Source organism: Lithobates pipiens, unplaced genomic scaffold (assembly GCF_037356315.1).
Source record: "Lithobates pipiens isolate NorthernLeopardFrog02 unplaced genomic scaffold, aLitPip1_a1.2 Scaffold_13, whole genome shotgun sequence".
NCBI lineage: Eukaryota > Metazoa > Chordata > Amphibia > Anura > Ranidae > Lithobates > Lithobates pipiens.
In genome coordinates, this window is record NW_027507718.1 from 535,524,010 (window position 1) to 535,668,188 (window position 144,179).

At 47.1% G+C, this 144,179-nt stretch overlaps 1 protein-coding gene across 1 annotated transcript; it reads left to right on the forward strand.

Annotated features, from left to right (window-relative positions):
* Positions 1-29,856: 29,856 nt before the first annotated feature.
* Positions 29,857-99,520, forward strand: LOC143975966 (uncharacterized). The gene is given in 3 exon segments (XM_077478494.1): positions 29,857-32,024; positions 84,968-85,098; positions 95,997-99,520. Coding segments are annotated over 3 exon segments (4,359 nt in total). The 5' UTR covers positions 29,857-29,883; the 3' UTR covers positions 98,084-99,520.
* Positions 99,521-144,179: the final 44,659 nt, after the last annotated feature.

Sequence of the window (144,179 nt, forward strand, 5' to 3'; positions counted from 1 at the left end):
CACCAGCATGTACATCATGAGAAGTAAAACATACCCCCTCTGGTGTGAACAGCCCCCCAGGTCTGACTATGACTTCCCCAGGAGGAGAGCCCCCCAGACAAATAATCAGCTCTTCCAGCGCCTCCTGCCCTCCAATCCCTTCCAGCTGACAGCAGCCCTTTTCCCCAATCATCGTACACCACGTGTGAGGGGATCCTAATTGTTTTTATTATTGAAACCCGGACACATCCACTATTCAAAAGTATTGGGACGCCTTTACACTCACATTAACCACTTCAGCCCCGCACCATTCGGCTGGACAAAGACCAGAGCACTTTCTGCGATTCGGCACTGCGTCACTTTAACTGACAATTGCGCGGTCGTGCGACGCGGCACCCAAACAAAACTGACGTCTTTTTTTCCCCACAAATAGAACTTTCTTTCGGTGGTATTTGATCATCTCTGCGGTTTCTATTTTTTGTGCTATAAACATAAAAAAAGATTTTTAGTTTATAATTTTTAGATTTTTTGAATTTTGAAAAAAAAAGCAATATTTTTTACTTTTTGTTATAATAAATATCCCCAAAAATATATAAAAAAAAAACATTTTTTCCCTCAGTTTAGGCCGATACGTATTCTTCTACATATTTTTTGGTAAGTAAAAAAAAAAAGTGTATATTGATTGGTTTGCGCAGAAGTATAGCGTCTACAAAATAGGGGAAAGTTTTATGGTATTTTTATTAATATTTATTTTTTTACTAGTAATGGCGGCGATCAGCGTTTTTTTTGTTTATTGGGACTTTATGGCGACATTGCGGCGGACACATCGGAGACTTTTGCCACTATTTTGGGACCAGTCACATTTATACAGCGATCAGTGCAAATAAAAAATGCACCGATTCCTGTGTAAATGTGACTGGCAGGGAAGGGGTTAACCACTAGGGGGCAGTGAAGGGGTTGTGTGTCCTAGGGAGTGATTCTAACTGTGGGGGGAGGGGCTGTGTGTGACACGTCACTGATCACCACTCCCGATCACAGGGATCAGTGTCCTGTCACTAGGCAGAACAGGGGAAATGCTTGTTTACATCACCATCTCCCCGTTCTTCCTCCCCGTGACACGATCGCGGGTATCTCCACGGTAATCGAGTGCGCGGGTCCCACGATCACACTCATAGAGCTCGCGGTGGGCAAGCGCCGGTGGCGGCGCACGAGATGGCATGGCGGGAAAATCCAAGGGCCCCCCCAGTCTTAGTCCGGGGGGTTCAATATTGATTTGGCCCTTTGCAGCTATAACAGCTTCACCTCTTCTGGCTCACAGTCTCTGCTCTAAATCATCCTAAAGGTGGTCTATGGGGTTGTCAGGACTCTGTGCAGGCCAGTCGGGTTCCTCCACCCCAAACTCGCTCATCCAGGCCTTTATGGACCTTACTTTGTGCACGGGTCCCAATCATTTGGTGGGGGGGATTATGGTGTGCGGATGGAGGGGCGATTATGGTGTGGGGAGATAGAGGGGGGATTATGGTGTGGGGATTATGGTGTGGGGATGGAGGGGGGATTATGGTGTGGGGGGATGGAGGGGGGGGATTATGGTGTGGTGATGGAGGGGGGATTATGGTGTGGGGATGGAGGGGGGATTATGGTGTGGGGATGGAGGGGGGATTATGGTGTGGTGATGGAGGGGGGATTATGGTGTGGGGGGTTAGAGGGGGGATTATGGTGTGGGCATGGAGGGGGGATAATGGTGTGGGGATGGAGGGGGGATAATGGTGTGGGGATGGAGGGGGGATTATGGTGTGGGGGGATGGAGGGGGGATTATGGTGTGGGGGGGATGGAGGGGGGGATTATGGTGTGGGGATGGAGGGGTGATTATGGTGTGGGGGGATGGAGGGGGGGATTATGGTGTGGGGATGGAGGGGGGATTATGGTGTGGGGGGATGGAGGGGGGGATTATGGTGTGGGGATTATGGTGTGGGGGTGGAGGGGGGGATTATGGTGTGGGGATGGAGGGGGGATTATGGTGTGGGGATGGAGGGGGGATTATGGTGTGGGGAGATAGAGGGGGGATTATGGTGTGGGGATGGAGGGGGGATTATGGTGTGGGGATGGAGGGGGGATTATGGTGTGGGGGGAGGGGGGATTATGGTGTGAGGATATAGAGGGGGGATTATGGTGTGGGGATGGAGGGGGGATTATGGTGTGGGGATGGAGGGGGGATTATGGTGTGGGGGGAGGGGGGATTATGGTGTGGGGGGGATGGAGGGGGGATTATGGAGTGGGGGGATGGAGGGGGATTATGGTGTGGGGGAGGGGGAATTATGGTGTGGGGGTTGCTTTTGGATGTTGGATTTGGCCCCTTAGTTCCAGTGAAGGGAACTCTTAAGGCATCAGCATACCAAGACATTTTGGACAATTTCATGATCCCAACTTTGTGGGAACAGTTTGGGGACGGCCCCTTCCTGTTCCAACATGACTGCCCACCAGTGCACAAAGCAAGGTCCATAAAGTCACGGATGAGCGAATTTGGGAGGAACGTAACTGGCCTGCACAGAGTCCTGACCTCAACCTAATAGAACACCTTTGCAATGAATTAGAGTACAGACTGCAAGCCAGGCCTTCTCCTCCAACATCAGTGCCTGGCCTCACAAATGCTCTTCTGGAAGAATGGTCAAACATTCCCCATAGACACCCTCCTAAACCTTGTGAACGGCCTTCCCAGAAGAGGTGAAGCTGTTATAGCTGCATAGGGCGGCCAACTCAATATGGAACCCTCCGGACTAAGACTGGGATGCCATTAAAGTTCATGTAAAGGCAGGTGTCCCAATACTTTTGGTAATATAGTGTAGTTTATACCCCTCAGGAGGACAGTCCCCTCATGGGGATATAAGCAGAGATAAGATAGGACATACAACCAGCAAAAACATGACAATGCAACACGGGAATTCCCCACCCTGCCCTCCTTTCATGGAAAACATGCCCACAACAAGTGTTGATCAGCCAGGGTATGCCCACCGGGGTGCCCAGAAACAGTTCCACAGCCCCGGATACATGAAGTACATCACACCCCCCATTTCTAAATGCCCCGCCCAGATCCAGCTCAGATCCAGGTTACAAAGCGGCACATCTTCAGCCCAAATAGTATAAAAAGTTACTAATAGAAAGATGGGGGTAGTCGGGGCAAAATGGGCAAACGCTGCATTAAGCAGATCTGGAGGAGCAGCCGGGCAAGAAAAGTTCTATACCCCCGGCTGGTGAAGGTGGGTCTCCACAATCTGTAAGACAACGTCCCCTCAGATGTACCCCTGTTCTGGGGGCTTCCTGGCTGTGTAATCCCAGTAGATACCCCCAGCCAGGCAAAGGGATTGGGGACCGGCTCTCCTCCATGCCCCGACTACTCCGAAAAGTAGATAAAATCTGCGGTCTCCTCCATGGGCCATAATCAGAGGGTAGAAGGTGTAATAGTCATTTTGCTGCTATGCACACAGCGCCATCTACTGCTGTGCTTCCAATAAGCACCCATTTCCATCTTAATGATATAATACTTTAGGCTTACCTTCCAACCCATTCATCCCAATGACCGGACATCCCCAATGTGACCGACACCCCCAATGTGACCGACATCCCCAATGTGACCGACATCCCCAATGTGACCGACATCCCCAATGTGACCGACATCCCCAATGTGACCGACATCCCCAATGTGACCGACATCCCCAATGTGACGGACATCCCCAATGTGACCGACATCCCCATCTCAGCCTGACTGCTCCTCAGCCAGACCCCTCTGGTTCCCCAGTAAAGAGACATCACCAGCATTCTTACATTCTCCAAACGGTCATCATCTCTTCCCTCCTCGCACCTCCACCAAAACTTTATTTACCTTTCCACAGGAAGCCACGCCCTGGAGGGTGTGCCTCCATCAGCTGAACACCTCCCACAAAGGGTGTGACCTCACAGTAGTAACAGGATGTGAATGCCCATATAAGGACAATACAATACAGAAGAAGGAACCAATCACAGACATGTCTACATTCAAATAGTCAGTGACACAAACTGACTAAATGCTTTCAGTGATGGAAACCATACAAAACCAATGAATGATGACTATAATTCCACTGATAGAAATCCTTAATATACATTGTTCCAGAGAATAATGTATACCTGGATTATTCTACACCTCCTTGTGGATGGAAGGTTATCCACAGATGTGCGCTGCCCATCTCCATGTGGTGATCAGACACAGCAGAGACAATGAGCGCACATCCGCCTACAACCAATCCCTGCAGAGCAAGAATATGCCCCCAGACCATCGTCTGTACAGTGTACAGGGACCCTTTTGCTGGCGGACATACCCCCACTCCACAAACACCTTTTTCCCAATCCCAAGAGGTTTTCCACTACCTAACGGATCTCACCCAGCGTCAGTCTGCCCCAGTCAGCTCTTTTAGAGAATGAACACAGGAGGACTCTTATGACAATACATATAATAAATACATATAAAATTTTCCACACCAGCTCCTCCTCTTTGTCATGTGATCCCATGTGTCCCTCCATGACTTTCCATCTTCTTACACCCGGCCTTACAGTCCATAGGAGTCCATAAAAAGGAAAACACGGCTTGACATGTAGACTTCTCCTCAGGAGGGATGACATGGTGAGCTGTAGTAGTCGCTGGTCGGTCTGGGATCCTCGGTGTCTTTTCCTTGGGTCGGCCATCTTGGGCTCATCTGCTCGGGCTCTGGTCCAATCAGGGAACAGGAACGCCTCATCACGGAATATAGAAGAATAGAAACAAAAACAACATGAGTAAATATACCCCGATTTCCTTCAACTATGATCCGCTGCAACAATAAAGATTAAATGCCCCCAGATTCCCAGACCCTTAGAGCAGGGGTCATCAACCCCCGGTCCGCGGCCCACTACCGGGCCGTAGCATCTTTGCAGCTGGGCCGCGGCAGACTCTAAGACACCGGTGGATTGAGAGGAAAGCGGGTGGGTGAATAAGAGCAGCGGGCTGGCGAGCAGAGATGACATCTCTCTCTGCCCGCCTAGCATCCCCGCTCTCCACTCTTCCACCTTCACAACGTGCGGAATGACGGCGGTGCGGCGGGAAGCAGAGATATGACATCATCTCTCCCTGCCCGCCTAGCATCACCGGTCTTCCCCCCTCACAGCATACAGAATGTCGGCGGTGCGGCGGGGAGCAGAGAGATGACATCATCTCTCCCTGCTTGCCTAGCATCTCTGCTCTCCTGCCCTCATATAACAAAGACCACTGAACCAATGTCACCAATGCAGTGACAATCCTCATCTGGTGGCAATGGCGGGTGATGTGGCAAGTGGCATTCCTCAACTGGTGACAGGCAGGTGATGTGGCAAGTGGCATTCCTCAACTGGTGGCAGGCAGCGTGGCAAGTGGCATTCCTCAACTGGTGGCAGGCAGTGTGGCAAGTGGCATTCCTCAACTGGTGGCAGGCAGCGCGGCAAGTGGCATTCCTCATCTGGTGGCACAGGCAGGTGATGTGGCAAGTGGCATTCCTCAACTGGTGACAGGCAGCGTGGCAAGTGGCGTTCCTCAACTGGTGGCAGGCAGCGTGGCAAGTGGCGTTCCTCAACTGGTGGCAGGCAGCGTGGCAAGTGGCATTCCTCAACTGGTGGCAGGCAGCGTGACAAGTGGCATTTCTCATCTGGTGACAGGCGACTTGGAAAGTGACACACTCAGGGCTCCCACTGATTCTGCATTATGGTGAGTTGAACTATTTCATTTATATTACAATGTAATATAAGAAATAATGCGCTTCAATCATTCTGACACCATACCAACCATGGTGCCATGATGACTGAAGTACCAACAGCCGAACACCAGCTATTGCCCGATAAATTGCCGGTAAAATTCGCTTACCCCCCCCCACGTGTGTGCGTACATCACCCCCAGTCCCTCGCCGGGCCTTGGCACAATTTTCTTCCACGCAGCCGGTCCCCGGGGCCAAAAAGGTTGGGGACCACTGCCTTAGAGGATTCCAACCTTCACTATCTATAGCTCTGGCTTTGCCCTTTAGGTTTCTTATCCTTCTCCATATGGGCCTGAACTTTGTCCCCAGTATCCCCGATCCAGGTATAGCAATCTTTACTTATCAAATCCCAGGAACCCCCCTTGGATTGTGGGAACTTCCTTGTGGCTTCAACAGTTACATGAAAACATCCCGTCCTCAATGGATGAGAAATTGTTCAATCGTTTCATAAGCCCCTCCCCCCCTCCCCCACCGTGTACAAGAAATTCCCGTCCGGCTGTCCCCGACATTCTCACCTTCTCTCCTGCCATCAGAATCGGCTGCGACATAAGATGGTGGGACGAGATTCACCAGCACACATCAACCTCTCGCCTTCGGGGGAATTACCTTATAAGCTGTAGATCCTCATTAATACCAAACTAAAGCTGAGACCCGCTTGTGGGCCACCTAGTTATCCCCGATACCAAAACTGGCAAGAAGCAGAGCGATTGTTATAATTATAATTCATTTTATCCTCTAGAAATGTATCATTACATTCTATTGTCATGTGTCTGTTTGGATTTTACTAGTTTGTCAAAAACTCCTCACACCGATATGAACGTCCTCTACATATCATGTACCTCCATCATCGCTGGGGCCCTAGTAGACCCAACCGCGTGTCAGGGGCGGATCCAGGGGGGGGGACAACGGGTCAATTGCCCCCTCCGAGAATACCGGCAGCTGATGACAGCAAAGCGGTTCCACGGGTCCAATCGCGGCCAGTTCCGCGGGTACCAGCAGGCCGGTTCCGTGGGTCCAATCGCGGCCAGTTCCGCGGGTCCAATCGCGGTTGGTTCCGCGGGTACCCGCGCTGAGTGGACGGGTGAGGGGGGGGCAGCTGGGCGGCTTAGGAGGGCTGCTGGCCAATCAGGAAGCCAGCAGGCAGGGGAGCAGGGAGATGACATCATCTCTCACTGCCCTGCATCCCTCCAGTTCCGCCCTCACTGTGTAGGAAGCTGTGTGCAGCAGAGAGATTACATCATCTCTCTGCTGCCTATCTTCACTCTGGACCCAACAAAAGACCACCTTAGCAGAAAAGTGACACAGTAGGTGACAATCCGCAATGTGTGGCAGGCTACATGGCAAGTGGCAATCCGCAATGTGTGGCAGGTGACGTGGCAAGTGACAATCCGCAATGTGTGGCAGGCTACGTGGCAAGTGACAATCCGCAATGTGTGGCAGGCGACATGGCAAGTGACAATCCGCAATGTGTGGCAGACGACATGGCAAGTGACTATCCGCAATGTGTGGCAGGTGACGTGGCAAGTGACAATCCGCAATGTGTGGCAGACGACATGGCAAGTGACAATCCGCAATGTGTGGCAGGCTACGTGGCAAGTGGCAATCCGCAATGTGTGGCAGGCTACGTGGCAAGTGACAATCCGCAATGTGTGGCAGGTGACGTGGCAAGTGACAATCCGCAATGTGTGGCAGGTGACGTGGCAAGTGACAATCCGCAATGTGTGGCAGGCTATGTGGCAAGTGACAATCCGCAATGTGTGGCAGGTGACGTGGCAAGTGACAATCCACATTTGGTGGCAGGCGACATGGCAAGTGACATCCTCAGGGCTCCCACTGATTCTGCATTATGGTGAGTTGAACCATTTAATTTTATATTACAATGTATTAATAGAAATAATGCGCTGCAATCATCCTGACACCATAACAACCATGGTGCCGTAATGATTGAAGCGCAAATACCAGCCATTTCCCATATAAATTGCCCCCAAAAAAACATATTTTATAGCAGTGCCCCTCCCGAGACTGGACTCTGGATCCGCCCCTGCCGCGTGTCCTGGTCACTTTCTTAGCTAGTTGGAAAATACAAATACAAATATAAATAAAAAGATACTTCTCATCCTTGTCTCGTTCTGCAATCTTCTTTACAACGACCCGTCACCTGTCACACACTTGTCTAGAATTAGAGGAGTTCCTATTATTGGTTTGAAAATTTGTCATTCTCACCTCTCCCATCCCCCCTTTTTCCTCCTCATTACAACCTGGAGGAAAACACGCAGGGTTTAGAATGGAGCAGAAACAAAACCAGTGAAATATCCTATGATACTTTTACCTTCTTATACACTTTCAGAAACTCCTCGCACCTGAAAAGTCACTTATAAACAAAAGTTATTACTCCGTCCTTCATAGACAACACAACATTCGTGTAGATTGGTAAATTGTCATTGACCTTCCTCAAAACCGATAATAACTAAACCCCTCTGTAACCCTTACTTTTATGTTCTTACTAAAATACAACCCCCGCCACACGTAAGATGGCCGCCGCGGTGGGTTCAGACATCTTCTTGTTACCACAAACAATGAGAATTGTAAAACCTGAGACAAACACTTAGATACAAATGTGGGGGAGATATTTCATAGATCCCAATCAAATATTACAAATTAAAAACAACCAAATAGAATTCTGTCTTCACTTTTAGCGATAGAAAAAAAATATAAAATACATCCAATGGGAAAGACACGAGAAGATCTCAGAATATTGTATGGACCGGCCACACAAACTTCTAAAACGGGCGTGAGAATTCCAACCACAATTCCTCCTCTGAGAATCACAAAAACAAGAACTACAAATCCATCAACTCACTCAGCATTACAGATTTCTGAAGCCTCAGTCCCGATACATCAACTCCAGAGGGATACCCAGAATAGTATCCTCCGACCACCTATGTCACTCTTTAAAGGTCTAATGGCCTTTAGCCCCAAAACTAGGATCCTTATGTACTGTGCAGCCGTCTGACTGCGGGAAGCCTCCAATCCTTCCCTTGCATGGACCTCCTAGTGCCCATGGCGATTCCAATCGGCTTATCGTCTTACCCCTGCGTCCAGGGAAACCGCTGCACCTACTTTGGGGACCACCACCAGGTGTCGTCTTCTGCGGGGGATCAACGGACTACAGCTAGTCCCCCAACTAGAAACCCCATCCGAGGTGTTATCACCCCCCAAATTAAGTCTCTACCCCTCACCGTGTATGTGTACACAAGCGTTTCCTTTGTACCCCCATACACTGCGTCGCCAGATTTAGCCACACAGAAAACACAATTACTCCCGCTTACTCTACAGAACAATGTGGCTTCTCTCTCTGTACCTCGATATTACACCAAACAACATGGAGGCCTCCTGTTTGCTCTCTACCCAAAACTGTATTACAGTATAAACCTTAGAAAAAAAATGAAACTAAAATTTAAAACTCTCTTTCAAACGCCAGTATTTCCCATTGTCCTAACGTGAGTCAGAAGACCCCCGACTCCTCCCACCAACTTCCTGTGTCTCCAAAAGGTTGTAGCATGAACCCAGCAAACAAGTTCATTTACATATCAATGTTACAGGAAAAGGGAGGGGGAGGGGGAGCCTCGCCCCATATGCAGGCTATACAATACAAGCCTAACAAAAAACAATGAATTGCCCTCTGTGAAACTTCCATACATTTGTAATACAAATAACACAACGCTGTGTACAAAACCTCAGTTCAAGCTAGTTTCACCCTCCACTGAAATTCAATAAAAAATAGAGATTTACACTGAAAACCAAAAACTCACTACAGAAAATGCAATAGCTTCACTGAAAAATCACATAAAAAGTACAAAAATAGAATTCACTTAAAGGAAATGGCGCCTAGAGAGAAGGTGGCGGCCCAGACCACATGGCCTAGGAACAAGATGGCGGCTCATGTCACATGGTTTCACACACAAGGGAATGGTGTCTGCACATTCCCCTATAGGAAGACTCAGAGATTTTCAAAATGGCCACCAAGCCTGGTCACATGGCAGACAACAAAAGCTAGGCTACAACAAAATGGCGATTTTTCCCGCCAAAAAAAACATAATTTCTCCCCACAAACTTACACATTTGAAAATGCACACTTAAACAGACACACAGTTCAGGAACAGTTCCACTGAAAAGTATGTAATCTTACCACACAATTGAGAATGCACACTTAGTAACACATGTTATCCAATGAAACAAAAACACCACATAAAACCACAATATAACACAATATATCCCAGGCCAGCTCAAACATCGCCTCTTTTCTCACACAAAGTTCAATTCTGGCATCAGCTTCCATAACAAGCCATAACAAGCCATCGTTTCCCTTCCCACAGGGCGTAGCCCGTTCAACACAAAACATTTCCTATTGTCCACAACATGGGGTAGCTACCTTGGCTGCCCCTCCCCCAGGCCACATGGCACACAAACTTGCAGTTACAAACTGCTCTACAAGACTCATGCAGTCTACTTGTTCCATACATAGGTAAAAATCTAAATTCATCCATTTCTCATTCAGTTACTTACACAACTTGTTACACAACATGCAGTTTCCATACACATACACTCGAACTGATCCAAATCACACACACCTTCACACACACGCACACACACACACACACCTTCTCACACACACACACACACACACACACACATGCAATCAAACTTCCAGCATTATCTCAAAAAGACGAAAAAGTTGTTCTTTTCGCAAAGCAGGACCTCCCCAATGCATCACATAGCTTAATGATCCAATTGCAAAAGGAGGTTCTGTTTACACCTACCTGGCTCGCCATCTGATGTAGAAATCTGGCTGTATGCTGTGCACACAACCACATCTACTGCTGTGCTCATATAAGCACCCACTTCCATCTTAATGATATAATACTTTAGCTTACCTTCCAAACCACTCATCCAAGTATTCAGACATGACCCGCATTCCTACATCCCCATTTCAGCCTGACTGCTCCTCAGCCAGGCCCCTCTGGTTCCCCATTAAAGAGACATCACCAGCATTCTTACATTCCCCAAACGGTCAGTATGTCTGTGCTCTCTGACCTCAACAAATCTTTTATTACATTTCCACAGGAAGCCACGCCCTGGAGGGTGTGCCTCCGACAGCTGAACACCTCCTACAAAGGGTGTGACCTCACAGTAGTAACAGGATGTGAATGCCCATATAAGGACCATACAATACAGAAGAAGGAACCAATCACAGACATGTCTACATTCAAATAGTCAGTGACGCAAACTGACTAAATGCTTTCAATGATGGAAACCATACAAAACCAATGAATGATGACTACATTTCCGTTGATAGTAATCCTTAATATACATTGTTCCAGAGAATAATGTATACCTGGATTATTCTACACCTCCTTGTGGATGGAAGGTTATCCACAGATGTGCGCTGCCCATCTCCATGTGGTGATCAGACACAGCAGAGACAATGAGCGCACATCCGCCTACAACCAATCCCTGCAGAGCAAGCATATGTCCCCAGACGATCGTCTGTGGGATGCACAGAGGCCCTTTTGCTGGCGGACATACCCCCACTCCACAAACACCTTTTTACCAATCCCAAGAAGTTTTCCACTACCTAACGGATCTCACCCAGCGTCAGTCTGCCCCAGTCAGCTCTTTCAGAGAATGAACACAGGAGGATTCTTATGACAATACATATAAAAATATATAACATTTTCCACAACAGGTATCCCTTGTTTAACATGAAAAATACATTTTTCAGGCTGGGGAATGAGTCTTTAGTTGGGCCAATACCGAACAGATATGCTTCTGATGTGTTTCAAGATTGGGAGAGTATATCAAAATATCCCCTAAATCTACAAGCATGAAGAGACCCAACATGTCCCGGAAAATGTCATTCATGAAGTTCTGTAAAAGACGGCTGGTGCATTCCTGAGGCCGAAAGGCATGACAAGACATTGGTAATGACCATCCTTGGTGTTAAAGGCCGTCTTCCATTCATCGCCCGCACGGATTCGCACCAGATTATAGGCTCCCCTTAAATCCAGTTTGGAGAAGATTTTGGCTCCCTGGATTGGAGAGAACAACTCTGTGATGAGGAGGAGAGAATACCGATTGGGAACAGTTATTTTATTCAGACCTCTGTAATCAACACAAAGTCTCCGTCCTCCATCCTTCTTCGGGACAAAGAAGCATCCTGCTCCTGCGGGAGAAGTGGAGGGACGGATGAAACCCTTAGCGAGGTTTTCCTGGATGTATTCTTGCAAAGCAAGATTCTCTGGTTCAGACAGTGGAAAGACTCTCCCTCGAGGAGGTGTAGTGTCAGGCAAGAGGTCAATGGGACAATCATAACTGCGATGAGGAGGTAAAGGGTCAGCAATCCCTCTAGAAAACACATCCCGAAAGTCCTTATAACAAAGCGGAATCTGTTCCATTCCCACTTGACAGGTAGCAAGTGGAACAAGGTGCTGGATGCAGCTCTTTTTACACTGATTGGACCAAGCCAGAATATCTCCTGTTGGCCAGTCAATTACAGGATTGTGCTTCTGAAGCCAAGGAAGGCCTAGGATCAAAGGAGTGGATGGAGAGTCAATGACAAGACATGAAATCTTCTCCCAATGCAAAGCCCCCAATTGTAACTGGAAAGGGTTGGTGGATTGGAGCACTAGGTCTTGTGAGAGAGGCCGATTATCCACGTAGATCAGGCGGACTGGGCAATCTAGAGCATGAGTTTCCAGGGACAAAGAGGTGATCAGAGTCTTATCAATAACATTCTCAGCTGCTCCAGAATCCACCAAGGCCAGCAGTTCATAAGCCCCTGTCCCAAAGTGAATGACAGCGGGTAAAAGTATACGATTGTCCCCCTGGGGAGATGAGAGTAGACCTAAGGTGACCTCCCCGCAATCACCTAGGTCCTGGCGTTTCCCGCACATGTAGGGCACAAACGGAGCATATGACCCTTCAGGCCACAGTATAAGCCGAGTCCCATATTACCCCGGTGTTTGTGTTCCTGGGCAGATAACCAGGTGGAGCCCAACTGTATAGGTTCTTCCTCAGATTTGGCACTGGAGGTGGAATAATCAGGTGGTAAGGAAGGTATATAGTTTGTCACAGCCATTGTTTGTTCTCGCCTCCTCTCTTGCTGGTGGCGGTCAATTGTAATGGCTAGACACATAGCCTCCTCCAGTGAGGCTGGGTAGGAGAAGTTGACCACAGCGTCTTTAATAGCATCTGAAAGGCCAATTCTAAACTGACTGCGGAGAGCGGCATCATTCCAGCCAGATTCCGGGGCCCACCTGCCAAACTCTGAGCAATACATTTCAGCTGTGGTAGTTCCTTGTTTTAAGTTACGCAGGGTCGATTCTGCAGTAGCAGCACGATCTGGATCATCATATAGCAGGTCTAAGCAGAGCAGGTCAGCTGGGACTTGTAGTTCACAGCTGCAGATGAAGGTAGATGTTAGCTGGACCTTGTAGTTCACCGCTGAGGATACTAGAGTAGAATCAGGTAAAGCGTAGTCTAGGCAAGCTGGGTCATACACAGGTAGATCAGAGTCCAAACGGTACCGAATCAATGGGGTATTAATTTCACTTATGATTTTAGTTTGACTTCAGTACATTTTTTAGATTTGGTGGTCTTTAAAGATCAAGGGGCGGCTACTTACCAAAACCCTTTTCAAGCCCATGGACAGAAATGGGGACATTCCCAGGGATAGCTGCCATCACCCCAATTGGCTTAAATCTATCCCCAAAGGCCAATTCCAACGGGGGAGAAGAAATTGTTCATGGGAAGAGGACTTTGAAGTCCAAGCTAACATCTTAAAAAAAAAAAATGTTTTTTTGATAAGGGGTATGACGCAAAGTCTATAGAAGGCTTGCAGAATATTACTACCATGGAAAGGGAACAATTGTTAAAGTGGTTATAAACCCTTTACAACCACTTTTACCTACAGGTAACCCTAGATTAAGGCTCACCTGTAGGTGCTCGAAATATCTCCTAAACCTCCACAGTTTAGGAGATATTTGCAAAAAGAGACGAGCATCGGTGACTACGGCGCAGTAATAAAAAGCCTTTAGAAATGGCTGGTGAGCCATGACTGGTGGCTCCCGCGTGCATGCGTGAGAGTGACGTCATTGCAGCTCTGGCCAATCACAGAGCCGAAGCCGCGATACCCGGAAGGAAGAGGGTGAAAGATGGACACTTGGGGGGTGTGTCCGGATGTGAGCGGCGGCGGACGTCTTCTCTAAGAGCTACGAAAATCCAGAGCTGAATCCGCCACCATCCTGCCTATTCTGACCTCACAGGAGCTGGCCACTTCTCCCAGCTGCTCACCCGGGGGCCCTGCAGTGCTCGGATCTGTTATTTGTGCCACATTCTTCTCCTGCCGGCCCGAGGGAAGGTTTGCACCAGAGGCTCGCGGCCGCCATGTTGCCGCTTCTGGGCCTGGAATCATCCACCGCCATCGAGGAGCATAGAGAGGTAGGGGACCCTCATCCATCCTCCTATCCCTCTGGGCAGTCCCTCCTGAGTCCCACGGTGGTTCGGCTGACCCTCGGGGAAGAAAATAAAGGCAGCGGTCCATTCCGGCCTAGTGCGGCCTAGTGAGGCCTACACATCCCCAGACTTTCCTACGGCGACCGCCCGCGGAGGACCATCGCGGCCGGCCCATTACTCGAGCGGAGGTGTGTGCCCTCTATCAACCTACCCACCGCATCCTTTTCCAGCCTGGGGGCCCTGTAGGGTATTAGTGCCGGGTCTCCTGCCACGGCCTGGATGCTGCTGCCCTTACATTAATCACTACTGCACCTGTTACCCTCTCCATTTACTTTCACATACCCACTCTGCAGCTGCAATTATTGGAGGGGGGTAACTGCTTCTTCCACTGAGTATCTGCACACCTGGCTACCCTGGTTGTATTGGTGCCCTCATAGCCCCTGTAAGTACGGGCCTGATATTCCTCCATATTGGAATTACCTGCATTGATCCTCATTCTCCATCCATGCCAGAAAAGAATAAATCCGCTACCCCGCACTCCAGCAAGAAACAACCGCTGGCGCAAGCTGAACGATCTGACACCTTACTAGCAGACAAGCTTCAAGCTTTGCTGGCTGAAATGAAGGTGGATGCGAGGCAGGGAGGCCCATCTGCCTCGGAGGCCTCAACCTCTGGAGACATGGCGGTGATCCTACTTGCCATTGAAAACAGTAGATCCTCACTACTGACCCATATTGACAAGCTAACGGAGGAATGTAATTGCATACGGGCCGACCTGGACAAGTTCAGAGGCCGCCTCACAGAATCTGAATCACGCATTTCGGCCGCGGAGGACCTAACTGCCAACCATGTCCATCGCATCGTGGCATTGGAGAGCACGGTTAAAATGTTGGTGGCTAAGTCTGATGATGCTGAGAACCGCATAAGGAGAAATAATGTGAGGGTGCTTGGTCTGCCGGAGGGGTCTGAGGGCGATCGGCCTGCAGAGTTTGCTGAAGCTTTCTTCAAAGGTATCCTGGATCTAGCACCCATCTCGCTGACCTACGTGGGGGAACGGGCACATAGAGTACCAACTGGCCGCCGACCACCTGGAGCGCCGCCTAGACCTTTTCTGGTACGGTTTCTTAATTATCGAGACCGAGACCACATCCTGAGTGAAGCCAGGAAGCATCCCCATCTCAAGTATGAAAATGCAGAAATCCACCTCTATCCTGACTTTTCGGCAGATCTACAGAAGAGGAAAACCTTTCAAGACATTCGTCGGCGCCTCAGAGAAAAGGGCCTGCCCTACAGTATGTTATACCCCAGCCGGCTAAGAGTGGTACACGCTGGCACCACGAAGTTCTTTGACTCCCCGGAGGAGGCGGACTCCTGGTTCTCTACCCTGCGGTAAACTCTTCCCCTTGGATGTGGCTCATAGTGCCCGCCTAGTGCAGCATTTTGTCCTGAGAGGTCTTTCCTTTTTACCATAGGTATAAATGTTCTCCTGCCAACTACTGTCATTATTTTTTACATCCTGGAGTAAACGGAGCAATGAAGATTAGCAATGAAGATTAGAAGAAGGTTTACACCTGATCGCGGTTTGTTGGTATTGTATTTCATGGCTAGGCAGATGGAAGGGATGGGGTCAGTATCTTCGATTGAGCAGAAGCTGGCAGCACTGGCCTTTTGGTTTAAATTACGGGGTGAAGTGGACGTTACGAAGGGCTTCTGGGTGCGGCAGGCCCTGAAGGGGTACTGGAAAGGTAATCTGCAGAGGGATGGGCGGAGACTGGTGACTTTTGCTATTCTTCAGGTGATTTGCGATCAATTGGGGGGGTTGTGTGCGTCGGGTTACGAGGAGCAGCTGTTCCGAACGGCGTTCTCCCTGGTGTTTTTTGGGGCTTTTCGGGTAGGGGAATTGGTCAGTCCGGCAAAAAAAGGCTGGGGGGTCTGTTGGGACAGGATGTGGCGTTGCGGGATGATAGCATGCTGTTGAAGCTCCAGAAGTCTAAGATGGACCAGCGGGAGAAGGGGGTGGATATTTGGTTGTATGCGTTGCCGGGTTCGGTGATATGTCCAGTGCGGGTGGTGACGGAGTTCATGAGGATTAGACCTGGGGGGGATGGCCCGTTGCTGGTGCACGAGGATGGGACCTTCCTGTCCAGGTTTCAATTCGTGGCTGTATTTCGGAAGTGTCTACAGTCGGGGGGGTTGGAAAGTTCGCAATTCGCTTCGCACTCCTTCCGCATCGGGGCGGCCACTGAGGCTGCCAGATGTGGGTTGGACGAGGTGGCGGTAAAAAGGATTGGGGATGGGAGTCCAGGCGTTTCCGGTCTTATGTTCGGCCACATTTGTTGTAGGCTGGGTTTGCTTCATAATGTTGGGAAAATGGAGGTTGTTTCGTTTTTTGTTCTGTCATTTCAGATGGAGGTCTACCACGCCTCGTCTGGATTCTAGGGCACTCGTAGATTTTTGGGGTGCCAGGAGAGCGGATGTCAGGCCGGAGGGAAGGCAGCTGGGGATTTCCCATAGTGAGGCATGCATCAGGTGGTTGGGGATCCCGGGGATGAAGTGGAGCAGAGTGGTGCTGGAAATCCACCGGTACGCCAGCCTGGATAGGCCCCCAACGTGCTGGTGCTCCATGTTGGGGGAAATGACTTGGGGGTTAGATCTACCCGGGATCAATAAATACTTTACTTCCTTGATTAGCTTTCATTGGCTGACAGCTGATCACATGGTAAAGGGCCGCTGTCATTGGCCCTTTGCCCAGATCTGTGATCAGCTAAGTCTGAAGGACTCTACGGTCATAGAGTGTGCCGCCTGCGTGGTCATGGGAGGACGTTCATGGATGCCCTCCCGGCACTGGAAGCCCACACTGTAGCCATATTTCGGCTATAGGACGGGCAGAAGGTGGTAAAGCCTCCTGGTAGTAAAATAGACCCGGCAGACATATTACCTCACAACATGCTGGTATCCTTTCTCAGCACCAACCCGATAACTCAGGAGAAGACCAATTACTGACTGTCCCAGGTGGGGAACAAGGCGTGGTCAGTGATTAACCCCCCAACCTGCTACAAACCTTCCACCACCCCCCAGTTCCCTCCTGAATCGCAGATACATTCCATCCCCCACCGACAGGGGCCGATCGTCACACCACTCCATCACCCGACCACAATCACAGCTCCATCTCCTCATCAGCATCTCCTGTAACCTTCAGCACATTGGCTCCATCACTAAAGATATGTGGACCTGGTTGGAGGAGATGGGATAGACAACTGAGGAGGAAGACTTCCATTGGTCAGGATCTCCCAGCCAAGACTGCAGATCTACTGATTGAGTTGAAGTCATCTGCTGCCATCCCGGTGTAGCGCCGACTCCTGAAGAGCACGCGCTATGTGTGTTTTGTCATTTAATATTCCTGGAACCGCAGTTGGCTTTTGGGTTCAATTATACTAAATTCTGATCTCAGTACCAGTCTAGCTGGATTGCATTGTGTTCTGCTTGACCATAGGTGAATGGTGTCATCTCTGGCGGGTGTTAGAACACAGTCCAGTTAGGTGCATTGAGTGCAAATTCTTTCTCAGAACCAGCCCAGTGGGAGTGTCATCCTGCTGTGCATTCTGGGAGAGGGTACTTAAGGTGCTGACGTCACGCGCTTCGGGGTTTCCGATCCAGAAGTGCTTTCTGTCTGTTTGGTCCTCCTAACCAGGTCCCAGGGCTCTCATGGCCTGGGGTGCGGATCCACCCAATTCTGAGTCTCAGGGCTGGCTGGCACGAGGCAAAGTAACTGGAAGGAGGATTCGGAGGTGGTCCGGTACCGCCTCAGTTTGTGGAGAGGCCCAGCAACTGGAGAAGCATCCAGGGGAGGACTGTTCGGGAGAAGGCCACGCTAAGGGTTGGCTTCTCAGAAAGAGCCTGGAGGCATAGTTGAAAGACCCCAAGTGAATCTGGTCTCATATGGTATCGCCGGACCGGCTGCGAGATACTGGTACCGTACGAGGGTTCTCTAAGTTTGTCTACATCCTTCAGTTATTCAAGTGTTCTACACCAAGTCTGTGGCAGAGACTTCGCTTTGTCTGAGCAATCTATCGGCTGCTGGCCTGGTGAGAGGAGGACTATCCGATAAGGGTGAGGATCCAGTTGTGAATGGCTATTCTCTGGATTTCCTAATGTGAGAGACTCTTTTCTATTTGACTAAGTTCCAAGAGTACCTGGACTTTCTACCTAAACCCTCCAACCCTTATTGGAGAGACGGTGTTTTGTTGATTCCTTCTTGCACATAAAAATCCCTCAAGCGGATCTGGTGTCGGTCTCTGCAGTTCTTGGGCCATCTACCGTGGGAAATCCCTAGACATACACGAGGTCAAGAAGGTAACGGTAAGCCCAAATCAAATCCTTCGGGGGTCAGTGCTACACCTGATTGAGGTGTGAAATGTTTTACACTCGTATTATCTGAGAGTGATAGTGAAGGGGAAATGAGGAAGATATAGACGGCCCCTGGAAAGCTGCCAGTCCCTCGGGCACCTGCCTGGGGCACCTTGTGGGTAATCCGGCTCTATCCGTATGACTTGTGTTATTGCAGCCAAATACATCAACTTTGTGTTCCTTTGTCTGTGAAATGTTCTAATGATATGAAGGAGAATTCCTGACACAACGTTCCCTCATCTTATTACATGTCCTTTATGTAGCGCCGGTACTCCTAACGAGTACGCTCTATGTGTTTAAATTTCGTTTTTTGCTCAAAAATGTAGTACGTTTTGGGGTTAATTGTGCTAAATTGTACTTTGGCATCAGTTTGGCTGGGCTGTATAGAAGTTCTGCCTGGTCATAGGTGGGGTTGTACACCTGTGGGAGGCTATAGAACGCAGTCTGGTTGGACGCATTGGGTACCAATCTCTATCTGGGAGCCAATCAGTGGGTGGGTTTGTCTCACTGTGTAATCCGGGAAAAGGTACTTAAGGTGCCGAAGTCCCGTGGTTCTGGGTCCAGAGTGACTCCATGGTCCTGGTCCTCCTGACCAGCCCCCGAAGGCCCTCATGGCCTGGGGCCATCCATTTTACGAGCCTCAGAACTTGCTAGTTTGAGGCGCAGTAACTGGAAGGAGGATTCTAAGGTGTCCCGGTGCCGTCTCGGGTTTGGAGAGGCCCAGCGACTCTACACGTGACCAGGGGAGGACTCTTCAGTAAGAGGGCCACGCTCAAGGCCGGCTGCTCGGTAAGAGCCTGGAAGCTGAGCTGCCATGGACATCGATTGAATCCACAATTATTACGGTATCGCCGGACCGGCTGAAAGATTCTGGTACAGTAAGAAAAGTTCCTACTTCTACTCTTCCAGTTGTAACCAAGTTTCCAACCAAGTCTTTGTGAGAGACTATGAAAGGCCAGAATTACCTGTTGGCTGCTAAACCCAAAACTTAAGGATTTATCCAACAGATAAAGAATCCAGTTGCTGTTCCCTGGATTGTGTACAGAGAGAGAGACTTTTATTGAAGTCAGCAGTTCCAAGTACCTGAGCTAAACTTTACCCCGATACCCCGATACCCACTACTCCCAACTTAGAGACTGAGTTTGTTCAATAGTTTTATGCAAAATAAAAATCCTAACAAGGAATTCAAGTGTCGGTCTCTACAGTTACTGGATCATCAACCCTGGGAACCCCTAGACAAGGACAATGAGTACGAAACCCTGGGAACCCCTAGACAAGGACAACGAGTACGAAACCCTGGGAACCCCTAGACAAGGACAACGAGTACGAAACCCTGGGAACCTCTAGACAAGGACAACGAGTACGAAACCCTGGGAACCCCTAGACAAGGACAACGAGTACGAAACCCTGGGAACCTCTAGACAAGGACAACGAGTACGAAACCCTGGGAACCTCTAGACAAGGACAACGAGTACGAAACCCTGGGAACCTCTAGACAAGGACAACGAGTACGAAACCCTGGGAACCCCTAGACAAGGACAATGAGTACGAAACCCTGGGAACCCCTAGACAAGGACAATGAGTATGAAACCCTGGGAACCCCTAGACAAGGACAACGAGTACGAAACCCTGAGAACCCCTAGACAAGGACAACGAGTACGAAACCCTGGGAACCCCTAGACAAGGACAACGAGTACGAAACCCTGGGAACCCCTAGACAAGGACAACGAGTACGAAACCCTGGGAACCCCTAGACAAGGACAACGAGTACGAAACCCTGGGAACCCCTAGACAAGGACAACGAGTACGAAACCCTGGGAACCCCTAGACAAGGACAATGAGTACGAAACCCTGGGAACCCCTAGACAAGGACAACGAGTACGAAACCCTGGGAACCCCTAGACAAGGACAACGAGTACGAAAACCTGGGAACCCCTAGACAAGGACAACGAGTACGAAACCCTGGGAACCCCTGGACAAGGACAATGAGTACGAAACCCTGGGAACCCCTAGACAAGGACAATGAGTACGAAACCCTGGGAACCCCTAGACAAGGACAACGAGTACGAAACCCTGGGAACCCCTAGATAAGGAAAACGAGTATGAAACCCTGGGAACCCCTAGACAAGGATAACGAGTACGCAACCCTGGGAACCCCTAGACAAGGACAAGGAGTATGAAACCCTGGGAACCCCTAGACAAGGACAACGAGTATGAAACCCTGGGAATCCCTAGACAAGGACAATGAGTATGAAACCCTGGGAACCCCTAGACAAGGACAACGAGTATGAAACCCTGGGAACCCCTAGACAAGGACAACGAGTACGAAACCCTGGGAACCCCTAGACAAGGACAACGAGTACGAAACCCCGGGAACCCCTAGACAAGGACAACGAGTACGAAACCCTGGGAACCCCTAGACAAGGACAACTAGTGTGAAACCCTGGGAACCTCTAGACAAGGACAACGAGTACGAAACCCTGGGAACCTCTAGACAAGGACAACTAGTACGAAACCCTGGGAACCCCTAGACAAGGACAACGAGTACGAAACCCTGGGAACCCCTAGACCAGGACAACGAGTACGAAACCCTGGGAACCTCTAGACAAGGACAACGAGTACGAAACCCTGGGAACCTCTAGACAAGGACAACGAGTACGAAATCCTGGGAACCTCTAGACAAGGACAACGAGTACGAAACCCTGGGAACCCCTAGACAAGGACAACGAGTACGAAACCCTGGGAACCCCTAGACAAGGACAACGAGTACGAAACCCTGGGAACCCCTAGACAAGGACAACGAGTACGAAACCCTGAGAACCCCTAGACAAGGACAACGAGTACGAAACCCTGGGAACCCCTAGACAAGGACAACGAGTACGAAACCCTGGGAACCCCTAGACAAGGACAACGAGTACGAAACCCTGGGAACCCCTAGACAAGGACAACGAGTACGAAACCCTGGGAACCCCTAGACAAGGACAAGGAGTATGAAACCCTGGGAACCCCTAGACAAGGACAACGAGTATGAAACCCTGGGAACCCCTAGACAAGGACAACCAGTATGAAACCCTGGGAACCCCTAGACAAGGACAACGAGTATGAAACCCTGGGAACCCCTAGACAAGGACAACCAGTATGAAACCCTGGGAATAGTGATGGACGAACTTCCGACGGGACGTTTCGCGAATGCGGACCGCGAACGAGGCCGATCGTTCGCGAAACCGAACGTTCGCGGCGGGCCCCATTGACTTCAATGGGAGGCGAACTTCGCAAACTTTTAGGTCAAATTTGCAGCCACAAGATAATTATTAGCTGGGCAAACATAGTCCCACCACATGGCCAATGACTTAATACATGTATGAGGTGAATTTGGGATCGACAACTACAAGCATTCTTTTTTTATATGGGAAATTGTTCTGACAATTCAGGACTGTGGAGCGCATGAAGGCAATGGAGGAGAGGGAAGGTCAGGGACCAGTGTAGGCAAAGAAGAGGGTGCAGGAGATGATCACCAGCAGCGTGACATACAGCAATGACACATGCACCGTGATAGAGGCATCTGACAACAGCACCGTGATAGAGAGCACTGACATCAGCAGCATGACATAAAGCACTAACACCAGCACCGTGATATACAGCACTGACAGCAACACCGTGATAGAGAGCACTGACATCAGAATTGTGACATACAGCACTGACATCAGCACCGTGATATACAGCACTGACAGCAGCACCGTGATAGAGAGCACTGACATCAGAAGCGTGACATACAGCACTGACATCAGCACCGTGATATACAGCACTGACAGCAGCACCGTGATAGAGAGCACTGACATCAGAAGCGTGACATACAGCACTGACATCAGCACCGTGATATACAGCACTGACAGCAGCACCATGATAGAGAGCACTGACATCAGAAGCGTGACATACAGCACTGACATCAGCACCGTGATATACAGCACTGACAGCAGCACCGTGACAGAGAGCACTGACATCAGAAGCGTGACATACAGCACTGACATCAGCACCGTGATATACAGCACTGACAGCAGCACCGTGACAGAGAGCACTGACATCAGCAGCGTGACATTAAGCACTCACACCAGCACCATAATATACAGCACTGACAGCAGCACCGTAAGCAGCCCCAGGAGGAAGTCAGCACAGCACAGGGATGGTGTGATCCCCTCATAATAAGAACCCCCAGGAGAAACTCAGCACAGCACAGGGATGGTGTGATCCCCTCATAATAAGAACCCCCAGGAGGAAGTCAGCACAGCACAGGGATGGTGTGATCCCCTCATAATAAGAACACCCAGGAGTAAGTCAGCACAGCACAGGGATGGTGTGATCCCCTCATAATAAGCAGGCCCAGGAGAAACTCAGCACAGCACAGGGATGGTGTGATCCCCTCGTAATAAGCAGGCCCAGGAGAAACTCAGCACAGCACAGGGATGGTGTGATCCCCTCATAATAAGAACCCCCAGGAGTAAGTCAGCACAGCACAGGGATGGTGTGATCCCCTCATAATAAGCAGGCCCAGGAGAAACTCAGCACAGCACAGGGATGGTGTGATCCCCTCATAATAAGCAGGCCCAGGAGAAACTCAGCACAGCACAGGGATGGTGTGATCCCCTCATAATAAGAACCCCAGGAGTAAGTCAGCACAGCACAGGGATGGTGTGATCCCCTCATAATAAGCAGGCCCAGGAGAAACTCAGCACAGCACAGGGATGGTGTGATCCCCTCATAATAAGAACCCCCAGGAGGAAGTCAGCACAGCACAGGGATGGTGTGATCCCCTCATTATAAGAAGCCCAGTAGAAATATGACACCGCTCAACCTCTTCAAAGAGGAGGGTAGGGGCATATAGTACGGTGTGCTTTTTTGGGACAAGGAAGTGAGCCAAATGAAGAAAGAAGGTCTGTGTGCTTGATTAAAAAAATAGTTTATAGACATATACATGGTCTACTGGTCACATGTGTTGAATTCCTCCGAGATCCATGCCTCATTCATTTTTAGAAATGTGAGGTAGTTAACACTGTCGTGAGTTAGGCGAGTACGCTTATCGGTCACGATCCCCCCTGCTGCGCTGAACGTCCTTTCGGACAGGACACTGGATGAGGGGCAAGACAACAGTTCGATTGCAAATTGGGCAAGCTCTGGCCAGAGGTCAAGCCTGCCCACCCAGTAGTCCAGGGGTTCATCACTCCTCAGAGCATCCACATCGGCCATTAACCCAATGTAGTCGGACACCTGACGGTCTAGGCGTTCCCTGATGCTGGATCTGGATGACACCTGTCGATGGGTCAGCTGAAAGAATGACCTCATATCCGAAGTCACCAACACATCTTCAAACCGGCCTCTTCTTGCAGGCGCTGTTGGATTGGTACCCGCAAATCCTTCTCTGGGAGTGGGAATTGCTCCTCTGCCAGCGCACGCAAAAGCAGAATGCAGCATTTCTCGAAGCAAGGCCTGGAAGTGCTCCATTCTGACAGCCCTCTGTGACGGCGGTAACATTTCCGTCATTTTGTGTTTGTACCGGGGGTCTAAGTACGTTGCCACCCAGTACTGGTCCTTGACCCTTATGCTTTTTATACGGGGGTCCCTATTAAAACACTGGAGCATGAAGGCCCCCATTTGCACTAAAGTGGAAGCAGTGTGGTGGCCTGACTCCTGCTCATCATCCAGGATAATGTCGTCCTCTTCACTCTCCTCTCCCCATCCACGCACAACAGGGATCCCAGAAAGGTTTAAAGCATGCTCTTCTTGCTCCTGCTCATCCGCCCCGGCACCATCCTCCTCTGACTCCTCTTCAGACTCCTGTTGTTGACTTGTCTCAGATAGATTAGCCCCCCCTGGGAATTCATCCAGCATTGCGACTTCCTCATCTACCAGCTCCTGCTCCTCCACAGCCTGATCAATGACACGACGCAATGCACGCTCCATAAAGAAGGCATAAGGTACCATGTCACTGCTGGCGCCATGGCTGCGACTGACCAGTTTGGTGATCTCCTCAAATGGCCGCAGAAGTCTGCATGCGTCGCACATGAGCAGCCACTGGCGCGGTGAAAAAAAACCCAGCTCCCCAGAACCGTTTCTGCCGCAGAGTTCATACAGGTAGACGTTAACTGCACGTTTCTGCTGGAGCAGCCTATCAAGCATATGGAAGGTTGAGTTCCATCGCGTCGGGCAATCGCAAATAAGACGTCTGACCGGCAGATTGTATCGCCGCTGAATGTCAGCAAGGCGAGCCATGGCCGTGTAAGATCTTCTGAAATGGGCCGAGATTTTCCTTGCCTGCCGCAAGATGTCCTGGACCCCAGGGTATTTGACAAGGAATCGCTGCACGACCAAGTTTAAGACGTGTGCCATGCATGGCACGTGCGTGATTTTGCCCTGTTTCAATGCGCTAAGCAGATTGGCACCATTGTCACACACCACTTTACCAACTGTCAAATTGAGCGGTGTTAGCCACTGATCTGCCTGTGAACGCAAAGCTGAAAGGAGTGCCGGGCCAGTGTGGCTCTTGGCTTCCAGGCACAACAGACGCAGCACGGCATGGCAACGTCTCACCTGGCATGTGGAATAGGTTCTGGGGAGCTTGGGCAGTGCAGCGGAAGAGACGCTACCAGCAGAAAAGGAGGAGGCAGCTGAGGAGGAGAGGGAGGAGGATGGAGTAGGAGGAGGAGGAGGAGAAGAAGAGTCAGGCCTGCATGCAATCCGTGGCGGTAAAACCAAATCTACACGGGTGCCACGGGTTACATGCTTGACGGCCGTCAGAAGGTTCACCCAGTGGGCAGAAAAGTGATATACCTTCCCTGCCCGTGTTTGCCAGACCACGTGTCTGTGGTCAGATGTATCTTGGCACCGACACTGTGTGCCAGAGATACATTCACTTGCCGCTGAACATGGCCATATAGCTCTGGGATGCCCTTCTCTGAGAAATACTTCCTTCCTGGGACCTTCCATTGTGGTGTTCCAATGGCCACAAATTTGCGAAAGGCCTCCGAGTCCATCAGTTTATATGGCAGTAGTTGGCGGGCTATGAGTTCTGACAAGCCAGCCGTCAACCGTTGGGCAAGAGGGTTATCCGGCGTCATCATTTTTTTACGCTCGAACATTAGGCCCACGGAAGCCTGCCTTTTTGTAGAAAAACGTGAGCTTGGCGTGATGGAAGGTGGAGTGGAGGACAATTGTGAGGAGAGAGGAGAAGGAGAAGTAGAAGACGAGGCTGGACGGTGAGAGCCTGCAGTGTGGCTTTGTGTGTTCCGTTGCTCCCACTCGGCTCGGTGATGGCTACCCATGTGCCTTCTTAAGGCGGTCATCCCTAGGTGAGTGTTGGGCTTACCGCGACTAATGCGTTGACTGCAAAGATTGCAGATGGCAACGCTATTGTCAGCAGCGGACACGTTAAAAAAAGCCCACACTGCGGAGCCATGTGCCGGTGTCCTGGGAGCGCCAGATGTGACCGTACATGGTCGATGACTCGCTCCTGATACATTTGCAGTCTGCTTTGTCCCTCCTGTGCAATGTAAGTTATTCCTGCTTCTCCTCCCTATCTGCTGGTCCATATCTCCCTCTGAACTCCCCTCCTCTTCCTCTCTTGTGGGCACCCACGTGACATCACTAGACACGTCATCATCAACGTCACCTTCCCCACCGCTATAAGTAGAGATCTCGGAGTAGGCAGCAACACCGGGGACCAACCTCCTCCTTGGGCTGATCTGGGTACTGTCGTCAGACTGCTGAGTGGCGGTTGTTGCGGCCTCCTCTTCCTGATCCAATACCAAGAGTGGCTGTGCATCAGAAATGTCCTCTTGATATGGATCGGAAAATAATTCCTGTGACTCAAGCGGAAGGTATGTGGTGGTGTTGTTGGCGGTAGTGTCTTTGGGGGTGTACATAGCAGAGAGTGAAGAAGAGGGTGCAGATGGAGAGGATGAGGAGGGTGCAGAAGAGTAAGGCTGAGTGAGCCACTCAACCAAGTCTGGTGCGTCCTTTAAAGTAATTGAATGCACCTTCTGCAACTTCCCACTTTGGCACAAGGCTGTTGCTCCTGCCCTACCCCTACCACCCCTGCGGAAGGGCCTGCCTCTTCCTCTGCCTGTCATTTTTTAAATGACCCTGTGACAAAACTCTTAGTCCCTATACCGATGAAGGACTGCTGCAGTATAGGGCAGCGGTCAGCAGTGGTGCACGTCAACCCTATCTATTGTGGACCGATAGCGGTCCTTACAGAACAGCAGACTGTACCGCACTCAAGCCTATGTACCGTAGCACCCTAGACCAAGTTACCAGTCCTTATAAAAACTTTTGTGGACCAAGCAGGTTGTGTATTAATGTTTAGCAGACTGTACGTCAGTCCCTATACCGCTGAAGGACTGCTGCAGTATAGGGCAGCGGTCAGCAGTGGTGCACGTCAACCCTATCTATTGTGGACCGATAGCGGTCCTTACAGAACAGCAGACTGTACCGCACTCAAGCCTATGTACCGTAGCACCCTACACAGACCAAGTTACCAGTCCTGATAAAGAGCTTTGTGGAACAAGTGAGTTGTGAATGATTAGCAGACTGCAGCAGAAGGGCAGCAGTCAAGTCTAATATTCTTTCTATATTTGGAAGAAAGAATATTATACGTGTACAAGCCTATTACCATACCACTGATACCAGTCCTGAAAAGAACCTTTGTGGAACTAATAGTAACAGCAAGTCTTTAAAATTACCCTCACTGCCTGACAACACTGCTTCCTTCCTGTCCCTATACAAATTGGCAAAAAAGAGTAGGCTGGAACGATTAGTGGTTACTGGAACAGCTCTTTTGTGGACCTGATAGTAACAGCTAATGATGATGATGATGATGATGATGATGACGACTAATCTGGCTGTCCCTGTAGCACACACCGTCCTTTCCCTTTCTCTAAACTGACAAAAGACACTCAGGCTGCTGCAAGAATCAGCAGCACAGCAAACCTATAAACACCTAACACCTATACCAGTCCTGAAAAGAACTTTTGTGTACCAAATAGCTAGTGGTTTATCTCTCCCTACTCCACACAGCAACCTTTCCCTATAGTGACAGAAGAAAGAATGTAAAATGGCCGCCGGATCGGGTGTATTTATAGGTTAGGGGGAATGTCCAAGTGTCCATGTGCTGTCATGTCTCAATTGGCTGTCCTGTATCACATGATAAACGTGTCACGAAAGGTTAAAGTTCTTGTATACATTAAACACGTAAGTCCGCCGCGGCGAACGACGGAAAAAGGCGTTCGAACGTGCGGACCGCGAAAGTCGGAAATTCGCCGCGAAACGACCGCCGGGCGAAACGTTCGTCCATCACTAGTCAAGTATAATATTCTTTCTATATTTGGAAGAAAGAATATTATACGTGTACAAGCCTATTACCATACCACTGATACCAGTCCTGAAAAGAACCTTTGTGGAACTAATAGTAACAGCAACTGTTTAAACTGACCCTCACTGCCTGACACACTGCTTCTTGCCTGTCCCTATACAAACTGGCAAAACAGAGGAGACTGGAACAATCAGTGGTTACTGGAATAGCTCTTTTGTGGACCTGATAGTAACAGCTAATGATGATGATGATGATGATGATGACTAATCTGGCTGTCCCTAAAATAGCAGCAGACACAGCGCTCTGTTCCTTTCTCTAAACTGACAAAAGACACTCAGGCTGCTTCAACAATCAGTAGTACAGCAAACCTATATACACCTAACACCTATACCAGTCCTGAAAAGAACTTTTGTGTACCAAATAGCTAGCGATTTATCTGTCCCTGCTCCAAACAGCAACCTTTCCCTATAGTGACAGAAGAAAGAATGTAAAATGGCCGCCGGATCGGGTGTATTTATAAGTTAGGGGGAATGTCCAAGTGTCCATGTGCTGTCATGTCTCAATTGGCTGTCCTGTACCCCACGATGGATGTGTCATCATAGGTCAAAGTTCTTTTACACAGTAAAAACACGGAAGTCCGCCGGGGCGAACAACGCCAATAGTCCGCCGAACTGGCGGACCGCGAACAGCCGAAAATCACCGCGAAACGACCGCCGGGCGAACTGTTCGGCCATCACTACCTGGGAACCCCTAGACAAGGGCAACGAGTACGAAATCCTGGGAACCCCTGGACAAGGACAATGAGTACGAAACCCTGGGAACCCGTAGACAAGGACAACGAGTACGAAAACCCTGGGAACCCCTAGACAAAGACAACGAGAAGGAAACTCTGGGAACCCCTAGACAAGGACAACGAGTACGAAACCCTGGGAACCCCTAGACAAGGACAACGAGTACGAAACCCTGGGAACCCCTAGACAAGGACAACGAGTACGAAACCCTGGGAACCCCTAGACAAGGACAACGAGTACGAAAACCCTGGGAACCCCTAGACAAAGACAACGAGAAGGAAACTCTGGGAACCCCTAGACAAGGACAACGAGTACAAAACCCTGGGAACCCCTGGACAAGGACAACGAGTACGAAACCCTGGGAACCCCTAGACAAGGACAACGAGTACAAAACCCTGGGAACCCCTAGACAAGGACAACGAGTATGAAACCCTGGGAACCCCAGACAAGGAAAACGAGTAGGAAACCCTGGGAACCCCTAGACAAGGACAACGAGTAGGAAACCATGGGAACCCCTAGACAAAGACAATGAGTAGGAAACCCCGGGAACCCCTAGACAAGGACAACGAGTATGAAACCCTGGGAACCCCTAGACAAGGACAACGAGTACGAAACCCTGGGAACCCCTATACAAGGACAACGAGTACAAAACCCTAGGAACCCCTAGACAAGGACAACAAGTACGAAACCCTGGGAACCCCTAGACAAGGACAACGAGTACAAAACCCTGGGAACCCCTAGACAAGGACAACGAGTATAAAACCCTGGGAACCCCTAGACAAGGACAATGAGTACGAGCTGCAGGAGGTAATCGGTAAACCCAGAACAATTCAGCAGCTCCTTCGGGGATTAGTACTACATTTATTTTCCCCAGATAGTGAGATTATTGTCAGGAATCCTCCCATGTATTATCTGTGTTCTTCCATATAAGAATAAATCTCAGCCTCGCCCTGAGACGGAATGTACCAAATTGGTCACACTGGTTAATGAGTGTCAAGGACTTTCACCATTGCACTGTCATTCTCTCTTCCGCTCTCAGCGATGGCGTCTGCAGATCTGAGGAAGGAGCTGGAATGTTCCGTCTGCCTGAACATTTATACAGATCCTGTAACCCTGAAATGTGGACATAACTTCTGCCGGGACTGTATTGGTCGTGTGTGGGATACACAGGAGGGGTCTGGAGGTTATTCCTGTCCTGAATGCAGAGAAGAGTTCCAGGGTCGGCCTGCACTGCACAGGAACATAACACTACGGAACATAGTGGAGAATTTCCTGTCCACCCATCCGGATCAGGAGGAGTCCGGGGTCTTCTGTACTTACTGTATTCACACTCCTGTACCTGCTGTCATATCCTGTCTGCTGTGTGAAGCTTCTCTGTGTGACAATCACCTGAGAGTCCACAGCAAGTCACCAGAACACGTCTTATGTGACCCCACCACTTCCCTGGAGAACAGGAAATGCTCCGTCCATAAGAAGATCCTGGAGTATTACTGCACTGAGGATGAGACCTGTATCTGTATGTCTTGTTGTCTGATTGGAGATCACATCAACCATAAGAAGGAATCTCTGGATGAGGCCTCTGAGATGAAGAAGAAGAAACTGAGGAATGTTCTGCAGAAACTGATGACAGAGAGAGAGGAGATGGAGAAAAGAGTCCAGAGTCTGCAGGAACACGGGAGGAAAGTACAAGGAGAAGCAGATGATGAGACAGAGAGAGTCACTGTCCTGTTCAGAGACCTCAGGAGACGTCTGGAAGACCTGGAGAAGAGAGTCCTGAGGGAAATCTCCGGGCAGGCAGAGCGGATCTCCGGGATAATCAATGATCTGGTCCAGGATCTGGAGATAAAGAAGGAGGAGCTGTCCAGGAAGTTGCGTCACATTGAGGAGCTGTGTAACGTGATGGATCCACTGACTGTCCTACAGGAATCAGACACAGGTGACTTGTGTGATACTGAGGATGGAGATGATGAGGACAGAGAGAGACATGATAAACTCCTCCATGATGGGGGGGGTCTGGATGTGGGGGGAATCTCACACACATAACACACAGGTTTATCTGATATCATGTCTGGGGTAAATGTAGAGAAATGTCCAGGCACACATGTCTATCCACATTCTACTACAAAGGGTGAAGGTCACATCAATGCTGAACCATTCAGGGGACCTCCCCAACCCTCCCCCACCATACAACCATCCAGGGGACCTCCCCAACCCTCCCCCACCATACAACCATCCAGGGGACCACCCCAACCCTCCCCCACCATACAACCATCCAGGGGACCACCCCAACCCTCCCCCACCATACAACCATCCAGGAGACCCCCCCAACCCTCCCCCACCATACAACCATCCAGGGGACCTCCCCAACCCTCCCCCACCATACAACCATCCAGGGGACCACCCCAACCCTCCCCCACCATACAACCATCCAGGGGACCACCCCAACCCTCCCCCACCATACAACCATCCAGGGGACCTCCCCAACCCTCCCCCACCATACAACCATCCAGGGGACCTCCCCAACCCTCCCCCACCATACAACCATCCAGGGGACCTGCCCAACCCTCCCCCACCATACAACACTCACACCTCCAGGCTGGAGGACTAAATATTGGGGCTGTACAGCAAACATCGGGGGTGTCGGGGGTTACAGACATATTACTGGATGTGAGGACAGCTGGTAATAATCTACATATATCATATGACAGGAAAACTGCATCCTTCACATCACCTCAGAATCTCCCAGAAACACCAGAGAGGTTTGAGGATTATCAGGTGATGAGCAGTCAGAGGTTCTCCTCAGGGAGACATTACTGGGAAGTGGATGTCGGGGGGTCATGGGACTGGATAGTCGGGATGTGTTACCCCAGTATAGAGAGGAGAGGACGTCAGTCACTGATTGGATGTAATAAGAAGTCCTGGAGTTTGGAGGGGTTGTTGGGTAATCATCTCTCAGTGATACATGACAGTAATAAGACCCCATTACCCGGCGGTGTCCCCAGTGGGAGAGTCGGGATAGATCTGGATTATGAGGCCGGGCGGATCTCCTTTTATGATCTGTGTGACCCGATCCGACATCTCCACACCTTCACCACCACCTTCACTGACCCCCTCCATGCTGGGGTATGTGTAGGGGTAGGGGGAGGGGTAGGTTGTATAAAGATATGTGGGGGGGATCAGGAGTGAGAGATCTGCCCAGAGACATCACAAGGTGGATGATCTGATTGGTGATTGGTGGAATACTCATCCAATAGGAGGAAGCAGAGGACAGGAAACATGAGGGATTTATTTATAAAGCTGCAGGTTCCGGGGCCGTCATCTTCATCCTAAACCTCACTTCACTACCTAGTGTGTCACTGACCAGGAACAAGCATGCAGGAGGTCAGATTGTTCAGCCTTCACTGGCTGCATGCTTGTCCTGGGTCAGTGACACACTACATAGTGTAGCCAGGATCAGGATGACGGCCCCGGGGTCTCCACCATCACTGTGTATCTATAGCAAAAAAAATTGGATGGAGTGGGGGAGGGTTAGAACCTCTTTTAGGTTTTTACTGAGATCCAGGGCTCTTCCCTCACTTCCTGTGTCAATGACAACACCAGACAGGAAGTGAGGGGAACTCTCCAACAATAACACAAACAGATATAGAAATCATTTTCTTTAGTAGAGATGGGGAGGATTACAACCCCTGTCAGATCTTTATTTCTGTCTGTGTCCCTGTTGTAGATTTCCCTTCATTTCCTGTCTGATAAAATATTGTCACCAGGACAGGAAGTGAGGGGAAATCTCTCTGATGGAGCCCCGGATAGCAGTACAAACTTGACAGGGGTTCTAATCCTCCCCCACTCCATCCAAATCTAGAACAATAGGATTTGTCTAGACACACACTTTAATATCCACAATGAGAATTCCCACATTTCTGTCCTCACAGGTTCCTTTACATGACCAATCCATGGATCTGTGATTGCTCCTCCCCTTAATGTGATTGGCTGTGATGATTATCACTATGAATACAGCCAGCGCTAGCCTTGTTCATATTGGATATGATGTAGAGGGGGCGGGGATTGTGGACAGGTGACGGGGAGGGGTATACAGTCTCAGAAGGTGGAAATCCTTGACTCTGTATATGGGAATATTGATTAATGATTGGATATAGATAGAATGATGGGAGGGATCACATGATTTACTAATGATGAGATGACATGACTAAGTGCTTATATGCTAATGTTAGGTTCTTTATATAATAACAGGTTCTCTGTCTAGAAGGACTTTACAGAAAGATGTTATTAGAGGAAATTGTTGTTCTCGGGGTCCTTGGAAGGTCTTGTTGGGGAACATAGAGACAGTTGGTCTCCTTCTTCTACAATGAGGGATTTGGGGGTCTGGAGGTGGGACAAGCTGATAAGGTGTTCAGAGATAACAGAAATGAATGTCTCTTGTAATGAATGATGTGCTGCTTGTACAAATTCTTCAGTGAATGATTCCATCTGTAAAATGTTGACGTTCCCATCTCAGTATTTCCATGTGTAATCTGATCATCATCTCTATCCCCAATACTTCTATGTGTTATTGATGAAAATCTGCAGAACATTTTAATAAAAATCTGTTATTTTACAAAGAAAAGTTTATTGGGAAGAGAAGACAGCAGAGAGGACGGTGCGGTCCCTTCATCCAGAACACAGATTGTCAGGAAGGGTGTGTGGTGGTATCAAGCAAAATCAGGAGCATGAAATAACGGTATTATTACTAACAAATAAGACACACTTATATCACACCTATACCAAACATATAATATATACATTGTATACATCCCCCTACAGAATGTACAGGAAACACCCCTCCATCCTGAGCTCCTAATGGTTACAGGGTAAAAGGAGGCAGAGCTCTGCAGTACTGTGCAAGACCAGAGAGGTTGGTGCAGTTCCACATCTCACCTCTAGTTGTTACACATTCTTCACACCAGTGACTGTATGATGAATTGCAATGTACACACAGAACTTAGAGCAATGTACACACAGAGCACAGAGCAATGTACACACAGAGCACAGAGCAATGTACACACAGAGCACAGAGCAATGTACACACAGAGCACAGAGCAATGTACACACAGAGTATAGAGCAATGTACACACAGAGGATAGAGCAATTACACACAGAGCATAGAGCAATGTACACACAGAGTATAGAGCAATGAACACACAGAGCATAGAGCAATGTACACACAGAGCATAGAGCAATGTACACACGGAACATAGAGCAATGTACGCACAGAGTATAGAGCAATGTACAAACAGAGTATAGAGCAATGTACACACAGAACATAGAGCAATGTACACACAGAGTATAGAGAAAAGCATACAGCAATGTACACACAGAGCACAGAGCAATGTACACACAGAGGATAGAGCAATGTACACACAGAGTATAGAGCAATGTACACACAGAGGATAGAGCATTGTACACACAGAGCATAGAGCAATGTACACACAGAACTTAGAGCAACTTAGAGCAATGTACACACAGAGCATAGAGCAATGTACACACAGAGCATAGAGCAATGTACACACAGAGCATAGAGCAATGTACACACAGAGCATAGAGCAATGTACACACAGAGCATAGAGCAATGTACACACAGAGCATAGAGCAATGTACACACATAGCATAGAGCAATATACACACAGAGCATAGAGCAATATACACACAGAGCATAGAGCAATATACACACAGAGCATAGAGCAATGTACACACAGAATATAGAGCAATGTACACACAGAGTATAGAGCAATGTACACACAGAGCATAGAGCAATATACACACAGAGCATAGAGCAATGTACACACAGAATATAGAGCAATGTACACACAGAGTATAGAGCAATGTACACACAGAGTATAGAGCAATGTACACACAGAGTATAGAGCAATGTACACACAGAACATAGAGCAATGTACACACAGAGTATAGAGCAATATACACACAGAGCATAGAGCAATATACACACAGAGCATAGAGCAATATACACACAGAGCATAGAGCAATGTACACACAGAATATAGAGCAATGTACACACAGAGTATAGAGCAATGTACACACAGAGTATAGAGCAATGTACACACAGAGTATAGAGCAATGTACACACAGAATATAGAGCAATGTATACACAGAGTATAGAGCAATGTACACACAGAGGATAAAGCAATGTACACACAGAGCATAGAGCAATGTACAAACAGAGCATAGAGCAATGTACACACAGAGCATAGAGCAATGTACACACAGAGCATAGAGCAATGTACACACATAATAGTAAATAGTAAATAGATGGTGTTGCGCTCCACATAAAATAAATTAAGTCTAATAACACAATTAATAAATAATCTCATAAAATCTTGAAAACGCACTCATGTGATTAAAATTAAAATCACTAAATAATCGCATAAAATCTTGAAAATGTGCTCATGCGATTAAAAATTCCATTAATTCTAGAATAAATACCAAGTGAATAATACAGTGCTTGAAGCTATTTCCTACTAATATTCATAAAATGAAGAAGCTAAAATAATCTATATACTCGTGATAAAGTGACAAGAAAAAAAATCGCAAGTCTTAAAATTATCAACAAAATCGTGACATCAAACAAATCTGTGTCAGTCCATGAAAGTGCATACAAGTGCCAGCAATATGTGCAAAAAAGAGTATATATAAAAATATACAATAAAAATATAAAAAACGGTGTATGAAAAAATTATTATCACAAAATGCAAAAGATAGTAGTCCAGCAAACGTGATAAAAAAATGTCTCTAAATAAGTGTACAAAGGCTAAATCATAAAGTTCATGCAGAAGATGAAATAAATCCACGCTGTGCTATGTGAGGAAATGAATCCTATGAACAACCCCGGGATGATTCCACCAGTGATTTTTCAGCTCCTTAAACGTGGGTGCTCACACACTGAGTGCAGTGGGTACCTTACCTCACTGCTGTCAGTAAGACAGCAAAATACTCCAGTGCAGCAGTTGTGTCCTCAAATGGGGTGTATATCCTCAGTAGGTATAGGGGAACTTCAACACTTTGCGGTGTATATCCTAAATGTAGTATGGGCGCCCCCAAAACCTTTTCCTCCAGATATTCCGCAAGGGATCGCAAATCAGACCCAAGAAAGAAAGAGGGGTGCTCCAATAGTGAAGTACGTTCACACAAATACTTTATTATAAAAAGGAACTAAGTCCTGGGTACTCACACTTATACAGTAACAATCAAGCGTTTTTTTCACTAACAAACAACGAACGGCTTCCTCGTTCGTACCCCGGACGTCACTTCCGGTATCCTCCTAGGCCAATCCTACGCGTATCGTCATTGATCACGTGACTTCATCAGGGACTAATGCATAGGAGGTGGACGAACGTTTAAATAGTCTTTGTAATGGGCGGCCATTTTCCTGTAGTCAATCCTATTTACTACTATTCGCAGGCACGACTCTAGTTAGACGGCCATTTTGTGATAGACTACCTTCTCGACCGGTTCTTGTGCGCTTCACGGTCGTATTTTCTATAGATACAGAAATAGTCTATTCGTGTATTAGGTAGATCTGTGTCCGCTTACCTGGCTTCAAGCCTAATTGGGACATTTGGTGGTTATGTTTATTCAAACAATAACCCGGGATCTACCTAATAGCATTCTTAATGTCAGTGGCAATGTAAACACATTCGCTTGCTATTGGAACGACGGGACCACAGTTCGTTCGTGAGCTGGTTTAAAATTAAACTTAAAATTGAACTAGTATTGTAATAGGAAATAGAAAATTCATAAAAAATTATAAAATTATAAAAAATGGCTTGAGATGGAGGGTAATGTGCGAATTATTAGATATTCTTTAATTGGTAAAAAAACATATTGACTCTAAATCTTTCCTATAAATTAAAATATTGGTACTGGTTAATAAGTAAAATATCTAGAATAGTGTGACATAGTATTTTTCATATTAAGATAAAATAAAATTAAAATTGCTCCCGACACTTTAAGCGATGATCAAGATATCAAAAGGACGCATATATATGCGATTTGGGGGATGGGTACCGGAAATGAAGTCCAGAGTTCCAAACACACCCCTTTCAGTATATCATTGTAGAGTACAGTAACAGGCAAGATGTTGTATGTCATAATGCTTTAAATATATAAAATTCAAATTCATAATAAAATATCTAAAATTACCTAAAAATCGCTGATAAAACAGTTAAGATCAAATTCTATGTTGAGTCCTTGAGGTGTGAAAGTGTCTAAGGTAAAAATCCATTTAGATTCTAGCTGGCTGAGCGTTCTCACTTTATGCCCCCCCCTCCAATGCTTTCTGTAGGGCTCGATCCCCCAAAATGTGAGGTGGGTGGGATCCTTATTATGGTGTGTTAGAAAATGTTTTGACACACTGTGTTTGTCAAATCCATTAATTATATTTTTAATATGTTCCTTTATGCGAACCCTCAGCGGTCTCTTGGTGCGGCCTACATACTGTAGGCCGCAACTGCATTGTAGGACATAAACGGCCCCTTCAGTGTTACAACAAATAAACTCTTTAATATCGTAGGAATTCCCAGTGCTTGTGGAGCTAAATTTGAATCTTTTTTCTGGTGGGCGTTTTGTTTTTGTACACGCGAAACACCGCTTGCATGGAAAAAAACCCTTTCCTGTGAAAAAGGTCACACCATTGTATGGTGGGTCAGGAACATTCCGGACGATCTTATCCCTCAATGTTGGTGCCCTTTTGTACACGAACTTGGGAAATTGGGGTAGAAGGTCTTTTAGATGCACATCTGAGCGTAAAATATACCAGTACTTTTTAATAATTGCCTCTATTTTCTTATATTGGGCATTATAATTCAGAACGATTGGTACTTTGCCTGCTTCCAGCTTAGGGATTTGTTTGTCTTTAATCATCTCCATGCGATCCATATTTCTAACTTCTAAAATTTTCCTTCTAATTTCTTCGTCTTTATATCCTTTATTTGTGAACCTATGACCAATCTTCTCTGCTTGTGTCAGATATTCTTCCGTTTTTGTGCAATTTCTGCGCAATCGCATCAGCTGCCCTTTTGGAATATTGCACAACCAGTTTTTGTGGTGGCAGCTCATGATTGGCAAATAACTGTTTTTGTCCACATTCTTAAAGTGCGTTCTTGTGCGTAGAGTTTCATTTTCTTGCAATATTTCTAGATCAAGAAAAGAGATGGATTCGCTATTAACTACCCATGATAATTTAATATTTCTGTCATTGCGATTCAGTGTCTCCAGGAATAAGGTTAGGCTATCTATGTCTCCTTTCCAGAGTATGAGGATGTCATCTATATACCTCTTATATAATATTAACTCTTCAGGTTTGCCAGGTAGTATCGCATCCTCTTCCCATTGAGACATATAAAGACAAGCTACACTGGGCGCAAACTTCGCTCCCATCGCAACTCCAGTTTTTTGGTAGTAATACTCGCGATCATACCAAAAATAGCTGTTCTTGAGGCAAAAGTCCAAACATTTCACTAAGTATTTTCGCTGTACGCATGGCAAAGTACTGTATTTCCTTAAGCCCCACTTCACTGCCTCACACGCTTGATGGTGTAGGATTATTGTATATAGTGACGAAACGTCTGCAGATGCCATAATCCATGGGCCTTCCTCTTTTGGTAGCCCTTCCAAAATTTGTAATACTTGTTTGGTGTCTCTGAGGTACGCTTTTGTTTGTTTGACTACTGGTTGAAGATATTTATCGATATATTCCCCCATTCTAGAGGTTAAAGAGTCGATCCCATTAACTATGGGTCTTGGGGGCGGGTCTGCTTTATCCTTATGGATCTTGGGAAGTGAGTAAATAATCGGGGTCCTACATGCCTCGGGGATCAGATACTTCGCTTCTTTTTTAGTCAAGATGTTTCTTTTTAATCCCAGATGCACCACCTTTTCCAGCTCCTTTCTACATTTAAACACTGGGTTTTTTGGTAATTTAGTATAGGTAACACTGTCTGACAGTAATTTTGTCATACTGTTCTTATACTGTATTTTAGAGAGGATTACAATCCCTCCCCCTTTGTCAGCAGGTCGGATAACTATATCCTTCCTCTTTGTTAGTTTTCTGATGCCGCTCTTTATATGTTTAGGTTCCTCCAGTTTCTTAATTCTTAAATCTTTCAAGTCTTGTAAAACCACTTTTTTAAAAACTTCAATATGTCTGTTGTTCGAAATCAAAGGGTTAAAAACTGATTTATTTCTTAATTCGCTCCGTATGATATCTTGATCCTCATTCTGAATTCGCTTTTTAATCGGGTTACCAGCCAAGTATTTTTTAATATTCAAGGTCCTTACATACTTCTGTATTCCTACATAAGTTTCAAATTTGTCTAAATTCTTTGTCGGGGCATATTTGAGACCTTTATCTAGTACGCCAATCTCTTCTTGGGACAGGGGGAGGCCACTCAAGTTGAAGATCCCCTCACCTTTTAGTCTCTTCTTTGCCTGTATTCTTTTTCCGGACCTCTTCCCTCTCTTCTTACAGGACTTCTTCTTTGATCCCATTGATCGTTTAGGCGTCTTGGTGGGTGATTCTCCGTGCCCCTCCCTAAAAAAGGCCTGCTTTGATACTGGTCCTGGTAGTAGCCATGGGATCTCCCATCTCCATTTTCCTCATAATGGTCCCTTAGGGGAGCATAATAATTGTTTGTAGGTATTGGATAGCGTCCATCGGGATAGGGGTAATCGCGCGGTGTGCCCCAATTATCTCTATGACCAGTCCCATAATTATGTGGGGGGGTCCTTCCTCGTTGGCCTTGCATTCCTTGGGGTGGGCCCCTATTTTCCCTTTGATCCCTAAGGTCATATGGTGGCTTATTGTAGTTGCCATTCTGTGTCCTTCTCTGGTTATTATTTTTCCAGTAAGGCTTCTTACCCCCATTATGTGGTGTTTGGTTTGAGTAGGGCGGTCTCCTCTCAGCTCTTTGTGGTGTGGAGTAGTTGTGGTCATTTTCTCTCTCATTACCCCTTGGGGCCCTAGATGGTTCTACCCGATTTCCAGTTTGTAGATCATTTTGCTCTGGTCTGTATTGGATACTCCCAGGTTGTGTAATTCTCTCTGGGGTGGAGAATGTAGAGATCGGATCCAAATTACCTCTCTGTCTCTGCCATTTAAAAACATCATCATTTTTAAAATCATTGATATCCCTTGTGTACTTCTTGCTTTTCCTAGTCTGGACTTCTTTGTCCTTCTTGGCTAGGTCTTTATTCAATTGTGACATGAGTGAGGTGAGCTCAGGCTTATCCTTATGTGTTTCCAGTTCCCCTTTTATCTCTCCTATGGTCTGGTCTATTTTCTTTAATTTCCTCTGTTTTCTTTTGAGTAGGAAAATAAGTAATTCTAAACCTTTTGTGTTAAAGAAAGAAAACCATTCATCAATCGACTCCTGGTCAACCAAACCATCGTTTGGTGTAATATCCCATCTGAGTCTTCTCGGCACTATGCTGTCTTTCTGGTACTGCTCAAAAGTGGTTATGTCCCACCATAGGCTCACTTTTTTCTCCATATTGTGGCCCAACTTCCGCATCAGACTCTCTAAACCCCCATTTTTTATTACATTGGAGTCTGAGCTATTAAATACTTGTTCTAGATCAATTTTCCTTTTTTCCATAAAAGAAAATACCTCCATTATGGCTGCAAGGATATATGGGAGAGTAAGTCAAAGTAGTAATGGTAGGTTATCCTCGCGCTATAGTGGTAAAGTTAGAGCAGGTTGGTGTGGTTGCAGCAGAAAACACCGACAGAGGTGCAAACCCTCCCCTCAAAGTGACAGTAAATAGTAAATAGATGGTGTTGCGCTCCACATAAAATAAATTAAGTCTAATAACACAATTAATAAATAATCTCATAAAATCTTGAAAACGCACTCATGTGATTAAAATTAAAATCACTAAATAATCGCATAAAATCTTGAAAATGTGCTCATGCGATTAAAAATTCCATTAATTCTAGAATAAATACCAAGTGAATAATACAGTGCTTGAAGCTATTTCCTACTAATATTCATAAAATGAAGAAGCTAAAATAATCTATATACTCGTGATAAAGTGACAAGAAAAAAAATCGCAAGTCTTAAAATTATCAACAAAATCGTGACATCAAACAAATCTGTGTCAGTCCATGAAAGTGCATACAAGTGCCAGCAATATGTGCAAAAAAGAGTATATATAAAAATATACAATAAAAATATAAAAAACGGTGTATGAAAAAATTATTATCACAAAATGCAAAAGATAGTAGTCCAGCAAACGTGATAAAAAAATGTCTCTAAATAAGTGTACAAAGGCTAAATCATAAAGTTCATGCAGAAGATGAAATAAATCCACGCTGTGCTATGTGAGGAAATGAATCCTATGAACAACCCCGGGATGATTCCACCAGTGATTTTTCAGCTCCTTAAACGTGGGTGCTCACACACTGAGTGCAGTGGGTACCTTACCTCACTGCTGTCAGTAAGACAGCAAAATACTCCAGTGCAGCAGTTGTGTCCTCAAATGGGGTGTATATCCTCAGTAGGTATAGGGGAACTTCAACACTTTGCGGTGTATATCCTAAATGTAGTATGGGCGCCCCCAAAACCTTTTCCTCCAGATATTCCGCAAGGGATCGCAAATCAGACCCAAGAAAGAAAGAGGGGTGCTCCAATAGTGAAGTACGTTCACACAAATACTTTATTATAAAAAGGAACTAAGTCCTGGGTACTCACACTTATACAGTAACAATCAAGCGTTTTTTTCACTAACAAACAACGAACGGCTTCCTCGTTCGTACCCCGGACGTCACTTCCGGTATCCTCCTAGGCCAATCCTACGCGTATCGTCATTGATCACGTGACTTCATCAGGGACTAATGCATAGGAGGTGGACGAACGTTTAAATAGTCTTTGTAATGGGGCAGTGTCACATGGTATATGTCACATGGGTTGGTCACATGGTATATGTCACATGGGGACTATGACATCGTAAGGGGGCGGGGTCACCATGTGACATATACCATGTGACCAACCCATGTGACATATACCATGTGACACTGCCCCATTGGCACTATATAAGTGAGAGCACAGAGCGGCTCTGGCATTCCGGCCGGAGAGAGCGACGTGTCAACATCTCCTGGAGAAGAACAAGAAGAAGAAGAAGAACAAGAAGAACAAGAAGAACAGACGGCGGCGGCGACAGAAGACCGGGCCACCGCCTCAAAAAGAGCTATAAGAAGGCGCGGTGGCCTGGCAGAAGAACCGAAGAGGGGGACAAGACCCCCGAAGTCGGGAGAAGAGGCCGCGGCGGGGAGGAAGAAAGCCGGACTCCTCCGCTAGCAAAAGAGCTACAAGAAGATAGCGGAGGAGTCCGGAGAAGACCCCCGAAGACGGAAGACCCCCGGAGCTGTGCAATAAAATATTTTATCTCTGTGTTGTGGTTTTTTTTGTACTTTTTTTCACAGGTGAATGGGTAGGGGTACATTGTACCCCATACTCATTCACATAGGGTGGGGGGCCGGTATCCGGGGGCCCCCTTCTTAAAGGGGGCTCCCGGATTCCGATAAGCCCCCCGCCCGCAGACCCCGACAACCAACGGCCAGGGTTGTCGGGAAGAGGCCCTTGTCCTCATCAACATGGGGACAAGGTGCTTTGGGGTGGGGGGGCCGCGCGGCCCCCCCTTCCCCAAGGCACCCCCCATGTTGAGGGCACGCGGCCTGGTACGGCTCAGGAGGGGGGGGGCGCGCTCGCTCGCCCCCCTTTCCTGGCCGGCCGGGTAGCGTGCTCGGACAAGGGTCTTTTGTGGACTTTGGGGGAACCCCCACGCCGATTTTTTTCGGCGTTGGGTGTCCCTTTAAGTCCATACCAGGCGGCGGTGCCCGCGACGTCTCCTTCGCGGGCCCCGCCTACCTGTACACGCGCTCGAAATGGGCGGACTTTTCCGTGCGGGAAAAGTACTCCCATTTCAAAAGTTGAGCGAACAAGCCTACACACGGGCGGACTGTCCGCTCAAACAAGGTTTCAGCGGACAGTTTTTCAGAATTTCCGAAAAACCTTGTCCGTCCAACTGTCCGCTGAAACTGTCCGCTGAACGCCCACACACGAGCGGACTGTCCGCTTAAACACTGTTCAGCGGACAAAGTTGGGCGAACAGTCCGCCCGTGTGTACGCGGCCTCAGACATACGAGGGTAACTTAAATTTAACCGGTTCCCGACCAGCGCACGGCGATGTACGTTGGCAGAATGGCACGGGCAGGCGTATTGGCGTACATGTACGTCCAATCTTCAATGCCGCCCTGCCATCGGGAGCGCGCATCGCTGTTCTGGACCCCCGTGAGTCCGGTCATGGGACCCGCGGACTCGATCGCCGCGGGAATACCCGCGATCATCTCACGAGACGGCTGAATGGAGGAAATGCCGTTTAAACAGCATTTCTCCATTCTGCCTAGCAACTAGTGACGCTGATCTCTGCTCCATGTGATTGGAGCAGAGATCAGTGTTCACTAAATGAAAGCCCAACCCCCCCACAGTTAGTAACACACCCCTAGGAACACTTAACCCCTACACTGCCACCCACTGGTTAACCCCTTCACTGCCAGTGTCATTTACACAGGAATCACTGCATTTATATAGCAGTGATTGCTGTATAAATGACAATGGTCCAAAAAATGTGTCAAAAATGTCCGATGTGTCCGCCACAATGTCACAGTCACAATAAAAATCACTGATCGCCGCCATTACTAGTAAAAAAAAAAATAATAAAAAAATATTAGTAAAAATGCTATAAAACTATCCCCTATTTTGTAAACGCTATAACTTTTGCGCAAACCAATCAATAATCGCTTATTGCAATTTTTTTTACCAAAAATATGTAGAAGAATACGTATCGGCCTAAACTGAGGGAAAAACATGTTTTTTTATATATTTTTGGGGGATATTTATTATAACAAAAAGTAAAAAATAATGCGTTTTTTTCAAAATTGTCGCTCTATTTTTGTTTATAGCACAAAAAATAAAAACCGCAGAGGTGATCAAATACCACCAAAAGAAAGCTCTATTTGTGGGAAAAAAAGGACGTCAATTTTGTGTGGGAGCCACGTCGCCACGACCGTGCAATTGTCAGTTAAAGCGACGCAGTGCTGAATCGCAAAAAGTGGTCTGGTCTTTGACCAGCAAAATGGTCCGGTCTGTAAGTGGTTAAATCTAGTAGCAGCCGTTGATAAATCACCGCTATAGTATTCAGACACACGGAAAATGGCCGCGGGTGTAGCTCAAAGAAACCTCCCATATGAATTCTAGTCGAGGGATGACTATGGGAAAATGGTTGATGATCGGGCGCACGAAAAATGGCCGCGGGTGTAGCCTGACCGTTCGGAAACTATGGGAAAATGGTTGATGATCGGGCGCACAAAAAATGGCCGCGAAAACATATGGATTATATTTCATGTCATCTTTTTATACAAATTTCAAAGTATTCCTCACAGTACCCAGGTCTAGCATGATATTTGAATGTATCAATAACCTACCAAAAAACAGGAGAAAATAAGAAAATATTTCCGGTCTCATAAGACAGAAGATCTTTTGGACTGAGGGGCTCGTTCTTCTACTGGGACGTTTCCGCCATTTTCTTTTCCTGTAGCGGCCGGGGCTGCAAAGAAGAGAAGATGATAAGTATGTCTTATGTAGTATAAAGTAACATTTGAAGAGAACTCGGTACCATAAAGACAAGTTTGTACATTTTAAACATTTATATCTTCTTTTTTTTTTTGTTTTTACAGTTTATGCGATCATTGTTTTCCAAAAAAAAAACATGTGACACAAAGTGCGCCCAGAACACCGGAGTCATACAAAATGGCGGGTTTACTAAATAGTAAGAACAACTGAATACGCTTTATTTCAGGCTGTCTTTCTGGAACTCACAGGGCTGTCTGAAAAGAGCAGGTAGGGAGAATGATAAGTCTCTCCCCTGGGCCCTTGGACTGTATGTACTCAACTTGAGCTGTTGAACTCTGTAAACCAGTTTATTTTTTTTAGCTAAAAAGATAAAACTAGCCATAAAAGGATGCTAAAAAGAACCACCTGCTGGCTGGAAATGTGGCAATGAAATATTTACATACAGTGCCTTGTGAAAGTATTCACCCCCCCCCTTGAACTTTTCAACCTTTTGCCACATTTCAGGCTTCAAACATAAAGATATAAAATTTAAATTTTTTTGTGAAGAATCACCAACAAGTGGGACACAATTGTGAAGTGGAACGAAATCTATTGGATTTTTTAAACTTTTTTAATTAATAAAAAAATGAAAAGTGGGGCGTGCAAAATGATTCGGCCCCCTTGCGTTAATACTTTGTAGAGCCGCCTTTTGCTGCGATTACAGCTGCAAGAGTACCGAGCAATGTACACACGGAACATAGAGCAATGTACACACAGATCACAGAGCAATGTACACACAGAGTATAGAGCAATGTACACACAGATCACAGAGCAATGTACACACAGAGTATAGAGCAATGTACACACAGAGAATAGAGCAATGTACACACAGAGTATAGAGCAATGTACACACAGAGCATAGAGCAATGTACACACAGAGCATAGAGCAATGTACACACAGAGCATAGAGCAATGTACACACAGAGAATAGAGCAATGTACACACGGAACATAGAGCAATGTACACACAGAGCATAGAGTAATGTACACACAGAGAATAGAGCAATGAACACACGGAACATAGAGCAATGTACACACAGAGTATAGAACAATCTATACACAGAACATAGAGAAACATACACACAGAGCATAGAGCAATGTACACACGAAACATAGAGCAATGTACACACAGAGTATAGAGAAATGTACACACAGAGCATAGAGCAATGTACACACAGAGCACACATGCACAAGGTACACACAGAGCATAGGGCAATGTACATACAGAGTATAGAGCAATGTATACACAGAGTATAGAACAATCTATACACAGAACATAGAGAAACATACACACAGAGCATAGAGCAATGTACACACGAAACATAGAGCAATGTACACACAGAGTATAGAGAAATGTACACACAGAGCATAGAGCAATGTACACACAGAGCACACATGCACAAGGTACACACAGAGCATAGGGCAATGTACACACAGAGTATAGAGCAATGTATACACAGAGCATAGTGCAATGTACACACAGAATATAGAGCAATGTACACACGGAACATAGAGCAATGTACACACAGATCATAGGACAATGTACACACAGAGTATAGAGCAATGTACACACAGAGTATAGAGCAATGTACACACGGAACATAGGGCAATGTACACACAGAACATAGAGCAATGTACACACAGAGCATAGAACAATGTACACACAGAGCATAGAGCAATGTACACACAGAACATAGAGCAATGTACACACAAATCACACATGCACAAGGTACACACAGAGCACACATGCACAAGGTACACACAGAGAACGCATGCACAAGGTACACACAGAGCACGCATGCACAATGTACACACACAGCACACATGCACAAGGTACACACAGAGCACACATGCACAAGGTACACACAGAGCACACATGCACAAGGTACACACAGAGCATAGGGCAATGTACATACAGAGTATAGAGCAATGTATACACAGAGCATAGAGCAATGTACACACAGAGTATAGAGCAATGTATACACAGAGCATACAGCAATGTACACACAGAGCAAAGAGCAATGTATACACAGAGCATAGTGCAATGTACACACAGAGTGTGATGGATCCAATACCACACTCCGATTGAGTGATTTCATCATATAGCACTTCCTCCAAGCCTGGATATAGATATCAGATATTCCAACCGCTCACAAGCACAAAACAAGACGACACTTGCTTAGCTGCTGAACAAGGACTGATTTATTAGAACCAAAATGACAAGTATTTATAATACAGTAGAAGGGGAGGTCCCCCCTCCTGATCATTTATTCTAACAATACAACTGTAGCCAGAAAGAGAATTAACCTGAGCTAATTATCTAAATCAACACTCAGACTAGTTGACTGAGAGATAAGACTTTTCGGCTCCTAGCTCACTAACAATGCAATATACATTACCATAACCATCAACACAGGGTTAAGTAGCACAAACAACAATGTGTGGAATACTCTTACAAGCCAGACTAGACTCATTTGCATTATACAAGACAACAGACAGGTGGCTGGAGTTGATGACATTAGCATCTAACAGTTTGTGTCCCAACAGCATAAGACAACACACATTATATATAAATATATACAGCACTGAATCTGACTAGCACAGATTATAGTGGGGTTCTCATTCACTCCGTGCCCCTTAACCACTTAAGGACCGCCGTATTGCCAATGTACGTCATCACAATGGCATGTACAGGCACAAGCACGTACATGTACGTGCCTGCCTTCCAGCGGGTGGGGGGGTCCGATCGGACCCCCTCCCGCTGGATACGGCAGTCCGGTTTGCTGCAACTGTCAGGGGTAGGAGCTTTGTGTGACATGACACTGATCACCGCTCCCGATCACAGGGATCAGTGTCCTGTCACTAGGCAGAACAGGGGAGATTATTGTTTTCAGATTATTGGTTCAATATTGATTTGGCCCTTTGCAGCTATAACAGCTTCGCCTCTTCTGGCTCACAGTCTCTGCTCTAAATAATACTAAAGGTGGTCTATGGGGTTGTCAGGACTCTGTGCAGGCCAGTCGGGTTCCTCCACCCCAAACTCGCTCATCCAGGTTTTTATGGACTTTACTTTGTGCACGGGTCCCAATCATTTGGTGGGGGGAGATTATGGAGTGAGGAAAGAGGGATTATGGTGTGCGGTTGCTTTTCAGAGGTTGGGTTTGGCCCCTTAGTTCCAGTGAAGGGAACTCTTAAGGAGTCAGTATACCAAGACATTTTGGACAATTTCATGCTCCCAACTTTGTGGGAACAGTTTGGGGACGGCCTCTTCCTGTTCCAACATGATTGCTCACCAAAGCACAAAGCAAGGTCCATAAAGTCATGGATGAGCGAGTTTGGGAGGAACGTAACTGGCCTGCACAGAGTCCTGACCTCAACCTTATAGAACACCTTTGCGATGAATTAGAGTGGAGACTGCGATCCAGGCCTTCTCGTCCAACATCAGTGCCTGACCTCACAAATGCTCTGGGATGCCATTAAAGTTCATGTAAAGGCAGGTGTCCCAATACTTTTGGTAATATAGTGTAGTTTATACCCCCCAGGAGGACAGTCCCCTCATGGGGATATAAGCAGAGATAAGATAGGACATACAACCAGTAAAAACATGACAATGCAACACAGGAATTCCCCACCCTGCCCTCCTTTCCTGGAAAACATGCCCACAACAAGTGTTGATCAGCCAGGGTATGCCCACCGGGGTGCCCAGAAACAGTTCCACAACCCCGGATACATGAAGTACATCACACCCCCCATTTCTAAATGCCCCGCCCAGATCCAGCTCAGATCCAGGGTACAAAGCGGCACATCTTCAGCCCAAATAGTATAAAAAGTTACTAATAGAAAGATGGGGGTAGTCGGGGCAAAATGGGCAAACGCTGCATTAAGCAGATCTGGAGGAGCAGCCGGGGCAAGAAAAGTTCTATACCCCCGGCTGGTGAAGGTGGGTCTCCACAATCTGTAAGACAACGTCCCCTCAGATGTACCCCTGTTCTGGGGGCTTCCTGGCTGCGTAATCCCAGTAGATACCCCCAGCCAGGCAAAGGGATTGAGGACCGGCTCTCCTCCATGCCCCGACTACTCCGAAAAGTAGATAAAATCTGCGGTCTCCTCCATGGGCCATAATCAGAGGGTAGAAGGTGTAATAGTCATTTTGCTGCTATGCACACAGCGCCATCTACTGCTGTGCTTCCAATAAGCACCCATTTCCATCTTAATGATATAATACTTTAGGCTTACCTTCCAACCCATTCATCCCAATGACCGGACATCCCCAATGTGACCGACATCCCCAATGTGACCGACATCCCCAATGTGACCGACATCCCCAATGTGACCGGACATCCCCAATGTGACCGACATCCCCAATGTGACCGACATCCCCATCCCAGCCTGACTGCTCTTCAGCCAGACCCCTCTGGTTCCCCAGTAAAGAGACATCACCAGCATTCTTACATTCTCCAAACGGTCAGTATGTCTGTGCTCTCTGACCTCAACAAATCTTTTATTACATTTCCACAGGAAGCCACGCCCTGGAGGGTTGGCCTCCAACAGCTGAACACCTCCCACAAAGGGTGTGACCTCACAGTAGCAACACAGGATGTGAATGCCCATATAAGGACAATACAATACAGAAGAAGGAACCAATCACAGACATGTCTACATTCAAATAGTCAGTGATACAAACTGACTAAATGCTTCCAGTGATGGAAACCATACAAAACCAATGAATGATGACTATAATTCCACTGATAGAAATCCTTAATATACATTGTTCCAGAGAATAATGTATACCTGGATTATTCTACACCTCCTTGTGGATGGAAGGTTATCCACAGATGTGCGCTGCCCATCTCCATGTGGTGATCAGACACAGCAGAGACAATGAGCGCACATCCGCCTACAACCAATCCCTGCAGAGCAAGCATATGCCCCCAGACCATCGTCTGTACAATGTACAGGGGCCCTTTTGCTGGCGGACATACCCCCACTCCACAAACACCTCTTTCCAATCCCAAGAAGTTTTCCACTACCTAACGGATCTCACCCAGCGTCAGTCTGCCCCAGTCAGCTCTTTTAGAGAATGAACACAGGAGGACTCTTATGACAATACATATAAAAATACATATAAAATTTTCCACAACAGCTCCTCCTCTTTGTCATGTGATCCCATGTGTCCCTCCATGACTTTCCATCTTCTTACACCCGGCCTTACAGTCCATAGGAGTCCATAAAAAGGAAAACACGGCTTGACATGTAGACTTCTCCTCAGGAGGGATGACATGGTGAGCTGTAGTAGTCGCTGGTCGGTCTGGGATCCTCGGTGTCTTTTTCTTGGGTCGGCCATCTTGGGCTCATCTGCTCGGGCTCTGGTCCAATCAGGGAACAGGAACGCCTCATCACGGAATATAGAAGAATAGAAACAAAAACAACATGAGTAAATATACCCCGACTTCCTTCAACTATGATCCACTGCAACAATAAAGATTAAATGCCCCCAGATTCCCAGACCCTTAGAGGATTCCAACCTTCACTATCTATAGCTCTGGCTTTGCCCTTTAGGTTTCTTATCCTTCTCCATATGGGCCTGAACTTTGTCCCCAGTATCCCCGATCCAGGTATAGCAATCTTTACTTATCAAATCCCAGGAACCCCCCTTGGATTGTGGGAACTTCCTTGTGGCTTCAACAGTTACATGAAAACATCCCGTCCTCAATGGATGAGAAATTGTTCAATCGTTTCATAAGCCCCTCCCCCACCGTGTACAAGAAATTCCCGTCCGGCTGTCCCCGACATTCTCACCTTCTCTCCCGTCATCAGAATCGGCCGCGACATAAGATGGTGGGACGAGATTCACCAGCACACATCAACCTCTCGCCTTCGGGGAATTACCTTATAAGCTGTAGATCCTCATTAATACCAAACTAAAGCTGAGACCCGCTTGTGGGCCACCTAGTTACCCCGATACCAAAACTGGCAAGAAGCAGAGCGATTGTTAACCACTTGCCGCCCACCCTATAGGCAATTGACGGCAGCAAAGTGGTTTCATAATCCTGACCGGACATCATATGACGTCCTCAGGATTATGAGCCCCCCGGTGGCGCGCATCGCGGCGATCGTTGTTGCGGGGTGTCAGTCTGACACCCGGCAACTACGATCTCGGTAAAGAGTCTCCGTCGGAGACTCTTTACCATGTGATCAGCCGTGTCCAATCACGGCTGATCACAGTGTAAATGGGAAGAGCCGGTGATCGGCTTTCCCTCACTCGCATCTATCAGACACGAGTAGAGGAGAGCCGATCGGCTGCTCCTCTGAAGGGGGGGTCTGTGCTGATCGATTATCAGCACAGCCCCCCCGAGGATGCCCACACTGGACCACCAGGGACGCCACCAGACCACCAGGGAAAAGGTAATCCTCCCTAGACCACCAGGGATGCCAGTCAGCACAATGGATGCCAATCAGTGCCCATAATGGATGCCAATCAGTGCCCACAATGAGCATCACTGATTGGCATGCATTATTGTTTGGCACTGATTGGTATCCATTACTATAGTATAACACCAATGCCGCCTATGAGTGCCCACCTGTGCCGCCTATCAGTGCCCACCTGTGCCGCCTATCAGTGCCCACCCGTGCCCATCTGTGCCGCCTATCCATGCCCATCTGTGCCTCCTATCCATGCCCATCTGTGCCGCCCATCCGTGCCAGCTATCAGTGCCAATTTGTGCCACCTATCAGTGTCCGTCCGTGTCGCCCATCCGTTTCGCCCATCAGTGCTGCCTATCAGTGCCGCCTATCAGTGCCGCCTATCAGTGTCAATCAATGCCACCTCATCAGTGCCACTTCATTGGTGCCACATTGGTGCCCATCAGTGCCGCCTTATCAGTGCCCATCAGTGTATCCCCATCAGTGCCAATCAGTGAAGGAGAAAACGTACTTATTTACAAAGTTTTGAAACTGAAACAAACAAAAACATTTTTATTTTCGAAATTTTCGGTATTTTTTTTATTTGTGGCGCAAAAAATAAAAACCGTAGAGGTGATCAAATACCACCAAAAGAAAGCTCTATTTGTGGGAAAAAAATGATAAAAATTTCATTTGGGTACAGTGTAGCATGACCGCGTAATTGTCATTCAAAGTGCGACAGCGCTGAAAGCTCAAAATTGGTCTGGGCAGGAAGGTGTTTAAGTGCCCCCCCCCGGGTGGGTATTGAAGTGGTTATAATTATAATTCATTTTATCCTCTAGAAATGTATCATTACATTCTATTGTCATGTGTCTGTTTGGATTTTACTAGTTTGTCAAAAACTCCTCCCACCGATATGAACGTCCTCTACATATCATGTACCTCCATCATCGCTGGGGCCCTAGTAGACCCAACCGCGTGTCCTGATCACTTTCTTAGCTAGTTGGAAAATACAAATAAAAATATAAATAAAAAGATACTTCTCATCCTTGTCTCGTTCTGCAATCTTCTTTACAACGACCCGTCACCTGTCACACACTTGTCTAGAATTAGAGGAGTTCCTATTATTGGTTTGAAAATTTGTCATTCTCACCTCTCCCATCCCCCCTTTCCCTCCTCATTACAACCTGGAGGAAAACACGCAGGGTTTAGAATGGAGCAGAAACAAAACCAGTGAAATATCCTATGATACTTTTACCTTCTTATACACTTTCAGAAACTCCTCGCACCTGAAAAGTCACTTATAAACAAAAGTTATTACTCCGTCCTTCATAGACAACACAACATTCGTGTAGATTGGTAAATTGTCATTGACCTTCCTCAAAACCGATAATAACTAAACCCCTCTGTAACCCTTACTTTTATGTTCTTACTAAAATACAACCCCCGCCACACGTAAGATGGCCGCCGCGGTGGGTTCAGACATCTTCTTGTTACCACAACCAATGAGAATTCTAAAACCTGAGACAAACACTAAGGCCGCGTACACACGGGCGGACTGTTCGCCCAACCTTGTCCGCTGAACAGTGTTTGGGCGGACAGTCCGCTCGTGTGTGGGCTTTCAGCGGACAGTTTCAGCGGACAGTTGGACGGACAAGGTCTTTCGGAAATTCCGAAAAACTGTCCGCTGAAACTGTGTTTGAGCGAACAGTCCACCCGTGTGTGGGCCAGTCCGCTGTACTTTCGAAATGAGCGGACTGTTCCCGCTCGGAAAGTCCGCCCATTTCGAGCGCGTGTACAGGTAGGCGGGGCCCGCGAAGGAGACGTCGCGGGCTCCGCCGCCTGTAATGGGCTTAAAGGGGAACCCCAACGCCGAAAAAAATCGGCGTGGGGGTTCCCCCCAAGTCCATACCAGACCCTTGTCCAAGCACGCTACCCGGCCGGCCAGGAAAGGGGGGCGAGCGAGCGCGCCCCCCCCGCTGAGCCGTACCAGGCCGCGTGCCCTCAACATGGGGGGGTGCCTTGGGGAAGGGGGGGCCGCGCGGCCCCCCACCCCAAAGCACCTTGTCCCCATGTTGATGAGGACAAGGGCCTCTTCCCGACAACCCTGGCCGTTGGTTGTCGGGGTCTGCGGGCGGGGGGCTTATCGGAATCCGGGAGCCCCCTTTAAGAAGGCGGCCCCCGGATACCGGCCCCCCACCCTATGTGAATGAGTATGGGGTACAATGTACCCCTACCCATTCACCTGTGAAGTAAAGTACAAAAAAAAAACACAACACAGGGAAAAAATATTTTATTGCACAGCTCCGGGGGTCTTCCGTCTTCGGGGGTCTTCTCGCCGGACTCCTCCGCTATGTGTGTGTAGCTCTTTTGCTAGCGGAGGAGTCCGGCTTTCTTCCTCCCCGCCGGCGGCCTCTTCTCCCGACTTCGGGGGTCTTGTCCCCCTCTTCGGTTTGCCCTCTGTGAAACTTCCATACATTTGTAATACAAATAACACACCGCTGTGTACAAAAACTCAGTTCAAGCTAGTTTCACCCTCCACTGAAATTCAACGCAAAATAGAGATTTAAACTGAAAACCAAAAATTCACTACAGAAAATGCAATAGCTTAACTGAAAAATTACATAAAAGGTACAAAAATAGAATTCACTTAAAGGAAATGGCGCCTAGAGAGAAGGTGGCGGCCCAGACCACATGGCCTAGGAACAAGATGGCGGCTCATGTCACATGGTTTCATACACAAGGGAATGGTGTCTGCACCTTCCCCTATAGGAAGAATCAGAGATTTTCAAAATGGCCACCAAGCCTGGTCACATGGCAGACAACAAAAGCTAGGCTACAACAAAATGGCGAATTTTCCCGCCAAAAAAAAACATAATTTCTCCCCACAAACTTAAACAGACACACAGTTCAGGAACAGTTCCACTGAAAAGTATGTCATCTTACCACACAATTGAGAATGCACACTTAGTAACACATGTTATCCAATGAAACAAAAACACCACATAAAACCACAATATAACACAATATATCCCAGGCCAGCTCAAACATCGCCTCTTTTCTCACACAAAGTTCAATTCTGGCATCAGCTTCCATAACAAGCCATAACAAGCCATCGTTTCCCTTCCCACAGGGCGTAGCCCGTTCAACACAAAACATTTCCTATTGTCCACAACATGGGGTAGCTACCTTGGCTGCCCCTCCCCCAGGCCACATGGCACACAAACTTGCAGTTACAAACTGCTCTACGAGACTCATGCAGTCTACTTGTTCCATACATAGGTAACAATCTAAATTCATCCATTTCTCATTCAGTTACTTACACAACATGCAGTTTCTATACACATACACTCGAACTGATCCAAATCACACACACCTTCTCACACACACACACACACACACACACCTTCTCACACACACACACACACACACCTTCTCACACACACACACACACACACACACACACCTTCTCACACACACACACACACAAACATGCAATCAAACTTCCAACATTATCTCAAGAAGACGAAAAAGTTGTTCTTTTCGCAAAGCAGGACCTCCCCAATGCATCACATAGCTTAAAGTGGAGGCCACCCTGAAAACAAAAAAAATATTAAAAATTACAAAAATATATAAAAAAAAAAAAAAAAAAATGAAATTTTTTTTTTTTTTTTTACTTACCAGAAATGCCTGTTGCTAGGCACTTTCTCCTAATCTTCCTCTTCCTCCTCCGCGGAGATCTTCTGTCTTCTCTCTTCGTCGCGGCGTCTTCTGGGAAATGGGTCGCGCTGTGTTCTGGGAACTGTGTGTTCCAGAACACAGTGCGTCCCATTCAGAAAGCACTGCGGGACTCGCGCATGCGCAGTAGGAAACGGGCAGTGAAGCCGTAAGACTCCACTGCCTGTTTCCCTTACAAGGAATGGCGGTGCCGAGGGACGGGTCGGCCTCGGGCCGCCGACATCGCGGGCGCCCTGGACAGGTGAGTGTGTTGATTAAGTCAGCAGCTGCAGTGTTTGCAGCTACTGACTTTTTTTTTTTTTTGTATAACCGGCCCTTCTCTTTAATGATCCAATTGCAAAAGGAGGTTCTGTTTACTCCTACCTGGCTCGCCATCTGATGTAGAAATCTGGCTGTATGCTGTGCACACAACCACATCTACTGCTGTGCTCATATAAGCCCCCACTTCCATCTTAGTGATATAATAAGATCCAGAAAGTCGACAAAACAAACAAAGATGTCACCGCTCCAAGTCAAAACCACTGACAGGCTGCTAGCTCTCCAAGTGGGGTTCCAGGTGCAGGCTGATTGCATAAGCCAAATGTGTAGAAACAGAACGAAACTCTGGATCCGGATTGTGTAAAAATTAGATGCCTTTATTTCTTCAAAATGCAAGTGCAAAACTTCATTGAACGAAACGTCACAGCAAAAAGGGAACAAAAAAGGATTTTTGAATAAAAAAGCTAACGCGTTTCACACTACAAACAGCGCTTACTCATAGCTAGCTTATGTTCTGAATAACGAACAAATATATACTGTTCATGTATAAGCACACCACAGTGACATCAGAGGTAAAACCATGACAGCTGATAAGGCTATCATCATAGATTCTCCACACATGCATTCCACACCCAGTTGTTGGTTGGTGAAAATAACTGGGAAAGGAAAAAAGGGGAAAAAAAGGTGAACATGTCTGTGTGTTGAAACGTGATTTGATAAAAAGTATAAATATGTAAAAAATATATATATACATATAGAGGTGAAAATAACAAAATGTGAAAAAAAGAAAAATGTATATATGTATATAGGCGTGTATTAATGTGTGTATATAAATATATTGGTGTAAAGGTGATGATAATACATATAATTGTGCACTAGTGCAGAATAACCTTTTAATGCATAGATAAAGAATATGAATAAATGTCATACAATTCAAAGTGAAACAGTATTGAATGTTTATATGTAAATAAACTCAAATATTTAGAGAATGAACTGTGATATAACAGTGACAGAGATAAACCTGCACTAATCAAAATCACATCAGATCGATGGCCATATTTATGTGAACTGTCGGTGAAAAAAGAAAAGGATAATAATAAAAGAGCCAATATGAAACCATACAATTGATGGACTTATTTCGATGACAAGTAGTATGCATGCATGGAAAATCCAGGATTCAGAAGCAGATCACAATTGCCAAATATTTCTAAAGTTGTACATACACCAACCAATCTCGTGTTTTTATCGATGTGTGAATGAATGTAAATACACCAATCAATGCATAAAATAAAGTATGTACCTGCTACTACCACTATAAAAACACACAAATATACAAATATAACATGTAAAATAGTTAAATAAAAACAGAAACAAAAAAGAAAAACAAAAAACCTTTCAGAACCCTCACGGACACTAGAATAAGCCGAGACGCCTCAATCAAGTGCCTAAAACAGTAAATGCACCCAAATCAGGCGTATGCTTTAGGCAATCAACCATCTACTTCCATAAATATTACGATTAATGGGCGAGAAAAGGAACAAACATTTTAACCCCTTCCTTCCTAAACTATAATTAACTCATGTTGTTCACTCGGGTCGCCCATATAAAAAACACCAATACAGCGACGTGCAGAAATGTCTGTAATACAATAAATGCAACTAGTGTACAGACACCAACTGTTCTACATAGAATAGTGATATATAGTGTGTAATCGCAGTGTATATAAAGTCACTTAGACATTTTTTATAAGTTGTGTAATATGAAAAGGAAATATCTCACTGTAATACATCTCCTTTTCTTTGGAGACCAATGACCTGAATGAATAGTATGGGAGAGTCTATGATGGAATAGAGGCAAGGATGCAATGACTATAACGGGGGATTGAACATGATCAATTCCGCATGAGATAAAATGGTGATATATATATATAACCACAATATGTATACACTCGTGTGAACACGGTTTGTGGACTATATATATGCAGAAGAGATCACGCTACAATGCTGTGAGATCTCTTGATTTCTATTTCTTATTTTTATTATTATTTATTTATTAACCTAATGTAAATGACACCTCTCTAGATTATGTGAAGTGAAAAAATATATAAAGATTTACTTGTTAAAAGACTATAGTCGCGGAAAAAGAATATTTCCAGATCTGTACAATGGTTGAATGTGAAATGTGCTGTATGTAAACCGCATCAATAAATTGCATAAACCGCAAAGTGTGTAATGCGGTATATACAAAATCCCCAATATCTGGGTTATATCAGTAAACCACATACATGTAAAATAGTGAGTGTGTCCCATATCTATGAGACTATACCCATATAATGTATACTGTATCTGAAAATATCTACCGTATATACTCGAGGATAAGCCGAGATTTTCAGCCTCTTTTTTGAGGCTGAAAGTGCCCCCCTCGGCTTATACTCGAGTCATCGCCGTCTGACTGCTCGATCAGCGTATCGAGCAGACAGACGGAGGACATACTACAATTCGAAAGCCGCGCCTCCGCCTCCGCCTGTGATAGGCGGAACACTGAATTTCCCAGCAGCCTGTGTTCCGCCTATCACGGACATCGTCTCATCCTCGTCCGTAGTACGAGGATGAGACGATGTCCGTGATAGGCGGAACACAGGCTGCTGGGAAATTCAGTGTTCCGCCTATCACAGGCGGAGGCGGAGGCGGAGGCGCGGCTTTCGAATTGTAGTATGTCCGCCGAGGCGCCGACGAAGAGCGGCGATCCTGGCAAGGCACGGGACGGAGGCAAGGCAAGGCACGGGACGGGACGGAGGCAAGGCACGACACGGGACAGAGGCAAGGAGGCAAGGCACGGCACGGGACGGAGGCAAGGCACGGGACGGAGGCTCGGGACACAGGCTCGGGACACAGGTAGGCTGGACACACACACACACACACACACACACACACACACGGACACACACACATGGACACACACACACACACAGGGATGGATGGATGGAGACACACACACACAGGGATGGATGGATGGATGGATGGAGACACACACACACAGGGATGGATGGATGGATGGAGACACACACACACACAGGGATGGATGGATGGATGGATGGACACACACACACACAGGGATGGATGGATGGATGGACACACACACACACAGGGATGGATGGATGGATGGATGGACACACACACACACAGGGATGGATGGATGGATGGACACACACACACACAGGGATGGATGGATGGATGGACACACACACACACAAGGATGGACGGACACACAGGGATGGACGGACACACAGGGATGGACGGACACACAGGGATGGACGGACACACAGGGATGGACGGACACACAGGGATGGACGGACACACAGGGATGGACGGACACACAGGGATGGACGGACACACAGGGATGGACGGACACACACACAGGGATGGACGGACACACACACAGGGATGGACAGGCATGTCTCACCCTCGGCTTATACACGAGTCAATAAGTTTGCCAGTTTTTTGGGGGGTAAATTGGGGGCCTCGGCTTATATTCGGGTCGGCCTATACTCGAGTATATACGGTATATATGGGTAACATTCACAAACTAGACAAAAACCCCCCTTCTATAGTCTTAGTAAATAAGGGGAAGAAATGTCAATTACCACCCACTTGGTGTGTCTGACTAGCGCACACATGTATAATTTTAGACATTCACATGGATGTTATCATTTTGATCCCATGTGACAAGCTTGTAGAGGGTGTTATTGTGAATGAACCTATGACTATTATAACGTTAGATTTTGGGATGGCTGCAAAAGCTGATGGAAAATAAGGAACAGAACTGGAACACTAGTACATCATAAAAGGTGACATTAAATTGGGCTAATCTTAATCCTGAAGGGGAATTACAGTGTTTCAAAAGATTTCTCAATCATAATAATATGAAACATCCCAATCAAAATTTAACCCTGTCGGAATTCTGGTTTCTAAAAAGAATATCCAGAAAACCTCACGTTTACAGAGTATGAGAAATCTGTCACCTCCTCGCTTGGGGGTCACCACCTTCTCAATCCCCTGTATAAATAGATAACATCCATGTGAATGTCTAAAATTATACATGTGTGCGCTAGTACAGCGCCGTGCACACCAACGTGCACGGCTCACAACCACACTCCCCCCTCCTCCATTAGGCCGGGAACGTGCCCGGTGCACGTGCACACGCCCGCGCGCGTGCACAAGGACTGCAGGATCCAGGGGGGGGAAGGAGAACCCCAAACAGGGCTGCGTGGGAACCCCAAACTACGTGGGACCTCTGTTTACCTTGATGTGGCAGGGACTGTAATGGAGACGTGAGTCAGCTGGAGAACCAGGCTTCACTGAGCGTGTGTATTGAAAGGCATGTAAGTATGCATCAGGCTGCTCTTACTCCCTCTAGTGGTGGAAACCAGGTAAGACATACAACTACTCATAATGAAGAAATCCATTCATATATTTATATATATAGGATTAACTTCCCTCACCTGTCCCCGCCGCAGGAATTGCTGGATCAGACAAATTCCAGCCTTCACCCATCACGGCGGGTATTGTTAGCCAACCTTCAGGTTTATCTGGGGCTCTTTCTCGGAAGAACCTCCTACCTGGGCCATGTAGAAAGCTCTGCCAGAAACTTTTGTGCGCTCTGTATAAACAGTACACCAAGTCTGGTTCTCCCAGAGCCCAGTCTTCCAATGGAGAGGACTTACAGGCAAAACCTTGCTTCTTCGGCTGACGAGGCCCGGGTACCATACCATCTTGGGAGTCAAATATCGGCCCGAGGTATGGATCCGGTTTGTTGTAGCCCTTCGGCCCTCGCAGGGACCTGCATAGAGCTAAAGTTTTACGTGACCATCACCATAGACACTGGCGAAAAAACTGAGGTGCCTCCCAGATGGGAGGGGTTATATAGGGGAGGAATTCTCCTTAATTAGGGTCAACCAGTGTCCAATCACCAGAGGTGCCTATATAACCCACTATGTAATGAAGCTCCTGTGTCCCGTGATGTATGATCAAGAAATGTGTTTTTCCTATTGCAGGGAGCGCGAGATGTACAGCACCCTGCAGCCGAGAACCGGCACGTTAGGATCCCGCTGGAAACAATCTCACGGGCAGGTGCTGAAGCCGCCCTTGCGTTGTATTTTGGTCCGTCGGACCAGCATACAGACGGACGGGTTTCCCCCGCTAGGAACTGGGTCTGGCGGGAAAATTTAAAACATTTTCTATTTCTAAAGGATTTTTGACAAGCAAAGCTCCGATGGAGCCCCACACACGATGAAATTGTCAGACGGATTCCTTCCGTCAGACCTTTGCTGTCAAAAAGTACAGTGGTGTTGTACTCGTCAAAACTCTGAGGTCACCTGGAAGGGTAATTAACCACTTGCTTACTGGGCACTAGGGATGAGCTTCGTGTTCGAGTCGAACGTACGTTCGACTCGAACATTGGCCGTTCGGCCGTTCGACGAATTCCGAACGTTTTGGCCGTTCGCGTCAAAATTCGAGTGACGCGCGCGCGGACCACAATGCACTGCGTTGGCGCAGTGCATTGCTGCCCGATGATTGGCCAAGCATGCACTGTGACCCCGCATGCTTGGCCAATCGCAGCGCCGGCAGCGAGGAGAGCCATGATTGGCCACAGGCATCCTGCCTGTGGCCAATCATAGCTCAGGCTGTGTAGTGCACGCCCCACACTATATAAGGCCGCCTTTGAGGCGGCTTCGTGTAGTGTGTTACTTTGCATCTGAAGCAGTGGGTGTTCTGTGTACCTTCAACACAGTACACACCAATCGTTTTTGGCTGATTTCCTATCTTGCTGCTGTGTAGTGGTTATTGTCTGTGCCCTGACTGCAGTATACACCACTATATTCACCTCACCTATATAGCTAGTGATCTAGCTTTAACCACTTAACAACTGCCCATTGCCGATTAACGGCTTCAGGGCGGTTGTTTAACTCAGAGAGGCCGTTAATTAACGCCCTCCCAGAATTCTGCTCTCGCGTGCCCCGAGGTGTGCGCACTCGAGAGCATCCGTGACCGCCGGGTCCATAGGACCCGGCGCATCACGGTAAACGGCCACTCATAGCGGCCATTTACCACGTGATTGCTCCGTCAAATGACGGAGTGATCACTTGGAAACAAACCGGCGTCATGTTATGACGCCGGTTCCTACCTCCCCTTTCTGTACCGATCGGTACAGCGGAGGGGAAAGAGATCGGTGTCAGCAGCGATGTGGGCTGCATCTGCAGTGCCCACATCGCTGCTCACCGAATTTAACCCCTCAATTCCCTGCCAATACTCTGCAATACCAGTGCATACTCTGCAGTACCCTGCCATTACTCTGCAGTGCAGTACCCCGCCATTACTCTGCAGTGCAGTACCCCGCCATTACTCTGCAGTGCAGTACCCCGCCATTACTCTGCAGTGCAGTACCCCGCCATTACTCTGCAGTGCGGTACCCCGCCATTACTCTGCAGTGCGGTACCCCGCCATTACTCTGCAGTGCAGTACCCCGCCATTACTCTGTAGTACCCCGCCATTACTCTGCAGTGCGGTACCCCACCATTACTCTGCAGTGCAGTACCCTGCCATTACTCTGCAGTGCAGTACCCCGCCATTACTCTGCAGTGCAGTACCCCGCCATTACTCTGCAGTGCAGTACCCTGCCATTACTCTGCAGTGCAGTACCCTGCCATTACTCTGTAGTACCCCGCCATTACTCTGCAGTGCGGTACCCCACCATTACTCTGCAGTGCAGTACCCTGCCATTACTCTGCAGTGCAGTACCCCGCCATTACTCTGCAGTGCAGTACCCTGCCATTACTCTGCAGTGCAGTACCCTGCCATTACTCTGTAGTACCCCGCCATTACTCTGCAGTGCGGTACCCCACCATTACTCTGCAGTGCAGTACCCTGCCATTACTCTGCAGTGCAGTACCCCGCCATTACTCTGCAGTGCAGTACCCTGCCATTACTCTGCAGTGCAGTACCCTGCCATTACTCTGTAGTACCCCGCCATTACTCTGCAGTGCGGTACCCCACCATTACTCTGCAGTGCAGTACCCTGCCATTACTCTGCAGTGCAGTACCTCGCCATTACTCTGCAGTGCAGTACCCCGCCATTACTCTGCAGTGCAGTACCCCGCCATTACTCTGCAGTGCGGTACCCCGCCATTACTCTGCAGTGCGGTACCCCGCCATTACTCTGCAGTGCAGTACCCCGCCATTACTCTGTAGTACCCCGCCATTACTCTGCAGTGCGGTACCCCACCATTACTCTGCAGTGCAGTACCCTGCCATTACTCTGCAGTGCAGTACCCTGCCATTACTCTGCAGTGCAGTACCCTGCCATTACTCTGTAGTACCCCGCCATTACTCTGCAGTGCGGTACCCCACCATTACTCTGCAGTGCAGTACCCTGCCATTACTCTGCAGTGCAGTACCTCGCCATTACTCTGCAGTGCAGTACCCCGCCATTACTCTGCAGTGCAGTACCCTGCCATTACTCTGCAGTGCAGTACCCTGCCATTACTCTGTAGTACCCCGCCATTACTCTGCAGTGCAGTACCCCGCCATTACTCTGCAGTGCAGTACCCCGCCATTACTCTGCAGTGCAGTACCCCGCCATTACTCTGCAGTGCAGTACCCCGCCATTACTCTGCAGTGCAGTACCCCGCCATTACTCTGCAGTGCAGTACCCCGCCATTACTCTGTAGTACCCCGCCATTACTCTGCAGTGCGGTACCCCACCATTACTCTGCAGTGCAGTACCCTGCCATTACTCTGCAGTGCAGTACCCTGCCATTACTCTGCAGTGCAGTACCCTGCCATTACTCTGTAGTACCCCGCCATTACTCTGCAGTGCGGTACCCCACCATTACTCTGCAGTGCAGTACCCTGCCATTACTCTGCAGTGCAGTACCTCGCCATTACTCTGCAGTGCAGTACCCCGCCATTACTCTGCAGTGCAGTACCCCGCCATTACTCTGCAGTGCAGTACCCCGCCATTACTCTGCAGTGCAGTACCCCGCCATTACTCTGCAGTGCAGTACCCTGCCATTACTCTGCAGTGCAGTACCCTGCTATTACTCTGTAGTACCCCGCCAATACCCCGCCAATACTCTGTAATACCCTGCCATAAATTGCCATACCCAGCCATACTCAGAGATACCCAGCCATACTCGGTGATACCCTGAAATACCCAGCCATAGACGCCCCCCACCCCTCACCGCCCTCCGGTGCTTCTACCAACTCGCCAGTACGATCAAAGCCAGAATCTTTTTTTTATTTTTTATTTCAGGCTTCCCAGCCTAGAGGTGAGATGTGGGGTCATATTGACCCCCCAGATTTCACTGTAAAGAGGACCTGTCACCCCATATTCCTATTACAAGGGATGTTTACATTTCTTGTAATAGGAATAAAAGTGATCAAAAATATATTTTTGGGAAAAAAAATGTCAAACTAAAATAAATAAATAAAGTAAAATGAACAATAAAAAAATAAAATAAAAATTAAAGCGCCCATGTCCCCATGTGCTCGCATGTGCCACACATGTGAGGTATCGCCGAGAACGTTAGAGCGAGAGCAATAATTCTAGTCCTAGACCTCCTCTGCAACTCAAAACATGTAACCAGTAAAAAAATATTTAAAGCGTCGCCTATGGGGATTTTTTAAGTAGCGACGTTTGGCGCCATTCCACGGGCATGTGCAATTTTGAAGAGTGACATGTTTGATATCTATTTACTCAGCATAACTTCATCTTTCACTTTATGCAAACATTGGGCTAACAAGTGGTTAATAATAGAGCTTGCAGTCAGTAGTGTTAGGAGATAGTGCATGCTGTCTGCGTGCTCTGTACCCAGTACATACCGCTATAATATAGGGCAGGCCCCTACTTTCAAACATCCAACTTACAAACATCTCCTACTTGCAAACGCAAGGAGACAGCAGCAAGTGAGATGAAAAAAGACGGACGACAAAACAAAATTATACAGGGGTGATAACCCTTCCCTATGTTTTCCAAAAAGCTTAAAGATAGTTTTTTTGACTGGAGCTACACTTTAAAAATGTACCGGTTGAAAATGACAAACAGATTCAACTTAACACAACAAACCTACACAGTCCCTGTCTTGTTTGCACCGCCTGTATACTGCTGTTCTGAGTATATAGGGCCTGGGGGCCACACGCATTTCCTTTTTTTAATATGGGTACGGGGTTCCCCTTAATATGCGTACAAGACCCAAATAGGCTGGTAATGGGCAGGGAGGGCTACCCATGCCATTTTTCTCAAGGATTTTCAACCATATTGCAGGAACCAGATATAACATTAAAACCGCAAGCAGTTTTAAATGGTGTTATTTCCGTTTAATGTCATTTTGTGCAGGGACTGTTCTAAACACGGGAAACACGTGGCACTTCACAGGCATACTACAGACACCCCCCAGGCACCATATTTAAAGGAATATTTCACTTTTTTTTTTTCACTTTAATCGTCATTAAAATCAGTGCTCCCGCCAAAACGGTAGTTTTTAAAACTTTTTTTTGCAGTGACCCATGTCCCCTGAGGCAGGAGGCAGGTCGCCAAACCCTTTTTAGGACACTATCTTGCATATTACCCGTTAAAATTAACACTTTCCAATTCGAACGTTCGAGTCCCATAGACTTCAATGGGGTTCTAACGTTCGTACCGAACGCGGGGGTCGTTCGCAAGTTCTGGTGCGAACCGAACCGGGGGGTGTTCGGCTCATCCCTACTGGGCACTGTCACCCCCCCTCCTGCCCAGACCAATTTTCAGCTTTCAGCGCTGACGCACTTTGAATGACAATTACGCGGTCATACAACACTGTACCCAAATGACATTTTTATCATTTTTTTCCCACAAATAGAGATTTCTTTCAATGATTTTTATTAAATTTTACAAAATAAAAACAAAACAAGTAAAAGATAGCACCTCCCCTTTTTAAAGTCAGGGGGTGCATAATGACGTACCAGTGTTTAACAGGCGTTACATAAAGTTGAAAACAGTCACATTTACATTGAAATAGGAGTAGCAATCCAGAAAAGTAACTATGAGGATTATGCACTAAAGAAGCCTCAGGCTATAACCTATACCTGATAGGAAGATGGAATGCTGGGGGGAAGCCATACCCCACCCCAAGGGGAGCACACTGTGGAGATGGCCTCTCACTCCAACCCCATCTCCGAATGGCCCGCAAGAGACAGTGCAGTAGTGGGCTGCCTATCTCCTATATCTAGCACATAGATAAACCAAAGGTCAATCGACTAATCAATCGCTGTGTGTAGGGGTCAGAGAGGAACCTACACCTGTAACAGGAGTGTTGAACTGAAAGTCCAGAGCAAACTCAGTGTGAGCGTGAGGATACCTAGCTGTGCCAGGGGGCTTCTGCCTGCTGTCGTATCTGGATACAAGAGATTAAAACACTGGAGCAAACCATCTAAGCCAGAGAGAGAGGGAAAAGGAACAGAATTAGAAAGAGAGAAAAGGTAGGGAAGAAAGAGAGGGATAGCAGGTCCATAAGAAGGGTGAGAATTGGGGAGGATAAGGAGAGAAGGTCATCCAATCGGATAGGAGCTGCCTTAGAAATCTAAGTCCCTGGAATTATAGGAATTCTGACATAATTCGCCCATGGTTCCCAGATCAATTGGAATTTGTGGGTTTTATCCAGTAGTGTACCAACGATTTTTTCTTGGGCCATGATCCAAGAAATTTTCCTTTTCATGTCGTGCATGGGTACCGTGGATCTTTTCCAATGTTTAGCTATAGTAATTCTAGCACCTAAGAGCATATAGAAAATTAAGGCTTGGGTGTGTTTGGGAGTTCCGTCCACACTGGCATTAAGAAGTGCTATCTCGGGTATCTGTGGGATAGGTGTACCCGTAATTTTCCTCAACAGGTGGAAAAAATTGTTCCAGAATTTCCGTATCCTGGGGCAGGTCCACCAAATATGAAATAGGGAGCCAGTAAGCCCGCAACCCCTAAAACATAAAGGGGAAGCATCCGGGAAAATCTTGGCCAGTGTGGTCGGTACTAGATACCAACGTACCATGAGTTTAATACTAACTTCCATTAGAGAAATATTCATAATATTTTTGAATGATCTGTGAAATTGAGAATACCATTTGGGTAGGTCCCACTCTACTGCCAGATCTTGTTCCCAAAGTCGGGCATATAATGGCTTGTTGGCATTTTTGGCTAGAGAGTTGTAAATAATGGAGATACCACCCCTCTGATCCAGCATATTGCCACACCATATTTCGTAAGGAGTCGGTAGAGGGGGTGTAGAGTTTAGAGGCCATTTGGATCGAAGGAAGTGAGAAATTTGTAATAGTCTATATCGCTCAGTGGGGGGCATTTCTAATTTGCTCACACAGTACGCCAGTGTGAGAGGACCTGTAGTATGCAGGAAATGTCTGATCCTGTACAAGCCTTTGTCTACCCACCACCTAAATGCTGTAATATTTTGTCCGGGCGGGAATTCTGGGTTATTAAAAAGATGGGCAAGTGGCCGCATGGGGGAGACCAGGGCTGAGTGCATTTGTAGCCTATCCCACAATGACATAGAGTGAGAGAGGGTGGGGGCCAATATCGCTGGCCGCAAACGCGGTTTAGACCAGAGTAGATAGTCGATTGTGTGATTCGGTGTCACCATCCTCTCCATGAGAAGCCAATCTGGTTTGGGGTTTTGCGAGTGTACTGTTGATATTTGGGCTATCTGCGCAGCTTGGTAGTACCACCAAATATTGGGCAAAGCTAGGCCCCCTTGGGTCTTGAGTCTATAGAGAATGTCTTTGGAACATCTCCTACCCTTGGAACCCCAAATAAATTTCAGGACGGAGGATTGGAAACGCATAATTTGGGCTTTCCTGATAGGAATTGGCAGAGAGCGGAAAAGATAAAGCAAGCGGGGCAATAGAGTCATTTTAATAGAATTTACGCGGCCCAGCCAGGATAGATCATATTTTGACCATAACGCCATGTCGGCTTCAAGTTTTTTGAACATGGGGGGGAAGTTACTGGAAAATAATTTATCATAACTGGTAGTCAGGTTTATTCCTAGATAGGGAATAGCTGATGAGTTCCAGGTAAACGGGAAGTGATTTTGAAGGTTTGTGAGAAGGTTTGGAGAGATAGATATGTTCAGAGCGGCAGATTTAGCAACGTTGACTTTGAGACCAGAGGCTCTACCAAATTGCTCCAAGAGTTTAAGGATGTTGGGAGTAGAGATAAGGGGGGATGTGATGAAAATGAGAAGGTCGTCCGCAAAGAGGGCACATTTATGTTCCTGAGCACCACATGAAACTCCCCTTATGTCTGGGTTTGTGCGTATGGCTATGGCTAGGGACTCAATGGCTATAGCAAAAATCAGGGGTGATAACGGGCACCCCTGTCTAGTGCCTTTCTCAATAGTGAACGTGTCCGAGTACCTGCCTTGCAGTCGTACTTGGGCGTTGGGATTAGAGTAGAGCGATTTCAAGGTGCCTAAAAAGTTCGGACCCATGCCCCACCTCCCAAGGACCGCAAAGATATAGGGCCAGGTGACCGTGTCGAACGCTTTTTGTAAGTCAACGGAAAGGAGGAACCCCTCCTGCTTGGGTCCTCCATCCCATTGAGAGTTAAGGAGAGACACTATATCAATAGCTCGTCTGATTTGGTCCGGGCCTTGTCTCCCCGGGATAAAGCCTGCTTGGTCCCGGTGAACATACTGAGCAATGAAAGAGGATAAACGGTTAGCCATTATTTTCGTTAAAAGTTTGAGATCATTATTGATCAAAGAGATCGGGCGATAATTGCTTACTAAGGACGGGTCCTTTCGGAATGACCGAAATGTATGCCAGGTTGGAGGCTTTATCCAGGGGAGTACCATGACTAAGAGAATTGAAAAATCTGGCTAAGTAAGGCGCTAGGATATTGGAAATTTTTTTATAGTAGCCGGCTGAGAAGCCGTCAGGGCCAGGAGCGGAACCTAATTTGAGCTTGCGTATAGTCTCCAGGACCTCCGACTCCGTAATGGGTAGATCTAGTAGCTCCGCATGATCTCCGGTGAGTTTAGGCAGGGGAATGGAATCTAGGAACTCCTCAATATTTGGGAGAGGGCTGGGTTTGTCGTCTTTATATAGAGAGGCGTAGAAATCTTGGAAGCATTCTAGAATGCTCTGCGGATTTTGTGTCAGGGTGCCGGTTGGTAGCTTTATCTTGGGGAAGGCCATAAGTCGTGATTTGGGAGACAATTTGGTGGCTAATTTGGAGCCTATTTTATCTTTATGCATATAATACCTGGCTCCAGACCAGCGAAGATGTTTTTCAGCCTCGTGGTGAGGGCCAAGTTGAGCCTGATCCTGGAAGATTCCAAGTCTTCCCGGGAAGATTGTGTACGTTCTCGCTTGTTGCGTTTACAGGCCGCCTGAAAGTCATTGGAGAGTTTGGTTATTTCAGCTCTATGTGCCTTCTTTAATTGGGATGAAAATTGCATAATTTTGCCCCTCATTACCGCCTTATGGGCTGCCCACAACGTTGCGGGGGAAATTTCTTCAGTATCGTTAGCTATAAAGTATTCTTTCAAATCCCGTTCGAGCATGGAGCAGTGAGCCGGGTTACTAAGCAGAGACTCGTTGAGACGCCACTTAAATTCCTTGTTTGCGGTAGAAGAATTGCGGAGAGAAAGTGTAACCATGGAATGGTCTGAAATAGGGGAGTCTTTGATTTTGGACTTTGTAGCTAACGACACATTAGTACCGCGAAGGAAAATATGATCTATCCTGGCGTAGGATTTTTGTGGGGCCGAGTAGTGGGTGTGGTCCTTGGTGAGGGGGTTGAGTTCTCTCCAAATATCCACTAGACCTGAGTCAAAGAGGAGCTTAGCTATTCTGGTACTCTGTTTGGAAGGTTGCTTTGGTCTCGAGGGACCGGAACCAGATTTGTTTAGAGAAACGTCAAAGGTAATGTTTGAATCCCCACCCAGGACGACAACCCCCTCCAGATGTGGGGAGATTGTAGTCAGCAGAGAAAATAAAAATTTGTCTTGGCCTTTATTGGGCGCGTAGTACGAGACAAAAGTGTGAAGTGACCCATCTATGGTGCCTTTTACAAGGATATATCTACCTAAGGGGTCAGTGAGAATCTGTGACATGGAAAAATTTAGATGTTTAGAGAAGCAGATAGCAACACCCTTTGTTTTGTTTTCGGCGTTTGAGAGGTAAAACTGGGGAAATTGTTGGTGTAGGAATGAGGGCTGGAAGGATTTAGGGAAGTGGGTCTCCTGAAGCAGGAGGACCGAAAAGTTTTGTGATTGGTACAATTTGAACAGTTTCCTTCTTTTAACAGGGGAATTAAGACCCTGGACATTATGAGACACTATGGAAAAGGGCGAAGCGATGACGTTAGGCACTGGCATGGATCAGGTGGGAGGTATCAACTGGGAGAGAGTGGGACCTACCTGATAAAGTGAGGACTGAAGCCGCCAAATCTTGAAGGAATGTATGATTAGATGACCTTCGGAGGGGAGATAGGAAAAGAGGGTCGGAGGTGGAGAAGTAGAAAGATGGACCTGCTAGGAGAAATAATAAAAGAAAAGAAATATCCGTTAACATTAACATTGAACAGATAAGCAAAAATCCCAAGGCGAAGTGTGAGAACCCGTTCCCACACCTCATCCCACCCAAACCCAAGCAAACTCGAATGAGTGCTCCTTCAAAAAAGGAAGGGGCACAAGGCCTCCCCACCATAGGAGGAACCACAAAGATCCCCCCCTCGGGTCGGAAGGTGTGGAGGCGCAGGACAGCCATCCCGGCCTTCTCCTATGGCCTAAAACAGTTGCTAAGGGGTTTAGCCCCCAACTAGATTTTCATACAACAGAGAATGTGTGCTCCCCTACCCCCCATCCCCCCCGCCCCTAGTTAGGGTCAGGGGGGTTTAGGAGTCCGGGGGACCGGGTGAACACCTCTTGCGGTAGAGTTTGCAGCAAACCCAAGAGAGACTAGTATGAAGATAATTACTACCTCCATCCGCCTGCATAGAACCTGGGGGTGGCTCTACCCAGCTGTAAGTGCGAAACTTCAATACAATACCAGCGGAATTAGGGTAACCTTAAGACAAAAAAATGACAACAAAAACCAGTATAGCTTTGTGGATAACAGGACACAAAAAAAAAAAGGGGGGGGGGGAAATCAGAGACAATTGACAGTTGTTGTAAGTTCTGCGTGTTAGTATAATGAGGAAAAAATTAATTGAGTCAGAAAGACCCAAAGTACATCAGAGGATCCGACTGGATCAGAAGAAGTGTTGCGGGTCCAAACCGACCCCAGTTTGGGTGAAGTCATTACGGTGGCTTGGAATCCTTAGACTTCTTGGACAAACGCTTCTGCCATGCAGGTGCGATAGGACTTGATGGTGGTGGTCTTTTGGAGGAAGCCACTGGGGTTGTGCTTGTCGGAGATGGGTCGGGGTCCCTAGAGATTAGACCAAGGTGGAGTAAGAGCTTTTCACCTTCTTGAAACGATGAGAAGCCGTAGGATTTTGAATTGAAGGAGAACGAGAGACGAAATGGGAAGGACCACCTGTAAGCGATCGATTTCTGGGAAAGTGCTAGAAGGAGCGGTTTCAGTGATCTCCTCTTTTGGATGGTGAAGGGCGATAGATCTGCAAAGATTTGTATGGGGTGCCCCTGGAACATAAGGGGTCCTCCACCCCTTGACCGTTGCATAACCTCCTCCTTAACTTTGTAAAAGTGTGGTTTAACTATAATGTCTCTTGGGAGCCCATCTTGGCGCGGGGCTTGTAAAGCCCTGTGGGCGCGATCCATTTCAAGGCGGTGGTCAGGGATGCCCGGGATGAGTTCCTTAATGAATGTTTGGACGACTAGGGCCGGGTCCTGGAAAGATTCGGGGACTCCTCTGATGCGGAAATTGTACCTCCTCGAGCGATTCTCGAGGTCGTCAATTTTGGAGAACGCTGTTTCAAGTTGGTCCTGCAAGTCCTGTACTCGCGCGGTGTTTTGATTTACTCTGGAGATTGTTTGGTCTGCTTTTTGTTCAATCGTTTCTATTCTGTTACCCAAGTGCTGTAGTTCAGCTTGAATGACTGAGGTGATTTGGGTAGCGTTTTGTGAGAGACCCCTGGCTAGCATGGTGCCGAATAGTGCGACCATGGACGAAAAATCCTGAGGAGAGGGATGAGAGCCTGGCATAAAGGCCATAGTGCCTCCTGGGCTGGCTGCAATGTCCTCCATAGGTGAGAGCGGCATTTCATCCAGGACCCTGCTTATAAGGGATTCTGTGGAGGAGGGGGATAGGCATGCTGTGGAGTTCGTACTCACAGTGGGGCCTGGGGGCCCTGCCGAGCGCAGTGGTGGGTCGGCTATGGAGTCCTCCTCCTCCAGTATGTCTCCTCGTGCGGCGGTGTCCGGCGCCATTTTGGAGTAGGCCGCGGGTTTCGGTCCCGTGTTCAAAACACGGGAGAGGTCTCTCCTTGCTGTCCCTCCTGCCATCCCGGGATTCCCGGGTGTATCCTCCGTCCGCTCGTGCCGTTCGCGGTCGGGGCTCGGTGCTTAGTGCGGCGCCGTCGGAGATGTTAGGCCGGGACGGTGCGGAGCTCGCGGACTAGGCAGCCATCCAGCGAGCGGCCGCGCATGTGCCTCTAGAGATTTCTTTTGGTGGTATTTAGTTACAGCTCCGAGTTTTATTTTTTGCTAAACAAACAAAAAAAGATGCAAAAAAATAAAATAAAATCATGTTTAATAGTTTGTTATAAAATTTTGCAAACAGGTAATTTTTCTACTTCATTGAAATGCGCTGATGAGGCGGCACTGGTGGGCACTGATAGGCTGCACTGGTGGGCACTGATAGGCATAGTTAAGGCGGCACTAATTGGCACAGATAAGGCGGCACCGATGGGCAGAGATAAGGTGGCACTGATGGGCAAAGATGGGCACAGATAAGATTGTACGGATGGGTGGCACAGATGGGTGGCACTAAGGGGCACTGATAGGTACCACTGATAGATGGGACTAATGGGCACTGATAGGTGGTACTAATAGGTGGCTCTGATAGGTGGCACTGCTGGGCACTGATGGGCGGCACTGCTGGGCACTGGTAGATGACACTGATGGGCACATATATGTGGCACTTGGGTGCAGCACCTTTGTTGAGGCAGATTGTGGGCACTGCTGGGCGGCACCGATAGGCACAGATAAGGCAGTACTGATGGGCACAGATAAGGCGGCACTGATGGGCAAAGATGGGCACTGATAGGTGGCACTGATAGGTGGCATGGATGGGTGGCACGGATGGGTGGCACTAAGGGGCACTGATAGGTACCACTGATAGATGGGACTGATGGGCACTGATAGGTGGCACTAATAGGTGGCTCTGATAGGTGGCACTGCTGGGCACTGATGGGCACTGGTAGATGACACTGATGGGCACAGATATCTGGCACTGAGGTACAGCAATGTTGTTAAGACAGATTGTGGGCACTGATAGGTGGCACTGTGGGCACTGATAGGTGGCACTGTGGGCACTGATGTATGGCACTGTGGGCACTGATGTATGGCACTGCTGGGTGGCACTATGGGCACTGATGGGTGGCACTGATGGGTGGCACTTTTTTAATTATCTGGAGGTTACTGGCAGTGGGCAGGTGGGCACTGATACGCTGGCTGTGATCGGGACTGATGTCCCGATCTGATGTCCCGATCTGATGTCCCGATCACGGCCGCCGATGATCGGCTTTTTTTTTCTCTGACAGCGCGAGGAGGAAAAATAGCCGATTACCGGCTCTGTTGTGTCACATGATCAGCTGTCATTGGCTGACAGCCGAGCCAATGACAGCTGATCACATGGTAAGGGGTCGGGATCGACCCCTTGCTCGGATCGGTGATCAGGCGGGTCTCATAGACTCGCCGATCACAGAGCGCGCCGCTCGTCAATAGACGTGGTCCCGGCAAAGCAGGTCCGCGCTGTAGCCGTCATGCGGATCTCAAGAGGTTAAAGTTCAGCTCAACAATTTCTGGTATTTTTAGAAAAGTGCAGCGAAAGCAAACAAAGAGACTTTCTTTCTGGAAGGGATGTTTGTCTTTCATATGCTAATGTCTTATTCCAGGTATATAACCATTGGAGAAAACAATGGAATGTTTATTACTACAATGTTATTGGTGTTTTATCCCTCAGATTGGATAATCGGCTTCATGGCTTTCAGAAGAAAAGGAAATCACAGCCGCCATACACAACTTTATACACCATTGCTTTTCTTTTTCCCGGGTTGTCGGGTCTCACATGTCAGTGTTTTAGGTTTTCATCAGCATTATCTAGTCGGTTCTTCTATTTGTCAGCCCATTCGGCTGTGTTTTGGACTATCTGTGTGTGTTTTGTATGTTCTGATCCCCAAAGATCAGAGGCAAGGCTGATTTCTGCTGAAGAATGCCCCTCCCCCCCCCCGCCTGCTGTTATTGTAATGAGTTACACGCCCAGCCATGCCCGGCTGTTCAAGCCCGGCTCATTGCCTCAGGCTAAGGTATGTTAATGTCCCTAGCAGTCTGTGTGTCCCCAAGTGTATTTTAAGCCTGCTTCCTGCCCAGTGTCACCATACAACTCTATTTGCTCCTCGAGTTCCCTGTTTGTGTTTTTTTTTTTTACGTGGCTAATTGTTACCAATTGTCTAACGTGTCTGTGGCATATCTGTCACTAATATCTGTGTGTTTCCAGGCACACCGGTTGGCTTGAATTGTACCCCCCTACTGTTCAGTGATCCCGGCGCCTCAGTGCTGCAAGGGATTTTTTTTTTCTTTGCCTGTTGGCCAGTTGTGTCTGGTAGCAGCAGTTCCTGGAGCTGGATACACATTATCCAGTTCCCGACCAGCGCACGCCGATGTACGTCGGCAGAATGGCACGGGCAGGCATATTAGCGCACAGGTGCGTCCAATCTTCAACACCGCCCTGCCATCGCGAGCGTGCCACCGGCTGGTCGGGACCCCCGTGAGTCCGGTCGCGGGTCCCACGGACTCGTTCACCGCGGGCATACCCGCGATCGTCTCACGGGGGGGCGGCTCAGCGGAGAGATACCGTTGTAAACAGCATCTCCCCGTTCTGCCTAGCAACAAGTGACGCTGATCTCTGCTCCATGTGATCAGTGTTCACTAAATGAAATCCCAGCCCCCCCCCAACAGTTAGTAACACGCCCCTAGGAACACTTAACCCCTACACTGCCACCCACTGGTTAACCCTTTCACTGCCAGTGTCATTTACACAGGAATCACTGCATTTATATAGCACTGATTGCTGTATAAATGACAATGATCCCAAAAATTTGTCAAAAATGTCCGATGTGTCCGCCACAATGTTGCAGTCACAATAAAAATCACAGATCGCCGCCATTACTAGTAAAAAAAAAAATATTAATAAAAATGCTATAAAACTATCCCCTATTTTGTAAACGCTATAACTTTTGCGCAAACCAATCAATAATCGCTTATTGTGATTTTTTTTTTACCAAAAATATGTAGAAGAATACGTATCGGCCTAAACTGAGGGAAAAAATGTTTTTTTATATATTTTTGGGGGATATTTATTATAACAAAAAGTAAAAAATAATGCGTTTTTTTCAGAATTGTCGCTCTATTTTTGTTTGTAGCGCAAAAAATAAAAACCGCAGAGGTGATCAAATACCACCAAAAGAAAGCTCTATTTGTGGGGGAAAAAGGACATCAATTTTGTTTGGGAGCCACGTCGCACAACCGCTCAATTGACGCAGTGCCGAATCGCAAAAAGTGGTCTGGTCTTTGGCCAGCAAAATGGTCCGGGGCTGAAAGTGCTTACACAATTTTTGTTTTCCACTTTCCTTTAGATTTTTCCTTCAGATGTGGCGTACGAGGGCCGGTGTCAGGGAACTCACCGTGCGAATGCCCGTCCCCGTGTAGCAGCAGATTATTTTTTCGTTTCCAAGGGCCATGCGCGGCGTCCCCGTCAGAGGCAAACGAGTTCCGGAACGAACGGACGCACGCACACGCGCCAATACGAACGTGTGTACGCACTCACGCATGCACGACCACGTTCCACCAATCCTGGCACATGTCACCATATATAAACAGGGTCCTGACCTGATACCAGTGCTGGATCGCCTTCAGCTCGTTCCTGAGATACCTGATTGCTGTTTGTACCTCTTACCTTATTCCTGACTACCTGGCTTGCTTGACTACTCTTTTGTATCATCCCTGCTTACTACTTCCTGGATTTATACTGACCTCGGCTTGGACTCTCTACTTCGTCTTGCTTCCTGAATTTGTACCTCACTGCCGGCACGTTACCAGACCCCTGCTTGTCCTTGACTATGAACCTGCCTTCCGTTCCTGTACCTTGTTGCCAGCCAGTTGCCAACCTTGCTTGTTCCTGTTCCAGTGTTTTCCTTATACCTGCTTGGCTTCCGGTGACCAGTCTACACCGCCTCCTCCGTGAGGATCCATTGTTTTCAAGCCTCTATCTTCAATCTGCAGGCACCTGCACCCTTTCGCTGCCTCAACACTCCCTGTCCCCACTTCCAGGGGTGTTGAGACCGGAACCGTCCAAGATGCCACCCCCAGCAGTCTGACTCCGCTGTAAGGTACGTGACAGCCGGCCTGACGGAATACAAGTTGAGAGTGTATAGGTCTGGCCTCGTATTGTATGGTGTTGGGTGACTCTGGAGAAGAGTTGTGCAGGAAGATTGTGTGGGGTGTTACCAGCTGTTGGGACCCTCAAGGACCATCACTTTGGTTATATGTGTGGACATGCTATATTCTCCTCAGTTAATAGGGGTACTTCCTGTCCTAGACCTCCTGGTGCACCTTGACCAGTTGTCTGTGTCCTGCATGCCAGGAAGCCCAGCACCCCGGTGCTACGCTAAGCCCCTGTCATTCATGTGAGTCCTGTCTGAAGAGTGTAGGCAGTTTATTTGGTATGGGTGAAGGATAACAGGGTCTGATTACCGAATTGATAAAGGAGGGAGAAGGTGTTCAGCCTCTATCAAGAAACAAGTCTACCTGGTGGCAGGTGGTTTTCAGTCCAGGTATTCAGACTATTTCCCATACTTAGGATAAAGAGAGGCTTAATGGAGACGGCCATTGGAGCTGGAGGTGGGGTACCGGGTACCTTCATTTCTTTCCACTTTTTTGGTATCAGGCCTTTTGCGGCGTTCACCATATGGGGTATCATCGTTCCTTTACATTGCTTAATTGGCATATGTACCCCATGGGACAGACACGTCCGTGGCTCTTCGGGAATCTTGATGTTATTCATCTGATTTATGTATTGTGAGATCTCCTTCCAGTAAACCTCGATCTTAGGGCAGCCCCACCATATATGGGCCAATGTTCCCACCTCTCCACATCCTCGCCAACACTCGTTTGTTTGCCCTATTTTATCTTGGCTTCTATACCCCCTGGTTAAACATTTATTATTAATTTCTACCATTTTAATATCAATTGAGGAACCATGTACAAGTTTCAGAATGTTTCCCGATTCTTTCTTTGTGACCCCCCCCCCCCCGTTCTCTCTCCTATTTCTTTATGTGTGTCGGGATTTCCAACACCTCCGCTTCCAACAAAATTGGAACAAATCCGCTTGAACAAATTCCCCCCACCCCATTTGTTATATCACGCAATTGTACATTATCATTTTTTCATCCAATCCCCTCCCACCGATCTTTTCCCAGGTGCAAAATAATTATTGTCTTTTAACGCAATTAACGGCGAGTTATATTTCCATTTTCTTTGCTTGTTCACCGAAACCCACATTGTAAATCCATTGCGTGTCAATATGTGAGTGTTCTCTCCTAGTGCCCCATATTGTGCTGTATACGTATGTTTTCACATCGGTGTATTCGCTCCACCATTCCTGATAGGAAAACTGCCTCCTAATATTTTATTAAAGTCTGGTGCATTTAATCCCCCTTCATCCTCATCTTTCCCTAACATTGCAGCAGATATTCTAAGCTTCTTATTTTCCTCCCCGGGTTGATTTCCCCTTTCAGGTATCATTTCTTCTCTCCGGAGTCTCAATGGGCAGTGCCTCTGGGATTCCACGTCTGTTATTGTATCTTCTCTTTCACTTCCCTCTTTTTAAAGTTTTTTTTCTGTAGCTCTTTTCTGGATTTTTCTCCTCTCCTCTCCTCCAGCGATATTCCCAAGTTACAGCGGTAAGGCGACTTTTCACGTCTCCCTGTGTTCTCCTTTTAAAGGGATCCACGCCTGCGGGACGGACACAACGCGTGTAGACTCCAGCCACAGAAAGGGATTGGACAATTCACTCCAATTTGTCCAGCAAGATTCTCTTATTTATAATGTGCAACAAAGTTTTAAAGCGCGTGCATAGTAGACAGTTAACTCTTATGCCGTGTACACGCGAGCGTACACATGAGCGTACACATGAGCATACACATGAGCATACACACGAGCGTACACATGAGTGTACACATGAGCATACACACGAGCGTACACATGAGCATACACATGAGCGTACACATGAGCGTACACACGAGCGTACACATGAGCGTACACACGAGCATACACACGAGCGTACACATGAGCATACACACGAGCGTACACATGAGCATGCACATTAGTGTACATATGAGTGTACACACAAGCGTATACATGAGCGTATACACGATCGTACTCATTAGCGTACACACGATCGTACTCATGAGCGTACACATGAGCATACACATGAGCGTACAGCGTACACATGAGCGTACATATGAGCGTACACACGAGCATACACACGAGCATACACACGAGCGTACACATGAGCGTACACATGAGTGTACACACCAGCATACACATGAGCGTACAGCATACACATGAGCATACACACGAACGTATACACGAGCGTATACACGAGCATACAGCATACACATGAGCATACACACGAGCGTACACATGAGCATACACATGAGCGTACACATGAGTGTACACACGAGTGTATACACGGGCGTATACACGAGCACACACATGAGCGTACACATGAGCGTACACACGAGTGTACACATGAGCATACACATTAGTGTACATATGAGTGTACACACGAGCGTATACATGAGCGTACACACGATCGTACTCATGAGCGTACACATGAGCGTACACATGAGCATACACATGAGCGTACAGCGTACACATGAGCGTACATATGAGCGTACACACGAGCGTACACACGAGCATACACACGAGTGTACACATGAGTGTACACACGAGCGTACACATGAGCGCACAGCGTACACATGAGCGGAATGTCCGACAGAAAAAGCCTTTTCATCGTATATTCCGATTGTGTGTGGGCCCCTTCGGCCTTTTTTTTCCCAAAAATTCTGCTGGACCCAGAAATAGAACTTGTTTTAAATCTTTCCGAAGGAATCAATTCCTATCAGGAAATCCGCTCGTCTGTGTGGTGTTCTGGCGGACCAAAAACCACGCATGCTCTGAAGCAAGTACAAGACGGCATATATGGGCTATTGAACTTCCTTTCTCTAGTCCCGTGGTACGTGTTGTACGTCACCACGTTCTAGACGATCGGACTTTGGTGTGACCGTGTGCAGGCGAGACCGTTTCAGCGGAACTCTGTTGGAATTCTGTTGTAAAAACCTTCAGAGTTTATTGGGATGGGAACCCCCCGGCCGTGTACACGGAATTACACCCCTCCACAAACACAAAGACTTTTCTTCCTTCACATCCCGTGTTATCCCTCAATTTCCTTTTGTAGCATTTTAAACAGCAACTCATTGCAACATTATTTTCATCGCTCCTCCATTTCTTCATCACTCGCTTGTTGCCGCAAATCCTTAGAGCCACGGGCAGTAATTAGCATGTAAATAAACTTTACTGACAAGAGTCCAGCTGTCTGGAGCGAGGTTCTAGAACCGGTACCGAGGAGCAATGTCAGCGAGGAGCAATGTCAGCGGGGAGCAATGTCAGCGAGGAGCAATGTCAGCGGGGAGCAATGTCAGCGAGGAGCAATGTCAGCGGGGAGCAATGTCAGCAAGGAGCAATGTCAGCGGGGAGCAATGTCAGCGAGGAGCAATGTCAGCGGGGAGCAATGTCAGCGGGGAGCAATGTCAGCGGGGAGCAATGTCAGCGGGGAGCAATGTCAGCATGGAGCAATGTCAGCGGGGAGCAATGTCAGCGGGGAGCAATGTCAGCGAGGAGCAATGTCAGCGCGGAGCAATGTCAGCGGGGAGCAATGTCAGCGGGGAGCAATGTCAGCGGGGAGCAATGTCAGCATGGAGCAATGTCAGCGGGGAGCAATGTCAGCGGGGAGCAATGCCAGTGGAGAGCAATGTCAGCGAGGAGCAATGTCAGCGGGGAGCAATGTCAGCGAGGAGCAATGTCAGCGGGGAGCAATGTCAGCGGGGAGCAATGTCAGCGGGGAGCAATGTCAGCGAGGAGCAATGTCAGCGAGGAGCAATGTCAGCGAGGAGCAATGTCAGCAAGGGGCCCTCGCTGACATTGCTCATTATGGGGGGAGCCCCTCATAATGATCTCAGCACAGGGATGGTGGGAGCCCCTCATAATGATCACAGCACAGGGATGGGGGGAGCCCCTCATAATGATCACAGCACCGGGATGGTGGGAGCCCCTCATAATGATCACAGCACAGGGATGGGGGGAGCCCCTCATAATGATCACAGCACAGGGATGGGGGGAGGGGCCCCTCATAATGATCACAGCACAGGGATGGTGGGAGCCCCTCATAATGATCACAGCACAGGGATGGGGGGAGCCCCTCATAATGATCACAGCACAGGGATGGTGGGAGTCCCTCATAATGATCACAGCACAGGGAGGGTGGGAGTCCCTCATAATGATCACAGCACAGGGATGGTGGGAGCCCCTCAAAATGATCACAGCACAGGGATGGGGGGAGGGGCCCTCATAATGATCACAGCACAGGGATGGTGGGAGCCCCTCATAATGATCACAGCACAGGGATGGTGGGAGTCCCTTATAATGATCACAGCACAGGGATGGTGGGAGCCCCATAATGATCACAGCGCAGGGATGGTGGGAGCCCCTCATAATGATCACAGCACAGGGATGGGGGGAGCCCCTCATAATGATCACAGCACAGGGATGGTGGGAGCCCCTCATAATGATCACAGCGCAGGGATGGTGGGAGTCCCTCATAATGATCACAGCACAGGGATGGTGGGAGCCCCTCATAATGATCACAGCACAGGGATGGTGGGAGCCCCTCATAATGATCACAGCACAGGGATGGTGGGAGCCCCTCAAAGTGATCACAGCACAGGGATGGGGGAGGGGCCCTCATAATGATCACAGCACAGGGATGGTGGGAGCCCCTCATAATGATCACAGCACAGGGATGGTGGGAGCCCCTCATAATGATCACAGCACAGGGATGGGGGGAGCCCCTCATAATGATCACAGCACAGGGATGGGGGGAGGGGCCCCTCATAATGATCACAGCACAGGGATGGTGGGAGCCCCTCATAATGATCACAGCACAGGGATGGGGGGAGGGGCCCTCATAATGATCACAGCACAGGGATGGTGGGAGCCCCTCATAATGATCACAGCACAGGGATGGTGGGAGTCCCTTATAATGATCACAGCACAGGGATGGTGGGAGCCCCATAATGATCACAGCGCAGGGATGGTGGGAGCCCCTCATAATGATCACAGCACAGGGAAGGGGGGAGCCCCTCATAATGATCACAGCGCAGGGATGGTGGGAGTCCCTCATAATGATCACAGCACAGGGATGGTGGGAGCCCCTCATAATGATCACAGCACAGGGATGGTGGGAGCCCCTCATAATGATCACAGCACAGGGATGGTGGGAGCCCCTCAAAATGATCACAGCACAGGGATGGGGGAGGGGCCCTCATAATGATCACAGCACAGGGATGGTGGGAGCCCCTCATAATGATCACAGCACAGGGATGGTGGGAGTCACTCATAATGATCACAGCACAGGGATGGTGGGAGCCCCATAATGATCACAGCGCAGGGATGGTGGGAGCCCCTCATAATGATCACAGCACAGGGATGGGGGGAGCCCCTCATAATGATCACAGCACAGGGATGGGGGGAGCCCCTCATAATGATCACAGCACAGGGATGGTGGGAGCCCCTCATAATGATCACAGCGCAGGGATGGTGGGAGTCCCTCATAATGATCACAGCACAGGGATGGTGGGAGCCCCTTATAATGATCACAGCACAGGGATGGGGGGAGCCCCTCATAATGATCACAGCACAGGGATGGTGAGAACCCCACATAATGATCACAGCACAAGGATGGGGGAGCCCCTCATAATGATCACAGCACAGGGATGGGGGAGCCCCTCATAATGATCACAGCACAGGGATGGGGGGAGCCCCTCATAATGATCACAGCACAGGGATGGTGGGAGCCCCTCATAATGATCACAGCACAGGGATGGTGGGAGCCCCTCATAATGATCACAGCACAGGGATGGGGGGAGTCCCTCATAATGATCACAGCACAGGGATGGTGGGAGCCCCTCATAATGATCACAGCACAGGGATGGGGGGAGCCCCTCATAATGATCACAGCACAGGGATGGGGGGAGGGGCCCTCATAATTATCACAGCACAGGGATGGGGGGAGGGGCCCCTCATAATGATCACAGCACAAGGATGGGAGAGCCCCTCATAATGATCACAGCACAGGGATGGGGGAGCCCCTCATAATGATCACAGCACAGGGATGGGGGGAGCCCCTCATAATGATCACAGCACAGGGATGGGGGGAGGGGCCCTCATAATGATCACAGCACAGGGATGGGGGGAGGGGCCCCTCATAATGATCACAGCACAGGGATGGGGGGAGCCCCTCATAATGATCACAGCACAGGGATGGGGGGAGGGGCCCTCATAATGATCACAGCACAGGGATGGGGGGAGGGGCCCTCATAATGATCACAGCACAGGGATGGGGGAGACCCTCATAATGATCACAGCACAGGGATGGGGGAGCCCCTCATAATGATCACAGCACAGGGATGGGGGGAGGGGCCCCTCATAATGATCACAGCACAGGGATGGGGGGAGCCCCTCATAATGATCACAGCACAGGGATGGGGGGAGGGCCCCTCATAATGATCACAGCACAGGGATGGGGGGAGCCCCTCATAATGATCACAGCACAGGGATGGGGGGAGGGGCCCCTCATAATGATCACAGCACAGGGATGGTGGGAGCCCCTCATAATGATCACAGCACAGGGATGGGGGGAGGGGCCCTCATAATGATCACAGCACAGGGATTGGGGGAGGGGCCCTCATAATGATCACAGCACAGGGATGGTGGGAGTCCCTCATAATGATCACAGCACAGGGATGGGGGGAGGGGCCCCTCATAATGATAAAATTCATCGTAACGAACATTGGTTATTTTAACGACAAGTTTGCGAATCTAGCGACAATTTGTATTTCGTACCAATCCGAATTGAATTTGGTACAAGAATTACATTTTTTTTTTCATATGCAACAAAATGAAACAAAACAAATTTTTGAACGGCGCCCATGTCTATTGACCGTACCAAACGTGCCGTATGGATTTTACACACAGGAGTCCTACTACCTGGACGGTAAGCCCGGACCAGCACCGGGCCGATAATTCAGTACGGTGTATTTAGTACATACGGTGATCCCTGAACTCCTCTGGGAAATGCAGGTTTTGCACAATCGATGTAGAATGTTTGTGAATAGCTCACCTCCCGATCTTCTGCGTTACACTTTTGTATCTGTTTTCAGACAGCGACTTATTGCAACTTTCTTTTCATAGTTTTGTTACTCAGTATCATCCGCTTTGTCCCTCAGTTGCTGCTCCTCCTCATTCATCCGCTGGTCGTGCTTAATACACAAAGAGAATCCTTCTCCAGGGGCGGCAGATTAGAGAAGTATAGAATTTCAAAGTGCAGGAAATATACGGAATTCATAGGATGATATCTGAGCTCCTCTGTGAAATGTGAGCGTAGAGTGGATGTAAACCCTTACAAACCACTCTGACCTACAGGTGAGCCTAGATTAAGGCCTAGATTAAGGCTCACCTGTAGGTCCAAGAAATATCTCCTAAACCTAACCTCGGTTTAGGAGATATTTACCTGAAGACAGCCACCGCTGTCTACGGCGCATCCACCATAGACAGCGGGCGCACTGGGTAAGCCGCAGATCGCGGCAAAATGCCGTGAGTGTCGGCTCCCGTGCGCATGCGCGGGAGTGACGTCATCACTGCTCCGGCGAATCACAGCGCCGGAGCAGCGAGACCCACGGAGACCCACCAAGAAGATGGACGCTCGGAACTACAGGGGACAGTGGTGACTTTCGCTGGCTCCTGTGTCAGGTAAGTGACACATAATGGACTACTATGTGATGCGATGCGATGCGATGCATAGTAGTCCATTATGCTTTACCTTTGCAGGGAATAAAAGAGGAAGTAAACTCATCAGGGTTTACTTCCTCTTTAAAAAGTCAGTGCAGTGCGGTAAACTCACGTGGCAGAACCTTAGATCAGATGATTACCGCTCCCAATCATTCATCCATTGGGCATACTTAATGTGCAGAATGGATTTTACACACAGGAGTCCCACTACCTGGACGGTAAGCCCGGACCAGCTCCGGACTGATAATTCAGTACAGTGTATTCAGTTCAATATATTCCTTAAGGACCAGAAGTTCAGGTTCCGATAAAGGAAAAATCCTGCCGAAAGGAATTTCAGCTCCTGCCAACAATTCAATTGGACAATCATAAACCCGATGAGGGGGAAGAGTGTCAGCCTTTTGTTTATCAAAAACATCTAAGAAACTATGATATGTAGATGGGACCAGTCTTTGGGCCTCAGATATAGGGCCTGAACAGGCATTGACTGGGACCAAATGGTGGGAGACCTTGAGGTGGTTCTGGAGCCATTAAGCAGACTGAAAAACCACCTCACCAGTCACCCAGTTTATTTGGGGGTTGGTGGGCTTGTAGCCATGGCATTCCCAGAATGATTGGGAATAGTGGCGAGGAGATAACATCCAGGCGGAGTAGCTCCTGATGGTCGGGTAGTATGTTGGCGGATAATGGTCGAGTCTCATGGGTAATAGGGCCAGATCTGACGTTTGATCCTTCCGCTAGCCGTATGGAGAGTTGGCGTTGCTTGGGTATCAACGGTATATTGTGTTGAAGAACGAGAGCATGATCGATGAAGCAGCTGCAGGGGCCAGAATCAACTATAGCTTGGACCCGGAGTGTTCCTTCTGGAAGCTGTAAGGAAATGGGAACAGCGATGTGAATAGAGCTTGTCAAAGGCAATGCGTTGGGTTCATGAGGCAAAGGGTTGAACTTACGGGTCTTGTTCGGGCACATATTTGCATAATGACCAGCTTCTCCACAATAGAGGCAGAGATTGTTCTGGCGTCGGCGCTGCTTTTCTTCTGCAGATAACGGGGAATGAAGCAAGCCTATTTGCATTGGCTCTGGGGTTTCAGAGGTGGTAGCAGGTACATGGGACGTGGGAATGGGAGGATGGTTCGGGACCTTAGGCGACATCCATGTGGAACGAATTTGACTGATTCTCTCAGATCTCCGTTCCCTAAGACGACGATCTATTTGAATCGATACTTGGACAAAGAACTGGGAATTCCGACACGGGCCAACTCATCTTTTAGAGCCTGGGAAAGTCCAATGCGGAACTGGTAGTGGAGGGCGGCGTCATTCCACTGAGTATCAGAACTCCACCGCCTGAAGACCGTTACGTAATCCTCCACCGGCCTACGACCCTGCTGGAGAGCATGAAGAATGGCTTCTGCAGTTGTGGCACGCTGAGGGTCATCATATAACTTGGCCATTTCATTCAAGAAAGAGTCCATAGTATCAAGCAGAGGGCTAGCCTGTTCCAATAAGCGGTGAGCCCAGGTCTGAGGTTCCCCCTGAAGTAATGAAACAATGAATCCCACCTTTGTGCTTTCCAGGGAGAAGGTGCAAGGCTGTAGCAGGAAATATAACTGGCAGGCACTCCTGAAGGCACAGAATTTACTACGATCTCCTGAAAACCTCTCTGGAGTAGGAACTCGAGGCTCTGGGGGTGGCACCACTACTACAGGTGCAGATGCTGAGGCTGCCGGACCGGAGGACCGGGATGCTGTGGCCCCTTGAGGAGCAACTGTGCTTGGCGTCAATGAGTCCACTCTCTGCTCAAGTTGGTGATAGCCATCTTGCAGGCCCTTGACTGCTTGGGTAAGGGCGGAGATTCGTTGACACAAATAGGGATGAGCTTCGTGTTCGAGTCGAACATACGTTCGACTCGAACATCGGCTGTTCGCCCGTTCAGCGAATTCCGAACGTTATGGACCGTTCGCGCCAAATTCGTGTGGTGCTCACGGCCCACAATGCACTGCGTCATCGCAGTGCATTGCTGGGTCATGATTGGCCAAGCATGCACTGTGACCCCGCATGCTTGGCCAATCACAGCGCCAGCAGTGAGGAGAGCCATGATTGGCCACAGGCAGGATGCCTGTGGCCAATCATAGCTCAGGCTGTGTAGTACACGCCCCACACTATATAAGGCCGCCAGCGCGGCGGCCTTGTGTAGTGTGTTGGCGTCTGAAGCAGTTAGTGGGTGTTCTGTGTACCTTCAACACAGTACACACCGATCGTTATCGGACAATTTTCGATCTTGCTCTTCTGTAGTGGTTATTGTCTGCGTGCCGTGACCGCAGTATACACCGCTATATTCACCTCACCTATATAGCTAGTGATCTATCTTTTATAATAGAGCTTGCAGTCAGTAGTGTTAGGAGATAGTGCGTGCTGTCTGCGTGCTCTGTACCCAGTACATACCACTATATCCACCTACATAGCTCTTCTCTATTTGAGCCCACTTGCCATCTGCAGGAGTTATTGGAAGTTGTGTGTGCTTCCAGCACAGCACAGTATACATCTGTATATACCCCTTTATCTCTGGTGTTCTATAATAAAGGCATCTGCAGGAGTTAGTGGGTGTTGTGTGCCTCCAGCACAATATAAACTACCCAACTGCTGTTTTACCCAACTCCCTTCAGGCCATTACCATGTCTGGAAGGCCAGCAAGGAGAGGCAGACAGGCGCGAGCCGATAAAAGAGGGCAAGCAGGCTCTGTGTCTAGAGACAACAGTGCTGGTCGTGGACGCGGTGCATTGTCATCATCAGCACGTGGCCATGGGACACGCTTGTTCTTCTTTTCGGCAGCTGGACATGTTGAACCGCAACATGCCAACGACTTGGTAGAGTGGATGACCAAGCCCTCTTCATCCTCCTCATCCTCTCTCACCCAGTCTCAGGGTACTAGCAAAGCAGCTGCCAATGCATCGTCTTCCCTCGTCTCAATGTCATCATCAGTGACTCCTTCCCTAGACCCACCACGTCCTCCTGAGGAGTCTCCTGAACTCTTTGAGCACAGTGTTGGGTACATGCTCCAGGAGGATGCCCAGTGTTTTGTAGGCTCTGATGATGACACTCAGCTAGAGGAAGGCAGTAGCGTGAATGCAGAGAGAGGGGATGCTCAAGAAGGACAGCAATCTGGCAGTCATGTTCCACAAGCTGCAGCATACTGCCAGGTTTGCTCCAGCGATGAAGAGGGAGGGGATGATGAGGGCACTGACTCCACGTGGGTGCCTGGTAGGAGAGAGGAGGAGGAGGAGGAGGAGGCACATGTCCAACGAGGCAGGATGCCCTCCGGTGGCCAGCTTAGGGGCAGCACACTGACTGAATCACACCGCAGAGCTCCGCCTGTGCAGGGCGCTGCCTCTGCGCGTTATTCTAAAAGTTCTTTGGTGTGGGCCTTTTTTGAGACGAGTGCATCAGATCGCACCGCTGCTATTTGCAACATATGTCTCAAGCGTATCTCGCGTGGCCAAAACATCAGCCGCTTGGCACCACATGCTTGACCAGACATATGTTGACCTGCCATGCAGCTCGTTGGCAAGCGTACCTCAAAGACCCACACCAAAGAACAAAGCGGACCTCTCCTTACTCCTCATCAGCTGGCATCTCCAACCCCACTAGACCTTCAGTCCTCTCTGAAACCTGCTCTGAGAGGAATGAAGGTGTAGAATTAGGTGTGTCACAGCCAAGTGCTTCCGGGCACTCTGCTAGCAGTACACCCACGTCCGATTGTACCAGGCAAATGTCCCTGCCCCAGCTGCTGGACCGGCAAAAGAAGTTCACTCCCAGCCATCCACATGCCCAGTGGTTGAATGCTAGCTTGGCTAAATTGCTAGCACTTCAACTGCTGCCTTTTCAGTTGGTAGACTCGGCTCCCTTCCGTGAGTTTGTACAATGTGCAGTTCCTCAGTGGCAGGTCCCCAAACGCCACTTTTTCTCACGGAAGGTGATTCCGTCTCTCTACCGGCATGTGGAAGGCAATGTCCTTGCCTCGCTGGACAGGGCGGTCAGCGGTAAGGTGCATATTACCGCTGACTCATGGTCCAGCAGGCATGGACAGGGACGTTACCGGTCTTTCATGGCCCATTGGGTCACTCTTCTGGCAGCTGGGAAGGATGGCCAAAACGGCCATTTTTAAAAACATTTTAGGCATTGATCCATGTCCCCTGGGGCAGGACCCGGGTCGCCAAACCCTTTTTAGGACAGTATCTTGCATATTAGCCGTTAAAATTAGCACTTTTAATTTCGAACGTTCGAGTCCCATAGACTTCAATGGGGTTCTAAAAGTCGTTCGAATTTGGGGTCCGTTCGAAAGTTCTGGTGCGAACCGAACCGGGGGATGTTCGGCTCATCCCTACTGAACACATTGAGAACTCTTCAGAAGTGTCTCTGTAGGAAAACAAACACATTATAGTGAATACACAGATCCATTCACTATTACAGACATTTCACCTTTCCCTCTCACAATGAACTCCGCTCAGTCCAGACCTGCCTATAAAGGAGGGCAGGGGGGTCAGTTGTCAGTGGGCCATCATCAGCTGAGACAAAACTTGATTTTGAAGCTTTAACCAATTGCCCTCCAGGATATTTACCCCCCTTCATGACCAGGCCATTTTTTGCTATTCAGCATTGCACTACTTTAACTGCCAATTGTGCGGTCATACAACGCTGCACACAAACCAAATTTATATGGGACTGTGACATCATAAGGGGGTGGGGCCACCATGTGACATCACCCGGTGACCCCGCCCCTTGTCCCTATATAAGTCGTGGCACAACGTTTCCCTGCCATTGCGGCCAGAGAGAGCGTTGTGTCAACATTGCAAGAGGAGAAGAGAAGAAGGCGACAGTGACAGAAGACCAGGCCACCGCTAGTAAAAGAGCTAGCAGAAGATAGCGGAGGCCTGGCAAGAAGAACCGAGGAGGGGGACAAGACCCCCAAAGAGCAGGACAAGACCCCGAAATCGGAAGAAGACCCCCGGACGGCGGTAGCAACGATGAAGAAGAAAGCCGGGCTCCTCCGCTAGTAAAAGAGCTAGCAGAAGATAGTGGAGGAGTCCGGCGAGAAGACCCCCCAAGACGGAAGAAGAGAAGACCACCGGAGCTGTGCAATAAATTAATTAAAAAACTTGTGTTGTGTTTTTTTATTTACACTTTTTTTCACAGGTGAATGGGTAGGGGTACATCGTACCCCATACTCATTCACATAGGGTGGGGGGCCAGTATCTGGGGGCCCTCTTACTAAAGGGGGCTCCCACATTCCCATAAGCTCCCCACCCGCAGACCCCGAGAACCAACGGCCAGGGATGTCGGGAAGAGGCCCTGTCCTCATCAACATGGGGACAAGGTGCTTTGGGGTGGGGTGGCCCCAAAGCACCCCCATGTTGAGAGCATGTGGCCTGGTACGGCTCAGGAGGGGGGCGCTCGCTCGTCCCCACCCCCTTTTCTGACCGGCCAGGCTGCGTGCTCGGATAAGGGTCTGATATGGACTTTGGGGGGACCCCCACGCCGTTTTTTTGGCGTAGGGCTTCCGCTGTAATTCCATACCAGGTAACGGGGCTTGCAACGTGTCAATCTCACCGATGGAGGCGGCGACATTGACTTCCTTCGCTAATCCCGTCTACTTGGAGCCACGTTCAAAATGAACAGACTTTTCTCTGTGTGTGGGAGAGTCCGTTCATTTCAAAAATCCAGCAGACTCCTGCCATAGTCCGGCGGATTGTCCGCCAGACCTAGTCCGCCGGAAAAGTCTGGTCGTGTGTGGGCAGGTCCGCTCATTCGGAAAGTCCGGCGGACCTCAGCTGCATAGTCCAGCGGTCTGTCCACCGGATAGTCTAATCATGTGTACACGGCATAAGAAGTATATGCGCAGTTACTTTTACTCTGCTGAGAAGTGTGATGGAGCTACTTTAATTCTGCCAAGTAATATTCATCCTATGGACATCCCATGTCCCTTTTTCCCAACCAAGTTCAATCCCCTAAAAAAAAAAAAAAAAAAAAAACAAGCAAGAGACTGTTCATGAAAATGAAAAAAATCCTTTAAATATAGTGCCTGGGGGTCCCCTTAGCCTGCCTGTAAAGTGGCACATCTGTAGCCTGTATAGAACCTACTGCAGCAAAAATTACAAAAAGAAAAAAAAAATAGTCAAATTCCATTTAAAATGACTCCTGGGTACAATTGCCGGCACCCGACTATTGAAAAAATACAGAAAAAACAGCATGGGGTCCCCATCCAGATTTTAAGGGGAACTCCATGCCAATATGTAGTGGTCCCTCCAAAATCCATACCAGACACTTATCTGAGCTTGCAGTTCAGCAGGTTGAGAAAGTTGAGGGGATGAGTGAGCGCCCCCCTCCTGAATCATACCAGGCCACATATTCTCAACATGGGGGGTGGGTGCTTTGCGTCAGGGGGGTACTCTGCCCCTCATCCCAAAATACCTTGTCCCCATGTTGATGGGAACAAGGGCCTCTCCCCAACAAACCCTGGCTGGTGGCTGTTGGGGTCTGCAGGTGGGTGACTTATCGGAATCTCGAAGCCCCCTTTTACAAGGAGACCTCCATATCCCGGCCCTCCATATGAATGGGTATCAGGTATATCATACCCCCACCCATTCACCCCAAAAAGCAGTGAAACATAAAAAAATGATGCAGCTTTCTGCCCCCTGCTGCCGTCTTCTCCACGTTGCCGTCTTCTCCCCGCTGCTGTCTTCTCCACGCTGCCGTCTTCTGCTCGCTGCCGTCTTCTCCACGCTGCTGTCTTCTCCCCGCTGCCATCTTCCCCCAATGCTGCCTTCTCCCCGCTGCCATCTGCTCCCCGCTGCCGTCTTCTCCCCGCTGCCCTCTTCTCCTCGCTGCCCTCTTCTCCCCGCTGCCGTCTTCCCCCCTACTGTTTATATCTTCCCCCTCTGCCATCTTCTCCCAGCTGCTGTCTTCTCCCCGCTGCAGTCTTCTCTCTGCTCCTGTCTTCTCCCCACTGCTATCTTCTGTTCCAGGGAGAAGGCGGCTCGGGCCTATTGTCAAAAACTGGCTGTTTTTTTTACATTTCACTGCTTTTTGGGGTGAATAGGTAGGGGTATGATGCACCTGATACACACTCACATGGGGGGTGGGTTCTGGGGCCTCCTTGTTAAAGGTAGGCTTCCATATTCCAATAAGCCCCCTGCCTACAGTCCCCGACAGCCACTGGGTAGGGTTGTCGGGAAGAGGCCCTTGTCCCCATCAACATGGGGGCAAGGTACTTTGGGGGGACAGAGCCATCTTCCCATGTTGAGGGCATGCGTTTCCTCCCTTTCCTGACCTGCCGGACTGCATGCTCTTATAAGGGTCTGATATGGATTCTAGGAGGGACCCCATGCCTTTTAAAAAAAAATTAACTGGCGTGGGGGGGGGGGGTGTTCCCCTCCGAATCCATACCAGACCCAAAAGGCCTGGTATGGACATGGGGGGACCCTTTTTTTTACATTCAGCTGTCAGCAGGGAACCCCGCTGACAGCTGATGACTCATCGGTTGCTAAGAATGTGGCAGCCGGCTTCCCAGCCCCCTCCTTAGCCACCAATTATATGCAATGGGGGTAATTTACTAAGATGAATGCGCTGAGCCGGTCCAGACCTTAATTTGTGCATCAGATAAATTATTAATTGAGCGTGTGAACTGGCGCACGCATAAAGGGGCCCCCAGATCCCGACCTTCCCCGTGTGAAATGGTAAGGGGCCTACCATTTCAACAAAAAAGTGACAAAATTGTTAAAAATGACAAGAGACAGGTTTTGACAAGTCCTTTATTAAAGACTTCTTTCATCTTCTTTCTTCTGGTCTTCTTCCTTCTTCTTTCCTTCATCCTACGGTTTCTTCCTCCATCTTCTTCTTCCTCCATCTTCTTCTTCCTCCGATCCTCTGCTTCTTTCCCCGGTGTTCTCATCCGGCATCTTCTTCCACGGTGTCTCTTCTTCCTCGCTTCCTTCTCAGGCTGCTCCGTGCAATGGGAGGCTCCCGCTGTGTGACGCTTCTCTTCTTCGGACAATTATATAACGGAACCGTGCGTCGGGGGGGGGGCTTAGATTCACTTTGCAATAACAAAAACTTGGTTATTCGCCCTGCAGACAAAGGGAGGGGGCATAGTGATCTTGGATTGACAGGATTATGTTAAAGAGATGCACAATATAGTGGATGATGGGGATACCTACATTATATTGCCAAGTAATCCTGTTATTCAATATAAGAAAACCCTACAATCCTTGGTGGATAGGGGCTTTCAATCTAAAATATTGAATGAGAAAGAAAGAGTATTTCTCGTTCCAAAGGCACCAAGGGCCCCAGTGCTCTATTATTTGCCTAAAATTCATAAAAACCTTACTTGCCCCCCCGGTACGTCCTATAGCAGTGTTTCTCAAATCCAGTCCTCAGGCCCCCCCAACAGGTCATGTTTTCAGGATTTCCCTCAGATGAAACGGCTGTAGTAATTGCTAAGGCAGTGAAACTGATCAAATCACCTGTGAAAAATAATGGAAAACCTGAAAACATGACCTGTTGGGGGAGCCTGAGGACTGGATTTGAGAAATACTGTCGTATAGTAAGTGGTATAAATTCTATTACATCCCGGGTGGGCAAGTATATTCGATTTTTTTCTTCAGCCATTAGTGCAAAAAATGCCTTCGTATTTGATGGACAGTAGACATGAGATTAACTTGTTGTCGGATTTTAAACCGAGTGAACAGACTTTGCTGGTAACAGCAGATGTTACCTCGTTATACACGATTATCCCACATAAATTAGGGGTCGCAGCTGCAAGGTACTATCTGAACACTATGTCCACTCTGCCAGTACAGCAACAACAGTATATTATAGATTTGCTTGAATTTGCAGCGAGCCACAATTATTTCTGGTTCAAACAGAAATATTATCAACAAATTCGTGGGGTGGCAATGGGGGCTAAGTATGCCCCCAGTTTAGCGAATCTTTTTATGGCGAAGTGGGAGGAGGGCGTCATCTATAAAGACCGAAGCCCTTTTTTGATATTTTGGGCGAGGTATATAGATGACGTCCTCCTCCCACTTCGCCATAAAAAGATTAGCTAAACTGTGGGCATACTTAGACCCCATTGCCACCCCACGAATTTGTTGATAATATTTCTGTTAGGGGTAAAAGATTTTCAGTGGAAGCTAATTTAGACAGTCTCCACTTTTTAGATTTAACAATCAGTAAATGTGATGGTAGGTTTAAAACTATTTCATACTTCAAGAAGACTGATAGGAATTCTTTTATACCCGTGGGGAGTTGTCACCATAATTCTTGGTTAAAATCAATCCCTAAAAGCCAGTTTGTAAGAATGAGGAGGAATTGTTCAGATGTCAATGATTATAGGTTGCAGGCGAATATCCTCAAGGGGAGATTGGAGGAGAAGGGCTATGATGTTGAGTCTATGGATAAAACCATAGAACAAGTTGCTGAGGTCAATAGAGCTTCACTGTTGAAAGACAGTTTGGGTAACAAGAGGGAGAAACCCATTATCCCTTTTGTTACTTCTTTCTCAACCCAACATTATTCGATCAAAAGGATGTTGTGTAAACATTGGCATATATTGAGTAACGATAGAATTATACGTACCTTCCTCCCAACCAACCTAGAGGTTATTTTTTAGGGGAGTTCCCTCCCTTAGGAATAGGATAGCACCTAATGTGATAGACCCTCCAAGCAAGAGGGTTTCTTTTTTTCAACAGTTAACAGGATACCATCAATGTCAACGGTGTCAGATTTGTACCTTGAACAAGAGTAAACAGAGGAAAACAGTATCATTTATTTCCACTAGTACCTTGGAAGAGCATAAAATTGAACCTTTTATAACATGCAGCTCCAAGGGCGTAGAATACCTTTTACAATGTCCGTGTGGGCTTCAATATATAGGCAGAACCAAGCTATGCATGTTCGCTTGGGAGAAAATATCACGAATATTAAGAATGGATACAAATTCCATTCTGTATCCAAGCATTATGCTTTACATCATGATCGCAACCCCGAAAACACTCTGTTTATAGGAATCGACAAGTTTAGTGCACATTGGAGGGGCAGCTCCCTGGTGCGGGATTTGTCGAGACTTGAAATGATGTGGATTTATAGAACACGGTGTTATATACCACATGGTCTTAACGTGGACGTTGATGTGAATGCCTTTATAGATAATGGTTAGGCCTATGTATTGTGAACCATTTGTGAGTTCCTGGTTTAGATCCAATTAATTTTGGGAAAAGTGATACCCATATAATTACGAGGTATATAGAGGCACTGAGTGTGACCGAACCGTATTTTTAATGGTGGTTATTTACCCCCTAATAGTCCCTTATTTTTTCCAATTTTAATAAGGGGCCCATCTTTTGATATATTCCTCTAACCGACATCATCTTTTCTTTAAGGTTGAGATGGGAGTAGTATATCTGTTCCTTTTCTTTTTTGCCCTAAGATACCTTATAGTATATGCCGGATGATTGGGCTAATATGTTAATGTTGCCCTATTCCAAAATGGCGAATTAGGAGCGGGAACCAGGAGCTCAGAAGTGGGCAATTTGCGGTCAGTGTATACTTAAGGCGGTGGATCAGCGCGCCGCCCGTACCCCAGGAAGAAGTCAGCTGTGACGAAACGACGTAGGGTTGAGCGGCGTGCTGACGTCACCGCCATTCCCCGTTGGTCTAGGAAGGACGGGCAGTGTGAGCGAGAGAGAGAGCCGGCCGGCTCGCTATTTTTATACCCGCTTGTATACAGCAGAATTGTGAGTGTACAATCTTGATTTCATATTGCTTATTAAAAGTTTTATACGGAGTTACGCTATGGGACCCTTTTTGTTTTATTTTATTAAACCAATGTGGTTGAAACGAGAGACATTTTGAGGAGGGGGCATACAGATTGGAAATATCAGCTGGGTCCCTGGAAGGTCTGGATTGGTGGTTAAAACTACAGGCACGTGTGATCTCCCTAAAAAGAGATCTTGCTAGCTGGTAAGCCTCACTGGATCTAGTGGTGGAGGATTCTGTTTCTGGGCGCACTTGCTTCAAACTCTGAGGGTGTTGTGTGCCAAGTCACCTAAGCGGATTGAAGTTTTATCTTCTCATTCTCCTGTTTTCATTATTTTTGGACTATTCACGTTTTATTATTTTAATACAGCTTTTCATTATTTTTGTGCTTATATCAATAATTTGCACATAAGGTGAAATGAAGTTGGTGTTATGGTGGTATCGATATCATTTAGCATTATTTTTCATATAAGCTTTTCAGCCCAGCTTTCTTTTTTCGATATATTTTGAATGTGTATGTTCCCGAATATGTTGCTTGGGAAGAATACATATATGTATACTGATTTTTTATATATTCATTTTCTACAAGAGAGAGGGCCATGGATTATTCAGTCCGGAGTGTCCAAAGAGTGGTTAATACTATGTATTTGGACTAATTTGATTTTTATTTTATTTTTTATTTTATTTTTATACATATGTGTATTTTTGGTATATATACATATGTTTTTTTTCCTATATATTTTTTTTTCTTTTGTTAATAACCTCTTTGAGACTTCTTAACATGTTTTAATAAAATAATGATTTTTTTATGAATTAAATGATATTTTTCTATATCGTTCAAACCTAACTTGAATGTGACCAAATAGGTGACACCGATGGGAATGAGCTAAATGTCCATTTTTGGTGTCTTTTCTGCCTGACGGGTATTTAAGCACGGTGTGCTGACGTCCAGGTATGATCTCCGTTCCCAGTTGATGCCTTCTATGGGGAAACGCGTCGGGTGGAGGAAAACTTGTGATGTCATCACGCTGAACAGCCACCTGGCTGCTTCAATTTGTCTTTTTATGGATGTAAAGCCTGTATTCTCCTTTGGAAACTAAATCTTCTTTTTGGAACATATTACACCATGAAGCCCTCTCTTCGTCCTCTACTAAATGAGACTTTTTAGATTTCTATCGATCTGAAAGCGATCTCCGGAGTGAGCTTCCCTTCTGAGTGTCCGTCTACGGCAGGTGGATCATCGACCACAATCACAGCTCCACCTCCTCATCAGTATGTCCTGTAACACATTACCTCTATGAATAAAGATATGTGGACCTGGTTGGAGGAGATGGGACAGACAACTGAGGAGAGAGACATCTATTGGTCAGGATCTCCCAGCCAGGACCACAGATCTACTATCATCTGCTGCAATCCCTGATTGAGGTGTGAAATGTTTTACACTCGTATTATCTGAGAGTGATAGTGAAGGGGAAATGAGGAAGATATAGACGGCCCCTGGAAAGCTGCCAGTCCCTCGGGCACCTGCCTGGGGCACCTTGTGGGTAATCCGGCTCTATCCGTATGACTTGTGTTATTGCAGCCAAATACATCAACTTTGTGTTCCTTTGTCTGTGAAATGTTCTAATGATATGAAGGAGAATTCCTGACACAACGTTCCCTCATCTTATTACATGTCCTTTATTTCCCCAGATAGGGAGATTATTGTCAGGAGTCCTCCCATGTATTATCTGTGTTCCTCTGTATAAGGAGTCCTATGACTACGTGTCTCGGTGTCAGCCCCTCCCTGTGTAGGAATGTACAGAACTGGTAATGTGTGTCAAAGGCTTTCACTGTCATTGTCTCTTCTGCTCTCAGCGATGGCGTCTGCAGATCTGAGGAAGGAGCTGGAATGTTCCATCTGTCTGAACGTTTATACAGATCCTGTAATGCTGAAATGTGGACACAACTTCTGCCGGGACTGTATTGGTCTTGTGTTGGATACACAGGAGGGGTCTGGAGGTTATTCCTGTCCTGAATGCAGAGAAGAGTTCCAGGATCGGCCTGCACTGCACAGGAACATAACACTACGGAACATAGTGGAGAATTTCCTGTCCACCCATCCGGATCAGGAGGAGTCCGGGGTCTTCTGTACTTACTGTATTCACACTCCTGTACCTGCTGTCATATCCTGTCTGCATTGTGAAGCTTCTCTGTGTGACAATCACCTGAGAGTCCACAGCAAGTCACCAGAACACGTCTTATGTGACCCCACCACTTCCCTGGAGAACAGGAAATGCTCCGTCCATAAGAAGATCCTGGAGTATTACTGCACTGAGGATGAGACCTGTATCTGTATGTCCTGCAGGCTGGATGGAGAACATCGGGGACACCAGGTGGAGACTCTGGATGAGGCCTCTGAGATGAAGAAGAAGAAACTGAGAAATGTTCTGCAGAAACTGAACACAGAGAGAGAGGAGATGGAGAAAAGAGTCCAGAGTCTGCAGGAACACGGGAGGAAAGTACAAGGAGAAGCAGATGATGAGACAGAGAGAGTCACTGTCCTGTTCAGAGACCTCAGGAGACGTCTGGAAGACCTGGAGAAGAGAGTCCTGAGGGAAATCTCCGGGCAGGCAGAGCGGATCTCCGGGATAATCAATGATCTGGTCCAGGATCTGGAGATAAAGAAGGAGGAGCTGTCCAGGAAGTTGCGTCACATTGAGGAGCTGTGTAACGTGACGGATCCACTGACTGTCCTACAGGAATCAGACACAGGTGACTTGTGTGATACTGAGGATGGAGATGATGAGGACAGGGAGAGACATGATAAACTCCTCCATGATGGGGGGGATCTGGATGTGGGGGGGATCTCACACACATTACACACAGGTCTATCTGATATCATGTCTGGGGTAAATGTAGAGAAATGTCCAGGCACACATGTCTATCCACATTCTACTACAAAGGGTGAAGGTCACATCAATGCTGAACCGTCCAGGAGACCCCCCCAACCCTCCCCCACCATACAACCATCCAGGGGACCTCCCCAACCCTCCCCCACCATACAACCATCCAGGGGACCTTCCCAACCCTCCTCCACCATACAACCATCCAGACCTCCCCAACCCTCCCCCACCATACAACCATCCAGGGGACCTCCCCAACCCTCCCCCACCATACAACCATCCAGAGGACCTCCCCAACCCTCCCCCACCATACAACCATCCAGGGGACCTCCCCAACCCTCCCCCACCATACAACCATCCAGGGGACCTCCTCAACCCTCCCCCACCATACAACACTCACACCTCCAGGCTGGAGGACCAAGTATTGGGGCTGTACAGCAAACATCGGGGGTGTCGGGGGTTACGGACATATTACTGGATGTGAGGACAGCTGGTAATAATCTACATATATCAGATGACAGGAAAACTGCATCCAGATCATCATCACCTCAGAATCGCCCAGAAACACCAGAGAGGTTTGAGGATTATCAGGTGATGAGCAGTCAGAGGTTCTCCTCAGGGAGACATTACTGGGAAGTGGATGTCGGGGGGGCATTGTACTGGATAGTCGGGATGTGTTACCCCAGTATAGAGAGGAGAGGAGGTCAGTCAGTGATTGGATATAATAAGAAGTCCTGGAGTTTGGAGGGGGAGAGGTTGTCTGGTGATCATCTCTCAGTGATACATGACAGTAATCAGACCCCATTACCCGGCGGTGTCTCCAGTAGGAGAGTCGGGATAGATCTGGATTATGAGGCCGGGCGGATCTCCTTTTACGATCTGTGTGACCCGATCCGACATCTCCACACCTTCACCACCACCTTCACTGAGCCCCTCCATGCTGGGGTATATGTAGTGTTAGGTTGTATAAAGATATGTGGGGGGAATCAGAAGTGAGAGATCTGCCCAGAGACATCACAAGGTGGATGATCTGATTGGCGATTGGTGGAATACTCATCCAATAGGAGGAAGCAGAGGACAGGAAACATGAGGGATTTATTTATAAAGCTGCAGGTTCCGGGGCCGTCATCTTCATCCTAAACCTCACTTCACTACCTAGTGTGTCACTGACCAGGAACAAGCATGCAGGAGGTCAGATTGTTCAGCCTTCACTGGCTGCATGCTTGTTCTGGCTCAGTGACACACTACATAGTGTAGCCAGGATCAGGATGACGGCCCCGGGGTCTCCACCATCACTGTGTATCTATAGCAAAAAATATTGGATGGAATGGGGGAGGGTTAGAACCTTTTTTAGGTTTTTACTGAGATCCAGGGCTCTTCCCTCACTTCCTGTGTCAATGACAACACCAGACAGGAAGTGAGGGGAACTCTCCAACAATAACACAAACAGATAGAGAAATCCTTTTCTTTAGTAGAGATGGGGAGGATTACAACCCCTGTCAGATCTTTATTACTGTCTGTGTCCCTTTTGTAGATTTCCCTTCATTTCCTGTCTGATAAAATATTGTCTCCAGGACAGGAAGTGAGGGGAAATCTCTCTGATGGAGCCCCGGATAGCAGTACAAACTTGACAGGGGTTCTAATCCTCCCCCACTTCATCCAAATCTAGAACAATAGGATTTGTCTAGACACACACTTTAATATCCTCAATGAGAATTCCCACATTTCTGTCCTCACAGGTTCCTTTACATGACCAATCCATGGATCTGTGATTGATCCTCCCCCTCACTGTGATTGGCTGTGATGATTATCACTATGAATACAGCCAGCGCTAGCCTTGTTCATATTGGATATGATGTAGAGGGGGGCGGGGATTGTGGACAGGTGACGGGGGAGGGGTATATAGTCTCAGGAGGTGGAAATCCTTGACTCTGTATATGGGAATATTGATCATGATTGGATATAGATAGAATGATGGGAGGGATCACATGATTTACTAATGATGAAATGACATGACTAAGTGCTTATATGCTAATGTTCGGTTCTTTATATAATAACAGGTTCTCTGTCTAGAAGGACTTTACAGAAAGATGTTATTAGAGGAAATTGTTGTTCTCGGGATCCTTGGAAGGTCTTGTTGGGGAACATAGAGACAGTTGGTCTCCTTCTTCTACAATGAGGGATTTGGGGGTCTGGAGGTGGGACAAGCTGATAAGGTGTTCAGAGATAACAGAAATGAATGTCTCTTGTAATGAATGATGTGCTGCTTGTACAAATTCTTCAGTGAATGATTCCATCTGTAAAATGTTGACGTTCCCATCTCAGTATTTCCATGTGTAATCTGATCATCATCTCTATCCCCAATACTTCTATGTGTTATTGATGAAAATCTGCAGAACATTTTAATAAAAATCTGTTATTTTACAAAGAAAAGTTTATTGGGAAGAGAAGACAGCAGAGAGGACGGTGCGGTCCCTTCATCCAGAACACAGATTGTCAGGAAGGGTGGAGGAGGGGTGTGTGGTGGTATCAAGCAAAATCAGGAGCATGAAATAACAGTATTATTACTAACAAATAAGACACACTTATATCACACCTATACCAAACATATAATATATACATTGTATACATCCCCCTACAGAATGTACAGGAAACACCCCTCCATCCTGAGCTCCTAATGGTTACAGGGTAAAAGGAGGCAGAGCTCTGCAGTACTGTGCAAGACCAGAGAGGTTGGTGCAGTTCCACATCTCACCTCTAGTGGTTACACATTCTTCAAACCAGTGACTGTATGATGAATTGCAATGTACACACAGAACTTAGAGCAATGTACACACAGAGCATAGAGCAATGTACACACAGAGTATAGAGCAATGTACACACAGAGTATAGAGCAATGTACACACAGAGTATAGAGCAATGTACACACAGAGTATAGAGCAATTACACACAGAGTATAGAGCAATTTACACACAGAGTATAGAGCAATGTACACACAGAGTATAGAGCAATGTACACACAGAGTATAGAGCAATGTACACACAGAGTATAGAGCAATGTACACACAGAACATAGAGCAACGTACACACAGAGCATAGAGCAATGTACACACAGAGTATAGAGCAATGTACACACAGAGTATAGAGCAATGTACACACAGAACATAGAGCAATGTACACACAGAGCACACAGCAATGTACACACAGAGTCGAGAGCAATGTACACACAGAGTATAGAGCAATGTACACACAGAGTATAGAGCAATGTACACACAGAGCATAGAGCAATGTACACACAGAGCATAGAGCAATGTACACACAGAGAATAGAGCAATATACACACTGAACATAGAGCAATGTACACACAGAGTATAGAGCAATGTACACACAGAGCACAGAGCAATGTACACACAGAACATAGAGCAATATATATACAGAACTTAGAGCAATGTACACACAGAGAATAGAGCAATATACACACTGAACATAGAGCAATGTACACACAGAGTATAGAGAAATGTACACACAGAGCATACAGCAATGTACACACGGAACATGGAGCAATCTACACACAGAGCATAGAACAATGTACACACAGAGTATAGAGCAACGTACATACAGAGTATAGAGCAATGTATACGCAGAGTATAGAACAATGTACACACAGAGTGTAGAGCAATGTACACAAAGAGTATAGAGCAATTTACACACAGAGCATAGAGCAATGTACACACAGAGCATACAGCAATGTACACACGGAACATAGAGCAATGTACACACAGAGTATAGAGAAATGTACACACAGAGCATACAGCAATGTACACACGGAACATATAGCAATGCACACACGGAACATAGAACAATGTACACACAGAGCACAGAACAATGCACACACAGAGTATAGAGCAACGTACACACAGAGTATAACACAATGTACAGAGTATAGGGCAATGTACACACAGAACATAGAGCAATGTACACACAGAGTATAGAATAATGTACACACAGAACATAGAGCAAGGTACACACTGAGTATAGAACAATGTACACACAGAGTATAGAGCAATGTACACACAGAGCATAGAACAATGTACACACAGAGCATAGAGCAATGTACACACGGAACATAAAGCAATGTACACACAGAGCACACATGCACAAGGTACACACAGAGCCCACATGCACAATGTAGACACAGAGCACACATGCACAAGGTATACACAGAGCATAGAGCAATGTGCACACAGAGTATAGAGCAATGTACACACAGAGTGTGACGGATCCAATCCCACACTCCGATTGAGTGTTTTCATCATATACCACTTCCTCCCAGCCTGGATATAGATATCAGATATTCCAACCGCTCACAAGCACAAAACAAGACGACACTTGCTTAGCTGCTCAACATGGACTGATTTACTAGAACCAAAATGACAAGTATTTATAATACAGTAGAAGGGGAGGTCCCCCCTCCTGATCATTTATTCTAACAATACAACTGTAGCCAGAAACAGAATTAACCTGAGCTAATTATCTAAATCAACACTCAGACTAGTTGACTGAGAGATAAGACTTTTCGGCTCCTAGCTCACTAACAATTCAATATACATTACCATAAACATCAACAGAGAGTTAAGTAGCACAAACAACAATGTGTGGAATACTCTTATAAGCCAGACTAGACTCATTTACATTATACAAGACAACAGACAGGTGGCTGGAGTTGATGACATTAGAATCTAACAGTTTGTGTTGTGTACACACGGAACATAGAGCAATGTACACACGGAACACAGAACAATGTACACACAGATCATAGGACAATGTACACACAGAGTATAGAGCAATGTACACACAGAGTAAAGAGCAACGTACACACAGAACAGAGCGCAATGTACACACAGAGTATAGAGCAATGAACACACGGAACATAGAGCAATGTACACACAGAACATAGAGCAATGTACACACAGAGCACAGAACAATGCACACACAGAGTAAAGAGCAACGTACACACAGAACAGAGCGCAATGTACACACACAGAGTATAACACAATGTACACACAGAACATAGAGCAATGTACACACAAAGCACACATGCACAAGGTACACACAGAGCACACATGCACAAGGTACACACAGAGCACACATGCACAATGTACACACAGAGCACACATGCACAAGGTACACACAGAGCACACATGCACAAGGTACACACAGAGCATAGGGCAATGTACATACAGAGTATAGAGCAATGTATACACAGAGTATAGTGCAATGTACATACAGAGTATAGAGCAATGTACATACAGAGTATAGAGCAATGTACATACAGAGTATAGAGCAATGTATACACAGAGTATAGAGCAATGTACATACAGAGTGTGACGGATCCAATACCACACTCCGATTGAGTGATTTCATCATATACCACTTCCTCTCAGCCTGAATATAGATATCAGATATTCCAACCGCTCACAAGCACAAAACAAGACGATATTTGCTTAGCTGCTCAACATGGACTGATTTATAAGAACCAAAATGACAAGTATTTATAATACAGTAGAAGGGGAGGTCCCCCCTCCTGATCATTTATTCTAACAATACAACTGTAGCCAGAAACAGAATTAACCTGAGCTAATTATCTAAATCAGCACTCAGACTAGTTGACTGAGAGATAAGACTTTTCGGCTCCTAGCTCACTAACAATTCAATACACATTACCATAAACATCAAAACAGGGTTAAGTAGCACAAACAACAATGTATGGAATACTCTTACAAGCCAGACTAGACTCATTTACATTATACAAGACAACAGACAGGTGGCTGGAGTTGATGACATTAACATCTTACAGTTTGTGTTGTGTACACACGGAAAACATAGAGCAATGTACACATGGAACATAGAGCAATGTACACACAGAGCATAGAGCAATGTACACACAGAGTATAGAGCAACGTACACACAGAATATAGAGAAATGTACACACAGAGCATATAGCAATGTACACACGGAACATAGAGCAATGTACACACAGAGTATAGAGCAAAGTACACACAGAGTATAGAGCAATGTACACACAGAGCATAGAGCAATGTACACACAGAGTATAGAGCAATGTACACACAGAGTATAGAGCAATGTATACACAGAGTATAGAGCAATGTACACACGGAACATAGAACAATGTACACACAAAGCATAGGACAATCTACACACAGAGTATAGAGCAACGTACACACAGAGTATAGAGCAATATACACACAGAGCATAGAGCAATATATACTCAGAGCATAGAGCAATGTACACACAGAACTTAGAGCAATGTACACACAGAGTATAGAGCAACGTACACACAGAATATAGAGCAATGTACACACAGAGCATAGAGCAATATATACTCAGAGTATAGAGCAATGTACACACAGAGCATAGAGCAATGTACACATAGAGTATAGAGCAATGTACACACAGAGCATAGAGCAATGTACACACAGAGCATAGAGCAATGTACACACAGAGTATAGAGCAATGTACACACAGAGTATAGAGCAATGTACACACAGAGTATAGAGCAATGTACACACAGAGTATAGAGCAATGTACACACGGAACATAGAGCAATGTACACACAGAACATAGAGCAATGTACACACAGAGCACAGAACAATGCACACACAGAGTAAAGAGCAACGTACACACAGAACAGAGCGCAATGTACACACACAGAGTATAACACAATGTACACACAGAACATAGAGCAATGTACACACAAAGCACACATGCACAAGGTACACACAGAGCACACATGCACAAGGTACACACAGAGCACACATGCACAATGTACACACAGAGCACACATGCACAAGGTACACACAGAGCACACATGCACAAGGTACACACAGAGCATAGGGCAATGTACATACAGAGTATAGAGCAATGTATACACAGAGTATAGTGCAATGTACATACAGAGTATAGAGCAATGTACATACAGAGTATAGAGCAATGTACATACAGAGTATAGAGCAATGTATACACAGAGTATAGAGCAATGTACATACAGAGTGTGACGGATCCAATACCACACTCCGATTGAGTGATTTCATCATATACCACTTCCTCTCAGCCTGAATATAGATATCAGATATTCCAACCGCTCACAAGCACAAAACAAGACGATATTTGCTTAGCTGCTCAACATGGACTGATTTATAAGAACCAAAATGACAAGTATTTATAATACAGTAGAAGGGGAGGTCCCCCCTCCTGATCATTTATTCTAACAATACAACTGTAGCCAGAAACAGAATTAACCTGAGCTAATTATCTAAATCAGCACTCAGACTAGTTGACTGAGAGATAAGACTTTTCGGCTCCTAGCTCACTAACAATTCAATACACATTACCATAAACATCAAAACAGGGTTAAGTAGCACAAACAACAATGTATGGAATACTCTTACAAGCCAGACTAGACTCATTTACATTATACAAGACAACAGACAGGTGGCTGGAGTTGATGACATTAACATCTTACAGTTTGTGTTGTGTACACACGGAAAACATAGAGCAATGTACACATGGAACATAGAGCAATGTACACACAGAGCATAGAGCAATGTACACACAGAGTATAGAGCAACGTACACACAGAATATAGAGAAATGTACACACAGAGCATATAGCAATGTACACACGGAACATAGAGCAATGTACACACAGAGTATAGAGCAAAGTACACACAGAGTATAGAGCAATGTACACACAGAGCATAGAGCAATGTACACACAGAGTATAGAGCAATGTACACACAGAGTATAGAGCAATGTATACACAGAGTATAGAGCAATGTACACACGGAACATAGAACAATGTACACACAAAGCATAGGACAATCTACACACAGAGTATAGAGCAACGTACACACAGAGTATAGAGCAATATACACACAGAGCATAGAGCAATATATACTCAGAGCATAGAGCAATGTACACACAGAACTTAGAGCAATGTACACACAGAGTATAGAGCAACGTACACACAGAATATAGAGCAATGTACACACAGAGCATAGAGCAATATATACTCAGAGTATAGAGCAATGTACACACAGAGCATAGAGCAATGTACACATAGAGTATAGAGCAATGTACACACAGAGCATAGAGCAATGTACACACAGAGTATAGAGCAACGTACACACAGAATATAGAGCAATGTACACACAGAGCATAGAGCAATATATACTCAGAGTATAGAGCAATGTACACACAGAGCATAGAGCAATGTACACATAGAGTATAGAGCAATGTACACACAGAGCATAGAGCAATGTACACACAGAGCATAGAGCAATGTACACACAGAGTATAGAGCAATGTACACACAGAGTATAGAGCAATGTACACACAGAGTATAGAGCAATGTACACACAGAGTATAGAGCAATGTACACACAGAGCTTAGAGCAATGTACACACAGAGCATAGAGCAATGTACACACAGAGTATAGAGCAATGTATACACAGAGTATAGAGCAATGTACACACAGAGTACAATATGTCGGGTGAACAAAAAGGCCTTTGAGAGTAAGGATAAAAGAGCATGTAAAAAACATCATTAGTGGTTTCGATAAGCATAGTGTATCCAGACATTTTAGCTCCCACCATAACAAGGACCCCACTCACCTCACCTTTTGGGGTATAGAATCATATAAAAAACACTGGAGAGGGAGCCATAAAGTGAGGACACTCAGCCAGGTGGATATTTATTTTAGATACATTTACCCCCCAAGCCTTGTATATAGACTTTGATTTAAACTCTTTTATCAGTGATTTTTAGCAGCTGCTGATCTCCGATTTTAGTCACTTGACTTGTAGGAATGATTTTAGTCGGTGTTATCGGATTTCACTCAATCATCTTGCAGTACTTATTGTACTTTGACATTCTATGTGTGTACATTATATAATAACATATATATAAAACATGTGTGTTCCCTTGGACATCACTTCCGGCATCCGGCATAGCTGACCCCAATCGGGTAACTTGGAATTCTGATCATGTTTTAAAATATCCAATTTTAATATTTCAATTATTGGGATTAAATATAAAATTTCTTCCATGACAACAAGCTACAAAGTACCGAGTCATTGCAATAGACCCCCCCATAATGCCAACAAAGGTTTGCCCCGACCTAGGGGGGTATATTGCTAGTGATTAGCAGTCCTGTGTAAAAAAAATGGAATTTTGATACTTTTTATATCATTTTTTAAGTAATTTTATTTTCTGTTTTTAAATTTGGGATTTTGTGATTTATGTGATTTATGTGATTTATGTGCGATTTTTTAAGGCATTAGCCGGCAATTTTCATCTAAGCAGACACTTGCCATTTACCTAGTTTTCTTGGCGTAATTCCCCTCCCCCTCTCCCCTTCCCCCTTCCCCTCCCCCCTCCCTCTCTTGCCTTGAGCTGGGTTTTTAATAATGTTACTGTTAGACATACGAGGGTAACTTAAATTTAACCGGTTCCCGACCAGCGCACGGCGATGTACGTCGACAGAATGGCACGGGCAGCCATATTGGCGTACAGGTATGTCCAATCTTCAATGCTGCCCTGCCATCGGGAGCGCGCCGCGCTGGTCGGGACCCCCGTGAGTCCGGTCGCGGGACCCGCGGACTCAATCGCTGCGGGCATACCCTCGATCGTCTCACGGGACGGCTGAATGGAGGAAATGCCGTGTAAACAGCATCTCCCCGTTCTGCCCAGCAACTAGTGACGCTGATCTCTGCTCCATGTGATTGGAGCAGAGATCAGTGTTCACTAAATGAAAGCCCAGCCCCCACACAGTTAGTAACACACTCCTAGGAACACTTAACCCCTACACTGTCACCCCCTGGTTAACAACTTCACTGCTAGTGTCATTTACACAGGAATCACTGCATTTCTATAGCACTGATTGCTGTATAAATGACAATGGTCCCAAAAATGTGTCAAAAATGTCCGATGTGTCCCCCACAATGTCGCAGTCACAATAAAAATCGCAGATCGCCGCCATTACTAGTAAAAAAAAAATAATAAAAAATTATTAATAAAAATGCTATAAAACTATCCCTATTTTGTAAACACTATAACTTTTGCACAAACCAATCAATAATCGCTTATTGCGATTTTTTTTTTACCAAAAATATGTAGAAGAATACGTATCGGCCTAAGCTGAGGGAAAAAAATGTTTTTTTATATATTTTTGGGGGATATTTATTATAACAAAAAGTAAAAAATAATGCGTTTTTTTCAAAATTGTCGCCCTATTTTTTTTATAGCGCAAAAAATAAAAACCGCAGAGGTGATCAAATACCACCAAAAGAAAGCTCTATTTGTGGGAAAAAAAGGACGTCAATTTTGTTTGGGAGCCACGTCGCACGACCGCGCAATCGTCAGTTAAAGCGACGCAGTGCCGAATCGCAAAAAGTGGTCTGGTCTTTGACCAGCAAAATGGTCCGGGGGCTGAAAGTGGTTAAATATAGTAGCAGCCATTGATAAATCACCGCTATAGTATTCAGACACACGGAAAATGGCCACGGGTGTAGCTCAAAGAAACCACCCATATGAATTCTAGTCGAGGGATGAGTATGGGTAAATGGTTGATGATCGGGCGCACGAAATATGGCCGCGGGTGTAGCCTGACCATTCGGAAACTATGGGAAAATGGTTGATGATCGGGCGCATGAAAAAATGGCCGCGGGTATAGCCTGACCATTTGGAAAATGGCCGCGGGTGTAGTTCGATCCACAAAAAAATGGCTGCGCTAATTATAGTCTATGGGAGACTTCGGAATAATGGCCGGTATATACGTTAGTATAAAAGACACTTTCTTGAAACTGTATTCCATTCCCTGAGGAAGTCACGTGATTGGTGACGACACGCGTCGGAATAGGAGGAATTAGGATAGCGGAAGTGACGTCCGTACTACGAGTAGGAACGCTCGATCGTTTGTTTTTGAAAGCTGATTTTAATACCTGGTTTGTGAGTACCTTTTCAATATATTTTCATGAATAAATGTATATACGTACTTCACTATCGGAGCATAGCTCTTTCTTTTCTATGAGATTCTTCTGGATAACATTGAGCATTTAAAGACCTGTGAGAAGGTTATTTGAGGCACAAAATACCAACTGTGGGGACAGCATTTACCTACCAGGAATAGGGATACAATCCCTGGACCTTAGCGGTTGTTTGTTCTGCTGTTTGCCTTACAGCAGGAAGGTAAGGGGCCACTCCACCTGGCGTGCCGTGAACACTGGAGATATAAGAGTAAAAGACACGGGTCGTGGCCCTCTATCCTGAGAAGCACTGAGTACATCACCGGTCACCTCATTCCACACACAGACTGGATTATTCTGTTTTGCTTTTTTGTTTTCAGCATGCACTGCGTGTTGCACGTTTTATTATGAGAAAAGTTGAAAAAAAGGGTGATTTTATTACACCGACTTAATAGGAGGAGACACCATCCTTGGTAGTGTGTTATTCAGCACTATCGGTAATTTGTATTTAAGCACGAGGCACTTTATTTTTAGTATAGTTTAGTTTTAATTTCTCTTTTGCAGGTAGCGCAACACCATATATTTGATTTTTAATAATGTACACACAGAGTATAGAGCAATGTACACACAGAGTATAGAGCAATGTACACACAGAGTATAGAGCAATGTACACACAGAACATAGAGCAATGCACACACAGAGCATAGAGCAATGTACACACAGAACATAGAGCGATGTACACACAGAGCATAGAGCAATGTACACACAGAACATAGAGCGATGTACACACAGAGCATAGAGCAATGTACACACAGAGCATAGAGCAATGTACACACAGAACATAGAGCGATGTACACACAGAGCATAGAGCAATGTACACGCAGAGCATAGAGCAATGTACACACGGAGCATAGAGCAATGTACACACGGAACATAGAACAATGTACACAAAGAGTATAGAACAATGTACACACAGAGTATAGAGCAACGTACACACAGAGTATAGAGCAATGTACACACAGAATATAGAGCAATGTACACGCAGAGTATAGAACAATGTACACACAGAGTATAGAGCAATGTACTCACAGAGTATAGAGCAATGTACACACAGAGCATAGAGCAATGTACACACAGAGTATAGAGCAATGTACACACGGAACATAGAGCAATGTACACACAGAATATAGAGCAATGTACACACAGAGCATAGAGCAATGTACACACAGAGTATAGAGCAATGTACACACGGAACATAGAGCAATGTACACACAGAGTATAGAGCAATGTACACACGGAACATAGAGCAATGTACACACAGAGTATAGAGCAACGTACTCACAGAACATAGAGTAATGTACACACAAAGCATATAGCAATGTTCACACGGAACATAGAGCAATGTACACACAGAGTATAGAGCAATGTACACACAGAGTATAGAGCAATGTACACACAGAGCATAGAACAATGTACACACAGAGTATAGAGCAACGTACTCACAGAACATAGAGTAATGTACACACAAAGCATATAGCAATGTACACACGGAACATAGAGCAATGTACACACAGAGTATAGAGCAATGTACACACGGAGCATAGAACAATGTACACACAGAGTAAAGAGCAATGTACACACAGAACATAGCGCAATGTACACACAGAGTATAACACAATGTACACACAGAGCATAGAGCAATGTACACACAGAGTATAGAGCAATATACACACATAACATAGAGCAATGTACACACAGAGTATAGAGCAATGTACACACAGAGTATAGAGCAATGTACACACAGAGTATAGAGCAATGTACACACAGAGCATAGGGCAATGTACATACAGAGTATAGAGCAATGTATACACAGAGCATAGTGCAATGTATACACAGAGTATAGAGCAATGTACATACAGAGTATAGACCAATGTATACATAGAGCATAGAGCAATGTACACACAGAGTGTGACGAATCCAATCCCACACTCCGATTGAGTGATTTCGTCATATACCACTTCCTCCCAGCCTGGATATAGATATCAGATATTCCAACCACTCACAAGCACAAAACAAGACGACACTTGCTTAGTTGCTCAACAAGGACTGATTTATTAGAACCAAAATGACAAGTATTTATAATACAGTAGAAGGGGAGGTCCCCCCTCCTGATCATTTATTCTAACAATACAACTGTAGCCAGAAACAGAATTAACTTGAGCTAATTATCTAAATCAACACTCAGATTAGTTGACTGAGAGATAAGACTTTTCAGCTCCTATCTCACTAACAATTCAATATACATTACCATAAACATCAACACAGGGTTAAGTACCACAAACAACAATGTATGGAATACTCTTACAAGCCAGACTAGACTCATTTACATTATACAAGACAACAGACAGGTGGCTGGAGTTGATGACATTAGAATCTTACAGTTTGCGTTGTGTACACACGGAACATAGAGCAATGTACACACAGAGTATAGAGCAATGTACACACAGTACATAGAGCAATGTACACACAGAACACAGAGTATAGAGCAATGTACACACAGAGTATAGAACAATGTACACACAGAGTATAGAGCAACGTACACACAGAGCATAGAGCAATGTACACACAGAGCATAGAGCAATGTATACACAGAGCATAGAGCAATGTACACACAGAGTATTTGAGCAACGTACTCACAGAACATAGAGTAATGTACACACGGAGTATAGAGCAATGTACACACAGAACATAGAGCAATGTACACACAAAGCACACATGCACAAGGTACACACAGAGCACACATGCACAATGTACACACAGAGCACACATGCACAAGGTACACACAGAGCACACATGCACACACAGAGCACACATGCGCAATATACACACAGAGCACACATGTGCAATGTACACACAGAGCACACATGCACAAGGTACACTCAGAGCATAGAGCAATGTACACACAGAGTAAAGAGCAATATACACACAGAGTATAGAGCAATGTACACACAGAACATAGAGCAATGTACACTCAGAGTATAGAACAATGTACACACAGAGCATAGAGCAATGTACACACAGAGCATAGAGCAATGTACACACAGAGTATAGAGCAATGTACACACAGAGTATAGAGCAATGTACACACAGAACATAGAGCAATGTACACGCAGAGTATAGAACAATGTACACACAGAGTATAGCGTAACGTACACAGAGAACATATAGAAAAGTACACACAGAACATATAGCAATGTACACACAGAGCATAGAGCAATGTACACACAGAGTATATAGCAATGTACACACGGAACATAGAGCAATGTACACACAGAGTATAGAGCAATGTACACACTGAACATAGAGCAATGTACACACAGAGGATAGAGCAATGTACACACAGATCATAGGACAATGTACACACAGAGTATAGAGCAACGTACACACAGAGCATACAGCAATGTACACACAGAGCATAGAGCAATGTACACACGGAACATAGAGCAATGTACACACAGAGTATAGAGCAATGTACACACAGAGCATAGAGCAATGTACACACAGAGCATACAGCAATGTATACACAGAGCATAGAGAAAAGCATACAGCAATGTAAACATGGAACATAGAGCAATGTACACACAGAACATAGAGAAATGTACACACAGAGCATATAGCAATGTACACACAGAGCATAGAGCAATGTACACATGAAACAGAGAGCAATGTACACACAGAGTATAGAGCAATGTACACACTGAACACACAGCAATGTACACACTGAACACAGAGCATTGTACACATGGAACATAGAACAATGTACACACGAACATAGGACAATGTACACACAGAGTATAGAGCAACGTACACACAGAGTATAGAGCAATGTACACACAGAATATAGAGCAATGTACAGTACACGCAGAGTATAGAACAATGCACACCCTGAGTGTAGAGCAATGTACTCACAGAGTATAGAGCAATGTACACACAGAGCATAGAGCAATGTACACACAGAGCATAGAGCAATGTATACACAGAGCATAGAGCAATACACACACAGAGCATAGAGCAATGTATACACAGAGCATAGAGCAATGTACACACAGAGTATAGAGAAAAGCATACAGCAATGTACACATGGAACATAGAGCAATGTACACACAGAGCATAGAACAATGTACACACAGAGTATAGAGCAATGTACACACGGAACATAGAGCAATGTACACACAGAGTATAGAGCAATATACACACTGAACATAGAGCAATGACACACGGAACATAGAACAATGTACACACAGATCATAGGACAATGTACACACAGAGTATAGAGCAACGTACACACAGAGCATAGAGCAATGTACACACAGAGCATAGAGCAATGTATACACAGAGCATAGAGCAATGTACACACAGAGCATAGAGCAATGTATACACAGAGCATAGAGCAATGTACACACAGAGTATTTGAGCAACGTACTCACAGAACATAGAGTAATGTACACACGGAGTATAGAGCAATGTACACACAGAACATAGAGCAATGTACACACAAAGCACACATGCACAGGTACACACAGAGCACACATGCACAAGGTACACACAGAGCACACATGCACAATGTACACACAGAGCACACATGCACAAGGTACACACAGAGCACACATGCACACACAGAGCACACATGCGCAATATACACACAGAGCACACATGTGCAATGTACACACAGAGCACACATGCACAAGGTACACTCAGAGCATAGAGCAATGTACACACAGAGTATAGAGCAATATACACACAGAGTATAGAGCAATGTACACACAGAACATAGAGCAATGTACACTCAGAGTATAGAACAATGTACACACAGAGCATAGAGCAATGCACACGCAGAGTATAGAACAATGTACACACAGAACATAGAACAATGTACACACAGAGTATAGCGTAACGTACACAGAGAACATATAGAAACGTACACACAGAACATATAGCAATGTACACACAGAGCATAGAGCAATGTACACACAGAGTATATAGCAATGTACACACGGAACATAGAGCAATGTACACACAGAGTATAGAGCAATGTACACACTGAACATAGAGCAATGTACACACAGAGGATAGAGCAATGTACACACAGATCATAGGACAATGTACACACAGAGTATAGAGCAACGTACACACAGAGCATACAGCAATGTACACACAGAGCATAGAGCAATGTACACACGGAACATAGAGCAATGTACACACAGAGTATAGAGCAATGTACACACAGAGCATAGAGCAATGTAAACAGAGAGCATACAGCAATGTATACACAGAGCATAGAGCAATGTACATACAGAACTTAGAGCAATGTACACACAGAACATAGAGCAATGTAAACACAGAGAACATAGAGAAATGTACACACAGAGCATATAGTAATGTACACACAGAGCATAGAGCAACGTACACACAGAATATAGAGCAATGTACAGTACACGCAGATGGTATAGAACAATGCACACACAGAGAGTAGAGCAATGTACTCACAGAGTAGAGAGCAATGTACACACAGAGCATAGAGCAATGTACACACAGAGCATAGAGCAATGTACACACAGAGTATAGAGCAATGTATACACAGAGCATAGAGCAATGCACACACAGAACTTAGAGCAACGTACACACAGAGCATAGAGCAATGTATACACAGAGCATAGAGCAATGTACACACAGAGTATAGAGAAAAGCATACAGCAATGTACACACAGAGTATAGAGTAACGTACACAGAGAACATAGAGAAATGTACACACAGAGCATAGAGCAATGTACACACGGAACATAGAGCAATGTACACACAGAGTATAGAGCAATGTACACACTGAACGTAGAGCAATGTACACATGGAACATAGAACAATGTACACACAGATCATAGGACAATGTACACACAGAGTATAGAGCAACGTACACACAGAGCATAGAGCAATGTACACACAGAGCATAGAGCAATGTATACACAGAGCATAGAGCAATGTACACACAGAACATAGAGCAATGTACACACAGAGTATTTGAGCAACGTACTCACAGAACATAGAGTAATGTACACACGGAACATAGAGCAATGTACACACAGAGTATAGAGCAATGTACACACAGAACATAGAGTTCTATGTTCACAAGGTACACACAGAGCGCACATGCACAAGGTACACACAGAGCACACATGCACAAGGTACACACAGAGCACACATGCACAAGGTACACACAGAGCACACATGCACACACAGAGCACACATGCGCAATATACACACAGAGCACACATGCACACACAGAGCACACATGCGCAATATACACACAGAGCACACATGTGCAATGTACATACAGAGCACACATGCACAAGGTACACTCAGAGCATAGAGCAATGTACACACAGAGTATAGAGCAATGTACACACAGAGTATAGAGCAATGTACACACAGAGCATAGAGCAATGTACACACAGAGTATAGAACAATGTACACACAGAGCATAGAGCAATGTACACACAGAGTATAGAGCAATGTACACACAGAGTATAGAACAATGTACACACAGAGCATAGAGCAATGTACACACAGATTATAGAGCAATGTACACACAGAACATAGAGCAATGTACACGCAGAGTATAGAACAATGTACACACAGAGCATATAGCAATGTACACGCAGAGTATAGAACAATGTACACACAGAGTATAGAGCAATGTACACACAGAGTATAGAGCAATGTACACACAGAGTATAGAACAATGTACACACAGAGTATAGAGCAATGTACACACAGAGTATAGAGCAATGTACACACTGAACATAGAGCAATGTACACACGGAACATAGAACAATGTACACACAGATCATAGGACAATGTACACACAGAGTATAGAGCAACATACACACATAGCATAGAGCAATGTACACACAGAGCTAGAGCAATGTATACAGAGAGCATAGAGCAATGTACACACAGAGTATTTGAGCAACGTACTCACAGAACATAGAGCAATGTACACACAAAGCACACATGCACAAGGTACACACAGAGCACACATGCACAAGGTACACACAGAGCACACATGCACAATGTACACACAAAGCACACATGCACAAGGTACACACAGAGCGCACATGCACAAGGTACACACAGAGCACACATGCACAAGGTACACACAGAGCACACATGCACAAGGTACACACAGAGCACACATGCACAAGGTACACACAGAGCACACATGCACAATATACACACAGAGCACACATGTGCAATATACACACAGGGCACACATGTGCAATGTACACACAGAGCACACATGCACAAGGTACACTCAGAGCATAGAGCAATGTACACACAGAGTATAGAGCAATGTACACACAGAGTATAGAGCAATGTACACACAGAACATAGAGCAATGTACACGCAGAGTATAGAACAATGTACACACAGAGCATATAGCAATGTACACGCAGAGTATAGAACAATGTACACACAGAGTATAGCGCAATGTACACACTGAACATAGAGCAATGTACACACGGAACATAGAACAATGTACACACAGAGTATAGAGCAATGTACACACAGAGTATAGAGCAATGTACACACAGAGCATAGAGCAATGTACACACAGAGCATAGAGCAATGTATACAGAGAGCATAGAGCAATGTACACACAGAGTATTTGAGCAATGTACACACAGAACATAGAGCAATGTACACGCAGAGTATAGAACAATGTACACACAGAGTATAGAGCAATGTACACACTGAACATAGAGCAATGTACACACGGAACATAGAACAATGTACACACAGATCATAGGACAATGTACACACAGAGCATAGAGCAATGTACACACAGAGTATAGAACAATGTACACACAGATCATAGGACAATGTACACACAGAACTTAGAGCAACGTACACACAGAGCATAGAGCAATGTATACACAGAGCATAGAGCAATGTACACACAGAGTATAGAGAAAAGCATACAGCAATGTACACACAGAGTATAGAGTAACGTACACAGAGAACATAGAGAAATGTACACACAGAGCATAGAGCAATGTACACACGGAACATAGAGCAATGTACACACAGAGTATAGAGCAATGTACACACTGAACGTAGAGCAATGTACACATGGAACATAGAACAATGTACACACAGATCATAGGACAATGTACACACAGAGTATAGAGCAACGTACACACAGAGCATAGAGCAATGTACACACAGAGCATAGAGCAATGTATACACAGAGCATAGAGCAATGTACACACAGAACATAGAGCAATGTACACACAGAGTATTTGAGCAACGTACTCACAGAACATAGAGTAATGTACACACGGAACATAGAGCAATGTACACACAGAGTATAGAGCAATGTACACACAGAACATAGAGTTCTATGTTCACAAGGTACACACAGAGCGCACATGCACAAGGTACACACAGAGCACACATGCACAAGGTACACACAGAGCACACATGCACAAGGTACACACAGAGCACACATGCACACACAGAGCACACATGCGCAATATACACACAGAGCACACATGCACACACAGAGCACACATGCGCAATATACACACAGAGCACACATGTGCAATGTACATACAGAGCACACATGCACAAGGTACACTCAGAGCATAGAGCAATGTACACACAGAGTATAGAGCAATGTACACACAGAGTATAGAGCAATGTACACACAGAGCATAGAGCAATGTACACACAGAGTATAGAACAATGTACACACAGAGCATAGAGCAATGTACACACAGAGTATAGAGCAATGTACACACAGAGTATAGAACAATGTACACACAGAGCATAGAGCAATGTACACACAGATTATAGAGCAATGTACACACAGAACATAGAGCAATGTACACGCAGAGTATAGAACAATGTACACACAGAGCATATAGCAATGTACACGCAGAGTATAGAACAATGTACACACAGAGTATAGAGCAATGTACACACAGAGTATAGAGCAATGTACACACTGAACATAGAGCAATGTACACACGGAACATAGAACAATGTACACACAGATCATAGGACAATGTACACACAGAGTATAGAGCAACATACACACATAGCATAGAGCAATGTACACACAGAGCTAGAGCAATGTATACAGAGAGCATAGAGCAATGTACACACAGAGTATTTGAGCAACGTACTCACAGAACATAGAGCAATGTACACACAAAGCACACATGCACAAGGTACACACAGAGCACACATGCACAAGGTACACACAGAGCACACATGCACAATGTACACACAAAGCACACATGCACAAGGTACACACAGAGCGCACATGCACAAGGTACACACAGAGCACACATGCACAAGGTACACACAGAGCACACATGCACAAGGTACACACAGAGCACACATGCACAAGGTACACACAGAGCAGACATGCACAATATACACACAGAGCACACATGTGCAATATACACACAGGGCACACATGTGCAATGTACACACAGAGCACACATGCACAAGGTACACTCAGAGCATAGAGCAATGTACACACAGAGTATAGAGCAATGTACACACAGAGTATAGAGCAATGTACACACAGAACATAGAGCAATGTACACGCAGAGTATAGAACAATGTACACACAGAGCATATAGCAATGTACACGCAGAGCATAGAGCAATGTACACACAGAGCATAGAGCAATGTATACAGAGAGCATAGAGCAATGTACACACAGAGTATTTGAGCAATGTACACACAGAACATAGAGCAATGTACACGCAGAGTGTAGAACAATGTACACACAGAGTATAGAGCAATGTACACACTGAACATAGAGCAATGTACACACGGAACATAGAACAATGTACACACAGATCATAGGACAATGTACACACAGAGTATAAAGCAACGTACACACAGAGCATAGAGCAATGTACACACAGAGCATAGAGCAATGTATACAGAGAGCATAGAGCAATGTACACACAGAGTATTTGAGCAATGTACACACAGAACATAGAGCAATGTACACACAGAGCATAGAGTAATGTACACACGGAACATAGAGCAATGTACACACAGAGTATAGAGCAATGTACACACAGAACATAGAGCAATGTACACACAAAGCACACATGCACAAGGTACACACAGAGCACACATGCACAAGGTACACACAGAGCACACATGCACAATGTACACACAAAGCACACATGCACAAGGTACACACAGAGCGCACATGCACAAGGTACACACAGAGCGCACATGCACAAGGTACACACAGAGCACATATGCACAAGGTACACACAGAGCACACATGCACAAGGTACACACAGAGCACACATGCGCAATATACACACAGAGCACACATGTGCAATATACACACAGAGCACACATGTGCAATGTACACACAGAGCACACATGCACAAGGTACACTCAGAGCATAGAGCAATGTACACACAGAACATAGAGCAATGTACACACAGAGCATAGAGCAATGTACACACAGAACATAGAGCAATGTACACACAGAACATAGAGCAATGTACACACAGAGCATAGAGCAATGTACACACAGAGCATAGAGCAATGTACACACAGAACATAGAGCAATGTACACACAGAGTATAGAGCAAGGTACACACAGAACATAGAGCAGTGTACACGCAGAGTATAGAACAATGTACACACAGAGTATAGAGCAATGTACACACAGAGTATAGAGCAATGTATACACAGAGTATAGAGCAATGTACACACAGAGTATAGAGCAATGTATACACGGAGTATAGAGCAATGTACACACAGAACATAGAGCAATGTACACACAGAGCATAGAGCAATGTACACACAGAACATAGAGCAATGTACACACAGAGCATAGAGCAATTTACACACAGAGCATAGAGCAATGTACACACAGAGCATAGAGCAATGTACACACAGAGTATAGAGCAATGTACACACAGAGTATAGAGCAATGTACACACAGAGCATAGAGCAATGTACACACAGAGCACACATGCACAATGTACACGCAGAGCACACATGCACAATGTACGCACAGAGCACCCATGCACAATGTACACGCAGAGCACACATGCACAATGTACGCACAGAGCACACATGCACAATGTACGCACAGAGCACACATGCACAATGTACACACAGAGCACACATGCACAATGTACACACAGAGCACACATGCACAATGTACACTCAGAGTACACATGCACAAGGTACACACAGAGCACACATGCACAATGTACACACAGAGCGCACATGCACAATGTACACACAGAGCACACATGTACAATGTACACACAGAGTACACATGCACAAGGTACACACAGAGCACACATGCACAATGTACACACAGAGCACACATGCACAATGTACACACAGAGCACACATGCACAATGTACACACAGAGCACACATGCACAATGTACACACAGAGCACACATGCACAAGGTACACACAGAGCACACATGCACAAGGTACACACAGAGCACACATGCACAAGGTACACACAGAGCACATATGCACAATGTACACACAGAGCACACATGCACAATGTACACACAGAGCACACATGCACAAGGTACACACAGAGCACACATGCACAATGTACACACAGAGCACACATGCGCAATGTACACACAGAGCACACATGCGCAATGTACACACAGAGCACACATGCCAAGGTACACTCAGAGCATAGAGCAATGTACACACACAGAGCATAAAGCAATTTACACACAGAGCACACATGCACAAGGTACACACAGAGCATAGGGCAATGTACACACAGAGTATAGAGCAATGTACACACAGAGTATAGAGCAATGTACACACAGAGTATAGAGCAATGTACACACAGATTACAATATGTCGGGTGAACAAAAAGGCCTTTGAGAGTAAGGATAAAAGAGCATGTAAAAAACATCATTAGTGGTTTCGATAAACATAGTGTATCCAGACATTTTAGCTCCCACCATAACAAGGACCCCACTCACCTCACCTTTTGGGGTATAGAATCATATAAAAAACACTGGAGAGGGAGCCATAAAGTGAGGACACTCAGCCAAGTGGATATTTATTTTAGATACATTTACCCCCCAAGCCTTGTATATAGACTTTGATTTAAACTCTTTTATCAGTGATTTTTAGCAGCTGCTGATCTCCGATTTTAGTCACTTGACTTGTAGGAATGATTTTAGTCGGTGTTATCGGATTTCACTCAATCATCTTGCAGTACTTATTGTACTTTGACATTCTATGTGTGTACATTATATAATAACATATATATAAAACATGTGTGTTCCCTTGGACATCACTTCCGGCATCCGGCATAGCTGACCCCAATCGGGTAACTTGGAATTGTCATCCTGTTTTATAATATCCAATTTTAATATTTCAATTATTGGGATTAAATATAAAATTTCTTCCATGACAACAAGCTACAAAGTACCGAGTCATTGCAATAGACCCCCCCATAATGCCAACAAAGGTTTGCCCCGACCTAGGGGGGTATATTGCTAGTGATTAGCAGTCCAGGGAGCCACGGAATGATCCGACCCCAAGGGGAGGGGTAATGAGGGGCGGGCATGACCTGGTGCCCAGGAGCCAATGGAAGAAAAGGAGTCTGAAGGAACTGAGAGAAGCGAGGGGGGCGGAGCCATATAAAAAGGGGGCGGAGCTTAGACAGGGCCAGTGCACGAGGAGAGATCACAGGAGGAGGCAGCTTTGTTCACTGCTCCTCCACATTCAAGATGGCGGCGATCGAGGCGGCGCTGGCGCGATTGCGGGCACAGGCGGCGGTGAAGGGACCGGAATGGCTGACCAGGCAAGTGCAGGAGCTGCTGGGGGACAGTGCTGAGGCGAGGGGCGGCGGGGGGACTGTACAACGGGCCCGGCGGTCTCGGCCGCCGGCGCGATTTTCGCCAGGCCCCGCCCCTCGGCCACCTCGTGACCGGCGGAGCCCGGGGAGGGACGGATCGGTCCCCCCGGCGAAGAAGAGGCAGCAGGAATGTCGGGGTTCAGGGCGGTCGACACGCCGCCGGCCCGCCCCGGGGAGCGGGGCCACAGGCAGTACCTGCGCTGGTTCCCCGTCTCACAGCCCGGCAACCAGTCGCGTGGGGGAGCTCGGGGGGGGCCCCAGCACGAGCGGAGTTCGGGTGGAAGAGGTGCCAGGGGCGGAAGACGGCAGGAGCATAGCAAGGAAGCTGGAGACAGGGAGGAAGGGACGCAGACCGGCGGATGGACAAGCGGGACGCCGCGGGGGACAAGTGGAGGAGCAGGGCGGTACGGGGGGGCACCACAGGTCCGGTCCTCATCGCCGGTCTGGGAGTGCGCACCCTGTGGAGACACACCTTTCCAGCCGCCGGAGCGTTGCGGCCTCTGGGGGGGGATCGCCCAGGGGGCTCCCTTCGCAAGCAGAAGCGGACGCGGCGGAGCGGTCGGAAGGAGAGCTGTCCACAGAAGACGAGGTGGCAGATCCGGCAGTGGAGAGCGGCAGTGCGGCTGTGGGAGCGGTGCCTGGTCGGCCCGGTAAGTCCATGCATAATGTTTTGACTGATGCTTTGCAGGGGTTGCTGGGGGTGGTTCAAGGGGTGCCGACGGGGTCTCCGGCACCGGTGGTGCCGGTGGGGGGGGAGCAGCGGGGGGCGGGGCCCGGCTCGACTATGCCGGCGCCTGCACCGCAGCTGCAGGGGCTTCTGGACGGCCTGCGGGCATTGGTGGAGAGGTTTGGGGGGGCGCCGGGCACTCCTGCCCTGGCAGCACCGTGGGGGTCGGGTGCGATTTCGGCAGCTGCGGCCGTGCCGGCGGCGGTGGTGGAACCCGCGGTATCCGGGGTTGAGGGGCCGGCATCGAGTGGGGGGGCCGGTGGCGACAAGGTCACGGAGGTGGCGGCAGGTCGGTCGGACGTGGTCAGAATTGGGGACGCGGCACGGTGTGAGGTGTACGTCTGCTTCGAGGGCCCGCTGGGAGCGCACTTGAAGCCGGAGGTCCGGGAGAAGATTACAAAAGGTGAGTACGTGGAGATATTCTCGCTGCTCCCATTAGAAAAGTTCAATTTGGATCGGGTCAAACCTAATGACACCAAGAAGGATGATGAGGAAAAGCGGCGTTACCGGCTGATACCGCGAACGTTTGCAAATTGGTTGCAGGCATTCGCGATATTGGCGAGCGTCATTGGGGAAAAGAACCCCGAGCACTGCTCGGCGTTGTTTTGCTACATGGACGCCATCGGGGAGGCCCACAGGGTGTACGGGGGTGTTGCGTGGCTGCGGTATGATGAACAGTTCCGGCAGCGAAAGGCGGTGCGTCAGGAACTGCGGTGGGATCACAAGGACATCAGCCTCTGGATGCGGCTGATGTCCTCGGCCCGGGCCCAGCCTTCGTTTTTTCAGGGGGGGGCCGGGGGTACAACCTCCTCAGGACTGTCGGCCGGAAAGAAGTGGGGAGTTTGCTGGCAGTTCAACGAGGGTGCGTGCAAGTTCGGGGGTGCCTGCAGATTCAAGCACGAATGTTCGGGTTGCGGGGGGGCCCACGCGCTGTCTCGGTGCTTTAAGAAAGGGAAACGTGCCGGCGACGCTTCTAACAAGAGGGAGGACGCCGGTGAAGGTGGAAAGGATGCTTCCTTTCCTAAATAAGTACCCGGACGGGGAGGCGGCGCGTCTGCTGGCGGAGGGGTTCCGCGTGGGTTTCCGGATTCCTTGCGACCTGCAGGTGGTGCCGCCGTTGGCGCGGAACCTCAAGTCGGCCCTACTGCATCCGTCGGTAGTGGATGACAAGTTAGGCAAAGAGGTTGTGCTGGGTCGCATGGGGGGTCCTTTTGAGGAAAAACCTTGGGGGTGTCTTGTGGTGTCTCCACTGGGGGTTGTCCCCAAGAAGGAGCCGAACAAGTTTCGGCTCATTCACCACTTGTCCTTCCCGAAGGGGGGTTCGGTCAACGACTTCATTGATCCGGAGTTCTGCACGGTATCTTATACGTCATTTGACGCGGCGGTCCGGTGGGTGCGGAAGTACGGCCGGGGGGCGCTTATGGCGAAGGCGGACGTCGAGTCGGCGTTCCGGTTGCTTCCGGTGCACCCGGACAGTTTTCCACTGTTGGGTTGTCATTGGAGGGAGCAGTTTTACGTGGACAAGTGTTTGCCCATGGGCTGCTCCGTTTCGTGTGCGGTGTTCGAACAGTTTAGCTCGTTCTTGGAATGGGTGGTGAGGGATGTCTCTGGCCTCGAATCGATCATTCATTATTTGGACGATTTTCTCTGCATTGGCCCCCGGGCTTCGTCTGTGTGTGCGATTCTTCTTTCCACGTTGCAGCACATCGCGAGCATTTTCGGGGTGCCTTTGGCGGCTGAAAAAACGGAGGGTCCTGTGCAGGTGTTGAGCTTTTTGGGCATAGTGATCGATTCAGAGGCCATGGAATGCAGGCTGCCGTTGGACAAACTGGAGGGCCTGCAGAGGGAGATCCGGGAGGTTCAGGGTCGCCGGAAAGTGCAGTTGAAGAGCTTACAGTCATTGCTCGGCAAACTGAATTTTGCGTGCCGGATTATCCCTATGGGGAGGGTGTTTTGCCGACGGCTGTCGGCTGCGACGGCCGGGGCAAAAACACCGACGCACTTCATTCGATTAACGAAGGAACACAGGGACGACTTGAGCGCGTGGCATGACTTCCTGTCCTCTTACAATGGACGGGCAGTCTGGATGGCCGGGCCGGTGAGCAATTTTGATCTGGAGTTGGTCACCGACGCGGCCGGGTCAACGGGTTATGGTGCGTTTTTTCGGGGGGAATGGAGCGCGGCACCGTGGCCGAGCTCCTGGAAGGAGGCAGGTTTCCTGGGCAATTTGGTGCTATTGGAACTCTTCCCGATAGTGCTCGCATTGGAGCTGTGGGGGGAGAGGTGCAGGGATTTGAAATTGCGCATTAACTGTGATAACATGGGGGTGGTGCAGGTGGTGAATCGCATGTCGGCATCTTCCCCCCCGGTTATTCGAGTTCTGCGTCATTTGGTCTTTCGGTGCCTGAGTTTAAACGTGTTCATTTATGCCGTGCACATCCCAGGGGTGGAGAATTCCTTGGCTGACTCACTGTCTCGTTTCCAGTGGGACAAGTTCAGGGAACTGGCGCCTGGAGCGGCGGTGGACGGACTCCCTTGCCCAGAGTGGATGTGGGCGCTGCCCTTGGAATCGCCGCGGGATGGATACGGCGGTCTGTGAGTGGGTCTACCTGGTCAGCATACGAAAGGGTATGGCGGGAATGGCAAGGGTTGGTGGAGGAGGTGTCCTCGGACGGGGATGCGGGTGACTGGCGTTTATTGGTGCTGTATTTTGTGGTCCGGAATATGGAGGGCGGGCGCTCAGCGGCCGCGATTGACAAGAAAATGGCAGGTTTGTCATTTCTTTTTAAACTGTTGGGTTCGGAGGATTGGACAAAAGACTTTTGGGTGCGGCAGATGCTGCGGGGTTTCCGTAAACAGATTAAGCGGGGGGACGGACGGCGTCCGGTGACGTTCAACCTTTTGGTGGCCATATGCGCGGAATTGGGGTCGGTTTGTAAGTCTAGTTTTGAGGTGCGACTGTTTACTACGGCTTTTTCGTTAGCGTTTTATGGGGCGTTTCGGGTGGGTGAGTTGGTCAGCCCGTCCAAAAAAATGCCGGGAGGGCTGTTGGATCAGGACGTGCAGGTGACACGGGATAAGGTGCGTTTGCTTCTCCGAAGATCGAAAACTGACCAGCGGGGTCGGGGGGTGGAGGTTGCGTTGTTTCAGTTACCTGGGTCCCCGGTTTGCCCGGTTGCAGCTGTTCAGGGGTATCGGGGGGTCAGGCCGGGCTGGGAGGGCCCGTTCCTTATGCACGAGGATGGGTCTTTCTTGTCACGGTTCCAGTTTGTGTCGGTTTTTCGGCGGTGTTTGCGGAATCAAGGTTTAGTAGCGGCGGAGTATGCTTCACACTCCTTCCGCATCGGGGCGGCCACGGAAGCGGCCAGGTGCGGGTTGGACGAAGCATCGGTGCGCAAGATAGGTCGATGGGAGTCGCGTAGGTTCAGGTCCTACGTCAGGCCGCAGTTTGTGGTAGGGTGCTAGCGGTGGGGTGGTTGGTTTGGAGTGGGGGTCCCCCATACAGGAAGTGGGGGTAACTCGAAAACTTGGTTCCAGAGGGCTGGGTGTCTGGTGGGATGGTACGGTTGGGTGGTTGATGTGTTTTGCTTTGTTTTGTTTTTCTCTCCGTTTCAGGGTACGTGTGTGTGGTTTTTCGTTTCAGATGGAGGTGCACCACGCCTCGTTTGGATCGTGGGCCATTCTTATGTATGTTGGGGGGCCAGGAGAGGTGACATGAGACCGGATGGTAGGCAGCTGGGGATTTCCAGGAGAGCAGCGGAGTTGCATTGGTTGGGAATCCCGGGCATGCAGTGGGACGGGGTGATGGGTGTGGTGGACAGGTATGTGCTTCTAGACGGGCCCCCGGATGTGTTGGTGCTCCATGCTGGGGGGAACGACCTGGGGTTGCGTAAGGTCCGGGACCTGCTCGTGGACATAAAGGCGGATTTTCTGCGGCTCCGAGAGAGGTTCCCGAACACGATTTTGCTCTGGTCCGACATTGTGGCCCGGACAAGGTGGAGATGGGCCAGATCGGTGGCCAGTATCCAGAAAACACGGATCAGGGTGAATAAGGTGGTGGGAAGGTTCGTGGTCAAGAATGGAGGGTTGGTGATTAGACACAGGGAACTGGAGTCTAATGTGGGTTTGTATTTAAGACGGGGTGGCGTACATCTCACGGATGTCGGCATCGACTTATGGTCCCTGGGTTTGCAAGGGGGCATTCAAACTGCTTTAAGGGTGTGGGGTTGCCCTCAAGGGTAAGGGGGGTCACCCTTTCAGGCTGTGGCGTTATCTTTCTGGTGGTCTTTTACGGTGGCGGTAAAATGGAGGTGATCTAAAAGGGGTGGGGGGCTCATCAGTAATAGGGGGCCCCTCCGGGGTATTCCCGAACGTTGGACGGAATACTGGGTGTTTTGCACTGCAGGAATTGGTTGTCTCCGGGCGGTCACAGCTGGAGGCCTGGTTTATGTTAATGGTACCGCAGTGAGGTTGGTTTTGGTTATAAAAGTGGGTCACCGTCAGAGATCACCAGACTGGACTTGGGTTTAAATGTTGTTTATGGTTTATATATATATTTATATATTTATATATTTATATACAGATCTTTGGAGTGAGTTAAAAATTTCGGTGTGTTAATAAAAGGCTGTTGTGGCCAGTTTACTCCAAAGAAAAGGTGTGGTCTCATTATTATTAAAAGGTTGATAAGGGGCAGAGGTGTCATGGGGTTTTAATAACAGGAAAGGGGACATTGGGGCTACGCAGGTCAAGGGAGCCACGGAATGATCCGACCCCAAGGGGAGGGGTAATGAGGGGCGGGCATGACCTGGTGCCCAGGAGCCAATGGAAGAAAAGGAGTCTGAAGGAACTGAGAGAAGCGAGGGGGGCGGAGCCATATAAAAAGGGGGCGGAGCTTAGACGGGGCCAGTGCACGAGGAGAGATCACAGGAGGAGGCAGCTTTCCCACCCTCCCTCCCTAATGTGGGGTTATTTGAGCATTCAGGTTATTGGTAGCTGGCTGGTTGTTGTTTTTCTTTCTTTCTTTCAGGAACAGAGGATTTGTCGTCACAGCAGTGAAAACGGCCCTATTGGGGGCTGCAGCGTTATCTTTCTGGTGGTCTTTTACGGTGGCGGTAAAATGGAGGTGATCTAAAAGGGGTGGGGGGCTCATCAGTAATAGGGGGCCCCTCCGGGGTATTCCCGAACGTTGGACGGAATACTGGGTGTTTTGCACTGCAGGAATTGGTTGTCTCCGGGCGGTCACAGCTGGAGGCCTGGTTTATGTTAATGGTACCGCAGTGAGGTTGGTTTTTGGTTATAAAAGTGGGTCACCGTCAGAGATCACCAGACTGGACTTGGGTTTAAATGTTGTTTATGGTTTATATATATATTTATATATTTATATACAGATCTTTGGAGTGAGTTAAAAATTTTGGTGTGTTAATAAAAGGCTGTTGTGGCCAGTTTACTCCAAAGAAAAGGTGTGGTCTCATTATTATTAAAAGGTTGATAAGGGGCAGAGGTGTCATGGGGTTTTAATAACAGGAAAGGGGACATTGGGGCTACGCAGGTCATGTGTAAAAAAAATGGAATTTTGATACTTTTTATATCATTTTTTAAGTAATTTTATTTTCTGTTTTTAAATTTGGGATTTTGTGATTTATGTGATTTATGTGCGATTTTTTAAGGCATTAGCCGGTAATTTTCATCTAAGCAGACACTTGCCATTTACCTAGTTTTCTTGGCGTAATTCCCCTCCCCCTCTCCCCTTCCCCCTTCCCCTCCCCCCTCCCTCTCTTGCCTTGAGCTGGGTTTTTAATAATGTTACTGTTAGACATACGAGGGTAACTTAAATTTAACCGGTTCCCGACCAGCGCACGGCAATGTACGTCGACAGAATGGCACGGGCAGCCATATTGGCGTACAGGTACGTCCAATCTTCAATGCCGCCCTGCCATCGGGAGCGCGTCGCACTGCTCGGGACCCCCGTGAGTCCGGTCGCGGGACCTGTGAATTCGATCGCCGCGGGCATACCCGCGATCATCTCACGGAGCGGCCGAAAGGAGGAAATGCCGTGTAAACAGCATTTCTCCATTCTGCCTAGCAACTAGTGACGCTGATCTCTGCTCCATGTGATTGGCGCAGAGATCAGTGTTCACTAAATGAAAGCCCAACCCCCCGACAGTTAGTAACACACCCCTAGGAACACTTAACCCCTACACTGCCACCCACTGGTTAACTCCTTCACTGCCAGTGTCATTTACACAGGAATCACTGCATTTATATAGCAGTGATTGCTGTATAAATGACAATGGTCCCAAAAATATGTCAAAAATGTCCGATGTGTCCCCCACAATGTCGCAGTCACAATAAAAATCGCTGATCGCCGCCATTACTAGTAAAAAAAAAAAAATAATAAAAAATTATTAATGAAAATGCTATAAAACTATCCCCTATTTTGTAAACGCTATAACTTTTGCGCAAACCAATCAATATTCGCTTATTGCGATTTTTTTTACCAAAAATATGTAGAAGAATACGTATCGGCCTAAACTGAGGGAAAAAATGTTTTTTTATATATTTTTGGGGGATATTTATTATAACAAAAAGTAAAAAAGAATGCGTTTTTTTCAAAATTGTCGCTCTATTTTTGTTTATAGCGCAAAAAAAAAAAACCGCAGAGGCGATCAAATACCACCAAAAGAAAGCTCTATTTGTGGGGAAAAAAAGGACGTCAATTTTGTTTGGGAGCCAAGTCGCACGACCGCGCAATTGTCAGTTAAAGCGACGCAGTGCCGAATCGCAAAAAGTGGTCTGGTCTTTGACCAGCAAAATGGTCCGGGGGGCTGAAAGTGGTTAAATATAGTAGCAGCCATTGATAAATCACCGCTATAGTATTCAGACACACGGAAAACGGCAGCGGGTGTAGCTCAAAGAAACCACCCATATGAATTCTAGTCGAGGGACGACTATGGGAAAATGGTTGATGATCGGGCGCACGAAGAAATGGCCGCAGGTGTAGCCTGACCGTTCGGAAACTATGGGAAAATGGTTGATGATCAGCTGCACGAAAAATGGCCGCGGGTGTAGCCTGACCATTCGGAAACTATGGGAAAATGGTGGATGATCGGGCGCACGAAAAAATGGCCGCTGGTGTAGCCTGACCGTTCGGAAACTATGGGAAAATGGTTGATGATCGGGCGCACGAAAAATGGCCGCGAAAACATATGGATTATATTTAATGTCATCTTTTTATACAAATTTCAAAGTATTCCTCACAGTACCCGGGTCTAGCATGATATTTGAATGTATCAATAACCTACCAAAAAGCAGGAGAATAAAAATAAAATATTTCCGGTCTCATAAGACAGAAGATCTTTTGGACTGAGGGGCTCGTTCTTCTACTGGGACGTTTCCGCCATTTTCTTTTCCTGTAGCGGCCGGGGCTGCAAAGAAGAGAAGATGATAAGTATGTCTTATGTAGTATAAAGTAACATTTGAAGAGAACTCGGTACCATAAAGACAAGTTTGTACATTTTAAACATTTATATCTTTTTTTTTTTTTTTACAGTTTATGCGATCATTGTTTTCCAAAAAAAAAAACATGTGATACAAAGTGCGCCCAGAACACCGGAGTCATACAAAATGACGGCTTTACTAAATAGTAAGAACAACTGAATACGCTTTATTTCAGGCTGTCTTTATGGAACTCACAGGGCTGTCTGAAAAGAGCAGGTAGGGAGAATGATAAGTCTCTCCCCTGGGCCCTTGGACTGTATGTACTCAGCTTGAGCTGTTGAACTCTGTAAACCAGTTTTTTTTTTTTAGCTAAAAAGATAAAAGTAGCCATAAAAGCATGCTAAAAAGAACCTCCTGCTGGCTGAAAATGTGGCAATGAAATATTTATATACAGTGCCTTGTGAAAGTATTCACCCCCCTTGAACTTTTCAACCTTTTGCCACATTTCAGGCTTCAAACATAAAGATATAAAATGTTTATTTTTTGTGAAGAATCACCAACAAGTGGACACAATTGTGAAGTGGAAAGAAATCTATTGGATTTTTGAAACTTTTTTAATTAATAAAAAAAATGAAAAGCGGGGCGTGCAAAATGATTGGGCCCCCCTTGCGTTAATACTTTGTAGAGCCACCTTTTGCTGCAATTACAGCTGCAAGAGTACCGAGCAATGTACACACAGAGTATAGAGCAATGTACACACAGAGTATAGAGCAATGTACACACAGAGTATAGAGCAATGTACACACAGAGCATAGAGCAATGTACACACAGAGTATAGAGCAATGTACACACAGAATATAGAGCAATGTACACACAGAATATAGAGCAATGTACACACAGAGCATAGAGCAATGTACACACAGAGTATAGAGCAATGTACACACAGAGCACACATGCACAATGTACACGCAGAGTATAGAGCAAAGTACACACATAGTATAGAACAATGTACACACAGAGCATAAAGCAATGTACACACAGAGCATAGAGCAATGTACACACAGAGCACGCATGCACACTGTACACACAAAGCACACATGCACAATGTATACACAGAGTATAGAGGAATGTACACACAGAGTATAGAGCAATGTATACACAGAGCATAGAGCAATGTACACACAGAGCACGCATGCACACTGTACACACAAAGCACACATGCACAATGTATACACAGAGTATAGAGCAATGTACACACAGAGCATAGAGCAATGTACACACAGAGTATAGAGCAATGTATACACAGAGTATAGAGCAATGTACACACAGAGCATAGAGCAATGTACACACAGAGCATAGAGCAATGTACACACAGAGCATAGAGCAATGTACACACATAGTATAGAGCAATGTACACACAGAGTATAGAGCAATGTACACACAGAGAATAGAGCAATGTACACACAGAGTATAGAGCAATGCACACACAGAGCATAGAGCAATGTACACACAGAGTATAGAGCAATGTATACACAGAGTATAGAGCAATGTACACACAGAGCATAGAGCAATGTACACACAGAGCATAGAGCAATGTATACACATAGTATAGAGCAATGTACACACAGAGCATAGAGCAATGTACACACAGAATATAGAGCAATGTACAAACAGAGCATAGAGCAATGTACACACAGAGTATAGAGAAATGTACACACAGAGTATAGAGCAATGTACACACAGAGAATAGAGCAATGTACACACAGAGTATAGAGCAATGCACACACAGAGCATAGAGCAATGTACACACGAAGCATAGAGCAATGTACACACGGAGTATAGAGCAATGTACGCATAGAGTATAGAGCAATGTACACACAGAGAATAGAGCAATGTACACACGGAGCATAGAATAATGTACACACAGAGCATAGAGCAATGTACACATGGAGTATAGAGCAATGTACACATGGAGCATAGAGCAATGTACACACGGAGCATAGAGCAATGTACACACAGAACATAGAGCAATGTACACATGGCGTATAGAGCAATGTACACACAGAACATAGAGCAATGTACACACAGAGTACACATGCACAAGGTACACACAAAGCACATATGCACAAGGTACACACAGAGCATAGAGCAATGTACACACAGAACATAGAGCAATGTACACACAGAGCATAGAGCAATGTACACACAGAGTATAGAGAAAAGCATACAGCAATGTACACACGGAGTATAGAGCAACGTACACACAGAGCATAGAGCAATGTACACACATAGCATAGAGCAATGTACACACAGAACATAGAGCAATGTACACACAGAACATAGAGCAATGTACACACGGAGCATAGAGCAATGTACACACAGAGCATAGAGCAATGTACACATGACGTAGCAATCTGGCTGTATGCTATGCACACAGCCACATCTACTGCTGTGCTCATATAAGCATCCATTTCCATCTTAATGATATAATACTTTAGCTTACCTTCCAACACATTTATCCCAATGAACAGACATGACCATCCTTCTTACGTACTCAGTTCCATGCTTATGCCCCCCCCCCCCCCCCCCCCCCGGGCGCCCTGCATCACCTTTTATTATCTCCAAAAGAATGACAAACAGGAAGTTATTGCCTACAACAGGCAAGCACTTCCTCAGTACGGAAAATGACATCACAGGAAATGACACATACATTAAAGGGGAGGCACTCACAAGAGGAAGTGTACACGCCCCCTTTTAGTCAGCATGGAGCACAGACAATAGTGATTACAAAGTAAACAGTATGGAGTGAGATCATTCTACTGGTTCTTACAGGCTTGAGACAATCTGCGGGGACATTGCTACTGGTTGTGTCAATATACGGTACGAGTATATTAACAAGCCAGATATCAATGTCCTCTTATTAAAGCAGATATGTATCCAAAAGGGATAACGTAGCCACACAGAGATCCAATAATATGTTTATCTCGTTATGTGGACTTCGCTTCTCTAATGTGTATAGTCATTGGAAGACAAGAAGCCCAGCACATTGCGCTTGGTACCTACAAACCAACAAACATCCACAGACACAGAGAACACGTCTCCAAGCCCATGAGAAGGTTTTCATACCGACCGTTTTTACACCGCTGGTCTCGATTTACCCCAAGTGTGCTATGCCAGAGAGATCCTCAATTAAACCAGACACAGGGAGACACATGACAATCTATAAAACACACATCCTAAAATAAAAGGTTCACACAAATGTTATACAATCAAATTTCCACAACAGTCCTTCCTTTTTTTGTCATATCCTCCCATGTGTTCCTCGATGAATCTTCATCTTCTTACACCTGGAGATGAATCAGTCCATAGGAGTCCATAAAAAGGAAAACACGGCTTGACATGTAGATTCTCTTCTTCAGGAGGGATGACATGGTGAGCTGTAGTAGTCGCTGGTCTGTCTGGGATCCTCTGTGTCTTGTTCCTGGGTTGGGCTTCTCATTGAGGAAGATGGGCTCATCTGCTCGGGCTCTGGTCAATCAGGCCACAATAGCACCTCATCATGGCATATAGAAGAAACAAAAACAACATGAGTAAATAAACCCCGACTTCCTTTAACTATGATCCGCTGCAACAATAAAAATTAATTCCCAGACCCTTAAAAGGATTCCAACCTTCACTATCTATAGCTCTGGCTTTGCCCTTTAGGTTTCTTATCCTTCTCCATATGGGCCTGAACTTTGTCCCCAGTATCCCCGATCCAGGTATAGCAATCTTTACTTATCAAATCCCAGGAACCCCCCTTGGATTGTGGGAACTTCCTTGTGGCTTCAACAGTTACATGAAAACATCCCGTCCTCAATGGATGAGAAATTGTTCAATCGTTTCATAAGCCCCTCCCCCCCTCCCCCACCGTGTACAAGAAATTCCCGTCCGGCTGTCCCCGACATTCTCACCTTCTCTCCTGCCATCAGAATCGGCTGCGACATAAGATGGTGGGACGAGATTCACCAGCACACATCAACCTCTCGCCTTCGGGGGAATTACCTTATAAGCTGTAGATCCTCATTAATACCAAACTAAAGCTGAGACCCGCTTGTGGGCCACCTAGTTATCCCCGATACCAAAACTGGCAAGAAGCAGAGCGATTGTTATAATTATAATTCATTTTATCCTCTAGAAATGTATCATTACATTCTATTGTCATGTGTCTGTTTGGATTTTACTAGTTTGTCAAAAACTCCTCACACCGATATGAACGTCCTCTACATATCATGTACCTCCATCATCGCTGGGGCACTTAGAGCTCAGTGGAGACTCAAGCCTTGTACACACGGTCGGAGAATCTGTCGGAATGTGTCCTATCGGACCGTGTTGTCGGATAATCCGACTGTGTGTGGTCTGCATCGGACTGATTCCGTCGGAATATCCATCGGACCCAATTTTCCAACTTGTTGGAAATATTTCCTGACCAACTGGTCCGATTGGACATACTCCGATCATGTGTAGAGAATTCCGATCGGACCAAGTGCCACGCATGCTCAGATCAAATTCCTACATCAAAGCTATTGGCTACTAGCCTGAACGTAGTCCCATCGTAACGAAATAACGTCATCACGTTCTGAATGATCGGATTTTCTGACAACTTAGTCCGACCGTGTGTATGCAACAGTTTCGGACAAGATCCGACGGATTTGGTTGTGGAAATCTCCGACCGTGTGTACAGGGGCTCAGAGTAGACCCAACCGCGTGTCCTGTTCACTTTCTTAGCTAGTTGGAAAATACAAATAAAAATATAAATAAAAAGATACTTCTCATCCTTGTCTCGTTCTGCAATCTTCTTTACAACGACCCGTCACCTGTCACACACTTGTCTAGAATTAGAGGAGTTCCTATTATTGGTTTGAAAATTTGTCATTCTCACCTCTCCCATCCCCCCTTTTCCCTCCTCATTACAACCTGGAGGAAAACACGCAGGGTTTAGAATGGAGCAGAAACAAAACCAGTGAAATATCCTATGATACTTTTACCTTCTTATACACTTTCAGAAACTCCTCGCACCTGAAAAGTCACTTATAAACAAAAGTTATTACTCCGTCCTTCATAGACAACACAACATTCGTGTAGATTGGTAAATTGTCATTGACCTTCCTCAAAACCGATAATAACTAAACCCCTCTGTAACCCTTACTTTTATGTTCTTACTAAAATACAACCCCCGCCACACGTAAGATGGCCGCCGCGGTGGGTTCAGACATCTTCTTGTTACCACAAACAATGAGAATTCTAAAACCTGAGACAAACACTTAGATACAAATGTGGGGGAGATATTTCATAGATCCCAATCAAATATTACAAATTAAAAACAACCAAATGGAATTCTGTCTTCACTTTTAGCGATAGAAAAAATAAAATACATCCAATGGGAAAGACAGGAGAAGATCTCAGAATATTGTATGGACCGGCCACACAAACTTCTAAAACGGGCGTGAGAATTCCAACCACAATTCCTCCTCTGAGAATCACAAAAACAAGAACTACAAATCCATCAACTCCCTCAGCATTACAGATTTCTGAAGCCTCAGTCCCGATACATCAACTCCAGAGGGATACCCAGAATAGTATCCTCCGACCACCTATGTCACTCTTTAAAGGTCTAATGGCCTTTAGCCCCAAAACTAGGATCCTCGTGTACTGTGCAGCCGTCTGACTGCGGGAAGCCTCCAATCCTTCCCTTGCATGGACCTCCTAGTGCCCATGGCGATTCCAATCGGCTTATCGTCTTACCCCTGCGTCCAGGGAAACCGCTGCACCTACTTTGGGGACCACCGCCAGGTGTCGTCTTCTGCGGGGGATCAACGGACTACAGCTAGTCCCCCAACTAGAAACCCCATCCGAGGTGTTATCACCCCCCCGAATTAAGTCTCTACCCCTCACCGTGTATGTGTACACAAGCGTTTCCTTTGTACCCCCATACACTGCGTCGCCAGATTTAGCCACACAGAAAACACAATTACTCCCGCTTACTCTACAGAACAATGTGGCTTCTCTCTCTGTACCTCGATATTACAACAAACAACATGGAGGCCTCCTGTTTGCTCTCTACCCAAAACTGTATTACAGTATAAACCTTAGAAAAAAACTGAAATTATAATTTAAAACATTTTTTCAAACGCCAGTATTTCCCATTGTCCTAACGTGAGTCAGAAGACCCCCGACTCCTCCCACCAACTTCCTGTGTCTCCAAAAGGTTGTAGCATGAACCCAGCAAACAAGTTCATTTACATATCAATGTTACAGGAAAAGGGAGGGGGAGGGGAGCCTCGCCCCATATGCAGGCTATACAATACAAGTCTAACAAAAAACAATGAATTGCCCTCTGTGAAACTTCCATACATTTGTAATACAAATAACACACCGCTGTGTACAAAACCTCAGTTCAAGCTAGTTTCACCCTCCAGCACGACTCGCGCATGCGCAGTAGGGAACCGGGAAATGAAGCCGAAAGGCTCCACTTCCTGATTCCCATACCCAAGATGGCGGCGGCAGCACCCGAGAGACGATCGAGAGATCGGCTTCGGGTGCCGACATCGCGGGTGCGCTGGGCGGGTAAGTGTCATTATTTTAAAAGTCAGCAGCTGCAGTATTTGTAGCTGCTGGCTTTTAAAAAAAAAAAAAACGGCGGAACTCCCGGCGGACTCCCGATTTAAGTTACGCAGGGTGGATTCTGCAGTAGCAGCACGATCCGGATCATCATATAGCAACCCGAGGGCTTCAAAGAAGGCATCTACTGTTAGCAGGGCTGGATGGTTTGGTTCCAGGTTGAAGGCCCAGGCCTGGGGGTCACCCTGTAGTAGAGAGATAATGATTTGAACCCTCTGAGTTTCAGGGCCAGACGAGGATGGCCTCAACTTCAAATATCATTTGCAGCTGTTTTTAAAGTTGCGAAACCCTTTATGGTCACCGGAAAACCGGTCGGGCAAAGGGATTTTTGGTTCCGATGGAGTTTTTGTAGTGGTGGTAGTGGAAGGAGATTGCACCTTGGTGAGCTCTGTGGCCATTTCCTGAGCTTGATGGGATAAACGGCAAAGTTCTTGTGTAAACAACGGAGCCTGTTCAGGATTCATGATAGGTTTCCCTTTATGTACGGCTCGGGATAATGTCAGGCTAGGAGCAGATAACAGGTAACAGTTCAGGTGTGCTGATTATACAAAGAGTTCAAAGAACAAGAGCGCATACCATGAGCAGGTCTAAGCAGAGCAGGTCAGCTGGGACTTGTAGTTCACCGCTGCAGATGAGGGTTCTGTAGTAGAATCAGGCAAAGCGTAGTCTAGGCAAGCTGGGTCATACACAGGTAGATCAGAGTCCAAACGGTACCGGATCAGAAGCGAGCAAGGAGACTTCTCCTTACCCTTTCCTCCTCTCCTCTCTCCTTTATTACCTATTTTTCTAATATGTTTTTGGGAGATTTTCTCATGGCATAAATTAAAGTCTACCTTACCTTTCTTAGTTTTAATCTTATCTCTCTCCTACTCATTTCTAATCTATAGGATCCTCCATCTCATTTGCCCAAGGCCTCCATATTATTTGAACTCTCTAAGATTCCCCCTTTTTACATATACTGTCTTCTCCTTCCATATTAATTCACTGATGACTTGGATCCATTCACTCACCAATGGGGCCCTCTCCGCCGGCCATCTTTGTGCAATTATTCTACGCGCATTGGAATAGCGCTGACGTTTCTTATATTAGGAGGGCGGGGCCACCCATCACCTGACTCCACCCCCTCTAACGCTGGTGAGGGGAGCCAGGGATTCCCTAATGACGTATGGGTGACCCCGCCCCCTCTGATGTAACGGAAATCTGCGTTACATCAGAGGGGGGTGGGGTCACCCACACGTCACTGGGGAACCCCATAGCTTTCCTCACCAGCGTCAGAGGGGGCGGGGTCAGGTGACAGGTGGCTCCACCCTCCTAATATAAGAAACGTCAGCGCTGGGATCTCCGCAGTGGAGACAGAAGAAGGATGTATGGACAGCGCTGGACTGAGAGATCCCCCGTCGCTGGATATGATCATCCATCGCTGGACCCCGGAGATCCGTCGCTGGATGGTAAGAGTGGATTAGCACCGCTGGAATCTATTTTTTATTTTTAATAAAGGAATTTTTCAAAAGTGTGTTTGTCTTATTTAACCATTTTTACACTTTCTTTGTGAAATGGTAGGGGTACTTTTGTACCCCCTTACCATTTCAAACAGGGGGGGCCGGGATCTGGGGATCTCCTTGTTAAAGGGTGCTTCCAGATTCTGATAAGTCCCCGACCCGCAGACCCCCACAACCACCGCACAGGGTTGTGGGGATGAGGCCCTTGTCCACATCAACATGGGGACATGGTGCTTTGAGGGGTCATAGACCCCCAAAGCATCCTCCCAATGTTGAGGGCATGTGGCCTGGTACAGTTCAGGAGGGAGGGGGGCGTTCTCTCATCCCCCCTTCTTTTCCTGCAGCCTGCCAGGTTGCGTGTTCAGATAAAGGGTCTGATATGGATTTTTAGGGGGACCCTCACGTCAATTTTTTTTTTTAATTTGATGCGGGGTTCCCCTTAATATCCATACCAGACCTGAAGGGCCTGGTAATTGAATTTAGGGGAACCCCATGCTTTTTTTTTTTTAATCAATGAATGAATGAACGGCCGTTTTTAAAACTTTTTTTGCATTGATCCATGTCCCCTGGGGCAGGACCCGGGTCCCCAAACACTTTTTAGGACAGTAACTTGCATATTAGCCTTTAAAATTAGCACTTTAGATTTTGAACATTCGAGTCCCATAGACTTTAATAGGGTTCTAAAGTTCACACGAAGTTTAGGTCTGTTCGCAGGTTCTGGTGCAAACCGAACAGGGGGGTGTTCATCTCATCCCTAATCCCCATCTCAAGTATGAAAACGAAGAAATCCTCATCTATCCCGACTTTTCAGCAGATCTACAGAAGAAGAGGAAAACCTTCCAAGACATCCGTCGGCGCCTCAGAGAAAAGTCCCTGCCCTACAGTATGTTATACCCCAGCCGGCTAAGAGTGGTACACGCTGGCACCACCAAGTTCTTTGACTCCCCGGAGGAGGCGGACTCCTGGTTCTCTACCCTGCGGTAAACTCTTCCCCTTGGATGTGGCTCATAGTGCCCGCCTAGTGCAGCATTTTGTCCTGAGAGGTCTTTCCTTTTTACCATAGGTATAAATGTTCTCCTGCCAACTACTGTCATTATTTTTTACATCCTGGAGTAAACGGAGCAATGAAGACTAGAAGAAGGTTTACACCTGTGGACGTTGTCCCCCCTCCCCCCTTTTTTTTTGTTCTTTTTCTTTTTCTCCCCGAGTCTGTCTCCAGCTCCAGTACTGTAAGTCGCACTTCCCAGGTAATTGGGAGGTTGAACTACCTAGTTCTTCTTGCCCTGCGCTAAGTTTTGGGCACGGACTGTTCCGGTTTTTTGTTTAGGGATGAAGCTGACCCGTTCCAATAGTTCTGGGGGGTTGGCAGGGGTTGTTTGCTTGCTGCTGAATTATCATACTTTGACACTACTTACTTATATATATGAAGGTAATATTGTCCATGTGTGGGTGTTGGGTGTCCTATCCTATTGGGGGGTGGGGGGTAGGGGGGCAGAGCGGATTGCTCTCCCCCTTCCTCTGGTGGGCTACCCTGTTATGTATATATCTGCTAGATGGAGCTTAGATTGGTGTCATGGAATGTGCGTGGTCTTAATAGTCGTTTTAAGAGAGCGCTAATGTTTAAGTATCTACAGGCGCACAAGCCGCACATTCTCTTCCTCCAAGAGACCCATCTGATGGGCAGCAGACACTTGGCCCTCCGCAGGAGATGGGTGAGACAGTCCTTTCACGCCCCATATTCTAATTATTCTAGGGGGGTGTCCATTCTTCTGAACAGATCCCTTAATTGCCAGGTTGAACAAGATCCGGGGGGAGGATTTGTCATACTACTATTGGCTGCGGAGGCCCAGATGTTTGCGTTTGTGAAGATATATGTTCCGCCCCCTTTTCCAACATCGGTGCTTCATGCGGTGTGTGACAAGTTGGCTCCTCATACGGTAGCGAGGCTTATCTTAGCGGGTGATTTCAATGGCATACTGGATCGGACTCTAGACACCTCCAACCCAACCAGACCGCCGGATCCAGATCTGGGACACTGAGCCACGGCCTTGCAGCTCATGGAGGTGGAATAATCCACAGGTGCAGCGCTTCTCCCATCGGTCTGCGGTCCATCGCTCGGGCTCCAGAATGGACCTGGCCTTTTGCTCCCCAGCTATGCTTCCATATGTAGCCTCGGCAACGTACTTGCCATGCGGGGATATCAGACCATTCCCCTCTAGAGGTCATTCTGCAGCTTGGAGAGAGGGGGAGCAGAGGGGGTTGGAGACTTGCGACCCGCTGGCTGCGAGATGAGAGGGTGGAGGAGGGTATGCGGGGTACCATTGATCAGTATTGGGTCTGTAATGACGATGTGTCCACTGCACAGGTGACGTGGGACGCCTTCAAGGTGACTATAAGAGGGGACTACATATCTGCAATAAAGGCTGCCAGGGTGGACTGTGCCTCTGAGACTAGGGACCTAGAATCGGAGGTGCGTACGGCTGAAGAGAAGTTTGCAGCGGATCCCTCTCCTGGGGCATACTCCTCCCTGGCACAGGCTCAAAGGGCGCTCTCTATACACTTATCTAATGTGACAAACTCCTCGGAAAGGTAATTTAGAGCCAGAATATTTGAATCGGGGGACAAGAACGGGAGGCTTCTGGCCGGCCTGGTGGCTGACCCCAAATTCCAAACGGTTGTACCCGTTATACACACTGAGACGGGGGAGGGGTGACTTCTGACCCATCTGCCATCCTTAATGAATTTCTTACATTTTACTCCTCTCTATATAAATCCACTACTACGCAGATATCCTCTGAGCACCTCTCCTTCCTCCGTGGACTGTCCCTGACTGGCCTGACGGGGAGGATGTGGCCCTATTAGAAGCTGACATCTCGATTTTTGAAATAGAAACGGCAATTCACTCATTACCACCTAATAAGACGCCGGGTCCTGACGGACTCCCAGGAGACTGGTACAAAATGTACATTGCCGACTTGGCCCCACGGCTTCATAAGCTGTATGCCCTTAGTTTAGAGACAGGATCCCTCCCTGATTGGATGTCGCAGGCCCACATAGTCCTTGTTCAAAAGCCGGGAAAAGATTCCTCCTATTGTTCAGCATACCAGCCCTATATCCCTCCTTAATTATGATCTAAAAATACTGAGGAAAGTGCTGGCCACCAGGCTGATGGGGATCCTCCCGTTTTTTGGTTGACATCGATCAAACTGGTTTTATGCCGGGGAAATCGACTGATGTCAATATCCATAGAGTCTTCACTCAACTGCAAATCCCTTCTACGGACCAGGACACCAGGGTTCTGGTGGCCCTGGATCTTGAAAAGGCATTTGACTCGGTGTCCTGGACCTACATGGAGGAGGTACTCAAGTTATATGGTTTTGGCCCCATTTTTAGAAAATGGATCCGACTATTATACCAGAAACCGACAGCACAGATTAAACTGGGAGGTAGGCTGTATTCCTCATTCCCGGTGGAGCGGGGCACCAGACAGGGTTGTCCTCTATCCCCAGCCCTTTTCTCCTTGATGGTTGAGCCCTTGGCGGTCGTGCTGAGATCCTCGGGCGCCGTTTGGGGGGTGCGGGTGGGGTCCTTGGAGGAAAAGATTGCACTCTATGCTGACGATATTATCATCTTCCTCCGAGATCCTGGACCGTCCCTTCGGGCGGCGCTGGAGCTTCTATCGAGCTTTGCTGCTGTGACGGGCCTTAAGGTCAACTGGGACAAGTCCCAGATCCTACCGGTGGACCCGGGGGCTAGGAGGCTGGCGGACTCCTCTCTCCCGCTACAGTGGGCAGAAAAAATTAAATACCTTGGTATTATCATTTCTCCCAGAATACAAGACTTCTGTAAATTAAATCTTCTTCCTATCCTGCAAACTACGCACAATAGGCTGAAAGTATGGGCCAGTCTTCCCCTTACCCTGATAGGTCCAATTCATTGAATTAAAATGAAACTCCTCCCCCCCTCTCCTGTATGCAATGCGCCATTCTCCGATGTGGATACCCAAGATCCATTTTTCGACGCCTAAATTCTCACATAACTAGTTTTTTGTGGGGCACTACACCTCCCCGGTTCCGCTTGTCCATACTACAAAGACCCTGGACGCAGGGAGGCCTGGCATGTCCTGATTTTTTCTGCTGGCACATGCCCACGGCTGGGTTGCCTCGGACGCCACCAACGCAGCAGTTGCCTTGGAGGCCTCCATTGTGGGATCATTTGGAGCACTGTGGAACGTTTTGTTCAGGGGTCCTAGAGCTCCGCACCCTCTCATTACCTCGATGAGGACGGTGCTGAGGGCGTGGTCTGTGGTGGTCTGTGGTGGTCGGCTGAGTCCCGGACTTACTCTCCTAATACTCCATTGTGGCTCAATCCCTCCCTACCTGAATTTTACTCTATACCAGACCCGATCGTGTGGGCGTCGAGGGGCGTTCGGTATATCCATCATATTTGTGAGAATGGTGCGTTACTGACATTCTACCAGCTGAAATCTAGATTTGACTCACCCAATACACACTTTTCCCGGTTCCTGCAGCTTCGTCATGCATACAAGACTCAGTTCGGTGACTCTCCTGTAACCCTATATCAGTCTAACCTGGAACTGCTCCTGTGTCAGGAGACATTGCCCAAACCTTTATCCACCATTTACAAGGCTCTGCAGCCCTCTGTTCATAGTGGATTAGAAAAACTCAGAGACTTTTGGGTGGCGGAGCTGGATGGGGAGGACTGGGAGGACATTTGGGACTCCCCCTTCAGATACTTGGTCTCCTCTAGAGACCGGCTGATCCAATTTAAAATATTGCATAAATTTTACTATACTCCATATAGGCTTCATAAAATATACCCTGACTCCACGCCACAGTGCTGGCGTTGTCGGGCGGACTCGGCGGGGTACATCCACATGATCTGGTCCTGCCCCCGAGGTGCAACACTACTGGTCACTAGTCGTCTCCTTTATTACTAAACTAACCACGATTCCTATACCTCAGACGATTGAGATCTGCCTGCTTGGTTTGGTAGACGAGGTGGTCCCCTCGAGGGCAGTTCGCACATTACTGAGTTTGTTCCTTTTTTACGCCAGGAAACTGATTGTGCTCCGGTGGAGGGTCCCCTCGGCGTCCCTCACCCCGAGCGCATGGAAGTCATTAGTTAACCTTGCAATACCCTTTGTAATATTTGGGGGTTATTTTAGCTTAAAGGTAGAGCTTACCAGTGAGCTGAGTCCACGCCAGATATGCCGTTTTAAGGGCTTGTAGGCCCACTTTTATTAAAGAAAGAAAAGTCAGATAACAAAATAGTTGCCCACACAGGGGTTTCAGCTTTCCACAGCAATAATGTATGTAGAACCAAAAATACCAAGCCACCTGGCTCTCTTCAGCAGCACTGCTGCTCAGACTTCTGCTGCAGCCCTCTTGGCTCTGTAACAGAGTTCCTGTACACCCAGTACCTCAGCACTCTTTAACAGCTTCTCTTTCAGCCCACAAGCTTGGACCCTCTGTCTGCTCTGACAGACCGACCTGTGCAGACCTGCACACTTCTTCTCCCTTACACGCCTGGACTCCTCGGGAGGGTGGAGCCCAGAACCATGGTGTTGGCTCTGTTTTAAGCCCAAGACCCACCTGTGCAATCATCCAGCCAGACTGCTGGCTGGTCCCAAAACCCGGTCCCAGGATTGGAGATTCCGTACTACCACATATCCCCCCCCTTTGTTTCGACCCAGAGGGAGGAACACCCAAGTTACTTTTGGCACCTCTGTGCCGGATACCATTTACAGAAGTACCCTCCTGTCCAACCTCGCTTCTCCTAACGGGGAACTCCACCCAATGCCTCCTTTGGTGTCTCCCTCTAAGCCTTACTGTCACTCTGCTATGAGCTTTGATGCGACCTTCCCAACTTTTCTTCCGAGTGAATTTCCATAAGCACTTCCTCTCCTGAAATCTTAATGGATTCCCGTTGGTCTTCCTACCAACCCTTCTGCCTCCACTCTTCAGGTTCCCAGGTTTCCCCAAAACTCTCTCAGCAGTACTGTTCTGAGACTGTAGGGGGCCTATTTCTATAGTGTTTAGAACGGAAACCCACCTCTTATTTCTGGTACCTGACTCAGCAGTCACTAACTGATTACCAGGTTTACCTGTACCTTTGGACACCACATTATCATGTACCATTAACACATTATTTGGTTCATCATTGACAGACATATTCAAACCAACATTAGACCTCTCAATGTTGCACATGTCACCAATGCCTTTTTTTTCAAAATTTGCTAGGGTAGAGTCCACAGAGGGCACACATACTGGAGGGCCGCCATCACCCATAGGAACCTCACAGGACGCCACCTCCCCTGGGTTCACCCACTCTGCAGGCAGCTGTCCTACCACTTGACTCGTTCTGATGCCATCTGTATTTTTATCCACCGGAACAGGCCAGCTCTCGTCTGATCCACATACAATTTTTATCACACTCCTTGTCCATTCCCCTGTCCCGGGGACCTTATTAGGTTTGTCACCTAAACCAACCATTGGACTGGGGATCCCAGTCTCTTTAACCACCTTTGTTTGAGCCCTGGTCAGGATCTCTGCTGCTTTCAGGTCCACACATGGCCCTTCCACCTCATGTGGTTTTTCTACTGGTGCAGTATACACGCCCTTCACCAACCGACCAGCACCACACTGGACCATAGCAGCAGAAATCTGGCTGTTAGGAGGTGTAACCACAGGCAATTTAGGCTTATTTTCAACTTCTCCAACGTTTGTCTCAAATATTTCTTCTGGAT